We start from the raw sequence: 101,310 nt of genomic DNA, 5'->3' as shown, positions 1-101,310 counted from the left end.
CACAACGTCCACTTGGACCCGCTTTCACGCGTCCGAAATCCGCTTTGCCATGGTTGATGGGGGCGCTTTCTGCAGCTTTCGCCGTACAGCCGTACAGTCCGGCTGTACGGCGTACTCGCGCTGCGGACGCCGTGCCACCTCGGGACTCCGACGGCTCCGGCTCGATGACAGAGTGAGCAAGCGCGCTTGGCTGCCTTGGCTACACGCTCTTCCTAACAACTAGGGGGGTGCTTAGAATCGCGAAAATACGGTACTAATGTATAAAACTTTAATTCGCCCAATCTTAGATTATGCTTCTCCATGCTTCTCCTGTCTGGAACCCTCATAAGCAGTAAGACATTAAATCCCATTGAGAGCATACAACGAAAATCTATTAGGTTCGTATTGTCACGTGGTAGTGACGGTTAAGAAGGCAGCAGAACTGTGATTAACGAAACGAGCGTTTTATTGGGCGAACTTGTGCCCTCAAAAAGAGGCTACACTCAAAGAACAACGGTAGCGGCGAACACACTCGGCGATCGGCGAAAATCTGATCAGCGGGTCAAGCGCGTCGGCTTTTATACAGCAGTCGTAGAACGTTCCAGACTAATCGTTGGGACCCGCGTGCCTTCCACAAAGTTCTACACCATTCGCGTCAGGCGATGAAATCAGATTATACAAGGTTCGGCGACAACAGACAGCGGATAGAAGCATCGATAACTTTCCAGAAACTTCGGATACGTGCAGGCGCGTCCCGCGCTGTGCGGTAACATTTGTTAGGCGGCGAAACGGGGTCGCCCGATAAAGATAAGTACACGTGTCAATACCCCCCTCTTAAAAAGCATCGACCCGATGCTGCAAACAAACGAAAGTAATAAAGAAAAGCACTCGTAGCAAAGAAAACAAGAAGTTCGTCAGCGTCCGTAAAAGGGTTTAAGGCGCACCACGTGGACCACTTCAGATCGTGCGCGGCGCCGCTGCGAATGCGAAATGCCGTCTGGCACGACCTCATAGTCCAGTGCGCCAATACGTCGGATGACCTTGTAGGGTCCGAAATAGCGTCGCAGTAGTTTCTCACTGAGTCCTCGTCGGCGGATCGGGGTCCATGCCCAAACACGGTCGCCGGGCTGGTACTCGACGAAGCGTCGTCGGAGGTTGTAGTGTCGGCTGTCGGTCCTCTGCTGGTTCTTGATCCGCAGGCGGGTGAGCTGTCGGGCTTCTTCGGCGTGCTGGAGATAGGTAGCGACGTCAAGGTTCTCCTCGTCAGTGACATGCGGCAGCGTGGCGTCGAGCGTCGTCGTCGGGTTCCTGCCGTAAACCAGCTTAAACGGCGTGATCTGTGTTGTTTCTTGCACCGCCGTGTTGTAAGCGAATGTTACGTACGGCAGGACGGCATCCCAGGTCTTGTGTTCAACGTCGACGTACATTGCTAGCATGTCGGCGAGGGTCTTATTCAGGCGCTCCGTAAGACCATTCGTCTGTGGGTGGTAGGCCGTTCTCCTCCTGTGCCTTGTCTGACTGTATTGCAGAATTGGGCCGCTATTTTGTAGCGATGCCTTATGCCTTATTCTATGCTATTCTTATCATCCACCACACACGGGCGCCTGATCTCGTTGATAATGTGGGAAGACCGTCGCTCTGACCACTGGCCAAGCGCGAAAAGCCTGAAAAAGCATAGAATCGGAAAAGGCATCGCTACAAAATACCAGCTTTGCTTGGGTGAGCTCCGCTGTAAAGGCCGTCCCTCTGTCGGTTATAATGAGAACTTCTGGGGCGCCATGTCGCAGCGGGATGTTTTCGACAAAGAATTTCGCCACTTCGGCTGCGCTACCTTTCGGCAGTGCTTTAGTTTCAGCGAAGCCGGTGAGGTAGTCCGTCGCCACGACGATCTACTTATTTCCGGTTGTTGACGTCAGAAAAGGTCCCAACAACTCCATCCCGATCTGCTGGAATGGTCGGCAAGGAGGCTCCATTGGCTGTAGTAATCCCGCTGGCCTTGTCGGTGGTGTCTTGCGTCGCTGACAGTCTCGGCATGTTCTGACATAACGGGCGACGTCGGCGGTCAGGCGCGGCCAATAATACCTTTCCAGTATCCTCGATAGTGTCTGGGAAAATCCTAGGTGTCCAGCGGTCGGATCGTCATGCAGGGCGTGCAATACTTCTGGACGCAGTCCTGACAGGACAACAAGAAGGTAGTTGGCGCGCACTGGTGAGAAGTTTTCCTTTACGAGTAGGTTGTTTTGAAGCGAGAACGAAGACAATCCTCGCTTAAATGCCCTAGGGACAACGTCGGTGTGCCCTTCCAAATACTCGACGAGGTTTTTCAACTCCGGGTCTGCTCGCTGCTGTGCAGCATAGTCTTCCGCGCTTAAAATGCCAAGGAAGGCGTCGTCATCTTCGTCATCTTGCGGCGGTGAGTCAATGGGGGCGCGTGATAGGCAATCGGTATCAGAGTGTTTTCGTCCGGACTTGTAGGTTACAGTGATATCATATTCTTGCAGTCTTAGGCTCCACCGCGCCAGCCGTCCTGAAGAGCCTTTAAATTCGCTAGCCAACACAAGGCATGATGGTCGCGGACGACTTTGAATGGCCTGCCATATAGGTAAGGGCGAAATTTCGCTGTAGCCCAAACGATGGCCAGGCATTCCTTTTCGGTTGTAGAATAATTCCGCTTTTGACAACGACCGGCTAGCGTGTGCTATCACCTGTTCATGTCCATCTTTTCTCTGGACTGGGACGGCACCGAACACACTCGGCGATCGTCGAAAATCTGATCAGCGGGTCAAGCGCGACGGCTTTTAAACAGCAGTCGTCGAATGTTCCAGACTAATCGTTGGGACCCGCGTGCCTTCCACAAAGTTCTACACCATTCGCGTCAGGCGATGAAATCAGATAACAGAAGGTTCGGCGACAACAGACAGCGGATAGAAGCATCGATAACTTTCCAGAAACTTCGGATACATGCAGGCGCGTCCCGCGCTGTGCGATAACATTTGTTAGGCGGCGAAACGTGGTCGCCCGATAAAGATAAGTACACGTGTCAATATATCGTCGCTATGATCAATATTTTTCACCCTCTCGTGCCTTATCTTCTTTGAACCTAACCCCTTTATCCATACGCCGTCACATTGAGTCATTGAAGTTTCTGCATCGCATCGTCAATTTTTCTTATCGTGTCTCACATCCCATATATATTCCTTCAGACATTCCTCGGTCAAATAGGAGTCACCATAACCTTAATATTAAGCCTTACTCGATCTAATAAATTTACAGCTTTTTCCCACGTAGTATTGAATTCTGGAACTTAATTCCCGGAACAATTAGGTCACTGCCATTAAACGATTTCCTCTTAAAAGTTAACTACACCTGATTTTATGTATTTTCTTGTTAGAGTGTATTGACTCATTCTCGTTTTTGTACTGATTCTCAGTGTTGCTGTTATTTTGAGTTTCATTTGTGTCATCTGCCTTATTTCTTGTGAATTTTTGATATCTTATTGTTTACTTTTTTTTGTATGACTTCTTTTTGTCTAACCCACTCCTGCAATAGCCCCATAAAGGAGCTGGAGTATGTATAAATAAATAAAATAAATACATTTCTCTATAGTTCTTCCAGAGCTAATTAAAAAAACGCTACTATAGTCGGATACAAATTAAGTCTGCAGTGAAGCCCCGCACACGCCCTCATAACCGCCAGCCACTGTTCCTCCGGGAGGCTGCAAATAATTCGTACTTCAAACTTTTTCTATTACCCAAATAAGGCGGTAACCACAAGAATAAAATTATTAGCGCGTAATTTTATACCTTTTGCCTCGGCTATTATAGTGGAACGGCCAAACCTTAATTCTTTATTGAATTGAAATAACATGCTTGCTTTGCTGCAACTATTTATTGCCAAGTTTCACTTTAGTTGGCAGTGAAGTTTCATGAGTAAAATGAGTTCAGCAGTGAAATGAATGACACCGCAGACTATTGAAGAGTGAAATGCTCAGACTCCATACACAATTTGTCCATGTCTCTTGCACACCTCATTGCTTCCGCCGATGAAAAGACTCTTCAAGAACAGCAGACGCTCCGGAGATATCAAGTACGATGCCATTTTGAAAAGGCCGCACGACGACGAGTTGCTTCTCTGATTGGCTGGCGAAGTAAAACGACTCCGCGCGGTTTGTGTGCCTTGGTTGCCAACTGCTGTTTTTTTTTTAAGTTGTATTCTACTAAAGTAATCTTTATTTTACACTTTGGCTCCTTTACTTGTCCTTGGCAGTGTTCTTCCTGCGCTTCTTTCCTGCACAAGTCCATTTGACGTAGTTCCTTGTTTGCCAAGTAAAGGAGAGGTGTATCGCACAGGGCGTACCTGTAAAATACACCTTATTTCATTTCTCTTTTGTGGGTTTACGCGTTTTTATGACGAATGGTGGACGTTATTCACATTTGTAGTAGTAAAGTACCCCCCCCCCCCCCATTTGCATAGAAGTTACCTTGGGTTGGCCCCTCCCCCCCCCCCCCCCGAAAGAAAATCCAGCGTACGTGCGTACGTGCAACAGTGAAATTGAATGCTGGCTCATATGGTGCACAAGACACGAGTAGGGGAGAACATTTGCCATGCCTGCTGTAACACCAATTCCAACATGCAGTAGCTTGTAGGCGATGAATGCATGTTCATTGTGTCAGTGCAACTTGCGCCTATCTCTAATGAAAGAACAATGTCTGCATTGTAGACATTATTTCATTAGCACCATGTGCAGGGCAGCAGAAAAATGTAAGTGAATATTTGTTGCCATTTTTTATTTTCCTAACCAACAGACAGTTTCTTGAGTGGAGCTTTGTGACGAATTCACAATATGTTCCATGTAAATCTGCAATGCGGACGTGTTCTATTATCCAGTCACTTCATAAGTAGTCAAGCGAATGCAGATAGCCCCATAAGCACTGTGAAACGGAACGCAGAAATTTGCAGTCAAGAAGCTATAGTGACTCACACTTTGTGTTGAACATAAAATAGGAAAAACGCATAGTGGCAAATTGGGTGCACATTCTCATCTGCCATACAAATCCACATATTAAAAGTAATCTTTCACTTGTTCTCCTATTGCTTACAGTTGCACGAACCTTACTGCAGCATCCTCTGTGGAGTAAAATTATCTTGCAAGTAACAGCCACTTGTTCACTCTGTTGACATATATTAGCCCCCAGGCTCTCCTGTATTCCTTCACGCATGCTACAATAGCATGGCTGTGCTCAATCACCTCTTTCCATTCCATTGAAATGAACATGGCGTATATTTGTTACTAAAATATTCTCTAAAGCATAACTGTTGATCATTCTTTAAGCCTTTGAGAAGTAAGGATGGATGTTCAGCCTTGCTTTTCTGGCATTTCATAGGTTCTAACACACCGTCATATTCCTAAACAAGCAATGATGAAATGATATAGTCAAGCCATACCATTAGTACAACTGGGGTATTTCTTCACCAGGGAAGTCTCACTGCCAGCTCCCCAATTTCGTAAATACTTATACATGTTGAAGCTAACTTCACAGCCTGCGTTTTAACACGACAAACAAACCAAATTAACCCAACAGCCCTTATATCATTCTCTTAATCGCTTGAAATACTAACTAGCACATTGTAGTCATATTATATTCTGTTCGTATGTTTGGGGAATAGCACAAATCATTATTGTCGCCCTTACAGCCTAGCTGATGCTGTCTTTCTTTATAACAATTAAGCAACAACCTTGCTTGGTTCATTGCTGTGAGAACTATAACTAGCTTCACAGTAGCACTGCACATGTACCCTCAGACCACATCGTAGACATGCTTCTATAGATAATAGAGGCTGGCCACAACCAGCATAATTTTGAGATCTAGATGAACAGGGTGCGAATTCATGTGTATAAAAAAATGACTGTTCCATTGAGAGGCTGTGTATTTGTGTGCGATATAATTATCAATTCACTATCCTTATGGCAGAAGAACAGAATACACAAAACAAAATCTAGTTCTCTCTGAAAAGCTGCTTTTTGCCACTATTATATGCAGCAAAGTAACAGAAAGCCCAAATATGGCTTGGGCGCATCTTTGTGCATTGTTTAAGTAGAGGTGGGCGAATGTAAATTTTTTTTTCAAACACAAATTGAACAAAAATAGTAAGTATCAAATATTGAATAGTGACACGACGACGTAAGTACTTGTAGTAGCAATATTTGACACAATATTGACACAAAAGCCTCCTCTGATCACGGAAAAAGAATAGGATTGTCATATAGTATACATAACATTCCAAACATCAGGGTACTATTTTTCACATTACGAAAATACTCACGAAAGACAAAACTGCAAGAAACAGCATAACACTTTGGCATAATCCGTAACTGATTATGTCAATGAGTTTCCCATTTCTCGTGGCGAATTTTATAAGGCAGATGGGATGTGGCATCTGTGATTCGGAGATGCGTTATTGTATCTGGGCACGTATTATACAATGGATCATTGTGGGAATAAAGAAATAACAGGCATTCATTACCAGTGTCATCCTGTCACTTCTATCTGAAAAGTGACCATTATTTCAAGACGAACTTGCATTGAGCATCATGTGTATGTGCCCATATATGTGTACCCCATGAACCGTTGCTTTAAGTTATGATCAGTGTCACGTCATTCCTGTATGTAATTGTGGTTTTAAACAATACACCTATAAAACTTTTGATCAGCATCCTAGTACATTTCCTTGTATTCGCACACATGCTTTCTGTCGCAACACCCTCTTCACACCCATGATAAATGCTGCCGTCAGTAAAATAGAGCTTTAGATTATTTCCTAAACTGCTTTCATTCCAGCAAGTAGACGCCGAGCAGACGCTGTGCCGCAAGTGAACATTTATGAAGGCGTTCATCCTTGCTGCTTATTAAGGTGGCTGCAAGGTAAATGGGGGGAAAGTGTACAGGCATGCACGTAAACAAAGCGTATGGTTATGGCGTCAAAACATTTTTTGCGTCAACCCTCTAACCATGGAGCATGCACTGACAGGATAGAAAGCAGACACCGAGCAGACGGTGCGGCGCGATGAACACATCTTGAGGGGCATTCAGCCTTCCTATTAGCTAAGGAGCCCAGCAGCTTCCCCAGTGCTGCAAGGAACAGCTGAGATGGATTACAGCTCACAGAACACATTGTTAGCGTGAAAAGTTGGTGTCGTGTTCCAGGGCTTCCGTGAAAGAAGAGGCAGACTGAACTTGAAACATGTTTTATTGCATGGCAGCAACAACGTGGCAGAATGACAGCCAAAGAATATAAGGACAGCCAAGGAATATAAGGACAAAAAGCACACCACAGCTTGGCGGCCAGCGATTATATACACATAGTGGGCGAGGGGGATGTGATCGCGATATGGCCCGCGTGACAGAAAGGGAAACCCCATCACACATGTACAGATATGCGACAGTTGGGCAGTGGCAGAGAAGGTGCTTTGCTGTGTCGTCACGTGCAAAAAAATTGCATAAGGAGCATTTGCATAGTTCACATTTGTGGGGTTCTCACCCGTGCTCTTGGGACTAAGGAACGACAACACAGTAGTGCAAACAATCACAAGGGCATTTATTGCACCTTTCATAGATCAATGCCTGCTAGCCGAGTTGCTATCCACAAAACATGCCGATGGGCGCGCAGCAAATCGAGGAAGTCCAACTCATCGCGACCGCATAGCGAGCGAATATGTTCGCCCCGTGCTGGACATCAACGCCTGGTCGTTGGCGTGTACAGTCACGCGAACGGTGGCACGTTCGAACGAGGCCTCATGAGACGCTCTCGCAGAAGCATGGATCGGCGCACTTGCGGAACGTCCGTGCAGCTTGCCGATCCCTAACCAAAGAGAGAGCGCCTTCTCCTCTCCGCGCCCAAGTAACTCCGCCGTGAGGCGGCGTTAGCAGCGCAGCCACGCGGCGAAGCCGTATTACAGGAGACGGGAGCTATGCGGCAAAACAACGTATCAGGGGACGCGTGAGAGTCGCGCATTCCCACATCCCCCCAACCTTAAATCACTACATATCCCGGCGAAACATGTCACACGGTCTAACATCAACGCGTGCTTCGCGAAGAAGGTAGTACAAGTACATGCAACAGTGGTCGCGCCGAGGAAATGCCCACACGCTGTCCATAACATGCCAGCCGAAATTGCCGTTGGGTACACCGCTAGTCCACTGGTCACAGCAGCAGCTCTGCAGACTCGACGGCACGATTCCAGGCCAGGACTCCGGAAACGGCGACGCAGTAGTAGGCACGAGCAAGCGTCGCTCGCGCCCTGCTGCCGAGAGCCGCAGTAGCTGCCGGTGACCGCCGGCTCTTTTCTCCGCCGCCGAGGGTTGCGAGCTGCATACAGGCGGCCGCTGAAGCCGCTGCGCCGAACTGGCCACAGCATCACCATCGCCCGGGGTGGCTCGATCGTAGTCCGGGGCAGCAGCGCAGACGATGTGCAGGTGACAGCAAACCAGGGGTGACTCCAATCACACTGCGTACACTGAACACACTCTGCAAATACTAAAGTAGTGCAAGGGAGAGGAATTCTGCATGCGCATCGCCCACGTGGTACGATGTTCAACTCGGCTAGCAAAAGATCGGACAGCTGCTCAGATGCTAAGTTCACGTGAACGAAGCTCGCTTCCTTGAGTCGAACGAGTAATTTCAATTCGTGCGAGGCTAACTAGAATGAGGGAAGCAAAGTGCAACACCTCAACGCCACGGTCCACCAGGTTGTGTCCCTCCACGTGCGACAGGCAGTATCGTAAAGCCTTAGGCCTAAAGCGTCGCTCCCCTGACAACAACCGGCATCCAAAAAACACCCAAAATTGGCGCAAAACAACCAGCCGCGAGGAGACATCAACTCAGTTAGGTGGTCCTACCCCGCTCGGTGCACACAGCATCCGAGTTGACGGCGCCCACCGTCCCAGACGGTGTCGGCGCACCCGGTGCCAGGCCGCAATACCAGTCAGCCCGTAGCGGCACCCGTGGCCCGCGGCCACCCGGCTCCCAGAGCCGCGACTTCATCAGAGTCAAAGAGATAGAAGAAGCTATTTACATAAGAAATTCGGACCACCCACGAGGCTTCCGTACTCACTCGTTTCAGGCTTGCCAATGCTCCGCGGGCGCTAAGCCTCGCTCTCCCAGGATGTAGACCACGTGGTTCTCGCACCGACGAATGCCATTAAAAAAAAACACTTGCGAAAAGGCTTAGCATGTTGACAAGTTCAAGCGCACTACAGCCACCCTCGCCTCGCTCCAAAAAGCATGCCGCCGACGTTAGCAATCAAAATCTACTGTAGCCCTACGCTTCGATTCAAACAACGGTCTCGAACGAAGCAAAACTTAAAACTATCGTTCCTCAAAAGCCCCACGTTAGGCGCCAGATGTGGGGTTCTCACCCGTGCTCTTGGGACAAAGGAACGACAACACAGTAGTGCAAACAATCACAAGGGCATTGCACCTTTCATAGATCAATGCCTGCTAGCCGAGTTGCTATGCACAAAACATGCCGATGGGCGCGCGACAAATTGCGGAAGTCCGACTCACCGCGACAGGATAGCTAGCGAATATGTTTCCCCCATGCTGGACACCAACGGCTGGTCGTTCGCGCGTACAGTCACGCGAACGAGGCCTCACGAGACGGCCTCGCAGAAGCATGAATCGGCGCATTCGCGGAACGTCCGTGCAGCTTGCCGATTCCGAACCGAAGAGAGAGCGCTTTCTCCTTTCCGCACCCAAGTAACCCCGCCGTGAGGCGGCGTTATGGATGGATGGAGGGATGGAAGGTAGGAGCGTGCCCTTTGAAACGGGGTGATGGCAGTTGCCACCATGCTCAGATTTTTATTTTTGTTTAACTGTGTTGGAAGTTATTAAAATTCGCCATTTTCTTTAAATACGTCTTCTTCCACTTTTAACCTTATGTCACCTCTCTGCTTTTGAGCCACCAATCCTCCAATCGCTTTTTGCTGATTTCCACCGCATATTTATTTACATGACTGTTGTTATCTCTGAACCCTGGGGCCTCAGGAAGCGTGACTGTGCCCGAATCGACGTTGGGATGAATACCATCACATTTTAGTATGAGGTGTTCTATTGTTTCTACAGATTTTCCACACACAGTACATGTGTCTTCTTCGTTAAATTTATTTTTATAGCTCCGCGTTCTAAGACGTCCTGACCTAGCTTCAAAGAGAAGGGCACTGCCTCTTGAGTTATCATAAAACGCTTCCTTCCTGATCTGCTGTTTCCAGTCTCGATATAGTTCAACACTGTGCTTCTTTTCCATTGAATATATCCAATTTTTACCTTCTGCGTTTTTAACCTGTCGTTTAATGCTCTGTCTTTCTCCGTCCTCATGTCTGGCGTACTTACTGGTTAGCTTCCTAGTTCTTTTCCGCCATTGTGAGTCAACGCTCTTTCTGTATAGGTATTTAAATACCTTAGCTGCCCACCTGCTATCGTCCAAATTCCTCAGGCGTTTTTCGTATAGCATTTTACTCTGAGCTTCCCGTGCTTCGAACAATGCACAGCCCATATCCCCCTGTACTGCTTCGTTTGTGGTTTTCCCGTGGGCGCCTAGTGCTAATCTTCCAACAGCTCTCTGATTTCCTTCTAGTCTCGACTGAACTTCTGCCCTTAAGCACAGGACCGCATTCCCGAAAGTAAGCCCCGGCACCATTACTCCCTTCCAAATACCTCTCAGTACCTCATACCTGTTGTACCCCCATAATGCCCTATGTTTCATTATTCCGGCATCTCTTCGCTCTTTTGCTATGAGAGACTGTTCTTGCTTTTTCGTGTACCTCTGCTCTTTGTTTATCCACACCCCGAGATATTTGTATTCGGCCACTTGGGGTATTTCATGGCCTTGTATTATAAGCTCCTGATCAATTGTATCGTTGAAAAACATCCCACCGGACTTAGCTGCACTAAAACTGAAACCTAGGCTGTCTCCTTCGTCTCCACATACCAGAGTTTGCGAATCTTCCTGGCTATCTGCTCTCTCTCTCTCTCTCTCTCTCTCTCTCTCTCTCTATATATATATATATATATATATAGAGAGAGAGAGAGAGAGAGAGAGAGGCCTCTCCCATACTTCTCCAACTACCCCCGTCATGTACAAATTGTGGCCATGTTGTCCCTGCACACTTCTTAATCTCATCCGCCCACCTAACTTTCTGCTGCCCCCTGCTACGCTTCCCTTCCCTTGGAATCCAGTCCGTAACCCTTAATGACCATCGGTTATCTTTCCTCCTCATAACATGTCCTGTCCATGCCCACTTCTTTTTCTTGATTTCAACTAAGATGTCATTAACTCGCGTTTGTTCCCTCAACCAATCTGCTCTTTTCTTATCCCTTAACGTTACACCTATCATTATTCTTTCCAAAGCTCGTTGCGTCGTCCTCAATTTAGGTAGAACCCTTTTCGTAAGCCTCCAGGTTTCTGCCCCGTACGTGAGTACTGGTAAGACACAGCTGTTACACACTTTTCTCTTGAGAGATAATGGCAACCTGCTGTTCATGATCTGAGAATGCCTGCCAAACACACCCCAGCCCATTCTTATTCTTCTGATAATTTCAGCCTCATGATCCGGATCTGCGGTCACTCATCTCCTAAGTAGATGTATTCCCTTACCACTTCCAGTGCCTCGCTACCTATCGTAAACTGCTGTTCTCTTCCGAAGTCCAAAATCAAGAAAGGGGCTGACAGATGGAATAGCACACTGTGGTATAAAGTTTGTAAACAGGGATAAGGTGCCTCAGAAAGGCTGGCCAACGTTTCGATAGGAGGACCTTTGACGAAGATAGGTCCTCCTATCGAAACGTTGGACAGCCTTTCTGAGGCACCTTATCCCTGTTTACAAATTTTATACCACAGTGTTCTCACGAGACTGTTAAACATTACTTTAGTTTTCTGCAGATTAATTTTTAGACCCACCCTTCTGCTTTGCCTCTCCAGGCCAGTGAATATATATATATATATATATATATATATATATATATATATATATATATATATATATATATATATATATATATATATATAGATATATAGAGAGAGAGAGAGAGAGAGATTTCAGTGACGAAAGCCGGACTCCCCCCGAAATGTCGGGGGAAAACGCTTCGTGCATTCGTTAGTTCCGTTTGTGTGCTTTTAAAAGAACTGGATCAACCATATATATATATATATATATATATATATATATATATATATATATATATATATATATATATATAGAGAGAGAGAGAGAGAGAGAGAGAGAGAGAGAGGTTTGCAGATTGAAAAGTTATCTTTGGAGTACGTGCCGCCTGGGATCACTCTGGTGCCGCTTTCCTGTCGGCACGAACGCCACCTCAACAATGGAAGCTGCACTACTGTAAACCTGTACATAGTTTCCCCCATGACCTCTGCGGTACATGTTCGTTTTTCGTATGCTTTACCACAAAGCCACACACGGAGGGCTCCGGCCGATGGGAGCGGTGCGAGCGAGGTATAGATGCTGCGTTAGTGGCCGCAGACCAATAAACAATGGCACGGTATTTTATTTAATGTGTTCATTATATGTTGGTTTATTGCGAAATGTTCATTGGAGGTTATACAGAAGTTCATGACTGGGCGGAGCGTGCTGAGAGCGGGCCCAGCTGGCATGTGCTGCAATGATCGTCTCTGTTGCGGATTACCCGATTTCCATTGCAATAAAAAAGGTTGAAAAAAATGCGTCAGTGAAAGTTAGCTGTGTCATATACAGATCTGGTTTTCGATCGCACATTATGAACCATTACAGTCTAGTGTTGCCAATATTTTCTGAAGCGTACGTGTCGCTGAAGCGAGAGAAAAGAGTCACTAAAATTATCTCTATAACTGTGAAGTGGATTTTAAGAATGTGGGTGTTCTGAAACACTTTAATATATGCTAGCGTGAAGTAAATAATCTACCTATACCTGTCATGTTGGTCTAATAATGTTCGTGCTGCTGAAGGAAAACAGCGGCCGGGGTATAGACAGATTTAGCTTTACTACTGTATTCACTATAGGGTGGGCGAATATTACAAGTTTCGAATGCGAATAATTGGTGTGGAATATTTTATTTGTATGCGAAAATGAGCTATACGGTATTTTCTAAAATCAAAACTAACCAGACGTTTCGCAACAACCGATTATTAAAGACAGGCTGCTGTTCCCCACCTGCTGAACAAAGTAACGCAAACTATAATTATCGGAAGTAAAACAGCGACAAGGTTTTTGAGGCAATGCAGATCGGTAATGCAAGCTTTCTTTTCGTTTTTGCGGTAGAAGTGTGGCGCTGGTTACCACTGCTTGGCTTAGACCTTGTATGCATGCATAAACACAAGAAATGCATGGACGTGGGAACTGCCGTCACCGCCGTAGCACAATTAGTAGTGCAACGCGCGCGTAATGCAGAGGTTGTGGATTCGGCTCTCATCGTCAACAAGTTTTTTCCCTCCATTTCCCGTTAGTTTCTCATTTCTACACTTCAGTTGAAGAGTACAAATAATTTTCCCTCTGTTTTATAGCATGTAACGACCGTCCGTCACTTCGTTGCCACCGCCGTGGGGTTCACTGCCCCCTGCTCAAACCGTAGCGGCTGTCCGACAGGGGCACCACCGCTGCCACTCGGTAAACGTGCTTTTACTCTTGAATAAAGCTAGTCGTCTCTCCGTTCTCAACCAGTCAAAATGTCTATTACTTGCCTCTGCTAAACCGAGCTCCCAACCAGCACTCTGATGGCTATGGTAACCACTGTGATCTGAAGCACAATCACAATGTGAAAGCTACCAATGAGAAGGTAACCGTTGGTTCATCATTGTCACTGAGCCGATGTGTCGTACAGCGAGTTTCGGCCACTCACATGTACCTTTTGAATATTGAACTGCGTTCCAGAAGGCCATTTTCCGAGAAACCTTTCTTATAAGTCGTTAAAATATCGCCAATTGTTCATTCAAGTCACTAAAGAAGTTGCTGACTGCTAAATAGAAAACTTCGCTGTAAACAGACAAGAGATTCACTAAATCTAGCGACAAAATCGCTTAAATAGCAACAGTGGTTAAATACCAGTAAATTATAAAAAGCACATCTGATTTTCAGTTTTCAAAGATGGTTAGGTTAGACGACCCCAAAAAGCACGGGATGATTCAAAGGAGTGTAGAATAACCTTGTTTTGGAATGCCCGTCGACAGCTTTCTCAGCAATTCCGGCTTCCAAGGCACGTGCAGTAGGCTAACGCTTAGCTGCTTAGTGTGGCCGGCCGAGCGTCGTCTGCTACAGCACGTGCCGCCCACTCCCGAAAAACAATTTTAGCTGCCCAAGCAGGGGATGCATAATAAAGAAATCGTACATATGTGGTCGCAATTCTGAGAGGAAACTCGGCCTCAGCTGTTGTTTTGTTGGATTTGTCAGTGTGCATCCGACAGTGCCCGATTTGAGAAGTGTGTGTGTGTGTGTGTAGGAGGGGCGGGGGGAGGGGCACAAATGACCTACTTTTTCCTTTCACTTCTGACTGCGGCGGGAGGGGCATACCTCCCCCCGAATGACAAGCATGGTGTCACGAACGCACACGTAAATATAAACATATCTTGCTCGATAACCACGAGCACTCGCTGTTGCAACACTGGCGGGATGAAGAGCGCTGGCAGCAAGAAGCGAACATTTTGGTGCTTCAGTTTCACCGCGCGAACACCTTTCACGACGAAATAAGCGAAAGCAGTCTTCAATGTTCTGGGAACCTCAATTGCACTATTGAGGTTCAATTGTACTCTTGACAGACCAAGTAGCCCGGACCAATGCCTAGATCAAGACTTGAAAGACTGTACTGTAGACTTGCAGTGGTAGGGGAATTTACGAAGTGTTACCGAGAATACCCTGTGCACTATACAAACACCGGTGATGAGTGAGCTGAAGAACCAATGTGGCCGAGACTCCGCTTGCAGCTGGCGGAGAGGCCAGGCTCCCATTATCAGGACTTCAAGCTGCTCACTCGAGTGATCTTGGTCGGGACTCCAGGCGCCGTATTCCCGGCTTTCAAAGTGGGGGAGGGGGGCGCAAATGACCTACTTCGCTCCCCCCAGTTCTGAGAGGGGGGGTCAAGTGTACCTGCCCGCCTCCCCCCTCCCCCCATTGGATACGCCCATGCAGTTAGAACGAATTATCAGGATGGCAATTCATTGTCAGTGTGCGACGAAATGCATTGGCGTTCCAGCTACTTTTGTGCTTCAATACATAAAAGAGCGTTTTATTAAAAAGGTAAGTAGAACAACAGTGCATTTTTACCACGAGTTTGATGGCGCATATGTCGAAACCAGTGCCATCCTCAAAACTTGTTCCTAGTGGATATGGCTTGCAAGCTAACCGGCTACAATTCGCAAATTGGAATGTGTGCCGTAAAGTAATTAATTCATAACTGAGTTTTTACGTCAATTAGTTTTTGCTTCGGTTTCTTGTGCAAGCAATGTCAGCTTCTGAATATTCCAGCTCAAGGAATGAAATTATGCTATCTGCCACAAGCGATTTTTAAAAATTTGGTACTCTGATGTGCCCGAATTCGTTGCCTGTAAATTTCAGTTAAAACAACTGCTAGTAACCATTGTTTGCGTTTATATGCAACCATCATCGCGAATTACTGAGTCAACTTTCATGAATTTCTTTCGAAGGATTCATGGACCGGTCCTATTCTGCAGTGACTCAATGCTCATAACGTTACCTGGGACTGTAGCCAAACTAATTCTAGAGGCGAGTCTTTAGAAAAGGCTATAGACGCATGCGGCCTTGGAGTGCTTAATGATGGACCATTACATTTTTAAGAGGCTACATTTACGCTAGTTGTCTTATATTACTGTAGCCTCCCCTGACCTTACGCGCAATATTAGATGGTTAAGAGATTATGAGACACGCGGTAGCGACTACTACCCAATTCTCATAGCGCATGCCCTTATGCATCCGGCAAGATCTCCTAGATTCACTAAACTTACTAACTGGCAACTATTTCGAGAATTCTGCGGTGCTGTACAAAGTAGATAACCTGGACACGTTCATGTCATCGGTACTTAGTAATTAGTCCAGGGCTACGCGATACATACCTGTTCCGGAAGGACAATGCAGTGTCGACGCAGACTGTGAACGACTCCGAGCAGTTCGACGGAGAGCAGAGCGTCGGTTTCGTCGTTCCGGACGGCTTGAAGGTTCTCAAGAAGGGCAAGCTGCACGCCGAAAATCTAACCGGGACACGCAAAAACTGGGACAGCAACGGTGGCATGAGTTCTGTTCGTCACTTTACCCCTTCACTCTCTTACCGAAAATCTGGAGGTTAATAAACGTCCTTGGCCATTCGGTATCACAATGTAGTTCCTTCAAAAGCCTTGCTACAGCTCTTGGCTTATCTGAACGTGAAGTTACAGACACGTTCTGCGCAGCACTAGTAAATTTCTCACAGCTTCTATCAATTCAAGATTAATCTATTGTTTCGGTGCAGCAACAAATTGAAGATGCTTGCAATTTACCTCATACCCAGGTGGATATTCTGTTGTTTCTAAAAGAACTGCAGCATGCTCTCTCGAAGACACGCCAAGGAACACTGACTGGTCCTGACAACATCTCTTATTGCACCTTGAAAAACCTTGACCCAACAGGCACGTCCACTCTCCTACACGTCTTCAACAAGATGTGGGAGGAATCACGTGTTCCTGTGAGAGGATCCCTAACGTGGTCCCATTGGTAAAACCTGGCAAAACGCCACTGTCACTTTATTTCTTCCGTCCTGTTAGTTTAACCAGCTGTGTTTCAGAGGTGATGGAAAAATGATCGATATTAGACTGCAATGGTGGATAGAATCCAGCAGTTGTCTATCAGATCAAATGGCTGGTTTCAGAAACCGTAGATATACAATAGACTGCATCTTTGACTTGGTAACGTTTGTTGACCACGTGATTAGCTGGGGGAACATTGCCGTTGCTGTGTTTATTATTGTTAAGTAGGCCTTTGACTCGGTCAGTCACCTTCATGTTCTACTTGGACTCTCAACACTTGGAGTGCATGGCCGGATTCTCAAGTGGATCGCTAACTTCTTGAAAGACAGAAAGATATATATAAATACAAATGACGGACAAAGCGATGCATACACCAAAACAAAGGAGTTCCGCAAGAAAGTGTATTAGGTCCACTTCTCTTCAATGCAGCAATAGCAGGTTTACCAGCAGTACTTCGAGCCGACATGAACGTGTCTATGTATGCTGATGAAATCTGCGTATAGACATCGAACAAGTCTCTATAGGTTGTAAAGCATCGGCTGCAGGAAGCTTTGAATACAATAGATGATTATTTAAGACAACGGTACATGCAGATATACCAAATCAGCGGTCTTGCCTTTCATAAAAACAAGGTAAGTGTTTTTTTAATTGAAATGAAAATAAAAGAAAGAGACGTAGTCACCTTCTAATAATGACGGCTACTCCTTTTCTCATAGCAGAAACAACAACATAAAAATATGTAGGAAAATGAAAAAGAAATGAAAAAGAAATCACTTCATACGGTGAGAAAGCCACAGCGCAGTCCATACGCCTATGAACATAACAGTGTAAAAGTCAAATGAAAGTTGCACCACAATGAGTTCGTGAACAAAGTCACAAAGACACACAAACGGCCGTGATGTAGACTTCGATGAGCATATAAACAGATGAGGAATTACAGTGTTAAAATAATTCACGCACAAAAAATAATGTATAACACGTAATATACAAGCACTAATAATTACAAATAATAGAAGAATGTTTTAGTGACATCGTGCGATTATTCAATGAAATACCTAGTATTTGTTGAGGATGCCTGTGTCTTCATAAAAATGTTCAATTGCGTTCAATGCTTTCCGCTGTGCTATTTTTGATGGCCATGGGCCCAGCAATTTTGCGAGTGACAAGGCCGGGGAGGATCGATGGAGTGTAGCGCTTGTTCTAGCTCCTGTCTTTGTATCTCGTGTATGGGGCATTCGAGGAGGAGATGGCGAACATCCTCATCGTCGTGGCCACAGGAGCAAGCCGGGGAAGGAGTCCGTTTGATGCGATGCAAGAAATGTTTGGTGTGTGCTGTCCCAAGGCGCAGTCTGTGAATTAGTGTCTCGGTACTTTTAGAAAGTTGTACATCCAGCTGGTATTTGAGTTGAGGGTCTACTTCGTAAAGTATTGATTCCTTAGTGTTTTCATTAAACCATGTTGACATACACAAGTCTTTCTTTAGTACTCCCAATATCCGTTTTGTGTCCAGTGGTGATAAAGGGATGAGTGCAATTTCTGCATCTTTATGGGCTGATTTTGCCAATGAGTCCGCTAGTTCGTTGCCTGCTATACAAGCATGGCCCGGGACCAACTGTAATATCACTTCATGTTTCCTTTCACTAGCCTGAGTTAAACTGTTCAGTATTGCGTATGTTATTCGTGCGTGTGGTTGGCTGTAATCAATATTTTCAAGACATGCTACAGCCGATAAGGAGTCTATGCAAATTACCCACTTTGTTGGTGTCACATCTTTTGATAATATGAGTGGCTTGGAGAATTGCCACTAATTCCGCTATTGATGGTGACGACGTGTGTCCTAGTCCACCAGCGTACTCTACCTCTAAGGATGGTATAACATAAGCTGCAGTCGCACTTTCTTTGACTACAGAACCGTCCGTGTAGACGGGAATAGATTCCTGGTACTTGTCAAATAGGTGATGTAACGCTAATTGTTTTGCTGCTAATGTGGAAACGTTGCTTTTATTTTCAAGTCCTTCGATATACGTTTCTATTTTCGGCGCTTGCAGAAGCCATGGTGGGTAGCAGAGGTCGGAGTGCCAAAAAAGTGATCGTGGGAGTCGTGATTTATGCTCTTGAAACAAGGCGTGTATCTGTGCACCCGGACGGTTCTCTATCAGAGAGAGAAGGGGGTGTGCAGAGTGCTGAGTAGAAATTCTGAAGAGATGTCGGCATGTTTCCAGACTCCGAATCACCGGGAAATAAGGTTCCCTCGCTTCTGCAATAGTGAGGTGACTGGACGTAGCTTGCGGGACTCCTAGGCACACTCGTAAACTCCGAGCCTGTAATAGCTGCAGCCGATGGAGCGATGGATGGAGGTTAGTAATTTTGGTCTTTCAACAGATGGCCATGAGATCGATCTGGTTCGGAAACATCATTTTCTCGCCGTGATTTTAGACGACCAGCTTCGATGGACACATAACTTGATCACCCTGGAGGACCAAATTAGTTGTGTGATAAATGTTCTCCGCGGAATCGCAGGCACGAAGTGGGGTGTAACAACTGCATCCCTGCTTCACGTTCATTCAGCACTTGTCGTCAGACAATTGCTTACTCCGCCCTGTATTGCACAAATTACGTGCGACGTCCCTCCACCGACTACAGCTGTTGCAGGCTCGGAATTTAGGAGTCTGTCTAGGAGTGCCGCAAGTTACAACCAGTCGCCCCCCTATTGCAGAAGCGCGGGAACCGCATTTCACCGTAATTCGCAGCCTGGAAACATGCCGACATCTATTCAGAATTTCTATCCAGCATTCTGCGCACCCGGACCTGCGCACCCACTTATCTCCCTGATAGAGAACCGTCCGGGTGCACAGATACACGCCATGTTTCAAGAGCATAAATCACGAATTCCACGATAACTTTTTTGGCATCAGACCTCGGCTACCCACCATGGCTTCTGCAGGCGCCGAAAATAGAAACGTCAATTGAAGGGCTTAAAAATAAAAGCGACGTTTCCACATTAGCAGCGAAACAATTAGCGTTAGATCAACTATTTTACAAGTTCCATAAATCTGTTCACGTCTACACGGACGGTTCTGCAATCAAAGAAAGTGCGGCTGCAGCATATGTTATATCATCCTTACAGATAGAGTACGCTTGTCGACTAGGACGCACGTCGTCACCAACAATAGCGGAATTAGTCGCGATTCTCCAAGCCACTTATTTTATCAAGACATATGAGACATCAACAAAGTGGGTAACTTGCACGGACTCCTTATCGACTTTAGCACATCTTGAAAATATTGATGACAGCCAACCACACGCACGAATAGCGTACGGAGTACTGAACAGTTTAACTCAGACTAATGTAAGAAAACACACTGATATAACAGTGGCTCCCGGGACATTTTGGTGTAGCAGGCAACGAACTGGCGGACTCGTCCGCAAATTTGGCCCATAAAGACGAAGAAATTCAACTCATCCCTTCCTCACCAATGGACACGAAACGCATCTTGAGAGTACTAAAGGACTTGTGTATGTCAACCTGCTTTAATAAACATACTAAGCAATCAATTCTTTACGAAGTCGACCCTTGTTTCGACGCCTGTTTCTGGAAGCTCAACCGACGTAACAATTGGGTAGCGTGGCGTTGTCGGCGGGCTGCAGGCGTGCGGTAGACCATGGCGACCAGGCAAAGAAGAGACGATTTCTAGTGCGAAACTTGCACTGTTTATTCAAGGATAAGATGAAGAGAATGAATGAAGTGAAAAAGTACATTGCGGGGCCCCTTAAATTCGCGCACTAAAATCGTAGGCTGGACCTTGCTCACGTCGACGTCACGTGACAGGCACTGAGTCTGGTTGTGGATGGGTGGCTGATCCCTTTTCCCAGGTGACGTTCGCACGTGCTTCCCTCCGCTCGCGGCAACACGCGGGTCGGGGATCGTAGGTGGCGTTGGTTCGCGGAAAGCGTTCTCCCCTAGATTTGGACAGTCCGTGGAAAGGGTTCTCCCCTTGGTCGCACACACAAAGGGGCCTGTCATCACTGCGGGGCGCCTGCCAGACCAGTAACCACACGAGACGAGACAACCGTAGAAAATTAGAAATCCATCCTCCGTTTCGGTTGAACAGCGTATTTCGAGCATCCTTCTTGCCCGGGGTGGTACACGCCAACCGTAACAGCACCTCCGGTAGGGGAGGAAGATCCCAACGTGTAGGGGCCAACAGCCACTCGGCGAGTGATCGACGTTTCAGCAGCAGAATTTCCCTCCGGGGTGACGAACCCTTGACCTGTAGCTGGTAGATTCCTGGGAGTCGCTCGGCAGTACTCGTGGTGCTCTTGTGCCTTTTCTCAATGGTCTGGTCCGGTGAAACTGGACTTGCAAACCGGTCTCGCAACTTTTCGTATCCTGTTTGGGCAAGCAATCACTCCAGAACAGTGCCGGACTCACAACTACACAGTAAGCGAGCACAAGGCCACCCTACCCCAAGATACACCACGCTTAAAAAAAAAAAAGAAAGAAAACCCGCTACTGCTTTCTTATCCCTTTCGCGCGTCTCCCCCCCCCCCCCCCCCCGAACACTAAATACAGCCATTTCATGACAGCGTTCGACGTGGTTACTAAAATCAGCTAACAATCAACTACAACTTGGCGATAATAAAAAAAACGTACGAAAACATACAAACGTAAAACTGCCACGGAAACCAGAGTGCGCATGAGGCTTTCGCTACTCTAGGGGCAACGACTCAAACCGTCGGCATTGCCGTTAAGTTTACCCTTCTTGTAGCGAATATCGAAGGTGTACTGCTGAAGAGCCAAGCTCCAGCGAAAAAGACTGCCGTTTTTCATAGACATGGACTGCAGCCATGTGAGGAGACCGTGGTCAGTCTCTATGGTGAACCTTGAACCAGCGATATAGCAAGCTAGCTTCTGCACTGCCCATACTACGCAGGCGCATTCCTTTTCTGATGCACTGTATGTCTTCCTCACGAACTGAAAGCTTTATACTGGCGTACAGAACGGGCTGCTCGTTTTCGTCATCTCTCTTTGACAAAGCACCACCCCCATACCCTTGTCGTTGGCATCACACTGCAGAATGATTGGCTTGGAGCAGCCGGGCTCGTTCAACACTGGCTGACTCGGTAGTGCTTTCTTCAGCATGCCTTTTCTTTTGCGTCATCCTACTTTGCCGTTCGCGTTTCTCTTTTTCTGCGAGCATCTGTTAAAGAACTTGCAATCTCAGAATAATGCGGGATACATCTTTGGTAATAACCTGCCAAGCCAAGGATTGACCTAATGTCCCGCTTGGTGCGTGGTTGCGGGCCACGTGTTTCTCGCGAATTTTGTCTTCTCACACGTGCGCCTAAACTGCACCAGAAAAAGACCTATATCCCCTCCTACTGCGTAGGGTGCCATCAAATCTGTCATTCTGCGCTCGCTTTCTCGTGCCTGTGCTAGGTCTTTCAGTATTTTGGGCCTTCAGAAACTCAATCTCTAGGCGCCTCATTTCGAGTGCGTCGCGTGCAACAAGCTCTTCCTCTTCTTCTAGGCGTTTACGCTCTTCTTTTTCTTCTATGCGCTTGCGCTCTTCCTTTTCTTTAAGGCGCATACGCTCTTCCTCATTCTCCGCAATTCTCTCTAGGCATTCCTTCCGTTCATCGTCGTCTGCCCTGATCGCTTCAATCGCCTCAATTATCTCCGGCTTTCTCTTTGATTCGGCAATTTGGAGGCCCAACTCTGGCCAAGCTAAACAATTCCGGCTTATTTAGTGCCTTCAAGTTCATGGCTGCCCTTCGTGCTGCTAACTTTTCACTCTATAACAATCTCGACGTACTCAACTCAAAACTTCCGTAAACGGTTAAAGAAAAATCACTGCTCTATACTTCCCCCCAAAATACGTAAAGCCAAGTGATATCTTAGTGAAGAAACGCCGCGCACTCACCATATGCAGTCATGAATCCTGATACTTTCCTTCCGAACGTTGTCATCAGGACGAAGAGGAGACGATCTCTTGGATGTCGTCCAAAGTTGGGGTCTCCAAGGTAGCGTATCTCGTCGCTACCTTGGAGGCGGTATCGTAGGCGGTATCTTGCTCACGTCAAAGTCACGTGACAGGCACTGAGTCTGGTTGTGGATGGGCGGCTGGTCCCTTTTCCCAGGTGACATTCGCACGTGCTTCCCTCCGCTGGCTGCAACACGCAGGTCGGGGATCGTAGGCGGCGTTGGTTCGCGGAAAGCGTTCGCCCCTAGAGCTGGACAACTCGTGGAAAGGGTTCTCCCCTTGGTCGCACACACAAAGGGGCCTGTCATCACTGCAGTGCGCCTGGCAGACCGGCGACCACGCGAGAGAACCATGGAAAATTAAGAATCCATCCTCCGTTTCGATTGAGCAGGATCTTTCGAGCATCCTTTTTGCCCGGGGTACGTGGTACACGCCAACCGTAACACCCTCAACTCAAATACTTAATTAATAAAGAAAAAATTAGACATCCACCCTTTCGAAGCAATTGCTACAAATGAAACCCATACGGGTCCCTCGAAAGAAAAGCCTCACAGTTGACGAAAAATTTGTCCCGGTCCCGGACTCGAACCCGGGACCACCGCCTTTCCGCGGCAGCCGCTGTACCATCTGAACTAACTAGGCAGTTAGCAGATGGCAGGGCGATAGCTAGCCGCCTGGTTAGCTCAAATGGTACAGCGGCTGCCCCGAAAAAGCGGTGGTCACAGGTTCGAATCCCGGACCCGGACGAATTTTTCTTCTACTGCGAGGCTTTTCTTTCGAGGAGCTCGTATGGGTTTCCTTTGTAGCAATTGCTACGAACGGGCGGATGTCTAATTTTTTCTTTTATAATTACCTCTCTCCACTTTGTGAGTTTCCGCAGAACTATTTCGTCAAACTCTTGCCTTTGCTTCGAATTGTTGACAAATTCGACTTCGCCCTACCGTCTGCTAGCCACTGGTTAGCTCAGATGGTAGAGCGGCTGCCCCGGAAAGGCGGTAGTCTCGGGTGCGACTCCTGGACCAGGACGAATTTTTCAACTGCGAGGCTTTTCTTTTGAGGAACCCGCATGGGTTTCCTTTGTAGCAGTTGCTACCAACGGGTGGATGTCTAATTTTCCCTTTATTAATTACCTTTCTCCACCTTGTGGGTTTCCGCAGAACTATTTCATCAACTCAAATACCAGCTGGATGTAGAACTTTTGAAAAGTACCGAGGCACTAATTCATCGACTGCGCCTTGGGACGCATACACCAAACATTTCCTATATCGCATAAAACGGGCTTCTTCCCCGTGTTGCTCCTGTGGCCACGACGGCGAAGATGTTCGCCTCTACTCTTCGAATGCCCCGTATACGCCACGCAAAGACGGCAGCTTCAACAAGAGCTACACTGCATTGATCCTCAGCGGCCTTTCTCGCCCGCAATATTGTTAGGTCCATGGCCATCGAAAATAGCACAGCGAAACGCATTGAACGCACTTGAACATTTTTACGAAGAGACAGGCATCCTTAACAAGTATTAGATATCGCACTGCATAGTCACATGAGGTTACCATAACTTGCTTATATTATTTGTAATTATTAACGCTTGTATATTACGTGTTATACTTATTTTTTTTGTATTCCGTGCATGCATTATTTTAACTGTGTGTAACTCCTCATCTGTTTATATGCTCATCGCAACCTACATCACGGCCGCTTTTGTGTCTTTTTGACTTTGTTTAAAACTCATTGTGGTGCAACTTGCATTTGCCTTTTGTATTCATATATTTTCACGGGTGTTTAGGACTGTGTGCTGTGTATTTCTGACCTGATCACGTGGTTTCTTTTCATTTTCTTACATTAATGTTTATGTTGTTGTTTCTTCTATGCGAAAAGGAGTATCCGTTACCATTATAAAGTGACTACGTCTCTTTCTTTTATTTTCATTTCAATAAAAACAACAATTCGATAAAACTTCAAAGTGATTACCCCGTATATCGATGCCCAGTGCGCTGCATGTGTTAAGGAGGCTTGGCAGAGTACTCTGAGGCATTTGTAATTCATAATTTGTTCTCAGGAGTGGTACTTTCTACCACTCTGGGTGACGGGTAAAGACATGACGGTACATTTTCTAATAAGTTAGCCATGTCCTTGAGAATGGTGTTTCATGTTTATCTTCAAAGCATATTTTACGGAGAAGTTTGGTTTAGTATATCTCCTTAAGCTTAGAAATACTGAATTTAAGAAATGCCCAATTCGCACGTGCAGTGTATCGGATATTAGCGACTGCGTGTAATATTCCTTGCTACATGATAATAATTTGATTAAACTGGAATCGTTTGTTGTATCCAACACCAAATAGCAGTAATAAGGCGAAAAGCAAACGAACTGTTGTGTATTAGTAACATTACAGCTGTAGAGAGCATGTGTCTACTATGATTTAAAGCTCGAATCTCCTAGCACAATTTACGAAGGAGAAAGTTGATATGTGAAGTTGCATAATGTCACCCCGCAATGACGAGCTCAGGGAAGAGCTCAAGAAGGAACCTAAAGAATTCAAATCTAAACTTGAAGCAGATGTCAGAAAGGAACTAAGAGACTGTACAAAGCCTCGAGCACCTCAATGCGACGTGTGAGCAGATAATGAAAAAAAAATACTGTCCTTGAAAAGGACAACAAATTGTTAAGACCAATGAATCGTTGATGAATGATTGCACATGTATGAAACGGGAGCTTGAGGAACAGGATCTAAGAATGACTGCTAGTGAGTAGTATTGACGGATGTGCAACATCAAGATTAAGGGAGTGAATGAAGAGGAAAATGACGACCTCAAGAAAGTTCTATGCCAGATAGGAACACTTGTTAATGAGCTTGTGATCCCGGGTGACATTGAAGTTGTGCATAGAGTCAAACCCCGAAACGACCAAGCCTGCCCTAGTATTATAGCTCAGTTTAGGAGCCGTGCAAAGCGCGACTCTCTTCTTCAGAAGTCTAAGAAAATACGTGTGTCAACGTCTGACCCCGGCCGTTCACCGGGCTCCCCTGTGTTTATAAATGAGCATCTATGTCCCCCTCTAGAACGGCTCCTAGGAAAGACAATAGAGAAGTAGCGAGTCTGTAGTTGGAAGTTCATCTGGACGAAAGATGGAAGGATTTTGGCACGGAAAGATGAAAACTCCCCAGTAATTCATGTACGCAGCCCTCGTGATCTTGAAAAAATTGTGTAGGGCTAAAACATGTAGGATTATTGAAAAACAAGACAAATTGAAAAATGGCACTACACAGAAATGATGTAAATAAGATATACAGCGCTGAACCTATAAAACGAATAAAATGTTTCCATCTTAACGTTCAGTCAGCACGTAATAAGGCAGACGAACTATCTATTCTACTGGAAAGCTTTAATTTTACTTTTGACATTGTAATGCTCACGAATACATGGTTCACGTCAGACAGATGTTGTAATGGTTCCGAGTTATTCAACGTTTTTTCATAAACAGAACTTGCAGATCTGGTGACGGACTGTCAATATATGTAAAAAAAAAGCTTCGAATGTATTATGCTTGATCGATTTTCTTTTGTAGCGAATGATATAGAAAGTCTTGTGGTCTAATCCAAACATTATGCCATTGCTACAGTGTACCGTCCACCTAGTGGGAGGTTGTCAAAATTCATTATCTTGAAACGTTCCTTAACTACGCAATTGAACATAAGCTAACGCTTGTTTTAGGTGGTGACTACAATATTGATATGCTGAATGTGTCTCTATCCCAAAAGTTTCGCTCAGTGTTAGATTCGAATGGATTCCATGGTATTACTGATAGTCCTACCCGTATTACCACTAATAGTAGTACTTTAATTGATTTATTTATAACAAACCTGGATCCTAGCGACACTGTGGGCGGCGTTCTTGCCTCAGAAGTTAACGATCACTTGCCAATTTTTTTGTTTGTTAAGACCCCCTATCAAAACACTAAATAACTTTCTTGCGTAGATCGAAAAATACAGAACATTAATCAACATACACTCGACAATTTTAGAAATAAGCTCGTAAATATCGCCTGGGAAGTCGTCTATGACTCTAAAACATGCGATGAAGCCTGTGATAATTTTCTGTGCCAGTTTAAGAAAGCGTACTTCGAATCATTTCCGCTTATCCTAATTAGGAAGTCAGCACGATCACGTAAACCTTGGATAACTAATTACTGCCTCAAACTAATCAAGAAGAAGAATAAGCTTTTCAACAAATTTTTAACCACACGTAGCCCTGAGGACTGGGAACTATTTCGAAAACAAAGAAACACAACCAATACATTCCTGCGTAATGCGAAACGCGCATACATGCACAATATTTTTTTTTCTCTGGAGAACAGTTATAAGCCTGAAGCCATGTGGAAAAAAATTAATGATCTTTTGAATCGTTCCAATGCAAATCAATTATCACTGAATTAAAATTAAACAAGCAATCAGTACAGGGTACTAAACTGGCACAAGCTTTTAATGACTTTTTCCTGAACCTAGGGAAAAGCTCCCAAAAAATTGATGCAACCTATATGGTTGAAAAAAAAAAAAAACCCAAGAGCCTTTTTCTAAACCCGACGAGCGAATCTGAAACTTTCGCAACACTTTGTTCACTTAGAAATAGCGCAGCTCTGGACATAGATAACTTGCAAATAAAACCTGTAAAATACGTAGCCGATTTAATTGCATCGGTACTCACTCAAATCTACAATCTAGCCCTCTCAAGCGAAACTTTTCCACAAAAATGCAAATATCAAAAGTAATTGTAATATTTAACAGCGGAGATAAAAACAACCTCGCCAATTACCGACCGATTTCTCTTCTACCGCTGTTCTCTAAAGGTCTGGAGAAACTGTTACATTCTTGGATTTCTTTTTTCGTAGAGAAATTCAATTTGATGAGTGAATGTTAGTTTGGTATTCGCAAAGGTAGGTCGACGGAGCATGCTCTGCTAACACAAAAAGAAATTATTCTAAAAGCATTTGAAGAAAAACAGTTTGTTATTCGAATACGTGTAGATCTTTCAAAAGCATTCGACAGTTTGAACCATGACACATTATTAGTAAAACTTGAACTTTGCGGGATAAGACGAGTACCTTTAAAACTTTTAACATCATATTTTAAATACCGGAAACAGTGCGTTTCTATCAATGGCAGCCTCTCCCCTCTGAAATCTATAAATGCTGGTGTTCCATAAGGAAGCATCCTTGGACCGCTCTTATTTAATTTCTATGTTAATGATGTCACTAACATTAGCAAAACACCATCTTATATAATCTACGCGGATGACATGACTCTTCTATTTCGTGGGTCCAACACTAAAAAACTTCAGATAAACATCAATGATTTTCTCCAAGGCCTGCTAACATGGAGTAATATAAATTCATTAAAAATCAATACAAGCAAAGCTAAACCAATCATTTTTACTCCTAAACAGTCGCCAGTAGTTCTTACAGAAAATCTTATGCTTGACAAAATGCCTTTATAAGTTGTTGACTCTCAAAACACTTGGTGTACACTTCCACAAGCACTGTCCTGGGACACGCATATTAAACACATTATTACCAAACTTTCGAGGACTGTCGGCATTTTGGCTAGATTACGTGTTTTTCTTCCACCCAATATTAAATTACTGATTTACAACGCGTTATTTTTGCCCAGCTTAAACTACTGGTTTCTTGTATGGGGCGAAACTACGTCATCCAATTTACAACAATTGCGTGTGCTTCAGAAAAAAGCCCTTAGACACATAGCTGGAGTGCCCTTCAATGCACATACAGAACAACTTTTCAAGCGGTTTGATGTAGTACCTGTTCGTAATCTATATTCATATAATATGGCCATATGATGTAAACATAGCATGAATACTAGGGAAGACATCATAACGTCGTTATCGCACTTGAAGACTAGGACACTTACATACGATTCACGCACCAAAGAGTATTGGAAAGTCCCGTTTTGGGGGTCGAACTAAGTATGGAGAACAAATGCTTCAGCACAGCATACCTGTACTTCTAAATTTTCTTTATGAACGAGAGATCGATGTCACAACTGTCAGCAAAAACACACTGCGCTCGATTTTTCTGACGCATTCATGATAGCATCTGTTCTACGTGGATGTGTTTGTCTTAAAACTAATATGCATTTCATTATGGGCATTTCATTTCATGCATACAACCCTGCAATTCTCTGTATTTTCTGTATTTTTTTTTCTTTTTTCCTACAGAGAATATATGAAATAGTGGTCCATGCCTGAAATTTTTATATTGAAATGTATGCTGTTTTGTTTTTAATGCTTCTTGTGCTCATATTATGTTTGAAATGTTAGTCACTGGTTTATCCTACCGTAACGTATGTTTTGTAAAGGGGGTCGGAACCTCTGTCAAGTGAATTCACTTTCACTATTTAGTTCGGACTTTCCCCCATTCAATATGGAATAAGTAAATAAATTCAATTCAATTCAATGTTCATTTCTCTGTAGTTTACATCAGAAATAGGTGTCCAGTACTTTAGTAGTGTCCGTAATTTCAATAGGCAGATAATCTAATAGTAAAGTGTGATTTGGATAGAAATACATGTGTGCCTTTTGTACGGCAAATAATCGCTTTTGTTTTAGTTGAACTTACTTTAAGGCAGTTTTGTACAGACCGTAAAGCCAACTGTGATAGGGCATCATTAGACACATCTCTCTCTATATATATATATAAAGCTTTTAAAAATCACCCACCGTTACGAGACCCCCTAATGCGAATTTTGAGCGCAGCTGTGTAGGTTTTTTGAATTCGTGATATATTATGGCACAGAATTTGATTCTGAACGGCAGAGTCCACTCGGCAGCGGCGGTGATCCTCTGCTCGGGGCAGCTTGTTTAGCAGCAGCGGCAGATGAAGCATTTCCACCGGTTGCGTCGCTCATTGTTCAGAAAGAAAGCGTAAACACGGGAACGCGTGGCTCGCGCAGAGCGCATTTTATAGCAGTGGCGGCGCAGACGAACTAGCGCGTGCGCAGTGGGTCCAAAGCCCATGACGGCGCTTTGATTCCATACATGGTATCGGTGGGCGCGCTCGCGGCATGCGTGGTCGCCGCCGTGGAGCACGTCTCATGCGGTACTCCGCTTTCATCCTCACCTTTCGACATACTCTCCTCGTCCGCTTTTCTCCTCGCGCTCTCTTCGCTCTCGCCGTCTTTCATCACCCACAGCGCTCTGCGTTTGCTCTTTCATCCTTCATCCTTCGCTGTGCTCGTTCGCTCGGTTACGTCGACGCTCAACGCAGGAACGGGCGCAAAAGAGCTACGTTCTAAAAGTAACAGTCCCAGGATGCTCCCTTGTGGTGCACCGCAACCTATTTCATTTTTTATTGCAATAGCAATTATGTGGACAGTCCAGGCGAATTTCCACCGTCGCCGCGATGTTCCTTAAACAAATTTAATTATGGGGTTTTACGTGCCAATACCACGATCTGATTATTAAGCACGCCGTAGTGCGGGACTCCACAAATTTGGACCACCTGGGGTTCTTTAACGTGCCCTTAAATCTAAGTACACGGGTGTTTTCGCGTTTCGCCCCCATCGAAATGCGGCCGCCGTGGCCGGGATACGATCCCGCGACTTCGCGCTTAGCAGCCGTACACCATAGCCACTAAGCAACTACTGCGGGTCGCGATGTTCCTTATAAAGTCCAAGTGTGATAACATCGCGGCCGCGCGCCGTGTGCTGTAGGTGCGAGCGAAAGCTTCCGAGGGTGGGCCGAGAAGGATAGTGGCTTGATACGGTGGTGTCTCCTCGCGCTCGTAAAGGAGGAAGGCGAGGAGGGTGCGAGCCGTCTTCTCATGTGCATAGGGGGGGGGGGGGGGGCGGATGTGCGCGTGCTAGGAGGGGGAGCAGGTCAGTGTGCATCTCCCCTTCCACTCCAGCTGCGGCGGACGCGCGCGTCCCATCTTGAATGGAGGCGGTCTGCGCTGGGTTCGACGGCAAGCCGACCTGCGATAGCCGATGAGTTCGTGTGCGCGGTGTTCTCGCGTGCCTAGTTCACGTTGTAGAGGCGGCACGAAGGGGAATTCGCTCGCCGCTGCTGCCGCTCTTCCATCACGCCAGCGTTCTGACAGCGAATGTCTGCGGCCAACGAGTGAGATGTGTTCATGTTTGCCTGTGCGTGCGTGACAACGTGCTTGTTAACGTAACCAGTAAGCGAATGTTTACATCAGTTTATGCAGCTGATAAAACGGCTAACCTTACTTCGTATAGATGTTTAATAATTTGCTATCGCAATCCATGCTTCGCTTGTCAGGCGAAACTGTGACTCTCTTGGGAGAACTTATACCATTAATCGATACGAACTGGCGTCTTTTGTAGAGATAGGATTTAAGTAATTAAAGTTCTGTGAATAATAGCTGTTCTGCAGCGAACGGCTACTGCTTTTCTGAAGAGTTGCGAACTGATGCGGATAGCAGCGCATGGTGCTGCTGCGTGATACCCAGTGGCCCCTGTGGTATATAGTGAGTACCCTATGGGATCGGCGCATATTTTTAGGCTGCACTATCTTCGCGCTGCGTAATCCGGAGAGCGACAGCTGGTGAGGAACTGCAGTACGCGCGCCGGCGTAGACTGCCGCGCTGCTTTGAGGCCGAATGCCGGTCCACTGTCCGGCTTGAGCAAAGGGAGCAGCAGGTGTGTGCGTCCTCTCTCTCTCTCCCGCTGATTCCCAGCCACCAGTAACACACACCTGTTTGCTGAGGGAGCTTCGAGGCGAGGAGGTCTACGCGTGAAGCAGCGAAACTTGCGAAGACTTGTTTATCAGCCTAGTACTGCCATGCGGACAGTTAGGTCAGCTCAAGTCAGTTTATTTCCTTAAAGGCCCCTTTATCAGGGGTGTTACATTAGGGGTGGGGTACATCTTGTAACAACAATTCAAAGAGATCCAAGGTATAAAACGGCACATACCCTGTGGCACATACCCACGGGAACGCCCATATTACCGAGTGACCCATGTTGGCGTCAAATAGGTTCATTGAGCAGAACGTTTGTTGTTGTTGTGATAACCAGTGAACCGAAGCCAGTGGCCTTCGAGATCGGCCCACGTTTTTAGGCTGCACTATACCTGTATTCAGGATCGGTCCACGAAAACGGCCAGATAGTCGCCAGAAAGTCGTTACAGAAATCTTCGTTGAGCCCTTCAAAAATTATTCGCAATAAAAGTGAGATTTGTTGTGGCAAACAAGCTTGTTCACACTTCCTGGTAGCATCTTTGTCCAAAGTCGTTGTAGCTGCACCAAGCAGACATTTACGAGTCGTTGAGGTGATTTGGGAAGGTGGGCTGTGCTTTGCTAATGTGTCGTTATACCGCACCTCTAGGATTTCTACGAATCCTTGTTGACTTTTGTGGATTTAAGATTTGGTAAAATAGAGTATTCATGTAGTTGGAACATAGGGTTACCTTATTAAAATGATATTTCAAAAGGGGCTGTCAATCAAAGTCGACAAGGTTCACGTACATAGTATATGTGTTTAAATGTACTGTACTGAAATTGGAGGCGGGGTGGGGGCATTAAAGATAATGCAATGTTGCATAATTGCATTATATTTCTGCATTCCTTGCATTGTTTTTCGCTGTATTTTCATACCTTACATTTCTTTCCGGGCCCTCTATTTCTTTTATTCATGTCGAATATTCTCATTCGGTCTTTTTTTTCGTGCATTTACGTCGACATTGCCTTTTGTCGCGCCGACTTGGGTTGGCACGCCATTTGTTTTGGCTTTTTCCAAGAGGCCTGGTAGGCAGATCCCGAGATATTACAGTCTATGGTGCAGTGTGGTTCATTTTTGACCATATTGGCGCTACTACGCCCGCAGGATTAATTTTATCTACTCCGAGACTAATTATCGTTTTTCTCCCACTTTGAGACCCACCTACATTGTGATACCTTTTGATACTCGCTACGACGCTCTGTAGACGCGAAATTTTTTTTTGATGATTGTTATTTTGTCCAAAAGGCCAAACAGATATCCAGATTCCACGTACACCAAACCCACATGAAGTCGGCTAAGACATGTGCGCGACTTCGCGTTTGAAAAGCCGCCCAAATTTTTTCGTCTTTCTATTCTCTGTGATCGCAGTATTCTATTTGTGAACAATAATCATTGCCGTCTTGCGCGATACGTCCATTTTCAGTGTATGCATATTATTTCCGCACGTGCATTGAAGACTGCAGTTGTGAGTGAGCGCGTGTGCTGTGTGTTCCTTTTCTATCTCCAGTGCCTTTCTTGCGCTCTAAGTTTTCTAATAATATATTACCAACTAGCCCACCTATCCATCCTATTAATTGTGACTGCGCAGTGTACAAACTGCTCCGATTACATTTTTACAAAAGTGATTGCGTAATAGGTTAAATGAGGTACTGGACTTCACTTTCTACAGTAAAGTAGGTAACGAGCTCCAGATACCTTAAATGGGTACTCAGAGAAAAACTCTGCGTTTCCTTGTTTGCTTTACTACATCTATCTGGCGAACCCGCAACTACAACACGGCTCCAGAATTCCTCTGACGCGCAAGAGCTCATTAACTCTGTCCTTTTTTAATGTTACCAGTTCAAAACTCGTGTCAAAAAGTCTTCTTGGAGGAAGGTATGTTTACAAGAGCGCTCCTCTACAAGTCGCAAACTTGTCACAGCTACTGGTCACGTGGTATAAAAAAAGCCGTTGACACAAGCATTAGTCAGCTCGGTGCAATTGTTGCAGGCCACACAACGACCGCGTAGCGATAGCTGGACGCACGCCGCATATATCTGGCCATTCCTTCATGTTTCCCTCTGCGCTTCTACAGCATAGGTCCTCTGCAGTCGCTTTTCTCAGAATGCGCCGCCCAGTTCTCACCTTCTCTCCCCTAATATCCCTTCGTCTAAAACTTTCGGCAAGATGATCACAATGCGGCTTGGACCAGTGCCGCGCATCAGTGATATCACGTGGCTGACTGTAGCGACTTCTAAAGGCCCCTTTGTACTGAACAACTCCATTTCGCGCGAATTTTGAATTCTTCGCATTAAAACGGCATACCAATTCAGGCATTCATGTCTCATACTGTAATGATTTAGTCGGAGCTGCATGAGAAAGCAGCAGAAGAAAAAGAAAGTGCCAGACAAAAAAAAAATATGAGCGAGTACGCTTTAGGCATCAATGAACAAGAAGATTTTGGGGAGGAGGACGGCAGGGAATGCATCGGATAGGCCGCAGAAGGTGCTTCGAAGGTCTCAGAGTGTACAAATGTCGACATGTCTGCTGGTTAAAATAAGTACTGCCCTCAGTATACACGATACCCAGCTTGTTTGTTTCAAGAGCACCGCGCGTTTTCTTGGAAAACAATGCCACGCGGAAGCTTTTTCTTTTTGTCCCGTTCAATCCGAATCAATCGTTTCAGAAAGTCCCAAACTGGGTCGAGCGGTTGTAATTTTAAGCCCGGAAATGAATCTGAAGCGAACGAAAAAAAGCGTGAAAAGCGAACTCATGAATCTGAGAAAATGTATGTTCAAACACCACGAAAATACCGCGCTATACCCCTTCGACAAGCCAGCAAACATCTCAAGATGCAGCATGTTTTTATGCGTCCGTAAAATTTTACCCAGAGCAGGGTGACAACTAACCGGCTATGGTGACATGCGAGATAAAGCTGTATCAGAAATATACAAAACGTAGCCAAAATGACTCGGCAGGTATAGCAGTTTTGTGGCTTTTATTTGCAATATTGCTCAGCTTTTTAGTGAACCCGTAAGAGGAGCTCGGACGGAAATGACGATACTAGCGTCCAACTGTCACGACGCCTGTCAACACAAACTTCATTGCGTCACTCTTGCTCAATGCGGCAGTCAGGGAAAGACCAGCAAATGATTGAGTACATAGGGAGTAAAAAAATAGAAGCAAACAAAAAACGCTGCGCGTAGAGTCGGCATACAGCTGGCCGAAGTGTCGCCACTGCCTACCAACATGTTCAAGGTGCGTCGGACAGTTCCTCCTGCACCTCTCCGTCCGAGCTGTAGCGATTTTCGTCTTCCTCCGTGGTGGCGCCATTGCTGGCAGCGGCGTGCCTCGCGAGCAGCGACATCTGCTGAAGACTGCGCCGGTCATCCGAGCTCCAACCGACGAGCCTCAAAATGTCAGCGTCCACGTAGTCGGACACCGACACTCCAGGAACGGCTGCCTGCAGCTCCTGCAGACAACGCCTCGCCGCGGCGTAGTCCTTTTCGCTTACGTAGTGCTGAACAAGGAACGCAAACAAGTCTCCCTTCCGCACGGCCGGTTCCAAATTCAGCTTGGTGATGGCTTCGCATTGAGCTGCCGCTTCGAGCGGACTGTCCGCGTACAGTTCCTGGATGGCGAGGAACTTTCGAACGGCGTCCATGTAGCCGTGGACCCTGGCCACTGCCTTGGACGCGTCTCTTGAGTCGCCGCACAGCTGGAGACACTCGTGAGCTTCGTTCAAGGCCGCTAGGGCCTTTTCGTAGTCTCGACGATCTTCGATCTCGGCCCGCGCGCAGGACTCGTAGAAGCTGGCCAGCAGATCGAACGCCTTGGCCTTGGTGTAAAAAGATACTATGTTCTTGGCCGCGTCACCGTCTCGTTGCCAGTCGAGGGACTGAAGATAGTTGGCGGCCAGGACGTAGATTTCTCGCTGCCTGGACACGTTTGCGAAGAACACTATTTTACGTGTGTCGCCGGACTTGAGGAGCGCCCTCATGGCCTGGACTTTGTCGCCGGCCTGGGTGAACTTCTTGGCTGCCAGGTGGTAGTTGTCCTGTTTAAGGCAGCATTCGGCGATTTTCTCGAGGACTCCACGGAGCTTAGCCTTATCGTCGGTGGCAATTCCTTCGGTAAGCCTGTTGCAAAGAGCGAGAGAGGAAGAACAGCTGTCAAGTCGAAGGTAAATATCACAAGAAAGGACAACAGGAAAAAAAAAAAAACAGAAAACGCAACAACTAACCGTGAGACCGCCACTTCTATCTATGCTTACTCTCGATTTAGCTCCACGGACAGAGCGGAACATGACGTAGACAACTTGGACATTTCAGATTATACTACGGTAGTAGCTAACACTAAATATGTCTGCACAGGATAGTGCGGATTTGGTCGAACTATGATCAGAGAATTAACATATCAGACCGCTGACATACGAAAGCTGGTTTAGCCGGACACTTTGAACGTCGGAGATATCGGAAGCGCAGCAGGTGAAATGCCGAGTTTAGTGCAGAGGTCATACAGTAATTCGCGCGCGAGCAGAATTGGAGTGTAGGCGACAAAAAAGTGCATGTCAGATATGCTAGACACAGACATGCGGTGTTAAATCCGCTGAAAGTTGTGAAACGCAGTCCCCAACGTTACCCAAGCCTATCCTGTTCCTTGTGAACCGAAATACTCATGACACAAAACAGTGAGTGGAAGAGCATTGAAACCGACAGGCGGAGTTAAAAATAGATATTTGTTGTACGTGAATGATAGGCAGTATTGCCTTATGCACTCTTATTTAAGCAGCGTGCGACCTGTACTGTGTGTGTTCCGCTTGATTGCTTGAGATTTGTCAACCTGCTCTTTCTTTCCTTTTTCCTCCCCTTCTTCCTATCTTCCATTTCTATGTTTCTGTCTCCTCCTTTCTGAAGAGTATATAGGCAGGCGTTGTGCCTCTTCCGGCGGCAGTTGCTAGCCTGCTCCTAGCTTTCCCTTTCCTATCATGTGCATGTGTTTTCAAAACAAATAATAATAATAATAATATTAATAATATTAATAATAATAAGCTGTCGAGTAATTGTTTCTCGCCAGCACAAATCTGCCAACCTGTACACTGTCAGGAATGTTGACATTCAAGCTTGCTCTAAAATTTTTCATTGCCTTCATGTTGTTAAAAATTGCACCATAGTATGCAGGGTGTTACCAGCTGCATCATGTGCGAACACCGTTGGCCCTTGTAGCCAGCGGTAGACGACGCTCTGGACTTCGCGCGCTGTCTAGCATCTTGTCAGCTGCTACAATTATTGTGAATATCCTGTAAATAGACATCTGACTTCTTTTAACCCCGTAACATATTTAGTGGAGGTTGCGAGATCTATATCACGACGGATTTACGCAGCGGGCGCTCCTTGGCTGCATCTGCAATGCCAGCTCAAGGCGGGTATGCTTCGGGCCCGTCGGCACCCAGGCCCACCATCATTCTCGCACAACCCCACGACTCAGGAACCTTTTCTGGCACCGAAAACACTGACGTTGAAGATGGGCTTCAACTATATGAGCGGGTGAGATGGTCTGGCACCAGTGACCACTGGTGCCAGACCATCATGCTCGCTAATTTGATATTTTACCTCGCGGGAACGGCACGCCTCTGGTTTCAGAGCCACGAGGAGGAACTTACTCGCTAGGACATTTGAAAACAAAAGCTCCAGTGTTTGTTTGGCAAGCCTGTTGGACGTCAGCGCGCTGCCCAAAAAGATATCGCTTCGCGTGTCCACACGTGCAGTGAATCCTACCTCACTTGCATCTAGGACGTGCTCGCTCTGCGCCGCAAAGTGCATCCGATGATGTCCGAACCTGATAAAGTCGCACATGTTATTAAGGGCATACCAGAGGCCCACCCATAGCAGAAGCCCACCCATTTCCCCGCTTTCCCAACACGGCTGCTACGTCCACATGCGAAGACCTGCGCAGTCCGCGCCCGCCCAGTCGCTCTGATGACATCGTGCATATCATCCGACGTGAAATAGAAACCGCATCTCCTCTCACGACTCCAACCCATGGCCCCGCGAGTTGCCAGGCGACCGTCTCACTAATCCAGTCCGTCGTGCGCCAGGAATAGGCCAACGTTGGCTTGACCAACGTCTGCTCAACTAATCGGCCTGACTGCATTCTGCCCAGCACTCTCATACGCAGCCGCAACCTGAATGCCGCAATGCGGTATCGCAACCCGGCCGAATGGCGCACTCCAGACGACAGACCTATATGCTTCACTTGTGGCCGTATCGGCCATATTTCACGTCACTGCCGCTCTTCGTGGAATTCGACCCCCAGACCCTACCTCCCATCCCACGGACCTCATGCTGCTCCTCGCTTCCCTCCGCAAACGCAGCCAGTAAATTCTGGCGACACTTCTCTGCCCACCCGACCTAGCCGCTCTCCTTCGCCACATCGCCGCCTTCTCCCGATCTCCTCCATCTCGTAGATCACCGTCCCCTAGCTCCTCCCGGCGCACACTTCCGGAAAACTAACGGGTGCAGCACTTGGAGTTGATGCTGCCAAAACTACCCGACGCAAAAATCCTCTTCTGACTTTGCCCACACATCGGAACCTCATCGAAGTGAACGTGGATGGTGTACCTGATACGGCTCTGATTGACACTGGCGCGCACGTATCTGTGATGAATGCTAAGCTTCGGAATCGTCACAAGAAAGTCCTCACTCCTGCCCCGTCGCCTGTGGTCCAAGTCGCCGACGTTGGAACACCAGCCATTATTGGCATATGTCCGGCTCGTGTGTGTGTCGCCGGACATCATACTTCTGTTTTATTTTATGTACTAGAGCACTGCCCTCACGACCTCATCCTGGGCCTTGACTGTCTACACATTCCGCTTTGATAGACTGTTCTGCTGGCGTTGTGCAACTCACTCTACTTGCTGCTATTGACCCTCCCGATAGTGCTTCGATACGGCTATGCTCTACAGAGCATATTCGCCTCCCTCACCGTGCCGTTACTTACATAGGTGTCTCCCCCGTTCCACCTGTACCAGACGGTGACTACATCGTATCTCCTAATCCGGATGTCCTGCTCTCGCATAACGTCGCTTTTCCTCACACCGTCGTTACCATTTCGGACAACACGTCCTGTCTTTCGCTTGTGAACTTTGGGCTCTGTACACAAGTACTCCCGCGCGGAATATCCCTGGCGCAAATAACGCCAGCCAGAGACTACCACATTTCGGCTTTAACTTGTGACAGCTTCTCGTGTTCAACTCTTGCTTCGCCCCCTGTCCCTTCAGACTTGAATGCCCTAACAAAAACGCTTGCTCCCGACGTTCCTCCCCAGCGTGCTCAAGAACTACGTTGCCTCCTTGCCTCATACTGGGACATATTCGACCTTGGAGAACGCCCTCTAGGACAAACATGTGTCGTGAAACATCGAATAAACACCGGTGATGCGAGCCCGATCCATCGGCGACTCTACCGCGTCTCGCCTACTGAGCGACACATCATCCAACATGAAGTTGACAAGATGCTTTCTCGTAACATCATTGAACCTTCTTGCATCCCATGGGCATCCCCTGTTGTACTTGTTAAAAAGAAGGACAACAGTTGGCGATGTTGCGTGGATTATCGACTCCTCAACAAGGTTACAAAGAGGGACGTTATCCGCTACCACGCATTGACGATGCCCCGGATTGCCTGCATGGAGCACAATGTTTTTCGTCCATCGACCTTCGCTGCGGCTACTGGCAAATTGCCGTCGATGACATGGACCGCGAGAAGACGGTTTTTGTTACTCCCGATGGCCTTTATCAGTTCAAAGTGATGCCGTTCGGTTTATGTAATGCCCCGGCCACATTTGAATGAATGATGGACGCCCTCCTACACGGTTTCAAGTGGTCCCTCTGCCTCTGTTATCTGGACATCGAGATCGTTTTTTCTCCGACTTCTGCGACGCACCTCGAACGCTTATCGACGATCCTGTCTGTTTTGCGTCAGGCGGGTCTACAACTAAATTCATTCAAATTCCACTTCGGTCGTCGTGAAATTTCTGTGCTCGGGCGTGTCGTCGATTCTTCTGGTGTACGCCCTGATCAAGATAAAATACGGGCAGTGAAGGACATTCCCGCGCCAACAGGTGCCAAGGATGTTCGCAGCTTCTTGGGCCTCTGCTCCTACTTCCGTCGGTCTGTCCGAAATTTTGCGGACATTGCGCGCCCTTTTAATCAGCTCCTCAAGAAAGACGCTGCCTTCATTTGGGGCCCTGAGCAAGCTGGTGCTTTCACCGAGCTGATTGGGCTGCTTAACTCCCCTCACATTCTCGCTCGCTTTGATGCGTCAGCACCAACGAAAGTCCATACCGATGCCAGTGGCCATGGTATTGGAGCTATCTTGGCCCAGAAACAACAAGCGCGAGAACGTGTTATTACCTACGCCAGCCGCTTTCTTTCCCCTGCTGAGCGCAAGTATTCTATTACCGAAAGCGAGTGTCTGCACCTCGTTTGAACAGTGGGTAAATTCCGCCCCTATCTGTACGGCCGGTAATTCACAGTAATCACTGATCACCACGCTCTATGTTGGCTTCCGTCCCTGAAAGATCCTTCAGGGCGCCTTGGCCGCTGGGCTCTGCGCCTTGAAGAATACATTTATTTAGTTGTATACAAGACCGGCCGGTTACATCAAGATGCGGACTGCTTGTCGCGCCATCCTGTCGACCCACTTGACATTTCTGCGACCGGCATACCTGTCACCGTTCTCTCTCTGGCTGCTTTTCGCGATATTGGAACGGAACAACGTCGGGACACCTCCTTACAAGACCTTAGTCCACGGCTGATTTCAACGACGCCCGCTCCTTCCCTACGCATGTTTGAACTTCACGATGGCATAGTGTACCGCTTTAACATGCGCCCGAAGAGCCCTGACTGACTCTTCGTTGTGCCTGAGCATCTGCGTCCGACTGTTCTCGTTCAGCTTAATGATGTATCGACTGCCGGTCACCTTGGCATTTTACGGACGTATGACCGCGTTCGTCGGTGCTTCTTTTGGCCTGGTCTATATTGTGACGTCTGCCGTTATGTCGCTGCGTGTGACCTTTGTCAACGACGCAAAAAGCCGACCACACTCCCTGCTGGTCGCGTTCCACCACTTGACGTACCATCCGAACCATTCTACTGTGTAGGTGTTGATCTTTTAGGCCATTTTCCTACGTCTGCTTCGGGAAACAAGTGGATTGTTGTAGCAACAGCCTGAGCGACCCGATACGCAATCACACGGGTTCTTCCGACGAGTTGTGCAACCGATGTCGCCGACTTCCTCCTAGAAAACGTCATCCTTCACCACGGTACCCCTCGACAGCTCCTCACCGACCGAGGCCGCTACATTTTTCTAAAGTTGTAAATTGCATTCTACACTCGTGCGTGACTAAACATAAACTTGCTACTGCTTACCATCCACAAACGAACGGTCTAACCGAGCGCATCAACCGAACCCTTACTGACATGCTGTCCATGTATGTATGCGCTGACCATTGCGACTGGGACGTTGCATTGCCATTCATTACTTTCGCCTATAATTCGTCTCGCCGTGATACCGCAGGCTTCTCTCCGTACTTCCTCTTGTTTGGCCGCGACCCTACGCTACCTTTCGACACCGTTCTGCCTGCTAGTCTCAATTTCGCATCCGAGTACGCCCATGAAGCCATACTCAAAGCACAAGAAGCGCGCCATATTGCCCGACGTCGACTTGTAGAGTCGCAGGATAATCAGCGGCGCTTATATGACGCCCACCATCGTGACGTCCATTACACACCGGGCGCCCTGGTTCTCCTTTTGTCACCGTTGCGACGCGTTGGCCTCTCGGAGAAGTTACTTTCATGCTACCCTGACCTATACCGTGTCTTACGTCAACTAACTGACGTCACGTGCGAAATCGCCCCTCTTGAGCCAACCGTGGCTCAGCATCGCTCCGACGTGGTCCACGTCACGCGTCTTAAGTCGTATCACTCGACCGCCTCCTAACCAGCACCGAGCGATGCTTCAGCTGCCGGGGGTCATGTGAAACGCTGACGAAGAAGCCGTTTCAAGCTTGGTCCGAAGACGACGACGCTCTGGACTTCGCGCGCTGTCTACCACCTTGTCATCTGCTACAATTATTGTCAATATCCTGTAAGTATTCTTCTGACTTCTTTTAACCCCGTAACATATTATATATAGGCGTTCTAGAAACGTCAAATGCTTCTCGTGTATAGCTGTAGCTGAGTCGCCCCCTCCAAGTCTACCGATACGAGCCTCCCGCTGAGCCGCAGTAGCCGCCGTCAGTCAGTGGCGACTGCGGCAGATAATTCGGCATAACCGAATTTGCAGTTCGTGTTAAGCGTTTCTATTTTATTTTTTGCCGCAGAAGCGGTCTTTCTCGAAGTCTCCCGCAGACTTACGTTTCACGGAAGCTACGTAATCGTCCGACATGGCTTAACACAGGACAGGACACGTTGCAGCGTGTCGACGTATAGCGCATGCAGAGCCATCTGTATACTGTACCGGTACAGACGCGCTGTTGTCTGCGGCACCGTTATATAGGGATTTACGCAACTGAACAACAAACGCTACCGAAATATACTCACCGCACCTAATACATACGTCGTCGAGGGCGCCAATTACCAAACTGATTTCACTGACTGTTTCTCCCGCTTTAAAGTGAATTTGGCTGTTTCTCCCATTTTCGGCGCTCTGTCTACTCCGCTAAGGGCACTTGCTCTTGATCAACCGAGTTGCTCGTCACGTTCGCCGCCGTAACGCCAATCAAGAGCTCTTTCTGCTATAAATGCACGCATTGCTTTAGGCTAAAACAAGGCATCCGCAGAAGTGGTGTCGCTGTTAACGCTGTCGAGGTAGTGTTCTCTGCGGCAGCTGTATCAGATGTATTTATTTTATGCTTATAACGGCAAAAATTATATCTGCTCCGAGAACAGGTGATTCGCGAAAAGACAATAGCAACGTCAGCGTTTATGTTACTATGAAAAGTGCAAAGAAGATAGAATGAGCCAGCTACTTTCGTTTCTCAGAGCTTCTTTTTAAGAAATTTTATGCCGTGTAGACAGCTGCGCGGCCGATTTGCTTAGCACCTTGAAGTTGGCGGTCGCTGGTTGAAACCTTGCCAGTGTATCGAGAGAAGGAATATTAGGCCAGTGACAAGAGCCGGAATGCTGGGAAAGACAACTAGGTCTGCCGGTCAAACTACTTGGTTTGTCACCAGACCACCGGGTCCGTCAAAAGGAATCTGAAGAAATCGAACTGGTCGAAAAGGGGTTCGCTGGAAGAGCAGGCGGCAACCACATCATGACGATAGATTGGACAATAAGCGGCAGAAGGTCAGTGCACATCCAAACAATTCTACGTTCGTGTTGCAGGTGCAAACGACATTTCGGACCATGGTTTTGTAACTGCCGCTCGCAGAGCCAGGAACAAAACCATAATACAGGCCGCAGCGAGGTGGTGTCACAAAATTTCTCATCATTTCTTGGGACTCCCGCTTCGCCGCGGTAGGGAATCGAACCAGTAACCTTGTACTCGGAAGCAGAACGCCACAGCCACTGAGTTATCGCGACGGGTAATCACGCTCAGAAGTGTACCTTATGAAGTGCACATAGGCGCCGACAGCAAGGGGTGGGGAGCTCCGGGGCCTGAGCCCCCTCCGAAGTTTTCGAGGAAGGGCGGAGCCTTCCCCCCCTCCCCCGGTGATGCCGAAGCCCGCGTCCCTCCTAAAGTGTCGTTATCAGAGTTCTCTTACCCACATCACTTGAGGTTTCTTTTGAGTTCTCTCTACCTTTTCACTTAAAATTTTATTGGGGCTAAAAGCTTACCGCATCATTGTTGGCGCAGGCGTGCACGGCTTTTAATTCATACTTTCGCTTTATTTCTGCGAATCCTGACAACAAGAGTGCACGCGCATCAGAAGAACCAGCGGCGGCTACCTCAACCGCATATTTTAACTTTAACATTTTTTTTTAATTTCCACTATGAACACCATATACAAACAATATATTTAAATATATACACAGGACAAAGTTTATTATAGTTTTTCGAGGGAGGAGGTAGCCAACTACCAGTTATATCTAATGGTACTGGTAGCCTATGCCTAGAGAATGAATATGATGCTGTATGTTCGCGTTGCTTTAAATTGCTTTGCGTGCTTTTTTGAACGCGGAAAAACAAAATTGCAGACTTCAGTGACCCCTTCAGCAGAGCCTTTTATCAACGGCGTGTGATATGCACGTAAATGATCGTGTCGCAGTATTGTTTCTCTTTCCAGTAGGCAGTGCTAACGACTCATGAAAATGCAAGCTATTCTAATAATTTACATTTATTAGGGGTAAACATCGCCACCTGCGTGCAGAGGTCACAAATATATACAGGGTGTTTTTTTTAGCTCAACAAAATTTTTTTAGTTAGAGAAATATAAATCACCGTAACATTATGGTTACCATTCGAGTATACGGATAGACGGCCTCTAAATACGGAGCCATTTCCGCAAATGCGTGCGTAATTAGCGAAATTGCAGTAATTTTCTCATTGTCAACAATAGCGCGTGCCAGCAAATGAGTACTTTGAGGCCTGTCCTCGAGACTATCTGTCCCAACGATCAACTTTTGAATTGCGGATTTCATGTGGGAGCTACGCGAAGAATTAGTTCCCCTTGGCAGGCTCCTTGAAACCGAAACTGGCTGGAAAAAGAGCGTCTGTGTCGTCGATTTCTTCGATGGAAGTGGACACGTGCTGTCCACTTAATACCCCCCCCCCCCCCCCCCCCCGGAAAAAGAAAACTTGCCGCCTATGGAAGTGCCCATGCAAGGTGAAAAAAAGAAAGAAAATCCCGCCACCGTCTGGAAGACGTTGATGTAACAAGCGTTAGGGGTCTGGTTTACTAGAATTGATATGAATGAGATTAAAGTCAGTTACACCAATGGAAATACGAGTTTGTACGTTTATTTCCTCATATGATAAACACACTCACAAACGTGTCACTTGTACATATTGCAACCAACTCTCACACACATCACTGCTCATCTTCTTCACTGCCACCTGCATTAAATTCTTCACTTCATTGGTTAGACGAACTATTTTATTCCACAACACTTTCGTCGTCATCCATAGATTCACATACTTCTTCTCGGCTGTTGTTAATTAGCACAAACACCCTCCTGTGATCAGTGAAATAGTTAGGTATGAAACTTATTCGGCCCACGACGAATTCCGCCTCCCTTCTAACGAAGTCAGAGAAAACTAAGTCCAACGCAGTTCCCCACTGGGTGGTCGGTTCGCTAACGCCTGATTTTAGTTTCAGGCCGAACGAGTCTTCCATTCTTGCGTGAAGGGTACTTTTTTTGCGATTTAAATCACCCACGAGTAACGCAAGCCAGACTTCCATTCATGGAAACACACTTGGATACGACGGCGATGGTATCTTGAATGGCCACATTGGTTTCTTCACGGATCTTTACATATGCCTGCACGCATGCCGCCTAGCGCCATCTATGGAATAAATTACGCTCACGTGATTGCTTTAATCTATCCGTCTTTTCCGATAGATCTCAAGACAAATCGTTTGGTACCGGTGCCATTTCTATACGTCTACCCCTTGTCGAGTTACACACCCCTCAAGATGCGTCCGAAATCGGAATTTGCTTTGTTTGAGGGGGGGTCAATGTGGGCCTCGAATTCGGCTTTCGGTGCGATCGCGTACGTTTCCATTAGTAATCCCATGTATACAATGTTTATCTATTATTTATTCGTGGCTTGTTGTCCTAGTATATCTGGCGGAACGAATGTATATACATAGATAAAGAAATTCAACAAGAGGGGCTACTCGGCGAAAAATGGCAACAGGAAACACGTAACGCATAGTGTTAATACCATCCGTTAGTGGACGCGAGCATCGAAAAAAAAAGAAAGTGAAATGAACTTACAGAGTGTTATTTTTTTTATTCTTTCCCGCTAAAACTAATCAGTTTTTCGCATAAATGAACTTATACTTTGCGACTTATTTTTATTGCGTTACCTAACAACAAGCTAAGCGCACGCCAGGCGCGACAGACGCATGCATCATGCGCCAGACAGGCCACCTTAGCCAACGGGGCCAGTTGCGCGTGTGAAGTTCGCCTGTTCGGCGACCTCTCTCTTTAGGGTTTAGCGTGTTTGTTTGGCTCCCGGCGTATTCTTGCGTTCCTTCTGCACTTCGACACGGCACCACTGCACTATTGGACTACGGCAAGGCGAGAAATTTTGACAGTCTGCGACGCATTTGAGGCAATTTTGGCTTTTACGGCACGGAACCGAGACTTGTGATGTAGTTAGCGAAAAACAGCTCGACCGTCCTGCCGTAGTTAACTTGAGTTAACGACTCGTACTGGGAGATGTTTGCGACGCTTTCTATGAGCCCCAACCTTATTATAACTTATTTCGGTAGTTCTTGGGCACGCTCGTCCCACCTGGCTTTGTGACGCAGTTAGCGAAAGGCACCTCGGCCGTGTGACGCAGTTTCGCGTGTACTGAATCCCACCGGGACAAGTTTTGGCCCTTTCTCTGACCCACAGCATTATTGTAACTTATTTCGTTACTTTTTGGGGTATTTTTCATGCCATGTGGCCACGCCGGGCGTTGTGACGCAGTTAGCAAAAAGCAGCTCGGCCGTGTGTCGCAGTTAGTTTCGCGTGTACTGAATCTTACTGGGACAACTTCGTGTCGCATTCTCTGACCCCTAAAATTGTTTATAATTCGTTACTTTTCGGGATACTTTTGAGGCACGCTCGCCACGCCTGGCGTTGTGACGCAGTTAGCAAAAAAGCAGGCCGGCCGTGGTGACAGATTGACGTGTACAGATATGGCCCCGGAACATATACCTTCTTTTGATACACTTGTCGAAGACGCGACGAGCGTTTGCCAAGAGTGGTGACACTAGAGTGTGTTGCTTGCGCCGGCAGAACGCGCAAAAGATAACGCCGAGAAGCTTAAAACCCAAGAACTTGAAAATTCTGTCTTCTGAACGACTGAAAACTGGCTTTGCACCCACGCGTTTTTCTTATGTGCGAGTAGAAGGCATTTTGCGAGCGTCTAGCATGGTCCGGCTGAGAGCATGTGTTGTGACCACCTCTGTGTATGTAGCGCACTATCGCGTCGGCTGAGGCCAAGCTGTTCTGGAAACGCGCAGTCGGCCGTGCATTCGTGCTCTTAAAGTGCAGGAAATAATGCCCGGGAATGGGGGAACGCTTGGAAATCAGGCGTTTTCTTCATAATTTATAGTACGGCTTGGAATGAGTTGGGTATTTTCGACGCCACGTATGTAAAAGCGAACTGCTTTTGTTTGTAATGTCGCCCATTCACCACTTTTGCACGTTTCCCCTCCACACGCAGTATTCCTGTAAAGTCTAAATACCCAAGTGACACATACTTCTAATTTACTTTTTTCAGCTGATGCCGTCCGGTGGAGCTTCGTACGGGAACTAATGCTGCTTACATGGTGCCACAACGGTGGATGAACGCACAAGCCCCGAACGAGCGAAATAAACATTTGCTCATTTACAAGGCGTTTCGCGTCTACTTTGTGAAATTGCACGTGGCAGAGATTCGATGGAGGCTCGTAAAGATCTTTTGCAATCATTTTAATTAAATAAACGATTCCGCACTAAGACCGCGCGTGATTGAGCAGCAAAAACAAAAAGAAAGGCGCCGAGTAGCGCATCCAGCGTAGCGCGTGCCAGCTAGCGTTCAAAACGCGCTCGCCCAGAACCGAAACCGGACGCAGTAATGCCATCCGCTTGGTACACTACAGTCAATTCGGCTACTGGGTTCTATGGGAGTGTCCGCTCTTGTTGAATCTCTTTCTCTATGGTATATATGTGTAGCGGTCGCGTAACACGACGGTTTTACTGCCCCGTTATAGGATCTATGTTAGGGGGGGGAGGAGGTACGGGCACAACTAATTTTAGTGGCCGCCATCTCGGCTATGACGTCCCACTGAGAGCCGCCATCTTGGATTTGGGAAATCGAAACTATGGAGCCATTGCGTCTGATGACATGACAATCACGTGGTTCCACCTCTACTATATTGGACCGTTACGTCATCATTGGCACCTGAATTTGGCCGCCATCTGCGATTTCAGATCCCGAAACTATGCCGCCATCTTTGATTACGACGTCACAGTGACGTGGTTTCACTTCTAGCCGCCATATTGGATTAAGACGTCATCATTGGCACCCGAATTTGGCCGCCATCTTGCATTTGAGATTCCTAAACTATGAAGCCATCTTTGATTATGCTGTCATGATCACGTAGATTCACTTCTATCCGCCATATTGGATTACGACGCCATCATTGGTACCAGAATTTTGCCGCCACCTTGGATTATGACGTCACAGTCACGTGACGTCAACAATCACCAATTTGTTTGCTATTGATTTACTATGGGGGGCACCATCTTGGATTTCTCGGTGACGTCATCAATTGGCGGCTATCTTGAATATATTAGTGACGTCACCAATCAATCACCAATTCGGTATACTAATTACGTCACCAATCGGGTTGCTATATCGAATTACTATGGGGGCCGCCACCTTGAATTCCTCTGTCTGAAAATTTCAAGCCGAAGGGAGGTGTTAGTAGACCCCAAGAAATCGAGAAACGTGATTAGTAAGAGCTAAGGCTCTTAAAAGAAGTGTCGCGGATAATTCATTGCCGCCCTTTGCGCGCTAACTGCGTCCAATGCTTAAGCGTGTGTTCGCGCTCGGGCACTTACCTCTCGGCGAGCTCCTCGGTGATGAGCACGTTCGACTGGACGCACAGCTGGAGCGCGGCCTCGCTCTGCCCACTGGCCGCGAGGAGCAGCACGGCCTGGTCGTGCTTTCCGGTGGCCGCCAGTCGGTCGGCCGTGGTGCGCACAAGGACCGGGTCGGCGTTGGGGCCCAGCTCTTGGGCGGCCTGCTGCAGCGCGCCTAGGTCCCCGGCCTGCGCACACGTGCACGCAGCAGGCCCGGCGCGGCAAGTTGAGAGACGCGCGGTCTCCGAGAGCGAAAGACTGCTCGAACATTGGGGGAAGGCGGGGGGGTTATATACCATTCGATATGGTCTATATGAAAGTTCGACATAGCCGAATATACGAGATTTTTTAAGGTAAAAACAGTGTGGGTTTCGAAGAACCAATTATTTTGCAAATGAACCTGGCATTTCATAAGGGAATCAGTGAGCCATGTATTCCATGATGGTTTGCTTCGATCTCCGTTTTACCACCGCTGAATCCGCTACGAGGCATTTCTGATGAGAACGGGATCCTCTGCGCAGTTATAGTGTCTCATTCAGTCTTGGGAGCGGCGTATAGATAGTCTGAACTGAACCTAGTTCGATTCTGCTGATATTCGGCTCAATTTAATCGCGAACGTCGGGTTATTTCTTTTTTGCGGGCGGCGCTGTTACGTATTCGGTGGCTAGACGCCGAGGGCGGCAGGACGACCGGCCCAAGGAACAGAGGACCCACGCAGCGCCAGGAAGACAATGACCTTTATTCCTTCAGCGACGCGCTTTTTGTACGCTAAGTGGGTGGCAAAAAAGAAAAGATATCGCGGCAAGCGGGGCAATCTTATCTGTAGGCCCCAACGTAGAATGTGACCAGCACCGCGAATTGTAATTACAGCGCCAAGAGCGCGCACTCATGACAGGAGCCAGCGTGCAAAAGGTACGAAGACATCTGACCCCTGTCAGCTGTCTAAAGCGATCTCTACATAATGCGATCTCTACGCAATGAGAGCGAAGGTCCCAACATTTGGCTCGTACTGGTTGCCACGCTACAATAAAGAGACGCATTGCAGGAAACCGGTCCGGATTTTTCGTGCCAGTGTCCCAAGTTTTTTTAGGGAAAATGTCATAGTCCCGACACGACTCAATCAGTGCAAATGTTTCCGACGTGTAGGCCAGCAGGGTGACACAGACTAGGACTTTCCTCGCCATGAGTGCATGGAACAACGTGTGGGCCAGAACAGTGACCTTTTACAATCATGCGTAGCGCGAAGCAATCAGCCATGCAAATAAGAGACACGGGACGAGCGCTACGCGTAGCGCTCGTCCGATCTCTCTTTGATTGCATGGTCGCTTGCTTTGCGCTAAACTTATTCCGAGGAAAAGAAAAAGAAGCATGCACAGTCTAGCCCAAGGACAAGTGCTAAAGTATAATTCTAGTATAATTGTTCGTCCAGTCCTTGCAGGCAACATTCTAGCGAAAATAGTACTCTTTATCGCGAAAAGTTTATGCAACTTAATGTCAACGTGAGGACTGCAAAATGCAATGTTGGAGACAGAAGATAGCCAATATTCACTGCCTCTTCCCTCCGTCCTGCTGCTTTCAGTAAACGGGTAAAAGCGGGTTGGTAATCCTAATTGTGAGTCTTCGTCGAATGTTCGAGGGAACAGCATTTTCGAAACGATAATATTACCGAGAGCTTGTCGCACCGTACACAAACCATCACGAATGTCTGACTTTTTTCTTCGGCATATAATCTCTTTTTTTTTTTCGTGCATTGCATGGACACAGATCTGTAAAACTGCATGGTATACGGCAAAATTTGACTACCTTGCGTTCAGTATACCCGGTGCAAAAGAAAAAAAAAACATTGCGTCGGTCAGACACCTTTTCTTAGCCCTGTTCAAGCCATGACTGTGACGCTTTCGTTGTACGCAAGCGTCGCAACAAACGCCGATTCGCGAATGCAACAATATTCGGCATGGTGTCGCCAGCTATGGAGCGTACACCTCCTACGACTGCTGGGTGTGAACCCAGCAATTTGGAAGTATATACCGGCTCGTAATGTTTGGAGCGGACGACTGCACCTCTTGTCAGTAATTAAAAACAAAGCATAAATATGATTATACGGGACGGCGCAGTGCCTCATAAGCAGGGCACTTCGAATTAATTTTGACCATCCGTGGTTCTTTAACGGGTACCCAATGCACGATACACGGGCGTTTGTGCATTTCGCCCCCTTTGAAATGCGGCCACCGTGGCAGGGATTCGATCCCGCGACCTCGTGCTTAGCAACGCAACGCCAGAGCCACTAAGCCACCGCAGCGGGTCGTAATTATTATCCCGTTGGTTATCATGACTGGTCAACACTCACGAGCCAGCCGACATGACACTTCATACCGACAGAGTATAAGCAATACGCAAACTCGTTATGAAACGCACATAAGAATAAGTGTACTGTAAACCTTTAATCTGGCTCCTGAGCGACAGGCCGGTTGGTTCGTCTTGGTTCAGAATTGTGTGGCGCCCTTTAAAGAGGAGCACTACGTAAAGTGATATTAATAAATTACACTTCTGGGAGACCGATGCACTGCAGTCTTGCTGTGCACAAAGTATTGCTAAGCCAGAAAAAAAAAGCGCTAAGACGAATGGCGACGCCCTCTTACAGTTCCCCGCACTATCTGGCCCGTGAAGTCACGGATTAGGATAGAGTCTGCTCGGGACTAATAACGTTTTGTCGATAAAAAATGACTACGTCGTATTTTGAAGGAGTTCGAGCATTGAACCTAGCGAATTTTCAACCAAGCGAGTGACTTTTTCCGCAAATGAAACGGCCCAAACATGCGAAAGTATGCTCTAAAATATGTGACGTAAGACTGACGCGTGCCTGTGCGACTTGCGCGCGAGATTTAAAAAGGGAAGCTTTGGCCTTCATTTTCTCCGCCAGTAAAAAACCTCTCTGTGTTGAATAAACGAAGAGAGTTTCGAAAGAATACTGCGCGATTCCAAAGCGAACGTTGCTCTTTAGTGTCTATTCAAAGGAGAGGGGAGGGAAGCCTTTACATCCATGCTGCATTTCTACTCGCATGACGCAGCTCATTTTATGGAGGTATTGTCCCATGTGTTTGAGCTCTATCGTTTGCCAAATTGCATATCTAGTTTTAAGACTTAAATACTGAATTCCGACAGGGAGGGAACGGGCAGAAGTAAATTTTCTGTTTCGTTGTCCGTTTCTAGGCTTTTTCGTACATAAGGTATCACTTTAACTACAAAACTACACTGGCGCCTTGCATCGCGTCAGGTGGGGGTGACTGAAGAACAGTAGGGAAACACAGGAACAACGAGTGCTTTACCTGGAGAGCCAGTTCAGCCGCTTTGGAAGCCCATCCTCCATGCTGGTAGAGGGTGACCGCTTTCTCGAGACCATCTTGGCGCTGCTCGAAGTAGCGGGCCGCCTCAAGCGCTTCTTTGGGCGTTGCTTGCAAAGCGAGGGTGTACAGCTGGTCGTCCATCTCGTTCTCCTTGCAGACCCTAATCGCGTTGCCGAACGCGCGCGCCCTCGCGAAGAAGTGAACCGCCTGCAGCACGTTGTCCTGGTTCTCCAGGTACCTCGCCAGGTGAAAGCACGCCGCCCGGTCTTCCGTCTCGTTGGCGATGTCGCACGCCTTGTCCACGTTGCCGAAGTAACAATGCACACGCAGCAGCGACAGGTAGTCCTGCGCGGCTTCGTAAAACTGCAACGCCGCCTCCATCTCGCCGATGCTCTCCATGTACTGCGCCCACCACTTCATCATGTCGGGACTTCCGCTGGCGCGAACGTATTGCTCTAGCGCCTGCGGATCGTCGAACAGCATGCGAGGCACGTCGAACAGGTGCGTATCGGCTTTCTCATACGCTGCCACCGCTTTCTCGACGTCGCCAGACGCCTCGAGGTGTTTCCCGTAGTTGTGGTACGTGGCCCGGAGACGAATTCGGTCGTGCTGTCGAGCGACGTCTACGGCTCGCTCCCACTGACCCGAATCTTCTAGAACCCTGACCAACAGGTCGTAGCGACCGCAGCTGTAGAGCAATTCCTCCGCCTCCTGGACCATGCCGAGCTGGAGTGCCAAGATGGCAGTTTGCGCTTCCAGTTCGGGCTCAGTCTCCATGGCTCGTCTCAGGGACCAAGCCCCACGCGCGTGAGCCATTTTTCCGAGGCATATCTTGGCCACATCAAGCCGCTTGGTTCTCACACACATCTTCGCCATGTTCTCCCATACTGCTTCATTTTTTATGGACTTTATGGCCTTGAAAGCCTCGTCCATGTCCCGCAGCGTCATGAAGAAGCTGAAAGTCATGATAGCGTCGCGGACGGTATCGTCGCAGTCTTGAAAGCCGACGAAATCTCGCATCGGAAGCCGGAAGACATGCTTTGAACCAGGAGCTCTCTCAGCTGCGCCTGGCTCGTTGACGTCCCCAGAATGCTTGGCCAAAAGGTAAAAGAAAGGCACCTGCACGCCCATCAGTCTGAATTTGTCGTCAAGCGGGAAGACATCTTGCTCCAAAATGCCGTGCTCTGTGGTTACAAACAGGGATACCACCACGACGTGTGGCTCTTGATTTCCCGGCGCATTGTTTTTCACACGTCCACCTGGGGTACTCCGAGCTTCGCAAACGAGCAGTCTAGGGTCGGTTTCGTCCCAGTAATGAGAAATCGGAGCTCGGTCGCGTACGGTGCCACTGGATGGCGAGTCGCTGTCACCTTTTCCTTTTGTGCTTTCGCCGGTCGCGAAATTGAATTGGAACACTGAGTCGTCTTCTATGCTCCATACGTAAAGAATGCAGCCTTCGCGTCGTGTACTCAGATGTTGCGCGCTGTCCTCCATAACGAGAAGGCTCACTTTATTTCCGGTGCAGTTGCACTTAATGCTAGAAATTCTGTGCGGCACATCATGCCCCTTGGCAACTAGCGTTGTCTTTAGCTCTGCGTGAAGTTTAGCCTCCCGCCTGCTTAAGTCCCAGACGCGAACGCGTCCGTTTGATAAGCCAAGTGCGAGAAAGATTCCCGATATGTCGAGGCACACTGCACTCACGTCGTCTTCCGAGACAGGGATCGCTTGCTTAAGGATGCCCTGAAAGGTCTTGGCGTTGAGCTTGCCGTTTTCCACAAGGTAGACGCTCGCGTCGTGCAGTCCAATAAGCGAAGAAGCCGTGTTCATAGCTCCTAAGAACTTGGCTGATTTACTACTCGGCAGCGTCTCGTAGAAGAACAGCCGCTTTCCGTTGGACACGGCGATGTGGTGCCGACTGACGAATAGAGACTTGACAGGTATTTCGGTTTGCAGGATTATCTGACTGTTGCTGGAGACACCGTCCACAAATACTTGTTTGGCGGCTGTTTGAAGAGCGAGGCAGCCTTCCCGAAAACTGAAGCAAGCTTCCTGCTCGACCAGGAGAAACATATCCTCACTCGTTAGGGTGCCGGCGATCCGGTGAGTCTCGGACCACGCCAGTTCTCGCAGGGGGCTACGCAAACTAGCGGCCAATTGCGACCGCCAATGTGCAGTGCCCACGGCATTTTCGGTCAGGGTCCACACGACGACGCGGCCGCGGTTCGTGCCGACGATCAGGGTCCTTCCGAAAGCATCTGCGGCTATACACGACACTGCTTCGCCGTAGTCCGCGTCTGGAAGAGAGAGCACCGTGGTCTCTCCGGTATCGAGGTTCAGCAAGCGAACGCTGGCTTCACCGGCCGCTATGCCAATGACTCCGTCCTGAACCCACGCGACCGCCATGTCTGTACCATGGCCGCTAATTTTGAAACGGCTCTGCTCTGACAGCGACCCGTCGTCTGCGATGGTAAACTGAGCAAGGGTCAACGTGTCAGTGACGACTACGAGCGCGTCTCTGGAAACGTCGTGCAGAAGACGGGCGACGCCTGCGTCCATCTGGTAGACGTCGCCGCAGCTCCCGTTCTCACTGACGAAGTAGATTACTCCCGTCGTTGAGCCCACGTAAAAGTCATTGGAAGCTGCCTCGTTGTCCGCCAATTCAGAGGGCTGCTCGTTCCACTCAGGCGGCAGGAACACTTCCTCCTCGCCGACATCGTGCGCCGGGGCGCTGGGCAAAACAGGACAGCGCAGTCAAGCGCGGCATAGCGTCACTTATACAGGGCGTCCCACACAACTAGAGCCAAAAATTCAAAAATGAAACGCGCGTCGGAAGCGAAATGAACCTAACGCATACTATTCGCAATGACCTATAGTAACGCAGACAATTTGCTTTCCACATAACTCATTCATTAATTAAGTTTAATGACTCAACTTTTTCATTACTGGCTGACGACTCCAAGTATGATATAGAGATTTGTAGAGCACCTTCGGAAACCACCAGTCGCGCTGCTTCCTTTAAGATACCTCTGACGTAGTCCTTTTTTCCGGGTTGCAAAGAAAGCAAGGTCTGACTACGGGCTAGTTGGAATTCCATGTTATAAATCGTGACTTACAGCGCAAACATAGACGGAAAGACATCTACGTCGTCCTTTTTGTCGTCCTCCGTCTATGTTTGCGCTGTAAGTCACGATTTATAACATGCAAAGAAAGTCCGCGAAATATGCAAAAACAAGCCACGTGACGGAGCGCTTGCGCAGTGGTATCGTGCTGCTAACAAGCGTGCGTTCGGTGAACAAGGTAAGCTCCCGTCGGATGACGGCGAATATGCATGCTACTGGCCGAGCGCTGCCGATGAGATAAAGAACGCCCTGCCGCTTCCTCGTCGCCAGTCACGATGCAGCCGACCTTGTTCACCGAACGCACGCTTGAGAGCAGCACGATACCACTGCACAAGCGCTCCGTCACGTGGTTTTTTCATATTTCGCGGCATTTCTTTACAACCGGAAAAAAAAGGACTACCTGAGAGGTATATTAAAAGAAACAACTCTATCGGTGGTTTCTGAAGGTGCTCTACAAATCTGCATATCATACTTGGGGTCGTCAGCCAATAATTAAAAAGTTGGGCATTTAAACCTAATTACTTAGTGAATTATGGTGAAAACAAAAAATTGTCTGAGTTACTATAGGCTATTGCGAATAGTATGCGTCCGGTTTAATTCGCTTCCGACGCGCCTTTCATTTTTAACTTGGTTCAAGTTATGTGGGACACCCTGTATAGGTATACAGGGTGTTCGATATTCACCAAGTAGTATACCCAGAACATTTACTTAGTTACTTGAACCTCTACTCGTAGCGTGTTCGCAGCAAGTAAATCGAAATTCCTGCGGCGCGATCAGCCAGGCGAACATGTCCGACATATAGTTTGTACCTCTATTTTGTGGCGCGGCAGCTGTCACTACTGTAATGCGCCAAGCGCCAAGGACAGGTTTGTGCTTTATGGCATAATAGCATATTGGCAGTGAAAAAGGGCGAGACAACAAGGAAGTAGCAAAGCACAAGGAAGCGACGTGACTTTGAAATATAGTTTGGTTAGAGAAACAATTAAATGAGTCTGTACAGTGTGTGCGATGTATCTGAACAAAGCGGTACGCTGTTCACGGATGAGGCCCAGAACGCATTGTCGTACTAAACCGAATAAGTGTTGTGTGTTATTTACGTTTGGTTACGATCAATAGCTGTGGAAATTATCAAATATTCATTGTAATATGGTTATCAATATTAAATAATTATGAAATACCATTAGACAAATGTTACTCGCTAAGTTTGGTAGCCCGATAAGAAGCATGCATTGTGTGCAACTGCTCCCAGCAACTTCCTTATAACATAGGTATGTTTTCCGAGTCTAAGAGAAGCCCGAAAATATGGTACGAATGACGTCGCCTCTCACGTGCGCGTCTATGCAATGTAATGCTCTCACAGATGTGTTCATAGAACAATGCCGAAGTTTTGACCGCAACTCGAGTTTAATTCTGAGTTACTGGAAAAGGTGTGCGTTGCTCAGAGGGGTTTTGTGCTCAAGTTATCGATAAAGGACCAGTAATGTAGGCAGAACGCTGTAACTGGTGTAAGGGTGCGCGATAGTAATTTTCAAAACTGAATCCAATACGCATAAAATAATTTTAAAGTATAGTTTTTCGAATAATCTTCTTTCAACACATTGTTCTACTTCTGCAAAATTTTACTTACTGTAAAATTAAACCAACCACAGAAGATCCGAATGCTATGCATTGAAATAAGCTCCTGTAATGTGGCAACGCCTGTAGAATATTTGAGGTTTTAGTTTTCCCTGTATTAAAGGTGCTATCTCGTAACCGTTTGTTAAATAAAACTCAGGCATTAAACTTCAATAAAAAGGTTGGCAAAATGGCAACTTCACGAGCGAAGTGAGAGTACCCGAGCAACTTGGAGAGCATAGTCAACAGAAACCTCCGTTATAGAATGTAATAGATAAGCGTAGCTCTTCACCATATGATAATACTAGAATGGTGGCACATGAACGTCGGTGTCACACGAGCATTGAGTAGCCAACATCGCCTCCAGATAAATGATGTACCCATCGCGGTGCTACAAAAGATTCGGCTTCTCGTGCTGTCCAAGGATGGAAAGGAGAAAAACGAACCCCTCGCCCATTTAAATTATTTTTTTTTTCGAGTGCTTGCTCGCCGGCGCTGATTGTTCGAAAACTATGTGATAAGTATTTGGTGTTTCGAATATTACCTATTCGAAATTTTCGAATGTTCGCAAACCCTAAACCGGTGTAAATACGCGCCGCCTTAACAACAACAACAACAACAACAATAAAAATAATAATAATAATAATAATAATAATAATAATAAACAACGCTCACTAAGGACCGATGACGTATTTCTTTTATTTTTGAACTGAATTTTCAATTATTTCACGGTAGTATGTTGGTAATTAGCTAGAAGAGGAAGTGGAGGTGAAAGTAAATTTTTTTTATTCTCTCAGAAATCATAACACCTTTGAAACAAAACTCTATACATCCAATCGCAACGCTACTATACGTCTGCTAGTTCGAACAGCTTGCGTTTGGCCTAGTTGCTACAACTGCGCAACGATTGTCCGCACTCAGGTGGAGCAAAAAACAAACGCATCGTATAGTCGGCGAAGTAGCATCAAACCACGTTTTTTTTTTTTTTTTGACATTACGCATACATCCCGCCTAGTTTTTAGGAAAGAAGTGCTAGAGCATCGAAGGTGCAGCTTGGAGGAGTGGCAGCGTTTATGAAAGCCGGATTGAGCGTTGGAATTCGATGATGAATATCCGAGAGTGGGCACGGCGGCAACGAGTGGGCTATGTGCTCAAACAAGTTTCTGCTTTTTCAACAGGCGCTTCTCATCTGTGCTTCCTTCCATGGGAGTGCACGGAGCATGCGCCTGACCGATCCGGCTGCTGCTAATGATTCTGCCGAATTGGAACTTCGCCCGTGGATTATCAACAACCTCGACCCCAGGAACCAAGGTGCAACAGCGCCGTGGGAAGACAGTATAAAGCAAGCACCCTTGCCGGCGGCATCCAGTGGGCACGGCGCCAACGAGTGGGCTATGTGCTCAAACAAGTTTCTGCTTTTTCAACAGGTCAGTTCATATTCGAGCTATAGGAGCGACAATCGCTTTCTTGTAGTGCTGCCGTGCCCACGGTTGTTGTTTTCCGCTTTTGCATCACTGTGCCTGCTGTTGTCGGGGGACGTTGAGACGAATCCTGGACCTGAATTAAAAATACTTGTACAAGAGTTGTGTGAAGGCCAAAAGGCCATTCAGGTCAACCTAAGTGGCCTAAGCGAGAGACTTAAGGCGCTGGAAGAAATTGTACAGCTTTTCAAGGACCAAGCGGCAAGTCTTGCTGAGCTAAAAGAGACAAACGATAGGCTGAATTCAGCTTTGGAAAAACAAGAAGAAAAACTTGCTGACTTAGAAGATAGAATGCGGCGAAACAATCTAATGGTGTTTGGGATATCGGAGAATGGCAATGAAACTTCAGAAGAACTTGAAAAAAAAGTTGTTGTAGAATTATTCAAGAAAAAGCTCGGTCTTAACTTGATAACTATAGAGCGGATGCACAGAATCGGAAAGCCGCATAATAACAAATCCGCAGAAGAAACCCTGAAGCCTCGTCCAGTAATACTGAAGCTTTATGATTATAGGGAAAAAGAAAAGGTTTTTCAAAACTGCGCAAAATTGAAAGGAACTGGTATTTCTGTTGGCGACGACTATTCAAAAAGAAACATTGAATAAGCGCAGGCTACTCTGGAAGTCTGCCTTGAAGGAAAAAGAAGGTTCGCGCGTGCGCCTGAACCGCGACAGGCTTACTGTAGATAACAATGTCTACGTATGGGATTATTCAAAGAACAGCCGTGTCAAGATACGGCAACTTCCGAAAACCAAATTGACACACTCGAAGACTACACCGACAGATAGTAACCATTGAACCGATACCGTCTTCCAGGAAACAGTCCTTCGACTTATAAACCTTAATGCTCGAAGCCTCACGAATAAAGTCGGCGATATAGAACATGTGCTAGCCAGTTATGACCCCCATGTAGTTATTGTTAGCGAAACATGGCTGCGACCAGAAATACAAGATAGCGAGTTGTTACCTCCAGGTTTTAAGATAATACGTAATGATAGAGAAACTAGAGGAGTTGCAATAATAATACAGGAAAATATTGAATGTGTAAGGATGAACGGTATCCCAAATCACGAGAGCGCTTGGTGCCAAATCAAACTGGGAACTACTTCAGTCATAATAGGAGCAATCTACAGATCCCCTAACGCATCCATTGAAAATTTAGAGGCCATCCAACACTACTTAGAAAAACAGAAGGCGCGAAACCAAAGGATCATAATTGCCGGGGATTTTAACTTGCCAGGGGTTGACTGGAACTCGATTACTATGCAGTCACGGGAACGAGCTGACTGCGAAGTGTTGCTCGATATTGCTTTCGCTAACGATTTAACAAAGGTAGTACAGGAAAGCACTCGAAAAACGGGAACAGTACAGTCCATATTGGACTTAGTATTTCTTGATGGACGGTTTGAAAGTTATCAGGTAGCAGTTGAAGCTGGCATATCAGACCATCATCTTGTATTCGTACAAATCAAAACCAAGGTTCCGGCAACAAATCCTAAAGAATGCACTACGCACGTTCCCAATTTTGATAAAGCTGACGACACGAGCATCATTGATTATTTGTCGTTTCATCTAGGCAGTCTGAGCTCTGACAATGACGTCAATGTGTTGTGGGCAAGATTCAAAACCATTATCTTGCACTGCATAAACTCATTCGTACCAATAAGGAAAAAGAGAAGAAATAAAAGAAACCCCTGGATAACACGAGAGATCGTTCGTCTGAAGCGAAAAATAGGAAGACAAAGGAAAGTGAAAAATCGTGGAAAGATATCTAACCTATCAGCACAGCTTCGAATAAAGCTTAGGCAAGCAAAAAAGAAATACTACGAGGAAACCCTTCCTAACTTCATGGTATCTTCTCCGCAAAAGTTTTGGCGTCACTTGTCGCAAACCACTCAAAGCCAATACAGCATTGTTGTTAACAACGAAATCATAACTGACTGTTCAACAATTGCCTCTTACCATAACCAGTTCTTCCAGTCTGTCTTTTCAGATGTTTCTAATTCTACTGCTCCACCTACAGTAACATCATTTTCAGACGTGTCAGATATGCCAGAAGTACAAATTAGCTATGAAGGATTACTATCGCTGCTGCTAAATATCAGAGAACATAAATCTGTAGGTCCGGATGGAATTCCAAATGCCTTTTTGCGAAGATACGCTGAATGGGTTGCTAGATACCTAGAAGTTATCTTTAATGCATCCTTGCAACAAAAACAGGTCCCAGACGACTGGCTTGTTGCGAAAGTTATCCCGATACACAAAACCGATGACAAGCAGAAAATTGAAAATTATCGACCAATTTCTTTAACCTGCGTCTGCTGCAAACTCCTCGAACATATAATATCGAAAGCAATATATAAGTACCTATAAGATAAGAAAGCACTACATTCGAACCAACATGGCTTCCGGCAAAAACTGTCAACTATCACACAGCTGGTTGAAACCATCCACGACTTTTCAAAAGCAATAGATAACGGAAAACAGATTGATGCAATATGCCTTGATTTCTCAAAAGCTTTTGATAGGGTCCCTCATAATGAATTAATTATCAAATTGAAACAGCTTGGAATAAATAACAATATAGTGGAATGGGTCAGGTCATATTTATCAGGTAGGACGCAGTATGTGGACGTAAACGGCTACCAGTCCGATCGTTTATTTGTCACTTCAGGCGTTCCTCAAGGGTCTGTCCTTGGACCGATATTATTTCTCGCTTATATTAATGATATTTGTTCAGATATTAATGAAAACGTAACTGTGCGACTGTTCGCCGACGACTGTTTAATTTATCGAGAGATATGTAACCACAAGGATCAAAAAATGCTCAGCGAGGCACTGGCGTCTGTTGAAGAATGGTGTGAAACATGGAAAATGCAAGTAAATAAAGAAAAAACTGTTGTTTTACGTGTTACAAACAAGGTTAAGCACGTCCTAAATTTTGATTATCAGCTAAGTTCCACTGTACTAACTACCGTTAACAAATGTAAATACTTAGGAGTAACAATATCTGAAGACCTCAACTGGACTCAACATATCACTAATATTTGCTCTACCGCTGAAAAGAAGTTATGGTTCTTTCGTCGCAAATTAAAACTCGCTCCAGCCCGCGTAAAGCTAACAGCGTATTTAACAATAGTAAGGCCTACACTGGAATATGCAAGCATCATATGGGACCCCTACCAAAAAGGATTAATTCATAAAATTGAGCGAGTGCAAAGAAGGGCGGCTAGATTTATTCTTTCAAGGTACTCCCGTACTGATTCTGTGACAGAGATGTTGCAAGAACTAAAGTTACCCCTCCTCTTGGAACGCCGTCGCATAGCCAGACTTAAATTCTTGTTTTTGCTATCTCAAAAATTATTTAACTTTGATGCAGCGCAGTACCTAATTCCGCGACAAGTCCGGAGCCTACGAGGTGACCACCACAGCAACTTTCTAGTATGTCAATCTCGTGTGAATACATACACATACTCTTTCTTCCCTAGAACCATAAGAGACTGGAATAATTTACCGAACGCCATATGTGATTCTCAAACTGTAGAACATTTTGAAACCGAAGTTACAAAATGTTTTCTAAACGGATCCTCATGATCTAACATTTCTCGTGTAAGTTGTAGAATCTAGTATTGTTATATGTATAATGTTGCGATGTATGTGATGTAATATGTATCATGTAAGTTGCAGTATATAGTACGTGATGCATTTTTTGGCTACACATTGCTGCTTTGTTTCACATAACGGTTGTTAAGTCAGATTTTGCGTTATATTTATGTATAATGGCACGCTGTGATTAAGTATTAGCTATACAGTGCTGCTTTATGTAAGCCGTGATGCGTTTTGTGCCATACTTGTACCCCACCCCTGTAACGGCCCAATCGGCCAACAGTACCTGCAAATAAATAAAAATAAAAATTTAGGTGCGATCTTCAAGATTGTTCAAAAATGGGGTCGCATTAAAATGTCACTGCCTCAACATTGGCCATATAGACAACTACCTACAAGGCTCTACTAAAAACTTATATCACAAATATTTGTAAATTAGACTTCTGAAACTTCGAAAGCTTACGTTATTACCGCAAAAGTATGTCCGCTTGGCCTAATAACGCACCAGAAAAAAAAGACGTTCCCTACGCTATTGGACGTTTTATAAAAAATACGTGTATATATATATATATATATATATATATATATATATATATATATATATATATATATATATATATATTGTAAGCATTTCTGCGAACTTCATCTTATTCTGTACGAAGTCATCATCAATCATCGGCTCGTGTTCGTTTCTGCGTCGGCGCCACTTTTCCTTCTTAGAATAAAGCGTCGTCTCGACCGTGGTATTTCAAGTGGTGGAGGCGCTTTAAGATCCCTTCGACCTCACTCCCCTTCAAGATCGCTCCTGGAGCTACGTCCGGGACACCGCTTACGCCAACAGGCCGCCATGTCGCAAGACCAGCCCGCAGCGTCCACCAGCTCGGTTCAAGTGCCAGCCACCCCCACTCCCAGCCCTGCCAACAACCTGTATCGCGATCCTGAAATCTTCTCTGGCTTGCCTGTTGAGGACGTTGAAGACTGGCTCGACAACTACGATCGAGTACAACAACTGGAACGAGACATCGAGGGTAAACAACGTACCATTTTACGTCTCTCAAGTAGCCAAGACATGGTTCCTGAATCACGAGAGACAATTCCGTGATTGGTCGTCTTTCAAGGAGCAGCTACGGCGGATTTTTGGCACACCCACGGTTCGTTCGGAAGTTGCGGAAAAGAGGCTGTCTGAGCGCGTCCAGCATTATGGCGAGTCGTATACCTCGTACATTGAGGACGTCCTCGTGCTTTGCCGCCGTGTCGACAGTGCCACGCCAGAAACTGACCGCGTGCGACACCTTCTTAAGGGTATAGGATCTACTGCCTTCAACGCACTCGCCGCTCAAAACCCTTCGACGGTGTCGGACGTCGTCTCCGTCTGTCAGCGCCTAGACGCCCTGCAATCAATCCGCTTGCAACCGGACTTTTCTGGCAAACAGTATTGAGCTCCGGTCTATCATTCGAGCTATAATTCGCGAGGAATTGCAAGCGCATGGCTCGCCCCCTAGCAGCAGCGCTCACGTCCAACCTGCTTCTGCTGACCTGCGCGGCATTATTAAGGAGGAATTGGCCTCCCTGCAGAACGCCCACCATGCCAACGCTGCTCCTTGCCCACAACCGGCTTCTTACGCCCAAGTTGCTGGAATGCCAGCCGCACCTTCTCCAATCACACCGCCTGCGCCTGTTCACGATCACCTGACCCCTTTAGTCGCCCGAGCTCCGAACCCGCCTTACTACTCTGCCTGGCGTTTGTCGAGGCCTATCTGCTATTACTGCTGCTTTAGAGGACATATCTCCCTGTTTTGCCGACGCCGCCAGCAAGACGAACGTGGTGATTACGCTGCCTTTGAACGCGATGAGCCACCTCCTCGCGTCTACCGCACTTATAAAGATAATCCTCCCGCTCGCCGATCTCCATCTCCGGCCGACTTCTCCAACACCACCCACAACACACGTGGCTCGAGACGCCGCTCCCCATAGCCGCTCCGAAGTTCTGTTTCGCCATGTAGGCCTGTCTCCCAACTCCATGTCGAGCGACCGGAAAAACCAATTCAGTTTTTGGAGGGAAAACTGCATCGCCGCGAAGTGCTCCAAGTCCTCCTGAACGTCCGTCGAACATGTTATTGTTGTCTGTCGAGGGTGTGCGTTTGTTAGCTCTGATTGACACGGGAGGTATCTATATATCTGTTATGCGTGCGGACCTGTGCTCTCGTCTGCGGAAAGTGAAGACGCCTTATATTGGATCATCCTTGATTGGGGCTAATGGAACAATCATTCGGCCATCAGCCCAATGTACAGCACGCGTCTTCATGATGGTATCCGTCATTACATTAAGTTCGCGATTTTATTCCCATGCGCTCATGAACAAAGTTTAGGTTGGGACTTCATCTCGTCAGCGTCCGCTTTAATCTCTTGCCGTCAACGTGTAGTCCATATGACCGAGACAGTTCATTGTAGCGCGAGTGCCGATGAGCCGCGACTGCGTTTTCTCGCTGCTGCCGATTCTGTACTGCCTCCCGGCCACGAGCAAGTCATGACTTTCTCTTCTCCGGGCATCACCTATCGCGACGTGTTCATCACTCCTTACGGCCGCTGTCTTTGCCGCGGGATTGTCTTCGCTTCCCGCATGGTGCGGTTGAAAGAAAGCTCTGCATTAATCATCGCTTTAAAAACGACCACTGAGACAATCCTCCTACCTCAAGGCAACCTCCTACCTCAAGCGCTTCCTCAACAGGGCAAATCTGCTTCATCTGCCCTTGCTTCCGTGATAAGTCCTGACCTTACTGCTGCTCAGAGTGGAGCGTTGTTAAAATTGCTCACGAAGCATCAGGCCTCATTTGATATGAATACTTCGTCAGTCGGACAGACCTCCGTTGCCTCCCATTGTATCGACACCGATGGCCAGACTATTGTACGCCGTCATTCCTACCGAGTCTCATCGAGGAGAACGTCGCCGATAAGCTGAAAAGAAACATCATACGTCCCTCCGCCAGTTCTTGGTCATCACCCGTCGTTTTAGTGCCGAAGAAGGATGGATCGGTACGATTTGGTGTTGACTACCATGCGCTAAACAAGATCACCCGTAAGGATGTATATCCAATGCCCCGTATCGATGACGCCCTTGATTCTTTGCAAGACACGCAATATTTTTCTAGCCTTGACCTTCGCTCCGGATATTGGCAAATTCCAATGCACGAAGCGGACAAAGAAAAGACTGTCTTTTCTACTCCGGACGGTCTTTACGAGTTTAACGTAATGCCTTTCGGCCTATGCAATGCTCCCGCCACATTTGAAAGAATGATCGACACTGTTCTTCGCGGCCTCAAGTGGAAAACCTGTTTACGTTGCCTCGACGACATCGTCGTGTTTTCCTTGACTTGCACTGACCATCTGCAACGCTTAGTGAAGTGCTCACATTCCATTCTAATGCCGGACTACAATTAAACACGAGGAAGTGCCGTTTCGCTAGCACAACGCTAAGTCCTAGGTAATCTCGTTAGCAAAGACGGCATCCAGCCCGATCCGGACAAAATTTCCGTAGTGCTCAACTTTCCACGCCCACTTCGTGCAAAAGAACTGCGCAGCTTCCTTGGACTCTCCTCATACTTTCGACGCTTTATCTGGAACTTCGCCAGCATTGCCTCACCCCTCCACAAGCTCCTTGCTAGTTTCAGTTCCTTCGATTGGAACGATGTGTGACGCCGCGTTCCAAGAACTCAAGCGCGCACTAACATCCCCACCTGTTATTTGTCATTTTGATGACAAGGCGCCCGCATTACTGCACACTGACGCTGGTGGTCAAGGAATTGGCGCCGTACTGCCGCAGCGCGACCACGAATTTTGCGAAGATATAGTTGCATATGCAAGCCGCGTTACTTCTGCAGAAAAGAACTACTCGATAACCGAACAAGAGTGTTTGCCTGTTGTCTGGTCCATTCAGAAATTTCGTCCATGCCTCCACGGTCGACATTTCACGGTTCTGACCGACCACCATGCGCTATGTTGGTTGTGGACAATCAAATCTAGGCGCGTGGCCACAGAGTTGGCAGACGACAGAGACAATGCGTGTACTTTCACGTTTCCTAGGTGACACGGGCCTGGACTCACGCCTGTGATACCAGTTGTGTAATGTGTCATTCACCTCGTTCCTCCCATTATCATCCCCCATTGTGACCCTTTTTCTTCCTATCTTCCCCTTCCCTTACGTAGAGTAGCGGGCCAGACGCTCCATTATCCGGCCGACCTCTCTACATTTCCAATCATTAAAATACTTCTTCGTGGACAATCAAAAACTTGTCTGGACGCCTAGGCCGCTGAATACTCCGATTGCAAGCATATGATTTCGACGTCATATAAAAGTCCGGAAGGAAGCACCAAGATACCGGTGCTCTTTCACGATGCCCATTACCACTATCATCGAGCACATCACATCACCTTGTCAAATTGGCCGCACGTCTATTCGTCTATTACACCGATTTCCTCCTTGACTCCATCAAACCGCCTTTCAGTGCTTTCCACTCACCAGCGCGCCGATTTTTATTGCCATGGTATCATCAATCGCCTTAGCGGTATCATCAATCGCCTTAGCGGTGTTTCATCTCCACCCAATGCCATGCTACGGAAACAGTTGACTCAAACTGTTCAAGTTCGAAGACGACGTGCTCTACCGTTACATTTTCCCCCGGAAGGCCATCAATGGGTTCCCATTCTACCGCGCTCTCTTCGCGCTGCAGTTCTGTAGGCCTCACACGATGACCCTACGTCGGGCCACTTCGGTTACCACAAAACCCACGAGCGCATACGCAGCCGATTCTTTTGGCCAGGTCTTTCCACGAGCATAGCTAGATATCGTCACATGGAGCGACGTGTGAAGAACACAGTAGCAATACTGTGCAATGCGAAACTAACTTTTACTGGGCGAACCTTTGCCCACAAATACAGGCTACACTTAAAGAACGGCGACAACGGCGAACACAGTCGGCGATCGTCAAAATCTGATCAGCGGGTCAAGCGCGTCGGCTTTTATACATCAGTTGTCGAATGTTCCAGACTAATCGCTGGGACCCGCGTGTCTTCCACAAAGTTCTACACCATTCGCGTCACGCAATGAAATCAGATAACACAAGGCTCGGCGACAACAGACAGTGGATAGAAGCATCGACAACCTTCCAGAAACTTCCGATACATGCAGGCGCGTCCCGCGCTGTGTGATAGCATTTGTTAGGCGGCGAAACGTGGTAGCCCGATAAAGATAGGCAAGTGCACTCGTCAATATGTCGCCTCGTGCACGCTTTGCCGACACCGTAAGCGACCTACTACTGCTCCGGTCGGGACGCTACAACCACTTCCTTGTCCAGCAGAACCCTTCTCTGTTGTCGGCATTCACCTTTCGGGCCACTCTCACCTACTCCAAATGGCAGCAGATGTATCGTAACTGCTGTTGACCACTTGACCCGGTACGCTGAAACAGCCTCAGTACGTTCAGGAGCTGCCTCAGAAGAAGCGGGCTTCTTCTTGCAGGCTATCTGCTTAGGTCACGGGTCGCCTCACGTTCTTTTGAGCGACTGAGGCAAGGTATTTCTTTCAAGCACTCTTAATCAAGTTCTGCAAGCGTCCAACACCGTGTGCAAGGCAACGTCTAGCTAAAGTCTACATCAAAATACAAGCTCAAGAAAGCACTATAACGTGCGGATTTGAGCGGTTATAAGATATAAAGAAATAGACCTCACTTACCTCCTCGTGTGTTACGCTTAAAAAGTGGCATTGGTCAAAAATGTGACGAGACAGTTTGTTTCCGCAAACGTTTCATGGAGCATTTCAGTTTTTTTTAACTCATTCTGTTGTTTATAATCATGTACTCATTTTTCGAAGAAGGCAGCGACTAGTGCGGACGTGGAAAGATCGGCTCCCGCTTTCGTAAATATTTTCGGTCTGCTTTTTGTGTCACCTACCGCTGAAATGCACGCCATTCGACACGGTTTCTTCTGAGGACTTCCTTCGGTGAGTGGCCCTCGCGCGGAAATCGTGGTACTTTTTGTGTCGACCACGCCGCGGCGATGCTTGACGCGGGAAGGTTTAGGCCTAACCCGACGAAGAGGGGCATTATGCCCAAAGTAGAAATGGTGGTAGGAGAGGAAATCTCCTCCGAAGAAGCCAACAGCCCAGGCTGGACGACAGCGTTGGGCAAGAACAAGAAAGCTCGGCAAGAAACACCAGTTTCAACGACCGAGAAAACCCACGTGGGCTCGAAGGGTGGCTGCCACACGGCTGCCCCGCAAGGCGTGCTGCAACGCCTCGCAGCCTCGTCGAGGCTCCCCAGACTACCTAGGGAGCACACACGTATTATTGTCCGCCCAAGGGGCGGGCTGGACGTCAAGAAGGTAAGCCAAATCAAGCTGGCTCAAGCCTTGACCATGGCGGCTGCACTAGCCCCCACAGAAACTGAGGGCGACGTAATCTGCCCTAATTTCACTCAAAACATTCTCGTAGTCTCCACCCCGGAGAAAAAGAACGCCACCGCTTATGCAGGGACCCAACAAATCCGCATAAGCGAAGGACTATACAAAGTAGCCGCATACATCGCGGCCCCAGACAACACCTGCAAAGGGGTCATACGAGGTGTCAACGCCGACAACAGCGAGGCTCAACTCCAGCGCATGATCGTCAACCATCGTAACCCGAAGGCTCTGGAAGTCAAACGAATTAAGAACACCACCACAGTGGTCGCCCTCTTAGACGGCATGAAAGTGCCTAACTATGTCATGTGCGGCATCAGCCTTCTGCGCTTCACGCTCTACAAACGCCAAACTGAGGTGTGCTACGCGTGTGGCGGCTTGGGACATCGTGCGGACGTTTGCCCCAACCCCACCAATGAGAATTTCCGGGGCTGCGGACTAACCTCACCGCCCGATGACCACCAGTGTTCGCCGAAGTGCGCCCTTTGCGGAGGCCCGCATCTTACGGCGGACAAAACGTGTAAGCAGCGCTTTCAAGTACCATAGGTCGTACGCAGACGCCGACGGCGCCGTAAGCGCGCCAAGAACAAGCACCAGGAGCAACAGCTGGCCAAGGAGAACCGACCACGTGGCTCCAGCGGGGCGAGAGCCCCTAGGAGGGAGCGCTCCGTCAAGCCCTCTGGTCGACAACGCAGCCTTTCCAGAGGGTGCTCTCGTTCCCGAGGGCGCTCTATCTCCCGAGTTCGGATCCAGGAAACGCCAACCTGGGTCCGATCGTGTCAAGCCGAAGCAGACGACGCCGGCTTCAAAGGTAACGCAGGTAGCATTGCCGGAGCATAAAGTTGATTCCAGAGTCGCTCAACTCATGCAAGAGAACGCTCGACTCAAAGCAGAAATGCAGCAGATGAGGGCCGACTTTGAGTCGATCCGTAAGTTGTACCCCTCGCAAGTCGAGAAGCAACAGGTGCCCCCCTCAGGGGAGCCACAGGCGCGCTCGGGTAAACGTAGGGCCGCGCCCCCAGAAGGGGACGCTGACTCTATGGAGACCGAGTCCAATAACAAAGACTTAGAAAGCATGCAGCGGGCAATTCAGCAGCTCGCTGAAAGCGTGACTGTCCTCCTCAAAAGGATGGCGTCCCTGGAAAGTGCACAGGCCGCGTTAGCTACAGCTAGACAGCCTTCGAAGGAGCCCCGTCGGGCACCCGCAAGCGCCGTCCCCGTCAACAAGACGGTGGAATGGCCAATCCAAGGCAATCACCATGGCGCTCAATCCCAATAAGTTGGTTGTGTGGCAGTGGAACTGTGCCAGTTTCCAACGGCGCAAAGCTCCGCTGCAGCAATTCATTTCGGCACAGGCGGTCAAACCGCACGTAATTCTGTTACAAGAAACTCTCGATGATGCGTCCACCTTCGCGGGATACCGGGTTGTATCGATACGGGAGGAAGGAAAGCGGGGTTTAGCAACCTTGGACGCACGGAAGTGCTCCTTTCAAGTACACAAATTACCGATTGGCAAAACTAGGGCGGAAATCATTATGGCCGAAATTATCCCTAACAATTGGCTTAAGAGCAGTGGCTTCCGTTTGAACATATACAGCTCGCCGTCGGATCAACGGCAGGCATTCGCCACAATCATGACAAAGGCGGTGGCCCTGAGCAAGGGGGCCCCCATAGTGATAGCGGGTGACTTCAATGCACCCCACAATGCATGGGGATACTCCCGCCAATCGACCAAGGGCAATCTTCTTGTCCACGCAGTTGCTGACTGCTCACTGGAATTGATTACGGATCTTGCATACCCGACGCGAACCGGCACGTCGGTAGTCCGAGACACCACTCCGGACCTGGCGTTCGTCAAGAACGCCCCCGAAGCAGGATGGCAAAATTTGCAAAAGAACCTGGGTAGCGGCCACTTCATTGTTGAGATTACCCTAACCATTAGCACAGCCCCTACCAGGGAATTTAAAATGACGGACTGGGATGCCTTCCGGAAAATGCCGAAGGCGGACCAGACCGACTACGATAATCTCGATAGTCTGTTCACAAGACTACAGAAGGACGTACAAGCTGCGACCAAGGTGGTTAAAACCGACCTAAACGTAGATTGGATGGACGCGCGCCTCGCGCACCTCATAGAAGCTAAAAACTCCATGCTGCGCCGCTGGAGAACGCACAGCCTCCACCGCTGACTTCGCAAGAAAATTACGGAGCTCAATTGTACAATAGAAACTCATTCCATCGAACTGTCCAAACAACAATGGAATGAAGTGTGCTCCTCGGTTGATGGGTAGATGAGAACGGGGGGCAAATAGAACCTGCTCAAACACTTACTCGACGATTCGCAAAGCAGAAACAATCAGAGACTAGCCATCGATCGCATAGTTAATAATCAGAAGGCGGCGGGTGTATTTGAGCACGTCCTCCTTCAACAGTTGGCCGAAAAGTATCTCCCTCTGGACCCCTCCAATGACGGGGATTATCCTCGTTACCGGGGGGGGGGGGGGAGCGGTGGGAGAGCACGCCCCCTTCACGGAATCCGAAATCTGGGAGGTGCTCCAAACGCTCAACGGTCGCTCTGCACCGGTCCCGGATGACATCTCCAATAAGCTCCTCCGCAACTTGGACGAACAATCAGTTGGGCTTCTCACCGGGGAGGTCAATAAAATTTGGGAAACGGGCCTCGTCCCCCACTCCTGAAAGACAGTCTCAGTGGTGCTCATCCCGAAACGAGGCAAACCTCTTGCGCTGGATAACATGCGACCCATCTCGCTTACGTCCTGCGTGGGTAAGCTGGCCGAACATACCATTCACAACCGTATATCTAGGCACATAGAAACTAATGAGTTATTCCCTCACAACATGGTCGGCTTTCGGCCGGCACTCTCCACACAGGACTTCATGTTACTTATAAAGAGGGAAATCATTTATAACGACACTAGAGACACTCGGGGCATCCTTGCTCTAGACTTGTCCAAGGCTTTTGATAAGATCGCGCACCGGTTCGTGCTAGACGCCATCTCGGACCTGGGCCTGGGGCCACGATTCCATGCGTACGTTAGCTCCTTCCTGAGGGATCGAAATGCCACTGTCAAAATAGGGCACATCAAATCCAAGGAATTTAGATTGGGAGCGAGAGGCACCCCGCAAGGGGCGGTCATCTCTCCCCTACTGTTTAACACCGCCATGAAGGGCCTCTCGGACAGACTGGCCACAGTAAGAGGAACGGGTCACGCCCTCTACGTGGATGATATTACAGTGTGGTGCATGGGAGGGTCTGACGCTGCAGTTGAGAGTGCGCTCCAAGAGGCGCTCGACATCACAGAACACTTCCTGCTTGACACTGGCTTGAGTCTGTCACCAACCAAGACCGAACTTCTATTGTATAGGCCCACCCGACGGGGGGTTAGATGCTCCACACCCTTAGATCAAGTTCCCATAGCCCTCTATACGAGGGATGGACAACAAATCCACAGAGTGGATACCATCAGGGTCCTCGGACTCTTGCTGGAATCTCGCGGGGGCAACTCACAGAATATAGCCCACATTACCTCCAAGACGGATAATATGCTTCGGCTTATCCTCAGGATCTCGAACCGCAGAGGGGGTTTAAGCGAGAGCAATCTCCTCAGACTCTACCACGCGTTTATGATGAGCCACGTTAACTATGTAGCCTCCACGTTGCGCGGGTCTAAACGGGATGAGGCCAAAATAGATGCCCTCATGCGCAAAAGCATCAAGCGCGTGCTGGGTTTACCACTCTCAACCAGCACCGCGCGTCTCATGCAACTAGGCATGTACAACACCCTATGAGAGGTGATCGAGGCCCAACGAGTGGCCCAAATAATACGACTCTCATCATTGCGAGCGGGGAGACGCATCTTCGAATCCGTTGGATGCGGTCACCAGGAAATCACGGAGCGCAAAGTGACCCTATCACCCGTGGTCCGATATTCATTCAAGGTAGATCCCATGCCACGTAACGTCCACCCTCAATACAATGTAGGGCGCCGGGTAGCCAGGGCTCGTTCCCCGTTAAAAGGGGCTGCGGCCACTCCGAATCTGGCATGTTTTGTTGACGCCGCCCAGTACGAGCGCTCTGATCACTATGCCGTAGTTTCGGTTGACTCCAATGGCGCTCTCATTAACTCAGCATCCGTGCGGAAGGTTTCTGCAACAGTAGCCGAGCAGGTTGCTATAGCTATAGCATTGAAGGACCCTCTACGTCCCGATATCCTTACAGACTCCAGGCCTGCAGCCCGAGCTTTCGCCTCCGGCTCGATCTCAAAGGAGGCGGCGGCCATCCTCGGCAGCGAGGGGGCTGCTGGTTTTCATAGCATCAAATGGTTCCCGACCCATATGGGAATCAATGTGCACTCTGAGGTTGTTAACGCCAATGAGTTGGCCCATGACTGTGCGCGAGGTCTTACACACCGCGGCGGTTCAGGTGGACTCACGGGCGGCGACTTAGGACGGTACAGGGATTCACTTCTCACCTTCCATGAAATCTTGGCACATTATCAACTCGCTCGACGGGCCTTTCCGCTACCACACCCTAAACTTAATAGACCACAATCGTCGGCCTTTCGCATGCTACAAACGGAGTCATTCCCCTCCAGGGGCCGATTCAGTCACTTCGCGCCTAATGTAGAACTCCACTGTCCAGACTGTGGGGAGGCGTACTGCTCCTTATCTCATATGCTCTGGCAATGTCCTGCGTTACGCAGCTCATCGCTAACCACTCTAACCGACTGGGAGGCAGCCCTTAAGAGCGGCGACCTCGAAGGGAAGATACTGTTTGCTAGCCAACGCTGGGGAAGGCGGAAGGAGGAGGTAAGGAGATAAGACAGTAAAGAGGCAGAGATAGAGAAAGGAAGCACAGACAAATCACAGCCGGTCACGTAACCGCACAGTGGAACTTGTAGCACTACAAACATCAGTGCAGGCTACAGCCGCTTGTGCAGGTTTGTCGACCTTAAAAACTGCAGCAGTTCCCTGGTCGCCCTCCACTGCGATGGCTTGTGAAGTCGGCATTCTAAAATGGTTTCCTCTGTTAACGGTCTTTCATCGAAGCGCGCTATCGCGATTGCGAGCGATCGTCCCTGCAGATTGTCGCGAGGACCGACAGACAGAACAAACATAGGGTATGTCTACATGCATCATAGGTTCAAATCGCGCAGCTCATAGCACTCAGCATTATTTCACAGCGGCTTGTCCAGACTGGCTTCACTCAAAAAAGTATAATACTACTCTTGCTACTCGTCATATCTTACTTCTCGGCAACTTTCCAGGCTCCTAGAAGAGCTTCCTCAGAAAGAGGCCAGCAGTCTAGAGAAGACACAGTCGCTAGAAGTTTGTGTCCCGCTCAGTCGCATGCTGCGGCCACACGCAGAGCACACGATGAGTGGTCTAATGATTAGAACAGACGCAGCCATCAAGATTACGCACATGTCCAATTTTTGTCATGCATTGCCGCGTGTACACCAAGTCTCAGTCGACGTAGCAGTGTCTCTTGGCATCGTCGAATAATAAGGGTGACCTAACATTTAAAACTGTGTCTAGTCGGTGCAGGTGGTCGTGGCCGATGATTAGAATCTGCCCAGTGTTTTTCCAAGGCAGTTCTCGCCAAATGCCGAGGAAGGTCGGTAACGTATCAGCTTGTGCAAAAACGTTTCGTTTGGGGATAACGTTCGTGTCCGCCAGTTTCGCTTCAGCGTCTCTTTGTTCGTTGCGTGCTAGTCTACAATGACTTGGAAAAATTACGCTTAGGATTACCAGGAAGGCCATTCTTACCGTGAGCGGAGGTTTGTTTGGAAGGTCAGGACGAATGTACACAGGGTGGCGACGGCACTTGGAAGTTTAGCCCCGTGACGTCATTAATTTTGACAGCGTCTATCAAGGCCTATAGTCGGATACAACTCCAGTCTGCAGTGAAGCAACGCCCGCGCCCATTTAACCGCCAGCCACTGTTCCTCCGCGAGGCTGCAAATAGTTCGTACGTCAATCTTTCCCTGTTACCTAAATAAGGCGATAACCACAAAAATAAAATTATAAGGGGGCAATTTTGTACGTTTTCGCTCGTCTATTATAGTGGAACGGTGAAAGCCTAATTCTTTATTGAACTGACATAAAACGCTTGCTTCGCTGTAACTATTTATTGTCAAGTTTCACTTCAGTTGGCAGAGAAGTTTCAAGTTTATTCACCAACGATGTCAGTTTTACAAATAATTGTATACAAAATTGAGTAAAACGGAGTAGTGTATTTGTATTTGAGTAAACGGAGTAACTGAATGCGTAAAACGGAGTCAGCAGTGAAAGTAAATGTACCGGGAACTTTTGAAGAGTGAGATGTTCAGACTGCATACACTTTGTCCTTGTCTATTCCACACCTCATCGCTTCCGCAGATGAAAAGACTCTTCAAGAACAGCAGATGCTCCGGAGGTATCAAGTGCGACACCAATTTGAAATAGTCGCATAACGACGATTTTGTTTGCTTCTCTGATTGGCTGGCGGAGTAACAACCCCGCGCTGTCCGTGTGCCTTAGTTGCCAACTGCTGTATTTTTAAGTTGTATCCAACTATAGTTAATCTTTTATTGATATGCAGAGACGCTACACTAGATGACAAACGAAGCAAAAATTGAACCTCGCAAATTGTTTAGAAATATGCAGGTCCAACGTATATGTTAGAATTTATGCGAAAACAACGCCTTATTTAGTGAAGCGGTTAATTTAGTGCTATACAACTAAGGCATGAAGATACGAAAATACCTCAACATATGTAACTTCATAGAGACGTTGCGGTGCTCCTGCGAAGGCGCGAAATGAAACAAAGGAAACATGGTCCTTGCTTTTCTCCGCTGGTAACATACGTTTCTTTCCGCCAAATGAATCGAAACTGAGCCTGGAAAGAGTACTCGACCGGTTCCAACTTGCTGCTTGTTCCCTTTAGGAACACGTTCCAGCTGCCGCGAATGAAAAACACGCTCCCCGCCCCACAGCACTCGTGTAGCATGGCGGCACGTACCGGTTCGGCGTGCCCGCGCGTCTTGTTCTCCGGTGGTCCCTGAAGGCCAGATCGGCGAGCGAGTCCCTGAGCTCGTGGTAGAAGGCCGTGGCGAAGGAGGCGGCGCCGCCGGCCGCCTTCCAGCCGATGCAGGTGCCGACGGCGTCGATGGACACCAGCCGCGTGCCGGCGCCGTTCCACAGCAGCCGGGCCACGGCGCGCTTGTGCTGCGTCTGCGGCTCGTGCAGCGCCGCCCGGCGCTCGTCCCACACGCACACCTCGCCGCTGTCCCACCCCAGCGCCAGCAGCGGCGCCCAAGGGTGCCACGACAGGGCGCTCACCTGCGATGCCACCTTGGCGTCTGTATACAGCAGGAGGCCGGAGCGTAAACTACATATACTGTTGGGTTTCCGCCGCGACGGTTCCCGTGGATCTCTCTCAAGCGCCAAGATTTTTTTCCAGCAACAAAAGTTCCTGCACGTAGGTCTCAGTACGCGTCCCCGCTAGAGATCACGCGCGCACTCAGTGCAAAATTTTCACCAACTCCATCTCTAGGTGCAATGTGCTGATGTTTGTTATAAGACGGCTACGAGTTTTTTATATCTGTGGTGAGATTAATTTCCTTCCCGCTGTTGCGGGAGGCCCTTGAATTGGACATGCAATCGTGTGAAAGCTGCAACCACACGCACGCGACATTCAAGCGACAGGCAGACCAGGTCGCGCAGTCGCGTGGACAGGAGAGAAAAAATTGGGATTGTTGTCCGAATAAGTACAATCGTGCGCCAGTACAGAAATTGCAAACGTACCACGAGGCCAATGTTTCAACTACGGTGCATTATATCTAGCTTTAATACACCGTCCGGAAATCCGTTCTATGTCACCATGATTATGATTTACTGGCATCCCCTTTGAAACAAGGCGGTGACAAATAGTCACCTAGCCTGCTTGAGTTGATCAGGTATAGCTATACATGCTTTTCATTCTAGCATTTTTGTACACATCCCCTTAATATTTTTTCCCTTCCTCAAAATTACTCTACCTGCCTTGTACCGTTGCCTAGGCCTGTAACGGATCCGGTGGTATCATCACCAATACTCTTAACGTCTCCTGATTATGTAGACTGTTGGCTGGTTGAAGCTTCCATCCACTTTATATCGAAGCGCTTTTGGAATGTCTGCGTTACCTATACGGGTCTCACTGGGTGAATACCTTCGCATTCCGCCGGGATGTGCTCGACTTTTTCTGCAGCATGCACATGCTTTACGTCTTGCGGGTATTTGCTGCGGTATGTTCTGCTGTCCTTAGGCAACCAGCTCGAGCCTCAAATAGCAAGTTCTTTGTGTTAGCCTACAGATTTCCGTCTCCGTCCTGCACAGACAGACGGACCGAGAGAGACGGACGGACGGATCTTCACTCTATCGGGGGTTGATGGCACGCCTCACGCTTTGCAAAAAGTCTTGAAAACTCTGCGCTCGCTACTTTCTCGAGGAGAACTCTCACATCACGCTGGTGAGGCGCATGCCGTATGCCACCTGGAAGTAGCGGGCGCGCAGCGTTAACTTCCCTTAGAAAGGAAATCATGAATAATAACATCCCTATGGTAGAAGGAAATCACATTCTGTTTGTCGAGGGCTGTACATGTGCCAGAAGGGCATACTCCGATTCATTTCAGCCAGAAAAAAAAATGCAGCTACATTTTGCCATCGACCACGTACCAAACGATGACACGACAGATGACAGTTCCAGCAAGCGCGTGTCACACTCTATTTGTCTATTTGTCTTTTATCATACGCTGACGAATATACCATCTGCTTCAAGTGAAATCGATACACAATTAAAGGGGCCACTAAAGAGGAACATGAAGTTAGTACTATATGCTTCTGGAACAGCAAAACAGCCGCTGTTTCAGTTTAAGAAGTCCTGGTAAATCAAAAAAGACGCAAAAATCAAACACGGCAAGCAACACAGCCGTGAACTTCAGGCGCTAGCTCGCTGTGACGTCACAAATGTTGACAGTGCCTACTCTGGTCAGTTTAATCGTTTATCGGCGAAGAAGCACTGTATTGCATTCCAAATGAACCAAAGACCCTGCCAGCTCAGGAAGTTTCCACAACCTCTCCAGCGCAAAAACGACACAATGCGACAAAATACTTAAAGGGACATAAAGGCAAATATCAAGGCAAGTTAAAGTGATAGCTAGAGAATCTCTAAGTCGTAAATAATATCGTGAACACTGCCTTAATAATCGAGAAATTGAGGTAAATGCAGGACATGATTACAGACTCCCCCGGGACATTCAAACATTTGCCCGATGACGAAAGCACTCCTCAGTAGAATTCTTTCATTGGTATTCAACCACACATTGCAAAAACATCCTTGTACTGTATTACAGGATGAAATAAAATGATACTTGCCCAGTTCTATTTCATTTTTAGAAAAAGGAACTAATTGAAATTACCTTTGGCAACGACGCAGGCGGTCGAAATTTCGTTTTCTCTCGACTGTGTGCCGCCCGCGCTTCCGCGTTTCAATACTTTCCTCATCGCGTAGTGCTGCGCTGATTTTGCTGGCTCGAGAAACTCGCACAAACTGCAAGTAGCAGAGAATTCAACTTCCATGTGGTGTCGCGGGATGCCCGAACGGTCTACGCCACTTGACCAAAACGCAGCTGCAGCGGCGAACCAACCCAAGACGTTCATTTGAGGGATCGTCCGCCATTTGTGCGCAGGCGCGAGTAAGAGCGGGCGCGAGACAGAAAACCTGGGGGCTTTTGCTCCTTCAATATATGACTCTGCATAGGCACTACGGAGGAGGTTTGTTAGCGCGTGTTGTAGGCGTTTGCCCCTAGGCATGCCGGCATTGCGGAGTGGGCCCGGTAGAGTTTGTTAATGCTCGGACGCTGGCTACCGGCGCAGTGAAATAGATGAAACAGCGGGCACTGACGCCCATTTGGCGACCGCTGTGTCGGACAGACTGTCTCGCACCTGCGGCGCTCGTGCTAAGTCAGTCGTGCCGGAACACTCCTTTCTCGCAACTTACAGCGATGTACCTTGGTAATAACATCACAGATGTTTCCGGGAGAGCAGTAGGGACCGTAATAGAGGCCGGGCAGTGTATTTACAATTGCTAGTAGGTACAGCGGGGCGTGGCGCTTGCGGAGACGCCGAACGTGTGCGCGAGTAAGAGCGGGTGTGAGAGAGAAAATCTGGGGACTTTTGCTCCTTGAATATGTGAGTGATATGAAAATATATAGTAATATGAAAAAGTACTGAACAGTTAGTCAGACTTTAGCTTTGTACGTTTCGAAGCAGCTCCCTTGGGGAATTTAAAATTGCAAGAACAGCAGCGGGAACGGCAGTTCATCGGCGTATGCAGCAGAATTGCATCGGCGGTACAGCACTAATACGCGCTTTTATTAACCCGTGCGTTTGGTGACTTCGTTGACTAGTGTACGCGTTTCCATCAATAAATTCGCAATTACTCTTCTTGAGGCGACTTCGACTGTACTTATTTGGCGATGTCACATGTATTCATCGGCAGAAAAATCACAACGGCATATGCAGACATTGCACCGTGCGGATTTGTTTGATATAAGTCTGCATTAACGACGGGTGCTTATTATTGAGGTACAGAAGCAGCATTACGGCAAGGGCAGAATTAAAAAAAACGATCGAAAGATCGCATTACTCAACAAAATTTATCGTCTAGTTAGCATGAGCTCCACTTCATGTAAATGGGGTTCTAGGCGTTTGTCTGTGGGACGCACTTGGCACGTATGTGGACCATGTTGTCCCGAACACCGGTAACATCGTGTTCATACCCGCTCCCACAGAAGTCAGCGTCTTCCCTACAGCTGTCACCGCAGAAGAAGCAGTCTGGCACCCGAACAAAGGAGAAATCGCCGCCGCGAACTTCAGCCATCCTTGCTGCAAAGGGTTGTCGTATGCTACTGCTCCCACGCGTACTGTTGAAAGCGCCCGCTAGGTGGCTGTCAGTGGCGCCTCTATAAGCGGTGCACGAGGCGAGGACTTATGGAGTCGCCATCTGTCGGAAGCGCCGCCCTTGCGTAGTATGAGGGATCACACGGTGCGCTCCTCATAGGTTTGGCTTACGGCGCTTAATAAAAACACCATGCGGCAGCCCTCCTGTAAATTTCTGTAAGTACTCTCAAAACGAGGGAACTTTATTACTGTCGAAATAATAATCTTGGGCAAATTGAAACCATAGAATCGTTTACAGACAACATCTCTTTAACGAATACGTACAGTGAAAGCCACTGCGCGCGGTCGCCGCGATTGAGTTTCCCGAACCGGCTTGCGTGAAAGGTCGGCAATTGCTAAGCGCAAGCTATCTAAAATATGTTCTTATAGTGGGCGGCCATGTTTAACCAAATGGCGCATAACAGAACGAAGCCTCAATGCATGCTGCGATCGCACGGGTTCGTGGTGACCAACTGCGCGTCTACGTGCATGTCCGCGCACAATGTTTCACTTTCACTAAGATCATTTTCGTACCGTGGCGTGAGCTTTAGGCCGCAGGATATGAGCATTTGCCAGCCCACAAGCAACCATTGTTGCGTTGACGTTATCAGAGCTGCTCAAAAACAATTTCGTTTTAACAAGGGACTTCGACGCCCACGGCGACGGTGATTGCCGTCGCGACGATTCAATATTTTTTTCTTCTAAATTCTTGGACGTTTCAATATTATTTCTAAAGTTGCGTCGCACTGTATGCACTCAGCTGGCGATCTCGCGCTGCTCCTTCGTAATCCGGTGCGTTAATTCATAACACAAACATGACCATATGCCATACCTTTGTTTAATGTGCTTCTTACCTCTCCCTTTCCATTTAAGTAAACTTGCCAGTGTCTAGCATCAACAAGTTCATAGGCCAAACCGTCGAGACATTAGCCGGGCAGCGAGCGCGGGCGAACGTCTTGGTGCGCGTTTTCTGGTACTCACCGAACAACGCAATCCCGGTGCCGTAGCAGAAATATTCCTCGCGTCTGTGTTTGCTACATACCCGAGTTGAAGCCGATGGCTGTTTGCCGGTCCTAAGTTTTACGAGCCCAGATTCACACACCTTGTCCTGAGCCTACGTGTGAATAAGGCTGCACCGGGCTCCGTTGCGTACGTCCGGCACTGCGGCACCGAGCAGTAGCCTACCATGCTGCACGCCTCCAAAGGCAGCCGCTACCTATTATAGTGATTTCAAATGTTGTCAAGCAGACACCCAAGGCGAGAAAGCCTCAACACAACCAGAACCAACCAGAACCGCAGCGCAGGTGGGACTTCCAAATCTCGTTTTCAGCTCGGTTCGGCGCTTCCGAAGCAGCCGACACCGTAGAGTTAGTAGAACAACTCTAGAGGAAAAGCTGGGCCGGAAAAGTGGGAACCTCTAGGGCGCCGCCCTGTTGCTACTGGTCAATGTGGCCAGCGCAATTACTATTGAAAGAGCTGAAAACAAGTACAGGTCACCGTATGCTTTGTCATCTAAAAACGCATACCTGAGGTTTTATGAAGGTGGTGGGTTAATATTAAGTTTACAGAAAGCGATCACTAAGTCCGTGACTTATGTAAATCACGAACTACGCATTCATTTAATAAAGGATGACGCGAATTTCGGTTTCGAATCTGTTTTTTGGATGCGTAGTAGTTTCGTACAGTTTAGGTTTGACATGCGATCGCGCGTCGACATCGGACGCTATGGCACACTCGTGCCTTCTGTGCCACCGAAGCCCCGAAGTGCCCAGGCATATACCTTCACATGTAAGTAAACGAACGTATCTCCTTGTTGAGAATATCACGCGAGTAGGCAGCTCTTGTGGGGCATCACAATCGTTTGAGAAGCGTCACAGTACAGCATTTTTCTACATGCGGAGCGGCGTTTTTATTTGCAGGTTTCCCTTCAGTAGGAAATTGCTGGACAGGCGGACCAGCGCACCGGAATTGTACTGGCGAAGCCACAAGCAACTCAAAGAATCTGTTTAATTGTTGCACTTTGAACAATCATGCTTCTACAAAGGCCACAGCAGAAAAACAGCCTGATGCCGAGTATTTCTGTGCCACGAAGTAATCAAGAGGCGAGTGCCTAATGCGGACGAAATCGAGTGCATCGAGACTTAGAACGACAGAAAGCTGAGCTAGTTGGTAAGGATTCATTATGCAAAACAGAGGTGAGGCGTGCAGACAGGACACAAGAGTAGAGAAGTGGGCGGCGCTCGTGTTGCATGTTTGCTTGTAAATACTCTATTCTTGTGTCCTGTCTGCACGCCTCACCTCCGTTTTGCATAACGAGTATATCAACCCACATATTAATAGCGTAGGCGTTTTATTAACTGTGCAATATTTTCAACACTTCCTTGCATGCCATTTCATGTGGAATATCTTTTTTGGTCACAAATTTGTGCAGCGAATCTATTTGCATGATCGACTTCGGGCCTGTAGGTCCGTTCACTTGCACTTGATGCTGAGTCTTTTACATGTATCCATAAACTGCAGATATGCACATCAGATCCCTGCGAGCATTTTCAAAATTCAGTTATTTTAGACAACAGGCACATATGCAATACTGACATAATCTCATATACCACTAAGCAGCTGGGACACATTTTTGTTGACCATACTCGCAGGTAAAATAAGTAGATTATGTGGACAGCTCCAGCTCATTTTCCTTAAATCAGTGTGTACAAGGGGTATGCAAAAATAATTTTTTTCTCGCGCACCGATTCTTTTGCTGTATAAGCAAGAGAACCCACCAAGTTAGTGTAACATATCTTGTACATCACACTAATAAGTGCTTTAATTTACCAAGTGAGATGAGTTACTTTTATGGATCATTCAGTCATATCACACTGCAAGCTGCATTCATCAATCTTCAATTGGATTTCGCATGAAACATGTTTCCCTTTTATGCAGATATGCAATGGCAAGCCCTTCCGTGTGTTCCAAAGGTAAAATTTAAGCTCGAAATTAAAGAAGACATTTCTAGTCAGAAACAAGCAAAAATGGTGAATGCAGAGTATCAGAAGCCCAAGGTACAGAAATTATGAGAAGTGTCGAATGATTTTAAGGAAAGAATGGTATTTGAAGATGCAAGATTCTTTAGTGGAAATCAAGCAAGTCAGTATAGGTAGAATACTCTGAGAAATTATGCGAGTAATGGGATAGCTCACAATGGGTCAGGAAATGCATTGTTTTTCTGAAAAACTAAAGCTGATGACTGTAATATCATGAGTCACTTTAGCATCATGAGACTGCTGTTTGATAAATTCAGAAACAAACCAAAAAGCAAGCCATGCAAAAATAAAAAAAAAAACTATTTATTGATGCTCTCTCCACACTGGGATAAATAATAAATGGATCACGTCTAATGTGAACATATCAGACACCTTGTGAAACACTAAAGGAAAAATTCAGTTTCGAGCTATGGCACTTGCCGCATAGATGTGGGGGGCCTTGCACCAATAGTAATAGTTACCACTGCATCTAGAAATTTAAAGCATTCATGCAGACAAGGATGATTCTTTATATTTTTGGCTACCACTTCAAATGCCTCCACTAAGTGTTACAATGCTGCACGCAGCCATACTAAGGATCTCACAGCAACACTTGCTGGTAAACAGCAAAAGCAGTCAAAGTGCTGGTGTATTCTGGACACTGTCTTTGAAAACTTTTAGGCAAGAACAGTACAAGAAACAGACATAAGAACTGCATTTATTTCTATAATTCCCCATTTGAATGGCCTTTTCTTTTTCCTTCGACAATGCCTTCGCCTAGCCACAGCAGCTCCCTCATACAGACTCCGCAAGCCAAGAGGCCGTGGAGGCAAATGCAGGTAAGAGGCAAGAAGCAATAGCACTGGTATCGACATTCATCTAATTTCTTTCTTTTTCTTTCGTTTAGACAGCCAGCACACCTCGAACAGCCACCTTGACTGCGGGTGTGTCACCCTAGTCGCCAAGGAAACATTTGAGGGAAAGCGACAGGCAATGTGAACAGCCACTTCTCCATGTAAACGATACTCTTTCTCTCGGATGACTCCTACGTTCGCCACGCCAGCACACTTGTGCACAAAGATGCCGCGGAGGCACGTGCAGGTCAGAGGCAAGAAGCAGTGGCACTGGTGTCGACATTCGCCCAATTTCTTTTTCTTACACTGAGGCAGCCAGCACACCTCGAACAGCCACCTTAACTGCGGGTGTGTTAGTAGATTCCTGTTGTACATATGCTCATAATAAACTTCAGTAAACTTTAACTTGATAATAAACTTGAAGGCAAATGGGACATTGATGCATTGTTTTTTTGAACATTTATTGTACACATACAATATATGTTATACTTTGCAGTGCTACAGAGCGTATTTTGAAGCTTCCCCCTATATTTTGCACCTTTAATTACGTATGTGTTGTGTGGCCCTCAATTCAGTTCATGTTGTAGCAGATGTTTTGTCTCTGTATCGCACATTGGCTTAAGCTCGTGATATCCACATACTTATCTCACATATACAAAATAAAGTTCTATGTAGTCCTCAGTGTTACAACAAAAAATGAAAGTAAACAATCCGATCGTGGAATTGTGTTTATTACAGTCATTCCTATGACAGTTACTGACAAGTTGACAACTTGAACTGGTCAATCCGTCCATAGCCTCCTCTATTTTTCAAAAATAAAGGAGGCTATGATCCATCATGGCAAGGAATTGTATGTATACATAAAAAAAGGGGGGGGGGCATGTGTGTGTGTTTGTAGTGGGGGGTATAACAGGATTAGGGCGGTACGAAAAAAATGTACCAACACCGTCCTCTAGACCCATTCCGTTAAGGCACCGTAACAAAGCGCATTAATATGATGAAGTTCATACAACCAACTCTGATATTACTACACACGCCAGGCGACGCGAGCTACATTTGCCATGACGCATTCGCGACTGCACCGGATGCCCTCCATATTATTCTCATTAATCGTGCTAACTGCACCGAGGCAAAAGAAAGATCATGGGCGCAGGTGCCTTTAAAGTATCTCGACCTTGCGAGGCACTGCTGCGCGTGCCAGGGGAGCTGTCCGTGCGAACACTCCCTGGCACACACCTGCCTCGGCGGCCCCAACCTACGTACCGTTCTGCTTCGAGCTTTGATCCCCCCACTGTCCCTTGGGTGCCCTGGAGTTCCTGTGCCGCCTGCTTTATTATAATCTCAGGTGCTCTCCTGAGACTTCCGTTTGTCGGCTACATGTGCCCTACAGCTGGATCAGTACTTATAATAATAAAGAAACCCGATCTATCGTCGCTACGATAGATCGCGAAAGCGGCTTTTGCAACATACCGCGCCCGTGCGAAGATAATTACGGAACGCCAACGAAGAATCTGACCACAGCTTCGAGCTCGTAACCTCGTCGAGTACGTGACACTCCTGCAACAGGCATGACCGCTGAAAACCGCATACCGCCGGAAACTTCAACAGGATCATCCCTCGGTTGCATAACTGCCACCTGTACGGCCAACATGGACCACACCCACACCGTCCCGCAACATAGAATAAAGAACCAACTTATAAAGCCCAAACACGGCTGCACGCACACATCACGACACTACTAGCGAGGCGCCATGCTGCTACGCTGCTACGGTTGCCGGATTAAAACTGACTACTGTCACCAAGTCTAGCAAGCGTCTCAGGAGCTGGCAACCTCGGCGCGTAGCAACATGGCGGCGCTCTTGCGGTTCCCGATTTCAATGCATGGGCCCTATGAGTAGCTTGTCCTCTAGAGTCAGTATAGTAACTCTATGGCCGACGCGGCCGCTGTGTCCACGTGATCCCTCATGCCACGTCACGCCGACGGTGGCGCCAGCTTTTCCAGTGGTGGAGGTCGCCCCCAATAGTAACTCAGCCAATTTTTGTTTTCCCCATAACTCACTAATTCAGTAAGTTTAATTACCGAAGTTTTTAATTATTGGCTGACGACCCTAAGTATGATATGCAGATTTGTAGAGCACCTCAGAAACCACCGATCAAGTTGTTTCCTTTAAGATACCTCTCACGTAGGCCTTTTTCCCCGGTTGTAAAGAAAGAGAGCGAAAGGTGAAAAAAGCCACGTGACGGAGCGCTGTGCAGTGGTATCGTGCTGCTCTCAAGCGTATGTTCGGTGAACAAGTTCGGCTCCGTCGGATGACGGCGAAAATGCATGCTGCTGGCCATGCTGCTGGCCGAACACTGCCGAAGAGATAAAGAACGCCCTGCCGCTTCCTCGTCGCCAGTCACGATGCAGCCGACCTTGTTCGCGGAACGCACGCTTGAGAGCAGCACAATACCACTGCGCAAACGCTCCGTCACGTGGCTTTCTTAATATTTCGCGGGCTTTCGTTGCAACCCGGAAAAAAGGATTACGTGAGACGACGAGACGTTGATTTGAGGGATCGCCTGCCGTTTGTGCGCAGGCGTGAGTAAGAGCGGACGCGAGAGAGAACATCTAGGTGCTTTTGCTCCTTCAATACATGACTCTGCCTATAGGCACTACGGAGGAGGTTTCTTAGCGCGTGTTGTAGGCGTTTGTCTCCTAGACATGCCGGCATTGCGGAGTGCAGTCGAGCTTGTTAACGCTCCGCCGATGGCCGCCTACTGGGTGAGGCAGTGGGCACGGACTCCCCATTTGGTGATCGCTGTGTTTGAAGGGGCAAGGTAGTGCTGTATAAGTGATGGGTAGCTTTTTTCATCGCGACGATAGATTGCAGTTTTACAAGCATTAATCCAGGACGGCACTTGTAACCGGAAAACGGAGGCCTCAGAAAAGCACTTGAGGTGATAATAAAGCAGGGGGCGCAAGTCTCCTGGGCACCCAAGGGGTAACGTGGGGATCAAAGCTGGAAGCAGGGCGGCCGGTGGGTTGGGGCTGAGGAGGCCGAAGCGTGCCATGAGGTGCTCGCAAAGAAAAAAAAAAAAGAAATTCGTTTTCCGCGATAGCGGACAACCAATTTTTTTATGCGAACACTCCCTGGCACGCGCAGGCCTCGGCGAGCTCCAACCCACGAACCAGTTCGGGTTCTACCTTTGGTGCCCCGTTGCCGCTTTGGTGTCTTGGAGGCGCCGCCAATAATGCGAAATAATTACACGTTGTTACAATTAGTAAAAAATACGATTGAATAAATACAATTACGTCCAACCACCAACTTGTGACGCGAAGTTCAGCACTACCGCGCCCCGCGACTTCTGCAACACCAATCAAAACTTTGACTCTGAAGGTACGTCGGACAGACTTTCTCGCGCTTGCGGCGCTGGTGCTGTGTAAGTCATCGTCACCGGCGGCTTTTCAGCCACTGGCGTTCAACCGCAGCTGCTAAGGCGCTCTACCTTCTAGATTTTCCATATATGCGGCCCGGGCTCTACGACGGTCGCTACTGCGCCCACAGAAACATCTGTGATGTTATTTACAAGGTACATCGCCGTAAGGTGCGAGAAAGCTTTGACCCGCCACGACTGCCTCAGCCCGTTGCTTCACCTATTTTACCGCGCCGGCAGCCAGCGTCCGATCGTAAACGAACTCGACCCCACTCCGCAATGCCGGCACGCCTAGGGACAAACGCCTACTACACGCGCTAAGAAACCTTCGCCGTAGTGCCTAGGCAGAGTCATATATATTCAAGGAGCAAAAGCCACCAGATTTTCCCTCTCGCGCCCACTCTTACTGCACCTGCGCACAAACGGCTGACGATCCCTCAAACGAACGTCTCGTTCCTCTTGCTAATCTCTATTGCGGACATGTATACTTTCCTCCTGCTCTCGCTGAACCCAAGGGCTTCAAGGAGTCCAGTGGGGCCTAAATCGATCGCTGGGCAGATATATTCACATTCTAATAACACATGCTCCATCGTTTCCTTGGCTTTACAGCAGCAAGCACATGCTTCTTCTTCGTTCTTGTGTCTCGCTTTATAGGTGCGTGTTCTAAGGCATCCTGATCTCGCTTCGAAAAGTAATGAGCTTCCCTTTCAGTTATGATAAATTGTTTCTTTTCTGATTTCATTTTTTCCTCTTAAGTAGTTACTCATGGCAGGTTTCTTTTCCATTGTCGCCACCCATGAGATTATTTCAGCCTCTCTGGCTTTCCGCTTGACCTTCTTTGTTGCTTTGTTGCCCACCCTACAGGCCGCATACTTGCTGGTGAGCTTCCTAGTTCTTTTCCTCCACTGTGAATCAATGTTTTTCCTGTACAGATACCTGAACACTCTCCGAGCCCATTCACTTTCTTTCATATTCCTCAGCCGTTCTTCATACTCAATTTTACTGCGAGCTTCCCTCACTTCAAAACTAGTCCAGCCCATATCACCCTGCAGAGCTTCATTTGTAGTCTTCCCGTGAGCGCCCAATGGGAGGCGTCCCACTGACCTTTGGTTGCCGTCGAGTCCTGATCGTAGCCCTGATTTCAAGGAAAGAATCGCATTTCCAAAAATAAGTTCTGGAATCATCACACCTTTCCACATACACCGGAGCACCTAGTACCTCTTGTATCCCCATAGCGCTCTGTGCGTCATTATGGCTGCATTTCTCTTCCCCTGTACTGTTATTGTTTTTTCCTGTGTTTCCACATATCTATCGCCTTCGTTTATCCATATACCATGATATTTATATTCTTTTACCCGAAGGTATTTGCTGGCCCTGTATTGCCACTGTCTGTTCACTGTTTTCATTTAATACCATAACACCTGATTTTCTAACGCTAAATTTCAAACCTAAATTCTCGCCTTCCTGTCCACAGATATTAGCCAGACGTTGCAAATCAGTTTACTTGTTAGCTAGCAACACAATGTCGTCCGCATAAAATAAACCTGGAAGCTGCTGCTCTACTGCTGTACCAGCCTGCCTGTTTGTATGAGAGATTAAACGGGGTATTGCTTCCTTCTAGCGCCCTCTCCATCCTCACCATGTATGTCATAAACAGCAGTGGTGATAAAGAGCACCCCTGCCTCAGTCCCTTGTTGATATAAACTTTCTCCTCGCTCCTGATCCCTTCCCATTCTCTGTCTTGACTCGGTACCGCCGCCTGTCGGGCGCCTTTTTACTCAGCGACGGCAACACACGGCCGGACTCGATTCACTAGGAGAGAGTCGAGACCGGCCGTGGGCAGCAAAGGACGGTGATGGCGTATGCAACGTCACCACTCCCTCGGTTGTGTGGCGGGAGATCTGAATTTTGAAAAAGGTATTCGGACCGTTCAGATGCAATTTTCTCGTAAACTAAGTCTAACCGTAAACACTGACGTAGCGGCGCTCAGCTTTCGGCGCTAAATTCAACACACGGAATAGCGGCCTTGAATTTCTCAAGCACAAGTTTTCCGCCGGATGAGTAAAAAATTGTTTTCTATAGACTGGTTCAGAGTTGCTGCTTAATGTCCCTTAATGATACCCTCTAAGGATATTTAGTTCCCATTTAATGCAATGGAGAGGCCAGCGATCGACACACATTTTTCCAGCACATTTTGCCAGAGACCGGCATCAGCGGAACACACACAGACACGCACGCGCGGAGAGAAAACCATCCATACCACAGGTGATCGAATTGAGCACAAGTTCCAAACCATACGCGCCGTACGAAACGCTATCATAATCTACCAGATGAGATGCGAATGCACTTCTCGGCGAACTCTGCAGGCCAGGCAACCACACGAGGCCGAATAATTTCCGGTGCTGCACGAAAAGCGGACTTGATCAGCGAAGAGAGAACTCTATAAATAAACAAGTACGCGGTCCCGAAGGTTCCTTGCACTTTCCGCTCGCTCTGCTATATTGATATTTCTGGCGTAATACGCTTGGTAAAACGCTAGCTTCAACAAGACAGTCCCTCACCACATTAAGAATTGGCCTCCTTGGTGCAGTATATTCGGCCACCCCCTCCCAAATAGCTAACTCAATTACCCAATGGCCCCCAGTCCCCAGCAGCTGAGGAGCAGCTGATCAAGACGGCGGTCAGATATGTAACGCAGCAGAGGGTGCTAAGAATCTCTGGATCCGGACAGGCCGCCAATGGAAACTGACCTTTGCAACGTACACCCGAACCCTCTCAAATGAGGCTAGCGTAGCAGGACTCTTTGAGGAATTATCAGTCATTGTTTGGGATATCATCGGCCTTAGTGAGATTAGAATAACTGGTGAGGCTTATACAGTGCTGAGTAACGGACATGTCCTCTTCTATAGAGGTCTCCTAGATAAGAAGAAATACGGGGTAGGATTCATAATCCATAAGGACATAGCGGGCAACATTGACGAATTCTACAGCATTAATGAGAGGGTAGCTGTAGTCGTAATCAAGCTTAATAACAGGTATAGATTAAAGGTAGTACAAGCCTACGCTCCAACATGCAGTCACGATGATGAGGAAGTAGATCAGTTTTATGAAGATGTTGAATTAGCGATGAGAAAAGTGCAAAGTCAATATACTGTAGTAATGGGGGACTTCAATTCAAAAGTGGGGAAAAAGCAGGCTGGTGAACAAGCAATTGGCAACTACGGCGTCGATTCTAGGAACGCTAGTGGAGAGATGCTGGTAGAACTTGCAGAAAGGAATAAGCTTCGAATAATGAACACCTTCTACAGGAATCGTAGCAACAGAAAGTGGACCTGGAAAAGCCCTAACGGTGAAACAAGAAATGAAATTGACTTCATACTTTCTGCTGATCCCAGCATAGTGCAGGATGTAGAACTGATAGGTAGGGTAAAGCGCAGTGATCATAGGTTAGTGCGGGCTACGATTCACCTCAATTTGAAGAGAGTAACAGCGAAATTGGTCAAGAAGAAACAGGTCAACCTAGAGGCAGTAAGGGTAAAAGCAGACGAATGCAGTCTGGTACTTGCAAACAAATATGCAGCCTTAGAACAGATGGATGATGATGATATAGAGCTAATGAATGAAACCGTAACAAGGTTGGCTTCAGAGGCAGCAATTGAAGTGGGAGGCAGGGCACCAAGGCAACCAATAGGCAAGCTCTCCTAAGTAACATAGGACCTAATAAAGAAACGACAAAGAATGAAAGTGTCCATTTCAAGAGATAAGATAGAATTCGCGGAACTGTCACCACTGATCAAAAAAGCGAAAATAAGAGATATTCGAAACTATAACGTGAGAAAGACTGAAGAAGCCGTAAAAAATGAACGCAGCCTGAAACCGGTGAGAAAGAAACTTGGCATAGGACAAACCAAGATGTATGCACTGAAAGATAAGCAGGGTAATATCATCAGCAATCTCGAAGATATAGTAAAAGCAGCGGAAGAATTCTATAGTGACCTGTACAGTACCCAGAGGGGTCAGGATACCTCCATTAGAAACAGTAATGAACACGATACAGAAACTCCTCCTACAACTAGCGACGAGGTCAGAAGGGCCTTGCAAGACATGAAACGAGGAAAATCGGCAGGAGAAGATGGAATAACAGTCGATTTAATCAAAGATGGAGGCGACATAATGCTTGGAAAACTGGCGGCTCTCTATACGAAGTGTCTATCGACTGCAAGGGTCCCAGAATACTGGAAGAATGCAAACATTATACTAATCCACAAAAAGGGAGACGTTAAAGAATTCAAAAATTATAGGCCCATTAGTTTACTCCCAGTATTATATAAAATATTTGCCAAATTAATCTCCAATAGAATGAGGGCAACACAGGACTTCAGTCAACCAAGGGAACGGGCTGGCTTCAGGAAGGGATACTCCACAATGGATCACATCCATGTTATTAATCAGGTTATCTTAAAATCCGCAGATTACAATAAGCCTCTCTATATGGCTTTCATAGATCACGAAAAGGCTTCTGATTCAGTAGAAATACCAGCAGTCATAGAGGCATTACGTAATCAAGGAGTACAGAACGCTTACGTAAATACCTCGAAAAATATCTTGAGGATCTACAGCTACCTTAATGATGAAAGGGGTCAGACAGGGAGACAATCTCTCCAATGCTATTCATGGCATGCTTAGAAGTATTCAAGCTATTAAACTGGGAAGGCTTATGAGTAAAGATCGACGACGAATATCTCAGCAGCCTTCGGTTTGCCGATGACATTGTTCTATACAGCAACAAATGATTCAGGACCTTAACAGGGAACGTGTAAGAGTGGGACTGAAGATTAATATGCAGAAGACAAAGATAATGATAAATAACCTGGCAAAGGAACAAGATTTCAAGATCGCAGGTGAGCCTCTAGAGTCTGTGGAGGAGTACGTTTACCTAGGTCAACTAATCACAGGGAATCCGGACCATGAGAAGGCAATTCACAGAACAATAAAAATGGGTTGGATAGCATGCGGCAGACATCCTGTGCTCCTGAACGGGAGCTTACCGTTATCATTGAAAAGGAAAGTATACAATCAGTGCGTTTTACCAGTGCTGACATATGGAGCAGAGACTTGGAGGCTGACAAAGAAGCTTGAGAAGAAGTTAAGGACCGCGCAAAGAGCGATGGAACGAAGAATGCTAGGCATAACGTTAAGAGACAGAAAGAGAGCGGTTTGGATCAGAGAGCAAACGGGTATAGACGATATTCTAATTGACATCAAGAGGAAAAAGTGGAGCTGGACAGGTCATGTAATGCGCCGGTTATATAACCATTGAACCATTAGGGTTACACAATGGGTGCCAAGAGAAGGAAAACGCAATTGAGGACCACAAAAGACTAGGTGGAGCGATTAAATTAGGAAATTCGTGGGCGCTAGTTGGAATCGGTTGGCGCAGGACATGGGTAATTGGAGATCGCAAGGAGAGGCCTTCGTACTGCAGTGGACATAAAACAGGCTGATGATGATGTTGATGATGACGTTTGGTCGGGGAACGAGGTCTCTTCTTTAGCGCTGCTGTATTCGACCGAGCAAACCACGGCGCACGGCAGTGTACAGGGAGACCGCAGCACATCAATAAGCTCTGCTATGATTCTGCTTCTATTTCTACACTATATGTATTGTATTACTTTCGCTACTTCTTTGTCGGCTGCGCAAAGAGCTGGCGAGCGAGCCCAATTCGCGCTGTGTCGCCGAGGTATATACACGATTCCCAGCAGAAGCAATTCAAGCAGATCGCTGCAGCATGCCGGACATATGAACGCCTCTCCGTCGTGCCGTCGCCTTCGGATATATACATATAGCCCGAGTGTAAAAGGCACTTGCAGGCGCGTGGGTGCACTGAGCGAATGTGCACTGCGTTAGCCACTGCACAGGTAGTGACGAAACAAAACATAGCTGGGGAAGAAATGACAGGAAACAGTTGCTGGAAAACTGTTCACCTTGGACAGCAGTCTATACAATGACGACTAAGTAGTGAGGGGACAAACGGTGTTCAGTCCCGTCTGTTCACTCATTAATCCCAACTGATGTGCGTTGTGTTCAGCTTAGCCAGTCCCCCTCGTAGGTATATGAGCCATGCTTTGAGACTTCAACAACTGGGCCCTGTCAACACACGCGCGATTCCAAATTTGAGCAACAGAAACATCGAGGCAAGGGGCGATTTGCGCCCGCTTTCACGAACTTTCTCGGTCGTAAGTGCCGTCCGAAACTGACCGTCCCCGCGGTGACCGTCGCTTCGGCGCTTCCGAAGCAGCCGACGCGGAAGCTGTGTCCACGTGATTCCTAATTTCGCGTCACGCCTACGGTGGCGCCAGGTTTTCCACGCCCCCAATAACGACAGTGCGTGCGAGATCGTGCGAGATCGTCGCTTTGATCTTTGTAGCCTAGCCGTGGCTTTACACGTTACTTTCTTCCATGGAGGGGGCTGGGGTCAGACTGCGTTTATGCGTGCGCGTCAATTGAAATATATATTCGGAAATCAGCGCTGCTGTTTGTCACCTCATTTTGAACTCGTGTCTGTTATACTCCGTCGCTGATACCGTGAAATAGTGTTCCTGTATGTGGCTCCTATACAAGGGACACTACAGCGCAGGGCAGAACGCGTATTTGCCACCGCTTCCGTGATGTTGTGCATCGTCCTTCCAAAATACAAGGCTCATTTAATGTCCATCTCCCCTCATGCGCCAATACACAATAGTGTGACGCTCCTCGATCCGACCCTGCGCGATAAGCAGGCTATAATTTCGCCCGAACTGCTTTGAATGCGGTAGCCGGCAGACCACATGATACGAATTAAGGGCATACGAAAACGGCCGTTATCGCGAGGCGTGACATCGCACAGCTTGTGTGCTGAAGGTGCGCGACGCCAGCCTGAGAACACCTTTAAAATACGTTACGTGCGGTTCACGCACTACACACAGTCCAGCTGCACACTCGTTTCGAGGGCGGCATATAACGCCAAATCGATCGTCCGTAGATTACTCCATAGATCCATAGATTACATAGCGCACCCAGAGGTGGAGCGATTCCCCAATCGCTCCAACTCTGGTTTTGTAGAAGAGCATGACACCTACTACTTACGTGCCGTGTGTCTTACCTGTGCTCCCTGCTTGCGAGGCAGTTCGCTGGGCAGCGGCGCGCCATCTTCGGAGATTAGACGCACGCCTCCTGTGTCCCTGTCGCGGAAGGCCACCGCGAACAGGGCCCCTCTGCTGTAGCAAGACAGTCGGGTCTTCGCAGCGGACGACAGAGCCGGGTCTTCCAGGCGGCAGTCCAGGTACACCGCCATCTTTGCGCAACTAGACTGCCTGCTATCTTTGTTTCCGTCTTCTCCTTGCTAGTTAAACGTGCACACAAGGAGGTGGCACAGACACATTACAGTCAGAGCCAAGACTCTGTCCATCGTAAAGCGCTTCAAAGGACTAAAGAGGTGTGCGTACAACGTTAGCGGCCAGGAAACATAGAAACTACTCTCAGTGTGTGTAAACGTGAACAAAAGAAACGGTCGAAATATGTGTGCGCTAAAAGGCAGCGGTTTCACAGGTCCTCACGAGGCATCTGGAGCACGCGGTTCCATATCTGTGCTATTTGAGTCGTTTCGGTTGCCCGAGTTACTTACGCTGGCGTTCACAAAGACGTGACTTACAGTCGATGAGTCAAGCCTATGCCTTGTAGATGTTTCACTGGCTCTGCGCAATAAATACGTACATCGTTGATAGCACCATCCCACGTAACACTAGTTTTTTTCTTCTTTTGCATCACTACTGTGGAGGATCGAGCAAAGATTTTCGCTGTAGACAAGGAAACCTCGGGCAACAGCTGAGTGACGCGATTTTACGTTTTCATAAAACAAACAGTGCTGCACGGAACACTGATTCAAATCAAGGATCCGCTGTCTACGGCGAAGATGCGGCTGGCGTCCTGCGGTCGCTCGCAATGTTGCTGACGATGCAGGCTTCCCCACTAAACACCAGGATTGAAAACACACTGGACCTGTGATGTCATTCCTTCGAGCTCTCTCCTCTCTGTCTTCAGAGTCCCCAGAGCTATAGCAGCCACAACTCACGTCAGGTTCACGAAGATCCCATAAGCACCAGGAAATCGAGATGTCCCTTCCATGTTTTTAACGCACTGCACGCAATCTGCAGCTTCAGCGCTCTTCTACATCTAAGTAGTGCCATTGTCGCGTATCCTGGGCTAATGCCGTTAATTTTCTTCTATTCGTTCTTTTCGAAGAAGTCCCGCTGGTGTCACGGTGCGTCATAAACACCGTGCTGGTGCCATATGCAGGAAAATTTTGAATGCACTCGAGCACGTTTCTAAGAAAATCGTGTGCTCCTTTTGTTAATCGTTTCTTCTGCAGTTGTCGCTTTAAGAAAGGCCTCGCGCTTGAACAGTTTTGTGTGGGTAGTCATCGAGTGCGCTTGGATCATCGTTGACGCGCTTCATTGGCAATATATAAGCAGTCATATGAAAGTAAAATAATAATAATAATACAAAGCGTTGGTTCAATACCGGGAGGTGATTCCACACAGAACAGTCGTTAAGGCCACCTGGGATAAGGGTCGTCGTCTCCGAAGTGTTCAGCAGGTTGTGTGCACTCAAGGGCGCAGCGACAGTGGAAAGCATAAGGTCGGCCCCATTGTATTCAGCATCGATCATGTAGATTTAGGCTGCGGAACTACGCAGATCGCTGTTACCGGTCGTTCCCCGTCTTCATTCCACCAAGGTGTATGCACGCCATTAAGTGATGGCTGCCTCGCGCAGGCTGACACCGATCTATTTCGAAAGGACAGCACGCACAGTGAGTCCATAGCCGGCGAGGCCTCTCAGGAATGCGTGTTGAACGCGTAGTTTGTGCACGGGACGACCGGAAAACAAAACTGCCGGGATCCATGGTTTCCCCACCGCGCAACGGTTGCTACGGGCGACCGAGCTCTCTGGAGAAACCAAGCGAGGTTGTGCTGCCACCTGGACCAAGGTGCTGGTAGCGCTGGTGCGAGCGCGAAAATTGACCGTGCACTGGACGAAAGTCGAAGCCACCGTACCGTGGCCGAAGCGTTTGGCGGTCGTCGTTTGCCCGTTATGCTTTAGTATTCGTAGTTCCTGGTTCCGCGATTCGTGGTTCCGCGAGCGCGCGGTGTCGGTCATGCACAAGCACTGCACTGAGTGTTACATTACGGCGGGCACGGTCAAGTTTTAGTGCGGGAAAGGTGCATGTGGTCCTCGATTAGGAAAAAAAAAACATGAGCAATTAACGCTAACCCGTAGCTATCTCCAGCTTTCCATGTGGTATCGTATTACGCTGGAAATCCATCAGGTAATTGTGGGATGCATGAAAAAGGATAATCAATCGAAACCAACGCACTCGTAGTAACAGCCGTTACTACGAGTGTTTGTTGGCTTTTTATGATACGAGTAATAAAAATCGGGCCGCTCGGTTAACCCCCTTTCTTCTCGTCTTATTGTAAGCTAATTCTACAATGCGTAGTACGTCGGATTTAGAAAACAAGAAAGTTCACACAAAGCTCGATCACGACGTCACTCGTTCTTTCGGTGTGAAGCCCCCACATTTCCGGCGACGTTAGTTCTGTTCATATCCTTCTGTACACTTTACTGTCGTTAGCACCTTCATTCGTTTCTATTCAGTCGTTGAGTGAACAGTATGTACTTTAAGAAAGAGGAAAAATAAAGGCCTAATACGATCCAAGAAAGTTTACGGGTGCTGAGTATTACTTTTTTGTGGTTAATGAAAGTGCTTTGACTTCCTTCTTCTTTTTTATTCTTCTTCATTTTGTTTGCTTGTTTTAGTGTGAATTCTTGACGGGAAAGTTAGCATTATATGCAGCTCCTTCGTGGTCACTACCATATATACACCCCCCTAACAGCCCTTCCCAACCTCCCAATTCCACAGGAGGAGCCAAATCCCCCCCCCCCCCCCAAAAAAAAAGTTTTCCGAATGTCTTCCCCCCCCTTTTTTTTCTTCTTTCTCCTGCGCAGGAGGTATTGCCAAATGCCGAGCGGGCAAAAACGTAAGGTCAGAAAAAGAAAAAACTGGCAGACTTAACTGTAGTTGGTCTACGTAATTTGAAGCATTTATGTAATGTATACCTGTTGTGAAGCGAACGGTCGTGTAGATATTGTAAGATACAGTCTAGCCCGGTTATAACGAAGTCGGCGGGAATCGGAAATCACTTCGCTATATCCGCTATTTCGTTATATGTGGACTATGAAAAAAAAAATGCTAACATGGGCATACCGATTTATTGCCGCTGAAAGAAGTGGTCCAGCGTCCCCTGAACACGTTTCGCGAGTGCGAGCTTCAGGATTGCGGCTTCCATACCATCCAACTTCGAACCAAAGATCTGGTCGAACTCCGGACTCCCGAGGTACATCCGTAGCGTGTCAACAACTGCGATGGCCGCTGCGGAGGTGACCGGCGTAGGGGTCGGAGGCGCTGTCCGCCAAGGTCTATTCCATGACACTCCCGGCAACTTCTTCAGTCGTGAAGTCCTCGGTGGCAACAAGGTCTTCGTCGGCGAAAACGAAGTTCATGTGGCTTAGACCCGCAGGCACAAGGTTCAAGTCGCTAGCGGAATCCCAAAGCTGCATGCTGCATCGATGCTGCCATGCGATGCAGTGAAGCAACCTTTCGCTCCGCGGGAGAGCAGACAACGCCATGAAAGGACGCCGTCAGCCGAATTTTGCTCTTATTTTCGCGGAAAAAATCACCTCAACGACGCAAAAATGTGTTGATTGACAGATTATTTTTCGGTTTGTATTAAATCTCTTCGTTATATCCGCTGACGCGCTCTTATTTACTTCGTTAAAACCGGGCCCAAAATGTATCGAAAATGCAAAGATGGGAATGGGAAATTGAAATCCCTTCGTTATAACCGCTATTTCGCTATAAGTGGCTTCGTTATAACCGGGCTAGACTGTATATACCGTATTTACTCGATTCTAAGCACCCCCTTTTTTTCTCGATCGCGATGCCCAAAGTGAGGGGGGGTGCTTAGATTCGAAAAATCTAAAATGACCTCCCCCCCTCCCTCTTTTTGCTTCGACATCACGACGAGACGGCTGCGAGAAATGAGATTTTATTTTGCAAACATTCAAAAGAAAAATCGGTGCAGAGTGTGAACCCACCGCTTGTGTCGGATGCTCAGTCACTATCACTGCCACTCGAGTTCGTCGCACCGCTTGAACCGCCGCTCTCGGTATCCCACAGCAGGTCGTCTTTCGCTCTGTCGAAGTGGTTTGGGATCGAGCACTTAAATGATTTGACCACAACGTCCACTTGGACGCGCTTCCACGCGTCCGAAATCCGCTTTGCCATGGTTGATGGGGACGCTTTCTGCAGCTTTCGCCGTACAGCCGTACAGTCCGGCTGTACGGCGTACTCGCGCAGCGGCCGCCGTGCCACCTCGGGACTCCGACGGCTCCGGCTCGATGACAGAGTGAGCAAGCGCGTTTGGCGGCCTTGGCTACGCGTTCTTCCTAACATATAGGGGGGTGCTTAGATTCGCATGAAAACTTTTTTCCCAATTTTCTCGCGAAAATAGAGGGGGTGCTTAGAATCGGGGGGGGGGGGGGGGGGCTTAGAATCGCGAAAATACGATATAGTGTTAATAACAAGTAAGACAGAATGTTTGTAACGGCGAGATATAAGATTGAAAGCAAACTATAACCCAGTGGCACATACCCAGCGGCAAACCCAGTGGCATTACAACGTGACAAAAGCAGTCAGTGGTCATCTGGATGTACGGCCGACGTGACCCTTATGTAGAGCACGGGAACGGCGGCCGCCGGGCCGCTCCGGAGGCAGCCTGCGACGTCTAACGGTAGTCGCTGGGCTGGAGATAAGAAGTGTTTTGGCACGCGCAGCCAATGCACCTAATCTCGGACACAGCCACCACCGTTAGACGTCACTGGCTGGCTGCGGAGCGCCCCGGCGGCCGCTGTTCCCGTGCTCTACATAAGGGTCACGTCGGCCGTACATCCTATGAAGTGCGGTTGTCAGCCTCAATCCTAAAGATCTGAAGTGTTAGCAAACATACAGCAACCAAATGAGCCGGGAATTAATCCAAGTCCATAGAATATCAACATTGAAACAGAAATGTGTCAGTGCGCCACGTGTTTTGCTATCGACAAGGAAATTTTGTATTTCTCTGCTAACTTATGACCAGACGCATTTACCGCCCGCATGCACCACTGTGTAAGGATGATAAACTCCTGCCTCTTTTTGTGTTTCTAATGTTTTTATCCCTCTGACGACTCGCTCTAGCATATTAAACATTTTGGATGTCGCAATAATAAATCAGTTGACAGACAGCGCAAAATGCCATTTTCCATGTGCCTTCACTTCTGTTCATGTCTTTACCGCCTCAATATGAATAACGAACTAGCCGATTCTCTTACGTCAATGAACCCCATGTAACCATTTCTACCGCAATGTATACCGGGTGTTCTTTTTGGGAAGGTCCAAAATTTTAAAAAATAATTTGTGGCAGTAGCGCAATTATAGTCCGTGACCTGGGCTACTCGAAGAGGTGGACATTACTTGCAGAAAAAATTGAATGCATAATGGACTAATTAACAAAAAATCACAAATTTATTTTAGCGAATTACCTTATGGCACATATTGCAATTTACAAATTATGGTGGTTGAGACTGCCACACATATCCACTTCAAATGGATTGTGTGGATGACACCATTTACGAGATATGCGCCGTCAAACTTGCGGTAAAAATGCACTGTCGTTACACTAACTTTCTTAACTGGAATGCCAATACATTTCTCGGCAAAATTCGGTAATCAATATCTCGAAACTGGTGTCATCCTGAGTCCCAATTCGGCTTGTGAACTCCCCGGCTAGAATTTGTGAATTGCAAAATACGTTATTGCATTGCTATTATTGTATAAGGTAATTAGCTGAAAAATTAATTAGTGAATTGTTGTGAATTAGTTGATTATGCATTCCAACTTTTTGTGCAAGTAATGTCCTTATATACCTTAGACCTTAGACCTTATACCTTAGACTTCTGTCAAGCAAAGGACCAGGCAGGATTCCGTAAAGGCTACTCAACAATCGACTATATTCACACTATCAATCAGGTGATAGAGAAATGTGCGGAATATAACCAACCCTTATATATAGCCTTCATTGATTACGAAAAAGCGTTTGATTCAGTCGAAACCTCAGCAGTCATGAAGGCATTACGGAATCAGGGTGTAGATGAGCCATATGTAAATATACTGGAAGATATCTACAGCGGCTCCACAGCCACCGTAGTCCTCCACAAAGAAAGCAACAAAATCCCAATAAAGAAAGGCGTCAGACAGGGATATACGATCTCTCCAATGCTATTCACAGCATGTTTAGGGGGGTATTCAGAGACCTGGAGTGGGAAGAATTGAGGATAAAAGTTGATGGAGAATACCTTAGCAACTTGCGATTCGCTGATGATATTACCTTGCTTTGTAACTCAGGAGACCAATTGCAATGCATGCTCACTGACCTGGAGATGCAAAGCAGAAGGGTGGGTCTGAAAATTAATCTGCAGAAAACTAAAGTAATGCTTAACAGTCTCGGAAGAGAACAGCAGTTTACGATAGGTAGCGAGGTACTGGAAGTGGTAAGGGAATACATCTACTTAGGGCAGGCAGTGACCACGGATCCGGATCATGAGACTGAAATAACCAGAACAATAAGAATGGGCTGGGGTGCGTTTGGCAGGCATTCTCAAATCATGAACAGCAGGTTGCCACTATCCCTCAAGAGAAAAGTGTATAACAGCTGTGTGTTACCAGTACTCACGTATGGGGCAGAAACCTGGAGGCTTACTAAAAGGGTTCTGCTGAAATTGAGGACGAGGCAACGAGCTATGGAAAGAAGAATGATGGGTGTAACGTTAAGAGATAAGAAAAGAGCAGATTGGGTGAGGGAACAAACGCGGGTAAATGACATCTTGGTTGAAATCAAGAAAAAGAAATGGGCATGGGCCGGACTAGAATGAGGAGGGAGGATAACCGATGGTCATTAAGGGTTACGGACTAGATTCCAAGGGAAGGGAAGCGTAGCAGGGAGCGGCAGAAAGTTAGGTGGGCGGATGACATTAAGACGTTTGCAGGGACAACATGGCCACAATTAGTACATGACCGGGGTAGTTGGAGAAGTATAGGAGAGGCCTTTGCCCTGCAGTGGGCGTGACTAGGCTGATGATGAATGTCCGCCTCTTCGAGTAAACCATGGACTATAATTGTACTATCTGCTAAAGACAATTTTGAAAATTTTTGGATGTTCTAAAAAAATAACACCAGGTATATTGGGGCAGTAGTGCGTATACAGCCTTTTATTCGGACCAAGAGACTCGGCGAAGACACAGCGCAGCCCACGATGTTGATGATCACACACACAGGCAATTAAGAGGAAAGAAGACGTACGGAGGATGACACTGTACAGAAAAGAAAGAAGTCAATAATAAACTCTCGCCCTCTCTCTCTGTCTCTCTCGATATATATATATATATATATATATATATATATATATATATATATATATATATATATATATATAGTTCAAATCAGGCAGGTCACTGACCAAAGTAAAAGCAAACATAAAATGACGTTGCGGAAATTATGACAGGTAAAAGAAGAACCGACTGCTTCGTTTGAGGTGAAAAAAACAACGTAACTTTATTTCGATAGTGATGCCCGTTGCCGAGCGAGTTCGGAGGAGCACAGAGTTGCCCGTTGACGAATAGAATGAGGCTAAAGTTAGCAGTTTCTTCATACTCCCCCCGGAATGAGCTTCAGGTCATTCGTCCATGTATTCCATGGGGTGCAACAGTTGAATCGGTCTTCTCAATGTGGTTCCATTAGGCATGCGCACCAGGCAAGCTCTGATTCTTCCATCTCGTCCTAGAAGAACTTCTGCCACTTGCCAGTTTTCCAGAGTTGCCTTGGTAGACAGTGTTCATGGACTAAAACGAGAGTTCCTTTCTTCAGTGCGCTTGACGAATTTGGCACAGCGAAATGTGCTGATCGGAGACTCGTCAGGTACTCCTTTGTCCAGCGACGCCAAAATTGGTCGACCATCCTTTGTCGGTAGCGCCAGCGACGAG

General features: G+C 47.5%; 1 protein-coding gene and 1 long non-coding RNA gene across 4 annotated transcripts; one reads left to right on the top strand and one right to left on the bottom strand.

Moving 5' to 3' along the window:
- Nucleotides 1–34,445: 34,445 nt before the first annotated feature.
- On the bottom strand, nucleotides 34,446–95,083 carry rempA (intraflagellar transport protein rempA). The gene is made up of 5 exons (XM_050168362.2): nucleotides 93,281–95,083; nucleotides 74,893–75,212; nucleotides 51,584–54,329; nucleotides 48,237–48,445; nucleotides 34,446–35,605 (listed from the first exon to the last, which is right to left on the bottom strand). Exons 1-5 carry the CDS (start codon nucleotides 93,470–93,472, stop codon nucleotides 34,720–34,722), a joined length of 4,353 nt encoding a protein of 1,450 aa, XP_050024319.1. The 5' UTR covers nucleotides 93,473–95,083; the 3' UTR covers nucleotides 34,446–34,719.
- LOC126518584 (uncharacterized) lies at nucleotides 80,230–83,156 on the top strand. 3 transcript variants are annotated; one of them, XR_008609929.2, is made up of 4 exons: nucleotides 80,230–80,639; nucleotides 80,771–81,020; nucleotides 81,789–82,707; nucleotides 82,776–83,156. It is a non-coding gene; the product is annotated as an uncharacterized lncRNA (long non-coding RNA). The 3 variants fall into 3 exon arrangements; XR_011892104.1 differs by lacking the exon at nucleotides 80,771–81,020 and having other exon boundaries at nucleotides 80,233–80,639; XR_011892103.1 differs by lacking the exons at nucleotides 80,230–80,639; nucleotides 80,771–81,020 and having other exon boundaries at nucleotides 81,383–82,707.
- Nucleotides 95,084–101,310: the final 6,227 nt, after the last annotated feature.

This window comes from Dermacentor andersoni, chromosome 1 (assembly GCF_023375885.2).
Source record: "Dermacentor andersoni chromosome 1, qqDerAnde1_hic_scaffold, whole genome shotgun sequence".
Lineage (NCBI taxonomy): Eukaryota > Metazoa > Arthropoda > Arachnida > Ixodida > Ixodidae > Dermacentor > Dermacentor andersoni.
Note: the sequence above shows the minus strand (reverse complement) of the source record. Positions and strands in the feature narration are given on the sequence as shown.

Coding starts and splice junctions, on each gene's coding strand:
- rempA (XM_050168362.2), bottom strand. CDS start 93,472: ATGGCGGTGTACCTGGACTGCCGCCTGGAAGACCCGGCTCTGTCGTCC. Junction 75,213..93,280: donor CTCGCAAGCAGGGAGCACAG/GTAAGACACACG, acceptor GTGGCATCGCAG/GTGAGCGCCCTGTCGTGGCA. Junction 54,330..74,892: donor CGCGCGGGCACGCCGAACCG/GTACGTGCCGCC, acceptor TGTTTTGCCCAG/CGCCCCGGCGCACGATGTCG.